Genomic DNA, 121,896 nt, shown 5'->3' with positions numbered 1-121,896 from the left:
CCTGAATAATTTCAACCACCTGGGGATCGTTAACGTGCACTGACATCGCACAGCACACGGGCGCCTTAGCGTGTTTCCTCCATAAAAACGCAGCCGCCGCGGTCGGGTTCGAACCCGGGAACTCCGGATCAGGTGTCGAGCGCCCTAACCACTGAGCCACCGCGGCGGGTACGTTCCGTTTGTTGCGCAATCCGGGTACCTTACGTCCTCTGAAACAAACTGCTTTCTTCGATCCCAGGTATCACCGTACCGAAGAGAGCTTAAAATTATTGATTTGCCACACGGGTATTTATTCATACATGTAGGGAAAAAAAAACTAGGAGGGAGCGTGACGTCACATGCTCAGGCTCCACAAGCCATCCAGATCCGTAAAAACCCGAATTTTGGCCACTTCATTTCGCCGTTTTTTGATACATGGACCCTGTGGGAAGTTTCGCAACTGGGAATATCAAAGAGCTCTGCAAGCAGTCCTCCTCTGACGCCGCTGCGCGGCCGCTGCCTTCTATTGCCGAGGGCCCTTTTGTGCAATGAATCTTGGGAATTTGGCCCTTCATAGTTCCCAGACTGAGAGCCATGGCTTGATCAGTGCTGTTTTTAAAGTGAACGTGTGTGCACGAGCGCAGCGCCTGTGCGGCGCCTCTAGCGGTATCCGCAACGAGGTTCCATAGGTTCCGTATAGTTGCGCCCGAGGCGCACCTCAGATTTCCGGCACTTGCGATACGCTGCGCAGCGAGCGAAAGCGAAACCTGGCTAGGGCCTCTTTTCCATGGTGTTTTCCATTATATTTTTATGACACAGACTTAGAAATGTACACTCACACATGAATGAAACTAAAACATAATCCTCCCATTTGGACACCTCCTGAACAGACTAAAATTAACCCTTTAATGCCGTCTCCCCATTCTACGCACAGAACCTAGAAATTTCTCTAGGCGCACTACTACTAATAATAATAATTGGTTTTTGTGGAAAGGAAATGGCGCAGCATCTGTCTCATATATCGTTGGACACTTGAACCGCGCCGTAAGGGAAGGGATAAAGGAAGGGAGTGAAAGAAGAAAGGAAGAGAGAGGCGCCGTAGTGGAGGGCTCCGGAATAATTTCGACCACCTGGGGATCTTTAACGCGCACTGACATCGCACAGCACACGGGCGCCTTAGCGTTTCGGCTCCATAAAAACGCAGTCGCCTCTATTCCAGTTTTTAAGCAGTGCCTTATCCAGCACGGAAATGCTGACGAGTGGGCATCGTACTTAGCTTGGATAGCGTTCATTCGCAAATAAGGATATAGCGTCCTATATAAAATCGTAACATGCTAAAATATACCAATTAAAGTAATAATAATAATAATAATTGGTTTTTGGGGAAAGGAAATGGCGCAGTATCTGTCTCACATATCGTTGGACACCTGAACCGCGCCGTAAGGGAAGGGATAAGGGAGGGAGTGAAAGAAGAAAGGAAGAAAGGGGTGCCGTAGTGGAGGGCTCCGGAATAATTTCGACCACCTGGGGATCTTTAACGTGCACTGACACCGTACAGCACACGGGCGCCTTAGCGTTTTTCCTCCATAAAAACGCAGCCGCCGCGGTCGGGTTACCAATTAAAGTAAAAAAAACTATTTTCGCGCAAGATATTTTGAAGCACAAATTGAAGCTTCCTCAGTGCGACAGAAATTCTGAGAAGTATTTCAGTCGTTGTTGTTGTTGTTGTTAGCCTATCAAAAGATGGCACATACCCACACTGGGGGATCGGCCAAGAATCGGGTGGCTCTCCCATCGAAGAGAAGGAGAAAGAAGAAAATAGCCACGCCATGGCTGCTTCGGCGCTTTTCAGACTCCAGCTGTTTCTCTCGTGCATTTTTTATACGTCTGTGTCCGAGCCCGTGAATTGCAACAGCCTTGAGTGGGCTCCTCCTCCTGGCTCTCAGACGTACACAGGGCCGGACAAAAGTGCCGAAGCTGACGTGACAGCAACTGCGACTGACCAGACCCTCACCTGTACCGTCAAAGTGAAAGGAAGCTTAATGATGGAGGAGCTTTATCTCGTGGTTGCAAAGTTCAAGGATGACACCAGAGTGCCGACGACCACCGTGACCGACCACCTGAAAGGTTCGTTTTCTGGTCTCAAAGACGATCTGCAGGAAGCTGGCTGCCCCGTTACAACTCCTCCCACAAAGTATCTAAGGAGCACCACGGACTTGAACAAAACTGACGTCACCGTGGAATGGAAGTCAGAGGAGGCCACCCCAGTCGATGCGCAAGTGTTTGTCGTGGCATGCGTCAAAGAAGCCGCCCAGAAAAAATGCTCGTCCATACAGAAGTCGGCCAAAGTAACTCTGAAAGCGGCCACCCCGCAATCATCCGAGCCCGTGCAGTGTAACAGCCTTGAGTGGCGTTCCAGTGCCGGGTACGTTCAGAACCAAAGCGTCTCCCCGACTGTCACGGTTACCTCTTCGGACAAGGTGCTTACATGTTCTGTCGTAGCTGTAGACCCCATAGTTATCGACGATATTTATGCCGTCGTTGGGAAACCCTTGCCTCGAAACAGTTCGCCGCCTATAGACATTGTGGCCGACGTCTTGAAAGGTTCGTTTTCGAACTTGGCTCCTAGAGAAGGCCTCCTCCAGGAGAGCTGTACTGGTACGCGATACCTCAAGAGTAATGCCGACCTGAACGCGACTGAAGTCGATTTCGGTTGGGAGATGCAGAGCCCGCTCGTAGCTGAGGGCCTGTTGGACGTACAAGTATTTGTTGTTGTGTGCTCTAGGGGGAATACGGGGGTGCGTATGTGCTCGCCCATCACGGCATCGACAGTAGTGACACTGATCAGTGACGGAAGAGGTGATCGCAGTTTCGACCCCCGTGAACGCCGGAGGAGGCGCCGTATGTCCGGAGGCCCACCATCAGTTGCCGTTAGCGTTTTCGTCGCAGTTTTGTCAATTATCTTCAGTTTGCTCTTTCTTGTACTGCACGCATGCCCTGTTATTTGAATCGCGGTCGGCACGACAATATAGAGTCGGCCTATATTCGATAAGTAGATATTTTGCGCTTTTTTTACGTGTGGGTTTGTGTGGTGGAGGATAGTAGCTGTAGATCTGTATTTGCGTAAATAAAACTGTTAGCAAATGTGTTTTGTGGTCGTGCTTTTGTATAGTATTTTGCTTTATGACATTACTGAGTTATGACACGGCCGCTTGATGCAAACCGGCCATGGCTATGACAACAAAGCGCCGTAACTGAAGACTGCTTCATTTCTCCCAATGGGCCTTGAAACTCCTGTGGATGTTCAGGATGTCTGCAGGACGTTCAGTGCCCATTGGGTCTGGTATCTTCTAATTTTTGCACACTTAAGCGGTATTCGCAAGGAAGAGCCTGGCCTGGAGAGACGCGGTGGGCATGTCTTGTCGTAACCGGCCAGCAGCGTCCCTTCGTATTCGCACTGGCGCCTATAGGAGCAGAGAGACGCATCGCTGCTAATGTACAACCTACAGGCTAAAACTCCGTCGATCCGATCGCCGAGAGTAAGCGTAAGCGTTAATGCATTGCTGGGAAGGCGCAGGTAGCCGCCCTCTGGTATCTGCCAAGTCTGCTGCGCTTCTTCGAGCTGGGCAGCATCTCCGTGACCACTTTCCCATGATAAGCCGCTTTTCTTCCAGTTAAGTGCCGCTGCTTTCTGTCGCTTCTGGAATTTATGCTCTCCGAGCAGAGCCTTCAGCGTCCCTCACTGCTACTGCTCTTTAATGAGTCGTAACGATTGCCCGCTCTTCATCGATTTGAGCATTGCGTGTGGCCTCTGCACGTTAAAGATCCCCAGGTGGTCGAAATTATTCCGGAGCCCTCCACTACGGTACCTCATTATTCCTTCCTTCTTTCACTCCCTCCTTTATCACTTCCCTTACGGCGCGGTTCAGGTGTCCAACGATATATGAGACAGATACTGCGTCATTTCCTTTCCCCCAAAACCAATTATTATTATTATTGGCCTCTTACCGCGTTCATGTTGGTGGTGAAAAACTTGTGATTGCATTTAGGTCGTCATCTCAGCAAAAAAAATGTTTTTTTTTTCTTTCACGAAATACGCTGATTGATCGAGTGAGGTCCCGGGACTTTGTGATGTCATCGAAACCTGCCCACCTGAGTGGGAGCAAACTGCCCATGCCGCATACCCAACAATTCTGGACAAAAGCATTTTTGAACGGGAAAGAGCGTATGAACGCACTTTTTTATACATAATAAGATTTCGCTATAACATTAAATATATCTGCAGATCTCTCGTCGGCAGGCTTGAGTATTTTTTGCTATTAATGCTTTTGCTACCTTCAATGGCAGTCTGAATTGCTCGATGCGAACGATGAAAAATTTTTTTTTTAAATTTAAAGATTTTTTTTTTTTTGGCGAGACATGATCTCACCAATGCTGTTCGCCGCCTGTTTACAGGAGGTGTTCCTAGGTCTGGAGTGGGACCAGTTGGGGATAATAGTTAATACGGAGAATACCTTAGTTATCTGCAATTCGCTGATGAGAACGCCTTGCTAACTTCACTCAGGAGATGAATTGCAAAGCACGACCAATGACTTAGACAGAGCAGAGCGGTGGGTCTAATAATTGATATGCAGAAAAGCAAAGTAATGTTCAACAGTCTCGTAAGGGAACAAACGCGGGTTAATGATATCCTATAGTCGGACACAACTTGCGAACGCAGCGGCTTTTCTTCGTCAAAGGACCGCTTTCCAGCCAATAGCGTCGGCCGATACTCATGACCCTGCTAGCGTGACAAAGCAGGGAGTGGTAGATGAAATGGGATAATCCCTTCCTTCTATGGTCGGGGATAGAGGGAGACCACTCTGTACATTGTGGCTCCTCTCCCTGCTTTTTCACGCTAACGGGGTCATAGAATCGGCCGACGCCTTTGGCTGGAAGGGGGTCCTTTGCCGGGGAAAAGCCGCGGCGTTCTTGATCTGTATCCGACTAAAGTCGAAATCGAGAGGGAGAAATTGGACTTGAGCAGGACATGTGCGAATAGCGATAGTCTTCAAAGGGTCCCTGAAAATGGTGTTCGAGGTTGTCTATAAAATGCTCGCATTATGTAGAGTACAGGCCAACGTGCTGCGTACGAGACCTCGAAAGCGAGCCGAAAATTCACAGTACAATTTTTAAAACTGCCCGTTTCCTAGCCTAACGGCGACGTGCGGTGCTACGCTTTCGCCCGAATCCGCGCTCGTTACGTCAGCATCCGCGCTCGTTACGTCATGTAGCGCTCGTTACGTCAGCAGCGGACTGCTAGCATTGGTTCGCGCGCGTCGGCAGCCGGCGGAGGGGGCGAGTGCGAAGGGCCGGAGGCGGAGCGCCGACATTTCAGCGCGTAAAAAGTGGCGAGAGGAGAGGGAAAGGCGGGAAGACGCGGAAATTCAAATTTTGACTACAGATAACTGTGCTTCTACCAAGCGCATCCAAAAAATTCTCGCTGGGGGATGTTTGTGAAGCGGCGTCCTTTAGCATCCTAAGTACATCGCATATTTGTTGAGACCCCCTTTCATGGCCCCTTTAACAGTAACGGAATGGCTTCCAAGAGAAGGCAAGCGTAGCAGGGGGCGGCCGAAAGTTAGGTGGGCGGATGAGATTAAGAAGTTGGTGGTGATAGAGTGGCCCCGCCTGGCAGAGGACAGGCTTAATTGGAGAGATATGGGTGAAGCCTTTGTCCTGCAGTGGGCGCAGTCAGGATGCTGATGATGATTACACATCGGAAGAACGGGCCATCACCTTCAATATTTCATTAACAGTACGTTACAGTCTTCCAATATTCGAATTTCTTTGTCCATGAATGTTGGACATGGGCATTACAGGATCTCGGGAAGAGCAACCTGTGTCTCACATGCCCCACCGGTGGCCGTTTTTGAAACATCCACCTGCAGGGCTGTCGGCGTCGCTTAGCCGCATTACCACTGCGCTATAGCTTGTATCTGCATAGCACCTGCACCATCTCTAGGGGTGCGTTTATTACTTGTCCTCGAAGAGACCAAGCCGCTCTATCGGATCTTGCAGCGTATTCAGGCGTAGCCAGCACCAATAGATCTGCGTGCCGGCGCATGCCGGTAGCAGAACCCGTGACACTGCAGTTACACTAAACTATGCACGTATGAAACAATAACATTGCCGTCAGTATATATTGGAAAAATGAGATAGGCACCGTGTCTGCAAAATCATTTAAAATATAAGTTAAACAAAGGACTCAAAATAGAACATTGCGGGACATTGGCTTCGATTATCGTGAAATCGCTATGTGACCTTGAAATTGATACATATTGACGCCTACCATGTAAAAATTTACTAAGCAATAACAAAAAGGAGCCGCGAAACTCCAGCTCTGAAAACTTACTGATCAGAAGAATGTGGCAAATGATATCAAAAGCCTTGCTAACGTCAAGAAAAAAGTGAGCAGACGACTTGGTTCTCATCAAACGCTGAAGTGAGCACGTCAGAATATTCTTCAAGAAGGACTGCTGTTTTTTTTCCTGACATGAAGCCACTCTGGCAAGGTGATAGTACGCTGTGAACATTAAAAAAATTGTCATACCAAGCAGTAAATCCTTTCTAAAATTTGGACAATGCATGGCAGGATTGAGATGGGTCTACAATTATTCTTAATGTTTCCGGACCGTTTCTTGCACGGAGGTATAACTTTAGCAGTTTTCATCAAAGTCACTGTTACATCCCTCGAGATCAAACTGTTCAGAGCAGCTAAGAGCATACCTTTAATACACCCAAAAGTTTCTTCACAAGTCTGAAAACATAATGCCGTCGTGACCTGCACATTTGCTTCGTTTAAGACTAAATAGAATGGACCTCGCATCCCTTTCTGTAACATCAGGAAGGAAGCCGATTCCATCACACTAGAAGGCATTGGACAGTCAGTAGGTGGAGTCCGAGTCTACCTAGGTCACGTGACCCAGGTGGCCCATCTGCCTCAGTCCTGTCTTTTGTGGCGTCAGTCCTGTCTTTTGTGTGCCTTCTGTGTCCCCGTTTCTTGCGCCATTACCAGTTTTTCTGCCTCCTAGGTTACTCGCTGGGGGCCACCTTCCAGAGCCATGCCCGTGATGTTTCGCTCGCAACGCCGACGCCTCTGCCCACGCGTCACACTTGCGAACCCCGTCTCGTCCAGGAAGCACCATCTATTGTATGTTTCGTATTGGACGAGGTCTCCTCCTTCCTCCTTGGCTTTTTTCGCCGGGCGAACCATGCCCCGCCAATACATTTTCTGCTCGTCCGAGTAAAACAAACAAACAAACAAAATCAGCCAACGATATCGTGCGTGCCCAAGATCAAAAACATACAAAAAATGAAGACACACCAGACAGAACAGTAACCTGCCCGCCCAAGACCAAATTACACAAGAAAGAGGGAGAGAAAAAGAAAATCTTAAATAAAGGCCTAGCACATGGTTCACGCTAACCCTACATGGGCCCAGCGCTAACCTTTCTCCTTCGCTAGCTTTAACGCACCAAAACGTACTTCCCTAATCTACTTCGCCAGTCCTACCGCCTGTTTAAATCTGCCGCCGCTCTCTAATCTATCAAGAAAACAAAAACAAAACAAAGCCTCCACTTAGCTACGAACGGACCGATGATGCCGCGCCCGCTCCGCCGCTTGGGAGACGATCATGGAGGAAAAAAAAAAGTTTTTTTTCCTCCATAGAGGCGATCATAACTTTGGTTTGGATTTTGGGACTTATCTCTTATCACTCGCCAATAAGTGATGACAATGACGAACGTCATCAGTTTCGGTTTTGATATTAAAAAAGACCCGCCGCGGTGGCTCAGTGGTTAGCGCGCTCGGCTACTGATCCGGAGCTCCCGGGTTCGAACCCGACCGCGGCGGCTGCGTTTTTATGGAGGCAAAACGCTAAGGCGCCCATGTGCTGTGCGATGTCAGTGTACGTTAAAGATCCCCAGGCGGTCGAAATTATTCCGGAGCCCCCCCCACTACGGCACCTCTTTCTCCCTTTCTTCTCTCAGTCCCTCCTTTATCCCTTCCCTTACGGCGCGGTTCAGGTGTCCAATGATATATGAGACAGATACTGCGCCATTTTCTTTCCTCCAAAACCAATTATTATTATTATTATTATATTAAAAAATAAAATGGAAATGACACTTGTGAAATGTAAAACTGCTACAATATGAATCTTCAGCCTCAAAAATAATAAATGTTTTAAGTAGCGTATAATCAAATACATTTATTCAAATGAAATAAAAATGAAGCCACTGGCATTTATTGCAAACTACGCGCGCGCCTCTCGGATCGAGCGAATGGGCGGCAGGGCGGCGGTAGTGTAGTGGCGGCGGGGCGTGCGCCGGGCTGGGCCAGCTGGGCTCAGTATTCTATATTCTATTGCACTAGAATATGCTGGGCGGTTGTGTGCCGCGTATGAGCAGCAGTGGGGCAGTGGCACGAAGGTATGACAGAAAATAGATGAGGAAAAGCGCGATATCAACGGTGCTTGAGATTCTGTGCCGCGTATGCGCAGTAGTGCGGCAGTGGCGCGAAAGTATCAGATAATAGATGAGGAAAAGCGTGCGCTGAAGAAAAAAGCGCGAAATCAACGGCGCTTGAGACTCTACCTTCGAAGGTGATCCTTGGCCTTATTTCTACCTGCCATGTCATGTTTTTCCCTCGTGTTTTTTTTGCTTCATGGTTTTCTCTTAATCACCGTTTTTTATCAGCTATAGCCTATGGCTAGCTGGCTGAGAGCGCTCTCTTTTTGCGCACCTCGAACAATTAAGACGTCGTCATTGCATCCCGTTTTCTTCATAAGGCCTTTGACGATGTTTTTTTTTTGACGTAGGTACCCAATGTGAACATGTCTTATCACAACATCATTCGATGCTTGAGATTGTAGCTTTGAAGGTGATCGTTGGTCTTATTTCTACCTGCCGTGCCATGCTTCAACGCATTTTTATTTACCTCGTGTGGTTTTTCTGCATGGTTTTCCCTCCCTCACTGTTTCTACCAGCTAGCTGGCTGAGAGCGCTGTCTTGGTTGCAAACCTCGAACAAGACGTCGTCATTGCATGCCATGCTCAATTAAGACGTAAAGCCCCAACTCGATGGACACATCCTATCTAGGCGTACGCTGGAGCCTGTCTGCGCATGCGCGAGGCGCGGCGCAGATATCCGCGCTTGCGCGGGCGGGGTCTGGTTTACAATAGGAGCACTGCGGGGCTGGCTCTCGGGGACTTGTTTTTTTTCATGGCTTAAGCTCTTGCAGGTTCCCTCCACTTTTGTTCGCGGTTTAAGTTTCCCTTTCAGCGCCCCCCAAACCCCTTTTCTTCACGCTTTGAAATTCTTTCAGTGAGCTTCAAAGGGGGAACAATACAGCACCGGGAGCATGCCCCTTTTCGATGCCCGTCCTCCTGCAGTAATGGCTCCTGATGGATGCTGCAGTGATGGCTCCTCTTGGCGCCGTTACTATCATCATGGCATCCATCCGAAATTTTCACGAGGAGAGGAAATATTTGACGAGCACTTCGTTTAGACCCTGACAACTAAACATTTTGACAGATTTGCCTGTCTGCTTGGGTTTGAAGACAATGAACTGCACATCTCCAACCAAAATTTTAACTTTAACCCAACGTTTCAAGCCGCCTTCATCAGGGGTGACTGATGGCAGTAGCTAGCGTCTTTTAAGTATGGAGGGGAGGGGGGAGTCAAAGGAACGACCGCTGTGACAGGAAAGGCGCGGGGGAGGGGGTTTAGGCTGTTAGTCACGCTGGCTGCACTGCATGGAAGACCCTGGGCATATACTGGGGGCAGGTTTGGGGTGGTTAGGATGTGCCAGGATTTCAGAAAGAGCCTTTTGTGGTAATTTGTTTCGGTTCCAAGGATGCTGGTTTCTTGGAAGTTGATTTCTTGGAAGTCCTGGGCTACTGGATTGCCCTCTGGGGAGCGGAACAGCCTAAACCCCTTCCCCAGCCCCTTTGGCATCACAGCTGGCATTCCTTTGACCCCCTCCCCCCCTCCATACTTAAAAGACACTAGCTACTGCTCTCAGTCACCCCTCAGTCAGTCACATGGAGGCAACTGCCTACCCAGCATTTTAACCCCATCACTTCTGGTTGTCTACCCCCAACAAAGCCCTGGTGCCATCCTTGAGACTCCATGACATTGGCAGTGCTCAGCTACATATATAGAGTAGTCCCTCTGCTATTTCATGCAGTTCACTAGCCCAATGCCTTCTCACCTTGTGTAGTCAGCTGTCCCCTAGTCTTCAGACCCCTCACAAAAGACAAGTTCCGCATCTCAATCCTGTTGGCCACATCAATCACGATATTAATTTGATTCTGACAGTATTATTTCCTCTCCCACTGAGATCTCAAAACGTTGGGTTAAAGTTAAAATTTTTGGTTGGAGATGTGCAGTTCATTATAAGACCCAGACAAGGAGTACATTTGATAGTGCAGCCCGTATTCGGCCCCATGCTGCACACCCACTGCATTTTGTTCATTTATTTATATGAAATCAATGCCACGGAGGCAACATGCATACCCAGCATTTTAACCCCACCACTTCTGGTTGTCTACCCCCAACGAACTACGAATGCCCTGGTGCCGTCCTTGATTTTCACCGCTGCCGGAAGAGGTGCCAGACTCCATGACATTGCCAGTGATCAGCTACAAATATAGAGTAGTGCCTCTGCTATTTCATGCAGTTCACTAGCCCAGTGCCTTCTCACCTTGTGTAGTCAGCTGTCCCTTAGTCTTCAGACCCCTTACAAAAGACAAGTTCCGCATCTCAATCCTGTTGGCCACATCAATCACGATATTAATTTGATTCTGACAGTGTTACTTCCTCTCCAACTGCGATCTCGCCGGGTATTAGAGCAATGGGGTGGTGTAGGTCTCGTGACAAACCTTGGGGGGTTGTCCGTTACGAGTGAGAACGTCAGCACATCGCGGGTCGTCCTCATGTAATTAATGGATTTCTCAGAAATGTTGTTAAGCCATATACAGAAATGGTTTACATTCAAAGCGTATCTTCAGGCTCACTTCAAACCTTGCTGGCTTAGCTTCAACACTCCTGCTACTTGGACAACTTCCAAGTAAAAAGTTAACCACTTTCCAAAACACATGACTGCCGACTACCGCTGAGCGTATATATGACCGATCATCTGCCTGGCCGGGGCAAATCAGTTCCCTGAGCTCTCTGTTGCATGCACTTATTCTGTCATCTTTGCTTCCTGTCTTTCCCTTAACTGACGCCCCTTCCAAGGCAAGAAAGCAATGAAAGAGATCCACAAGTGAGAACGGGGGAGCGAAGGATGGTGGCTCTTCCAGTGACAATGGCCGGGTCCATTAGTCAACCTCAAAGCGGGATTAGCCAGTACCTGCCGGGTTGTACATGGTGGCATCTCTATCACAGGGCCTGCTTTGGATTGCTGTGTACCTGGAAGTGTGCACCCAGATTTAATGTCCGAGCAGACCATCTGTATGCTCAGGGTCGTTTTTCGTCTCGGCAAGAGTGATTAGTCCACTCACTGTGCAGCAGTGTCTTCACGCTAGCATCCACTAGTGAGCACAATGGGATTCCTCATGTGCCAACCATAACATAGTGCAGTTTGTCTGGAGCCAGTAGCCTATTTTCCGTCCTTTTTTTTCTCAGTTGGAGGGTTACTCAAAAATATGAGAAAGAGAGAGAAAAAAAAAAAAGAAACATCCAATGTAAGCACCACTTTCACACGGTTGAGACAGTAGCCGAAAAAAAAAAACACGGCACCCCTTTCCAGCAACCCGCACACTCGTTTCTGTGCCTCCCCAGTGCTATCACCCTATCTTTGGAACAGCCAAGATATTCTACAAATTACCCCCAAAACACTAGATAAAGATTAGTCACAGTAGAAAGTGACTGGCTGAAAAGTTGTGAGCAAACGAGATGGATCAGTGAGGCAGCTTCACAATCTGCATTTTATGGTGTATTGTAACTGGTGAATCACAGCGTTGTCTTGAATATGTGAAGAAGCAGAATATCTGCCACAGTCCTATCATAACTCGCTATCTGAATGCAGATAAGTCATTGAAACATATGCTCTTCAGTTTTACGGAACAGGAAAACTTGTTCTAGATTGCTTATTGGAATACAACAATAGAGAAGTGATCTCGGCTACAAGTTCTGAAATCTACAAGCAACTAGACTGCTGTTGGTTGCTTGAAAGGGCATTAGCAATTTTGGTGAATCTTTACCAAAACAAATTTATTGCCTAATGTGAACAACATGCTCTGCACATTTGAAACTGGCACTGCCAAATATGGCTACTACACTTTGGTAAAAGCGAAATTGGTGTTCTTTGCATGTGGGTAGTCTTATTCAGTAAAAGAAATCTTTGCTGCCAGCTGCAACAACTTAAAATCGACATTTATTTCAGACAACTGATAAAATGGTCTAGGAAGTCATTTGCACTAAATGTTCATGCTACGATAACCACATCTGACCCTGTATTTCAAATCAGTTCATATTATTTTGGCATTGTCTATATTATAGGGAGCCTTGCTGGACTGTCTGCTGTTTTATGTTCTATAATTTTCATCAGTTATGTAAACCAAATCATTTTGTCCTATTTCTCAGTTCTTTTGCACTGTTTCTATTTAACCATGGGCACGTGATGGGTATTTCAGGGTGTAAATTATTTCTCCTAATGTCAATCACCTGCTCGATGAATATGAGCTGTATGACAGTCTGAAATCGCTAAATTGATACTTTATCAGTGGAGTTTGAACGCTGAACTTCAATGATTTTTTTACATTTTATCATCGTCAAGGATGGTGTACCCTGGTGTTTGCATTGTGCTCATTACATCTCAATGTGCCATGCAGAAGGCAGTGAGGAAGGAATGGATGATGGGAAACTTCGCCTTTGCATTCAAGTGAGGACTCCCATTTGCCATCACTTGCTGTGTGGATGAATGATGTACACTGTATCTTTGTGTGCAATAAATCATTTGCCTTGGAACATGGCTACATTAACAGATTGCTTCTGTGAAAAACCTGAAACAACATATATAGAGTAAACAGATGGCGTGCCTGTATGACATCTTTGGGATGTCCTATAACAATTCAGTGACATTCTGTTGACATCCCCGAAAAGTAGAGCTGAACTCTTCACAGGAAGGATTTATACGCTTCAGCAGTTTTCGTGGCAACTTTTCTATATCATTTCAGCACATCTTTAGTGTTGCCTCAGTGTTCTAACAGGGACATCTATGTAACATGCTGTAATGTTGAATCTTGTGAGGGTAAGATTAGTGTATTAAAATGGAAGCTGCCAGTGGTTGCAGACTGATTTTGGGAAAGAGTACTGATCACAAAATGTGCCATTAAATTAAAGAACAAAAGGCTGTGCCTGAACAGTGGAACACATTTTTCTTTTCAGTATTTGCAGGCGGTAGGTGTTCCAATCTTTCGAAGATATGAAAGGTGGAAGCAGCTGTCTTAGCATATGCAGTGTTTAATTAAGGGACATGGTTTAAGAACCTTTTATTTTTGAAAGATGATCAGGTGTTCGAGCTTTGCGTTCTTGCATTAGCAGAGCAGCGATTTTTAACATACCTAATGCTAAACACTTTGTTAAGCTCATGTTCAAGAACAAAGTCGGGAAACCCATAGGTGTAAAATGTTTCCTGTGGGTATGATACAACTACTCATCGGTCAGAAGTTGGCAAATGGAGACAGCTGGACTTTGAAGCAGTGTTTTACTAGGTGTTAAAATTGGTAGCATTTGCATCTAACCTGTGTTCTGTTCCAATACTGCTGGTTTATCACACAATGCATTTCTTTGGCGACCTTGAGAAAGTTGTCGTTCTACTTTCTCTATGAAGAATAATTAGTGTGGGCTCCAAAGTGAAGTTTTCCTTTCAATACACACGTGATTTGATTCTGCAGGTTTAATTGACGCTAAGGAGGCGGCGAACTTCTGTTTTCCTGAAAAACTGAATAGCACAGCCCAGCGCTCTAGCAGACGCCAAAGGATGTTCCAGCTGCAGCTGGCAGCATGCGTCATTAGTGCGTCACAACTTGTGGATGATGATGGTGGTGAGGAGCAATTCTTAGCGCCCTCATGCGAAGGCGACGCCAAGCCAAGCTCTCTTCGCGGCTCGGCTTGGCTCGACTATTCCACTCTCGCAACACTTTCTCTTTCTTTTTTGCCTTCTTCCTCGACGCGAGTTTCCGTGCCGGCCGCCGCCGCCGCTCCCGCAGCAAAGACGCCCGGTCAGCAGCGAGCGGTGGACGAAACGGACGAAAGCTCGCCATGCAAGGTGGTAGGATCCGCCGGCCAACGGGGCAGGCCTCGGGTGGGCTAGGGCGGCGCTAAGCCCGCGCGCGGCCCCTCCGCGCCACACCGGAGACGCATCGCTCCCCTTTGTGTGCGTCTCTCGCTTTGTGGAAGCCGCCGCCGCGGAGAAGCAGCAGGCAAGCCAAGCGACCACCACTGCCGCCCGCAGCGCCACCGACCGACGGAGAGGGGCAACCAACGCCACTGTCTTCTTTTTTTTTTTCCCCTTGCGCTCATAGGGGGGGTCCCAAACAAACATGGTGGACGTTTGGGATGTCCGTACTCAACTCCTTAATTATTTTCACTCGCATCCCGGCGAAAATGTGCGCACAGTGGACCTTTGTCGCGTGATCAAGCAACCCAAGAAGACAATCAACAGTGTGCTCTACCGGCTGCAAAGGGACGGCGTGCTGCAGAAAGTGGTCGAAAGTCCGCCGACATGGAGGGAAGCTGGATCCGCTGGTAGTCGCATTGAACAGCAATACTCGATCGGCTATCCGAACGACGGAGCCGCGGTGAGTATGCCGGCCGAGTTTTCGCTCGGCCCGTTTTCGCTTGTTCCGCTTTTTTCCCAGCCGGCCGAGCGCGCCGCGCCGGCGGAAGAAAGGAGAAAAAATGTTCCGGCGGGCACGGGAACGTGAACGGCGCAAGCGGCCGCTCTCTCGCGCGGTGTCACCGAGCGCTTTTGTCTGCCAGAGGAAAGCGGCGCATCTCGGCACGGAGAGCCGGTGGTTCGCGTCGCGGTGGGAAGGAACCAGAGTCCCTCGTGCCAGCTCTCCGATCCGCGACAAAAATCACTCCAGATTTTTTTTTTTCACCTCCCCCCTTCCCGTCGTGTCTGACTGTTCATCTGGGCGAGGGGCCGGTCGGCTGCAGCCGTTGCCGAGCGGCGCAGGCGGCGCGGGCAGGCCCTGCGCTAGCCTGCTCCGCTCTCCTGGCTCCGAAAATCGATGAATGGATACCCCCCTTCTCCTGTGCCGTGCCTTAATGTTTTGGATGGAGTTTTCTCGTCGGCTCTCTCGCTCGCTCGCGTCCGGGACCAAACGGACCGACGACCACAGTGCCCGAATTCGAGGGACCACACTCTCCTGCTCCGAAATGCAACGTCTTGTTTGGCAGGGCGGTACATCTTTCCCAGCGACATTATGACGGGCGTGTTGTACCGCGCCTTTCTTTATTTGTTCACCTCTCTAGCCCTCCCGTCTTCTCCTCCGAGTGCTCTGGTTTTTCTTTATTTTTTTTTTGTTTCCGTCGAAGAAAGAACACTGCCCCTCGAAGCTGCTCCTAGTCGATTCCCGTCCTTTGTGGTCGCCCGTGGGGGTGAACGAAGATAAACAAAGAACAAAAATATAATGCCTAGCGATAGGAAAACTCGCATCGCCAACGTCCGTGTCGCGCACCCAGCAGTCGGGCAAGCAAGCACAGCAGTGCATTTCGAGCCAGTCGATAGCGGGGGAGACTCGCGCCTGAGCCCTGCGCTTCTGACGGCTGCTGCGCTGTCTCGCGCATACAGCCCCGCGACGCGCTCTTGCCGCTCCGTTCCGTCGGGTGTCAAGTAGCGTCTGTGCGGCAGCATCCTGCGCTCCTTGTAGCCGCCACACTCGCCATCGATGCTCCATCGGCGAGAGCACATCGAACTCGGGCCGCCTCTGGCTGTTGTTTATTCCCTTTTCGTCTGCTCCAGACGGTCGCGACGGGGGGGAGCACTGTCCCGCACTAGGCCTATCGGACGTGTTTGCTTTCGCCACCAGCCGCTGTCACCGCGTATACCGCATTCGACTCGTGTGCCAAGTTTCGCTTTATTAATAATAAAGCACACGGTCGCCCGTTATTCGGTTTAGGCGAAAGCCGAATAACTGCGACACGGCTAGAAACGAAAACGTCTGCTGCTTATGTCGGAATCGGGAGCTGACAAAGCCGCACGGCTTCGTCTGCTTTTACTTTTATTTTCTTCATCTCCCTGTTGTCGAGTTCGTGATCAGGTAGGCGAAAAACAGCCGACCTCGTCGGGGAGCAATACTTAGGTATTAATTGCTCGCCGGATATAAACGGCACGGAAAGCGAAGTAACATAAAGAACGGTGCGCTTCTTTGTGCAGACGAGTTTTTTTTCTCACTGCAGTTCGTCGGCAGTGCTTGTGTTCTGTCGTAGTCGCGCGGTTTGCACACGCTAGGTAGGTAGTGCGGGTAGGCCAGGCGGATGAGTTGTTTTTTTGCCGCGCCAGCACTAAGTGGTACGGTGTGCACGTAGTACTGCTACATCTGTCATGGAAGCATCTGACAAAGAAAGAACAAAAAATAAAAGCGAAGTACGAAAATAACGACGAAACGAAAGAATCGCGTGAAGTCACGGCGTCGGGAGGTCCTTATCATCGCGAGACGGCAACAACGCGTGCTTCACGATTCGGTGGTGGGCAACGTCGTTTGGCATATGCGATGCTGGAGGGTGGGGGGGGGGGGGGGATGGAAATAAGGAAATAAGCAAAACTATAGCGCCAGCGTGTAGTCTGCTACGTAGCACACCGCAACCGATCGTGCTTCGTGGACTTCGATGAAAGCCTACGCCCGGTGTTGCGCCGTGCTACTTGGTCGATCGTAGCTCGCCTGCATCGCTGCTTTTTTTTTTTTTTGCCTTCGCGTTCCCGCATTTATTTCGGTTGCACTTTTTTTTTGTTCTTAGTCATGACGCGGGAACGGGGTGCCCGAAGAACGAACCCGCTTTATCGGAGGTTGCGCGCAGCGGCCTGTCGCTTTGTTTCTATTCTGTCTTTCGCGCGCAGCACGCGTTGTCTTATCGTACTGTGTACGTCGCGATTAAGGGCTTTGGTGCCAAGCATAAACGTGATAGCGGCTGACCCGCTTTCTGGGCTGATATATTTTTCTTGCATCGCGGGGCCCACGTAAAGGAACAGTAGTAAAGACGGACTGTGCAATTTTGTGTAGTTCGGTACAGCGCAAGTTGTACGGGTACGAATTCGTCTTAACGGAGGGGGCTGGTGGATGATAATCAAATGACTAAGCTTTTTTTTTTCTCGCCGTGTTGTCTTCTGTTTTGGCCAGTTCTTTAGATGAGTTTCTAAGTGCCGTGCACTTCTCCATGCACACTGACAGTCTTTTGCCTTTTCTTTGTTTTGTGTCAAATCTTGAGGCTGCGTTTGCTTAGAAGCACTAAATTTAGTGCTTCCAAGTCTCAAGCTACAAACAACGAGAATGGTGCAGTGACTGACTACTCTGCCTTTGTGCGGACTGGTCCTGTCTATCCTTTCCTATCAGTTCGATTGTTGTCTTGGTTCTTGTGCTGCTTATCTCAGCAGCAGCCCACAGCTGTACTGCTAGCTGTGTCAGTGTTGTGGGTAACTTCACTCCACAGCAAAATTAAATTCTTACATTTAGGACCTCGCATCCATAGTGCCTTCCTATGGTGCAAAAAGTATTAGCTCATGTAACAGTGTGTAACGGCTGCTGTTTGCATTTCTTGTGCTCTGAAAGTGGAGTGAGTTAATAGGGGGGGTATGTGTTGGTATGCATGGCTAAATACTGCTGGACAAGTTGTTTGAATCCCAGAACATAGTTAACAACATCAGTACGTTGCTTATGACTGAGTGTAAGTAAGTGAGTGATTATTTATTTAAAAATAACAAAAGGAAGGTAAGAGATGTTTGCTCACCCTGGCATCTGCCATCACTAATCGGTGGCACCTGAGCTGGGGTAGCGGAAATAAAGGATAGCTGGTAGTTTGAAGATGACTGAGGGTTGGCATTTTTGGTTTCAACCCAATAAAAAAAAGCGATAAACATATGTTAAATGAATTTTCTGAAATTTGGTTTTGACTGGAAAAGGTCACTAACCTTCAGTTCCTTGGTGGCTATCAAGTACGAATCAGTTACAAGAAAGAATTGGCGAGGGAAGCTTGGCCAAAGAGAGCCAAGGCACAAATTTTTTTTTGTGTGCACTGAGTTGGGTTGAAGGCCCATTTACCAAGTATTTCACCCCAAGGGAACCGAGCGCTAGACCACGGGAAAGAAACCAGTGGATGCCTGTCTAAACTGGGTATTGAACCCTGCGCCTTCTGTACATGAGGCAGATTACCACTAGATAAGGCTGCTCCGACGAAGGCGAGTAACATAGAAAGGCTCCAGTGAGCCAAGTGTATATGTTTTACTGCCCATTTGCTTTTGCTGATTTATTTGGGCTTTTGCATAACCCTGGACTCTTTAGTAATCAGTTTTTATTCACATTTTTGTTTACAGCTGGTCACTTCACTTTCACACTGCTTATTTCAACGACAACCAAGACGTATACTGCTAGCTGTGTTAGTGTTGCGGGTAACTTCACTCTACAGCAAAGTTAAATTCTAACATTTTACATTTATCTTGCCTGGCAGTAGTATTAAATATTGCAACTATTTTCTCAAAACGCGACAATTTGTCTGCTAATTATTTTGCATAAAGTACTTTTGCTGATAAACAAGATAACATAAAGCATACGTGGCTTTTGAACATATAAGGGAGATATTTGTTTCACACACACAAAAAACAAACTCCAATGCTTTCATTGATAATAATGTTTACCGAGGAAAGAAACAAAAGGCACATTCTCAGTAAACACTTTAAAAAAAGTCCACTGAATTTTTAGACTATGAAAACCACAAAGTTCAACCCCTGCTTATGACCTGAAGTATAGCAGAGGCATGTAAGGAAGCTAATGCACTTCTAATTCATCTGAAGGCCACTGTCAAAGACATGAAAAATTGTGAACGGACGAGCCTACAGTCTGTTGCCCACAACACAGTTACTAGGATAAATGTTAATAAAATTGAGCCTACGTTGCTCTTTTGTCAACCTAAGGAGCAGCCTGGTTTTCAGAAAGGGTACGTGACAGTAGACCATGCTTGTGCCAGTAGTCAGTTTATAGAGAAACGTACAGAACCTAAGTTTATAGATTACAAAAAGTATTTCATTCACTTGAAATACAAGGGGTCATTCAGTCATCTGGCAACCAGGGTACAGAGGAAGCGCATGTAAATAAACTTGCTCTGTATCTACAAGATCTGCACAGTCGCCGTAGTTCTGGATCAAGATCAGGAAAAACGATGTGTAAAAGCTATTTGAGAATGCCTCAGTAACCGAGTTGCTGATGGTGTCCTGGTAATGAATTTAGAGTGGTTGAATTGCAGTGCACATCTGTTGGGGCCTAAACAAAGTGGAATGGTACGCCAAAATATTGCTCTGTAGAAAACAGCTGCTTTATACCTGTGAAGAACGAGATGCCTATATGCAGTCATTGTAAAGCTGTAGGTTCTGCAATCCATAACACCATCTCGTGCTCATAGAGCTTAGGAAAAGTACTTCTCACTTTTTTTTATGAAGAACATATTTGCCTCCCCCTTCTTGCTCTTCGGTGAATAGGCACTATGATGTCCTTCGTGTGTTTAACTTATTCACTGCATCGTAGGTCACTCGCACGTCACATCATTTTTGCTGTGCGGCCTCGAACAGTGGGTCACATAATGAAGCCATGGGTCAGATTTTAATGTGAGGTCAGTGAGGAGGACTTCACGATAAAATCTGTCCCATGGCTTCATCATGGAACCCAGTATTCATGGCCGCACAGAATTAAAGAGTGACAGGTTATTCGAGCGTAGTAAACATTCTTTATCATTTTTTGTTCCCTGCAGAATTATTGTAATAATAAAGCAGCTTGCAGGGACATTTGTGGTCAGGGAAAGATGTTTATGAGGTGATCAGTGAAATCAGGTAAAACGGGTTAGTTGGTAAATTCGACCCTGGAGCACCAAAATAACGCCTTTAATCAAAAATGAGTTTGTGGCACGATTTATTGATAGTAAACTGGTAAATGCAAACATTTTAAATCATTTATAACATTCTAAAACATTGGCTGTTAAAGTGAAAAGAAATTTGATCTAACCTTATGTTTGGTGCGTGATACCCTTATACCCCTGCCAGACGCTTGAGTTAGCTTGTTTAAGGGGAGCGTCACTCGCAGAAGAGTGCACTGTAGTTGGAATGTGTTCACCAAACAGATTTTACCGGCCAACTGTGAGGCCTTGCCAGCAGTGATTTCAAAGGCACGAAGAGTAATGTGTAAAAAAAAAGTACGCACGATTTTATTTTACTTATTGTAACACTGTTTCATTTTGAAATTCTGTTGTTATAGTAGCAAATGAAACAACACAACAAAGAAAGGAGCTCAAATGCAGCTTCTCTGTGTGTACCTCCATGTTATTTGTTGTGAGGATTCTGGATAGGCTAGAAAGTCATCTTGGCCAGTCTTAATACCTTAAATTATATAAACTTTTATTTCGTTTGGCAAAATTTTTCTTTTGCTTTTTTTATTGGTTTTGCTTCCTTATCTAGGTTTTGAAAAATTCCTCTCCTTTTCTGTTGCCATTTTTGTGACACCCTGCATCCCTGTTGAGTACCGTGTAGCCTAAAATGCCGCTGAACGTGCCAGAGCACCACACCAGAGTGATGTGGGCTTAACTTGTGTGCTTGACTGGGGTATTAGTAGCTTATGTGCCAGTATTACCAATATAACTGTTACAGTAATGTTCAACAGACCTGCTAATGAAAATGCAGTTAATGGTAGTTAGTAAGTTGCTAAAAGTTGCGAGGGAGTAACATCATGTTTCTAACATCACGTGCAACGCTGTCAAAGCTAGCACTCTTGTTTGCGCTGCCTGCATCCACGACCAAAAAGTAGTGCGTTATTTCTGGTGAGCGAAACATACTAAATGCTTTGCCTGTAGGCTTACCACATGACACATTTGTCACGATCTTGATTAAATGCACTATTATTGTTTACAACACGCTGTCGCTTCCTCGTGCCATAGACTACTCTGGCACAGAACAAGCGGGGAGTAACGTGCCTCCCTTTATTTTCCCGTCCGGACTACTTCCGTACCTTTCACAGCGTTGCACCTGATGTATGAAACGGAGTATAGTGTGATGACCCCCATAATGCGCAGGTCCACACGGGACGGAGAGGCAAGGAGACACCGTATGGCTCAGTTTAAACAAACAGATATATTCAATAGTTATACATGATTAAGATTCAGAGGCTGGGGCGTCCGAGCTTACGTGCCGACGACTTCATGGGGGCGATGGAGTGGCTCCGGAGTTGGGCTCGAGCGGTTGCTGGCAGAAGCTGCACGCCGACGGGCTTCGGCGCTGAAGGCCCTCTTGGCGAACGATGTCGTCCTGAGCGTGCTTCTTCCGTACTGCTTCTCGATTTTTATATCCTCTTCTCCACACTCCCTAGGGTGAGGACGCCCACGCCGGAGGGGAAGGAGGGGGGGGCTAGGGCTTTCACTTGGGCGCACAAACATACCACCGCACTTATTGTCTCGCCCCCCCTCATGTGTTGAGTCCAAGGGAAAGAATGTTGTCTTCGCGGTAGCGCATAGCGTCGGCTGTGGTGCTGACAGTTCCCTTGTCCTGGAATGTGCCCGGGAGGGCCGCCCCTGAAACCGCCACGCCAATTGGGGAGGATAAAGCCTGTTTCCCCGCGGCGGCGGCGGGTCCGGTTGGGTCCGGTTGGGCTTAAACCCCTTCGTTCTGGTTGTCACTCTCAACGAGCATGGCTCGGTAATTGATGACGCCTGTCATCTGGGTCTCCGTCTACGCCGCGCCGTCGAACGTAGAACCTCGTAGCACACACAAGGAATGTACCTCGTAGCACACACAAGAAATGTACCTCGTAGCACACAAGGAATGTCACACTCGCTCACCCTCCAGAAGAATGTTCTCCGAACATTTGAGTCCCTGCAGCTCCCCTTGTCTTTCTGAATCGCCTCGCACAGTGCGTCCGACAAAACACTTTTCGCTGCACTCAACACCACTGCACAACACCATATGCCTCCGCTGTCATAACTGGCGTCTCCAGGGGCAGCACTGATCTTCTTTTACAGATAAACATGAAACTCAGCACCCAAGCCTCTCCTTTCTAGTCCAAACTGGACGAAATAAATTTACCACAGTTACAAAGGAGCTCCCACTTCTAGCACGATCACAGCACAGACAAAAATATAGATAACGAAAGGAAGTAGGGCAGGTTCTGCATGCGCTCCGCATGCTCTCCTGTGAAGGTGTTACTTAATGACAGAAAGGTTTAACTACCAACTCCGATAACTTAACACATAAGCACATAGCAATGTTATGAGCTGTGGCATTACACAATTCTAACCAGTTCAAAACTCCGCTCTGTTTACACCATTAGTCCGACTTAGCTTTCCGATTTCGCAGCGGATATCGGCCTTCATGAGTCATACTAAGTAAGTCTGTGACCCTTTGTCTGCTTTGGGACTCGCGAGGGCTCGTGGCAGGAGCCTCTCCTGGCGTTATCTGCGCGGCAACCTCGCGCGCTTCTTCTTCTAGCAATGCATGAAGTAAATCCGGTGGCATTCTGGCCGTCACCTCTGGCGCCTGCCGAACAAATGCAGGAGAGGGCGTTTCTTGCGAACTATCTGCGCGCTCCGCTTCACTTCTGTCCCCATCAAAATCCGCGCTTTCCCTTTCCTCATTTCGTGAATACTGAACCGGTGCCGACTTGAGGCGATTTGCGTGTATCCTTATCAAGCGCCGGTTCACGTCTCGGACTCTGAAGTTTACCGGAGAAAGCTTCTCGACAACCTCGCACGGTCCTCTCCACTTCGTCTGGAACTTACGAGCTAGCCCAATCTGCCTTTGGCAGTTTTCAATGTACACACTGTCCCCCACATTAAACGGCGCGTCTCTAGCACTGCGATCGTGCACCTCCTTCCTGCGCTTCGCCGCTTTCTTTAAGGCCTCCTTTGCGATGTCCCTCGCCACTTGCAAGCGCGATTCTAGCTCCACCTTATAGTCGTCCAGTGAAGCGTATGGGACACGACGGGGGCCCTCTGGCACTTCACTAGGCTGGTCCGGGTCTCGGCCGTAGAGAAGAAAGAATGGCGATTCGCCCGTGCTCTCGTGTGCTGCGGAATTGTAGGCAAACATTGCATACGGGAGCCACAAGTCCCAGTCCCGCTGGTCGCGCGAAACAAAATGCGACAGGAACCCGTCCACGGTTTGGTTCAGTCGCTCCACCGCGCCGTTGCAAGCCGGATGGTACGGTGTTGTCTGCTTCTTAGCGATCTTAAGCAGCTCGCAAACTCTCCTCATTAGCTGCGACACGAAGCTCGTTCCCCGATCTGTCAAGAGTTGCCTCGGGGGTCCATGTCGGAGCACGATCTGTTCGACAAATGCTCTTGCAACCGTGTCTGCCTTCTGATCGGGGAGTGCTACCCCTTCCGCGTATTTTGAAAGGTGGTCGACAAATACTAAAATGTACTTGTTTCCGGAAGTGGTCGTGGGCAATGGGCCCATTATGTCCATACCTGTCCGCTCGAAGGGAGCCGAAACCTCAGGGAACGGCTGAATTGGAGCTGGTCTTCGTCCCTTGGGTGTTTTTCTTTCGAGACAGGAATGACACTTCGCACAGTAGTCTCTAACATCCTGTCGCATGCCACTCCAAAAGTACAAACGCTCCACACGCCTGCGTGTCTTCGCTACGCCAAAATGACCGGCGCATGGCGCATCGTGAAACGCGCGAAGAACCCTTTCTGTCCACGACCGAGGTATGACGACTCTCTCCCAAGCGGTTTTCTCTGGTCTCCCTTTCCTGGTTGGCCTCGTGCGCCGACACAGGGTGCCGTCTTTGCCAATGAAATAACCTAGCTGTTCGGGGTGAGACGGTGCGCCCTCTAAGCTTTCGATTATTCGCTTCAGGTCAGGATCTTTGCACTGCTCTGTGCGTAATTCGGCGGGGTCGACTACGGGGACAAACTCATCTATAGCTGCCACGGCAGCTGTGCGGCTGAGTGCATCAGCATTCAGATGTGTCTTTCCTGACTTGTGCTCAACTTCAAAGCAGTATTCCTGCAGGTGTAGATTCCATCTAGCGAGTCGCGAGCTAGGGTCCCTGACACTCATCACCCATTTCAGAGGATGGCAGTCTGTGACTAGCTTGAATTTGCGGCCGTAAAGGTAGCATCTGAAGTGCTTTACTGCCCAGACAACGGCGAGGCACTCCCTTTCCGTAGCTCCGTACTTTTGCTCTGTGGGGCTGAGCTGTCGGCTAGCAAAAGCAAGGGGATGTTCTTTGCCCTCGATAACCTGAGATAGCACGGCACCAACTGCGAACTTTGACGCATCTGTGGCCATAACGAAGGGCAAATTAAAATCCGGGTGGCGCAACAGCGGTGCACTCATTAGCTTCCTTTTCAGGGCCCCAAAAGCATCCTCCGCGTTTTCGTCCCAGCGAAAGGCGACATTTTTGGCTGTTAAGGCGGTGAGCGGCTTAGCGAGCTTGGCGAACTCCTCTATGTGCCTTCGGTAGTAACCGATCAGGCCGAGAAACTGCCGGACCTGGCGGACGCTAGTCGGGGATGGAAAATCCGAAACACACCTTAGTTTCTCAGGGTCCGGTCGCACGCCGTCAGCTGAAACAACGTGCCCGAGGTATTTCACCTCGTTTTTGAGGAATTGGCACTTAGAGGGCTTCAGCTTGAGACCCGCTCCTCTTAGTCGCACCAAAACCTGCTCAATATCGCGCAAATGGTTCTCAAAACTGTCACTGTATATGATAATGTCATCCATATACACGAAGCACAGCCTCCCCAGAAGACCTGCCAGGATAACATCAGCGGTTCTCTGCCAGACAGCAGGGCTGTTGGCCAGACCCATCGGCATTCTTTTCCATTCATAGTGCCCTGAGGGCGTGTTGAATGCCGTTTTCTCGGCATCTGCCGGATCCATTGCTATCTGCCAGAATCCCGCCGCCATGTCCACTACCGTGAAGTACCTGGCAGAGCCCAGCTGAGAAAGCGTCTCCTGTATATTGGGGATGGGGTATGGATCGATGCGAGTTACGGCATTTAGTTTGCGGTAGTCCACTACCAATCGATATGAGCCATCTGGCTTTTCCACCAATAGTGCTGGTGCTCCCCAGGGTGACTTTGAGTGTTCGACAATGCCGCGATCAATCAGGTCCTGCACCTGCCGCTCCATCTTCTCACGTTGGGAGTAAGGAATCCTGTATGCACGCTGGTAAACGGGCGATGAAGTGCCGGTTTCTATCCTGTGCTTTATAACGCCACAGCAGCCCAAATCCAGGTTGGACGCGGCGAATACCTCCGAGTAGTCGTTCAGCAAACCAGCCAGAGCCTCCCTCTCCCTGGATTTTACGTGAGAAAGATCGAACGACACCTTTGGAGCAGCCGAAGGACTAGCATGCTCTACAGTTGCGAGTACCGTATCGGTGGGCTCACGTTGCTCTATCGCAGAGGTGAAGAAAGCCAATGTTTTGTTCTTGGGAAGGCTCAGTGGCTGCTGGCTACAGTTAACCACCCGTAGGGGCACTCTGTTATGCCCCCGTTATGCCTACAAATTTGGTTGCCATACCGCCAGACGCTTCCAACACCTCGCGGTCCCCCTTCCTTCGAAGCGTGTTAAAACTGCTCTCCTTAAGCAATGTCACCTTTGACCCCGTATCTATCAACAATTCCATGCAACAACCATTTAACTTGCAACGCACAACAGGGCATGCCTCGTCGGCCACACAAACTACCACCACCTCATCATCCACTGCTCCCTCCCCACGCTCCTCAGGCTGGGGAGGACTAACTAGTTTTTTGACTCGGTATCTGGAGCCCCGCTGTCGGCTTGCTTAGGGCGTGTCTCGCCTGCTTCTCTTTGTGGCTCCCCACGGCGCACGTTTTGGCAGAACCTGGCGATGTGTCCGCGACCCTGGCAAGCGAAGCATACGATTTCTTCAAAATCTCGCATACCGCGCCTGTAGCTTTGTGGCGGTCTCCGGTTTCCAGCGAATGGGCGCTGTTGAGCGCGCGCTTCAACCTGGCATTCTACCTGCTGAGATAGCAGCTGTTCTAAGCGATCTAACCGCTCTGTCAAGAGAGCAACCTCAGGGTTGAGCACCGCTCTCTCTATGACGCGTACTCTCGCTGCGGCTGTCGTTAACGCATCATTTTGTTCCTCATCCAATGCGGCCTCCACGGCTTGGTCGAAATTGCTCGGCTTGCGCGAGCACGAACCGGCGCACGGGGTCTTGCAGACCAGCCACGAACAAAGCGGTCATTTCCTCTTTAAGTATATCCTCCGCGTATTTCTTCTTAAGCTGGTCTCCTTCCTCCTCCCTGCTTAACGTATCGCGCGCTAAGCGCTGAAGCCGCGACGCAAACGTTCGCACGTCCTCCCCTACCATCTGTCCGGCGTCACGGAACCTCTGTACTCGCACGTGACGTGGTTCAGTGTCAAAATGCTCAAACGCGAGCTTCTTAAATTCCGCAAATGATTTTGTGGATTTTACTTTTTCGTCTCGCCATGCAAAATCATGAGCAGCTCCTGCCATCTTACACCTCGCCATTCCCAGCATTTGAGCATCGGACCATCCCCCCATTTTCCCAATCTCTTCTAGCATGGAAAAGAAATGGAACCCCTGTCTTATCTCCCGTAAACGTCGGAATGACGCTTCCTAATGCCAGCATGCTTGCTCCGAGCGACGGCTGTGGAGTGGGAGCTCCCTCAGATAGACATTTTTTTTTTTTTTTCAAGCCCTCCGGTGCCTCAAGCCTCTCAAATGGGGGTAAAAGTCCCACAATCAGTCCCGTGATTCCCTTTTGATTACAATTTTGAAGTCATGAATGTCGCAGCATTCAGAGGACATTTGCTTTTGAGACCCCACTTCTGACACCAGTGTGATGACCCCCATAATGCGCAGGTCCACACGGGACGGAGAGGCAAGGAGACACCGTATGGCTCAGTTTAAACAAACAGATATATTCAATAGTTATACATGATTAAGATTCAGAGGCTGGGGCGTCCGAGCTTACGTGCCGACGACTTCATGGGGGCGATGGAGTGGCTCCGGAGTTGGGCTCGAGCGGTTGCTGGCAGAAGCTGCACGCCGACGGGCTTCGGCGCTGAAGGCCCTCTTGGCGAACGATGTCGTCCTGAGCGTGCTTCTTCCGTACTGCTTCTCGATTTTTATATCCTCTTCTCCACACTCCCTAGGGTGAGGACGCCCACGCCGGAGGGGAAGGAGGGGGGGGCTAGGGCTTTCACTTGGGTGCACAAACATACCACCGCACTTATTGTCTCGCCCCCCCCTCACGTGTTGAGTCCGAGGGAAAGAATGTTGTCTTCGCGGTAGCGCATAGCGTCGGCTGTGGTATGGCGCGCTCTGGCCCGCTGACAGTTCCCTTGTCCTGGAATGTGCCCGGGAGGGCCGCCCCTGAAACCGCCACGCCAATTGGGGAGGATAAAGCCTGTTTCCCCGCGGCGGCGGCGGGTCCGGTTGGGTCCGGTTGGGCTTAAACCCCTTCGTTCTGGTTGTCACTCTCAACGAGCATGGCTGGGTAATTGATGATGCCTGTCATCTGGGTCTCCGTCTACGCCGCGCCGTGGAACGTGGAACCTCGTAGCACACACAAGGAATGTACCTCGTAGCACACACAAGGAATGTACCTCGTAGCACACAAGGAATGTCACAATAGTGACAGTAAATTTAGATTATGGGAAGGTATTGCCAGGGTAAAAATTGTGTGGATTGTACTTGGCAGGTACTCTCGGGTCATGAGCAGCTCCTTACTGATATACTGAGGCTGAGAAATGGATAATTCATGTATTTCATAAATGCTTACCTGTGCAGGGTAGAATGGCTTTGAAAAGGTGCTTGAAATTGAGTTAAGGACAATGTGGCAAGCTACCGAAAATAATGGGGGTATCATAGAGACAGAAAAGTAGCAGCATGGATTAGGTAACAGATGCAAATGAGTGCTATCATAATGTCATGGGGAGGCAATGGACTTGGACATAGCAGGTAATGCAGGAAACTTAAAACTGGTTGTCAGTTAAATCTAGTTGTCAGGACTGATATCTAAGGAAATTGAATGTGGTTAGTAGCAGCAGAGGATCTGGCGGCAGGTATCGTGTCTTCCAGTAAGTTTTCTCCATGATTTCCATCCGCTTTCCATATGGTTTCCGTGTGATGCACATGGCATCATGGCACCCATATATATTTGAACCTCTTATGTGTGCTCTGCCAGTGTTGTCTATATAGGTTCTATATCTATTTCAGCCATGCAAAAACAAAAGAAAAAACTTGGAAAAAGGGAGCCTTCTTACCACCCTCTTTTTAGGGGGGTGGGGGGGGGGGGGGGGGTTCTGAGGTGAAACTCAATTTGTTTCATGCAGAGGAATGAAATTTTTCATGCTTGTTGGAAAGTCCACTGATTTTTTAAATACGAAATTGTGCTGAAATATCCTCGGTATATTTGACATTATAAATTTATATATGCTTCATTGCTACACCAAACTTGCAGAAAGCCTGGTGTGACAATAAAACATGGTAGGAGCCTATGGGCACTCTTAAATTCTATCTTAAGAAATGGTTGATGCAGTGACATTCTCCAAATCTTTTTAGCAGCTACATTTTTTTCTACACAAAATGTTATGTCCACGCTTGCATAATGCACTCATTGTCATGTTAAATTAATGACAGATGAAAAGATATGAAAAGGTAATTTAGAAATATGGGAACGTCACTGCATAAAATATTTATGAAGGAACACAGTGCAACAAATCGCACGAAAATCTGTGAAGCCATTATTGTGCTAAGCTTCCTGCGAGCAGGGCAGTCAGGTCGAAAAACGCTTTTGAGAGAACTGGCATTTTCACGGAGATATCAGCCAATTTTTTTAAACCTTCGGTCGCAAACACCTTTTTAAAGTCACCTCTGGGCTGTTTTCAGGGAAAGTTTTTCGGGCTATAAGTAGAGAGACATTATAAATACGAAATCTGGTGCTTCCTAAATTTGATTCTTTTGTCAAGATTTTTGTGGTTTGAAAGCTGTGTCCCCCTTAAAGAAGAAAATCCGATAGTATTTGAAAGTTGCCCTGTCCCCAAAAATTCCAAAGAACCTCCAAAATTTTGGAAGTAAGCTCACTACAGAAAATGGATTACAAAGCTGCCACGGTGGCTCAGTGGTTTTGACTCTCAGCTGCTGACCCGAAAGGCGCGGGTTTGATCCCTACCGCGGTGGTTGCATTTTGATGGAGGAGAAATGCTAGAGGCCAGTGTAGTGTGCGTTATCAGTGCATATTAAAGAACTCCAGGTGGTCGAAATTTCCGGAGCCCTTCACTGTACAGTGTCCCTCATAGCCTGAGTCACATTAGGACTTAAACTCTCAAGACAAAAGTTATCCCTCAAGAGAAAATTATGCAGCAGCTGTATCTTTCTGGTACTCACTTATGGGGCAGAAACGTGAAGGCTAACAAAAAGGGTCCAGCTTAAGTTAAGGACGACGCAGTGAGTTATGGAAAGAAAAATGATAGGTGTAACGTTAAGAGACGGGAAGCATGCAGAGCGGGTGAGGGAACAAGCGCGTGTTAATGACATCTTAGTTGAAATCAAGAGAAAGGTATGGGCTTGGGCAGGGCATATAATGTGAAGGAAAGATAACTGTCGGTCCTTAAGGGTAACAGAGTGGATTCCAAGAGAAGGCAAGTGTAGCAGGGGGCGGCACAAAGTTAGGTGGTAGGATGAGATTAAGAAGCTTGCGGGCATGCAGTGGCTGCAGCTAGCAAAGGACAGGGTTAATTGAAGGGACATGGGAGAGGCCTTTGTCCTGCAGTGGGCGTAGGCAGGCTGATGATGAAACCAAACGAAATGGATTACGTTGAATTAATGGAGACTTGAGGGTGGATTTGTTGTGGATTAGTGGATCAGATTAGTGTAATCCCACATGATAATACAGTGAAAGGTACTTGAACATTCTAGTCCTCAGATTTTCAAATTTGGCAATGCTGGTGATGTCACAGCCCTCTTGACCAATTGGGGAATTTTGTTATAGAGAAGCTGGTAATTTTTCGGATGACGACAACTGAAATGCTATTGCATTAAAAAATAGACTCAATGTTAATTTCCAGTGAGCTATACAGAAAACCCAGAATTATTGGAATCACCATGCATGATGTTTCACAGGTTGGGAGGCAACTCTGCTGCCATGTGCTGACTGTGGCTGGCAAGGGACATGACTAGCTGTAATTTTTTGGGAGGGGCCTTTCTCTTATGGTGGATTTGGCCTGGGTGATGGTAGTGGTGACGTGGTTGAATTTAAGTTGAGTTTGGAAATTTAGTGAGGTTAGAAAAAGTTGTATATTGCTGACTCATATTAATTGAAAATTACATACCTAATGCTTCCAGTTCATTGCAGCAAATTTTAAAATTTCACCGTGCCTGCTATGTTTTCAACCCATCTCAGAAATGCATGGTTACCGCAGTATATTTAGTTAACCCAAAAAAAAGCACTAATCCAGAGGTTCAGAGCCTAGCAAAATCGTCTCTTGCCGATTGTTTGTCCGAGAAGCGCAAGCGCTCCGTCCCGCGGCACTGCCTGCTCATCGTCATCTTCTGCGTGGCACAAATCCATGCTTTCGTGCTGATTCGAGTGTAGTAAACATTATTTGTTCCCTGCAGAATTATTATAATAATAAAGCAGCTTGCAGGGACATTTGTGGTCAGGGAAAGATGTTTATGAGGTGATCAGTGAAATCAGGTAAAATGGGTTAGTTGGTAAATTCGACCCTGGAGCACACAATTAACGCCTTTAATCAAAAATGAGTTTGTGGCACGATTTATTGATAGTAAACTGGCTTCTAGTGACTGTCTGCTGTTAAGTCCCATGTGATACTGTTGAATGCAATGCCCTCGCCTTTTGTGGCCTCCTTGCATGCAGCTTTTTTTGGGAGGATTAAAACTTTTTTTTCGTAAGCTCTTCACTTTAAACATAAAGAAGTAAAAAATCTGGAAGAAGTTAGGAGCAAGGTAAAGCAATGAGCATGCATATATGTAATGGGCTTTCTACTAGTGTTACTTGTTACCTAATAACATCGCATGGACCAAAAAGTTTTTAAAAATCACTTCATGCATATGGGATTATGTTTCAATGCGTGGTGTTCACTTCACTTGTAATTGTACATATTTTATGATAGTGCACACAAACATCTTCATATATTTCGCTGTTCATGGAGGGTGCGTAGGAAGTGCAGTGCACCCCAGGCATTCTCCTCCTCCTCCTCCCAGACATTGAAGTGAACGCACTAGGGAACGTCTTTCTGCCAAAATTTAGTCATGGCTATTTTGAAAAGAGCATTTTTCGCCCCGTCAAGTGACCAGTCCAGCTGCACTGAAAAATTATGTAGATGAGGTGTGTCGTATGTGGCAGACCTTTCTTTGCTTGTAGTTAGGGTTTGGCCATGAAGAGATGAAAGGTTTGGCCTGTGCTTTCATGATTTTTCAAAACCTCTGACCAATTTCAAAGGTGCTGATCATAATGAAGCTAAGTTTTAAATGCTGTATAAATAATGCTCTGCATGCATGCTTCATTAGCTCCAACTTTTTTGTTTTTTATTGTCCACTTCTTGTATGAATGTATCAAAGGAATTTATAAAGGCAGATTTACGTTCCTTATCGTTGCATTTTCAAAGTTATTCATTTCTATTAAAGAGACTTTTTCGACCATATTTTATTTTTAGCACTTGAAAGCTCCTTGCCCAAATAGATGCATACCTGGCTGTGGGGCTGAGATGCACAGCAGAATAGTTTAAAATGTAATTTTTCTGTACGGGGATGTTGCTTTTCCTTGGTGGTCAATTCCAGCAAAACCTGATGATAAAGTCCTGCCTGTTGCCTAGGCAACGGGCACTGGCAGCAACAAGCAGGACATTAACGAGATGCATAGGCATTATCAAAACTACAGTTCAGAGCACCAAGGCATTTTTTAAAAATGACTAAAATAATATGCGAGCATAGTGCCACTTTGGTGTGGCTAGTGCTTATGATGAAAACCAACATGCTTTGTGGCACATGCACCATTGCGAACAGCACGCTCATGGTTCTTGTCTCGATTTAACATATTTCTTAAAAGAACTGTTGAGCATCAATATTTTGTGTCAGAGTGACTGCACATTTAGCTCACATTTGACATTATGCTAGAACTTGACAAGAAAAAGTTCGGCTTGTCAGCATTAATTTAAATACATATCTCAAGTCTTGGTGGTCACGTAAATGTACACACAAAACCTGGCTGCCATAGGTCCATTTTCAGTTTTCTCCATGCTCTCTGCTATGGGTCTCCAGGCCTACATAAACATGCAACAGTGTTTTATGGCATATATTTAGTGAACTGCATGCACAACAGAGTGCATATTTAAATCAAAATTACTAGAAATATTATGGAAAAGCACGAAAGACTTGGGGGCTGTTTGACTGCTGGTAGCAGAAATCTGGTTTAGACAAATCAGCCAAGTTGGGAGGTTGCTCAGAGCACCCCTTTTGAAAAGCTGACTGTGTGGGAGCACAGTGAGTACTGTCTTGACTTGCACTAGCTCTTAGGCAGTGGGAGTGATGCAGTTTCTAAGAATTTCGTATGAGAGAAATGTGCATTATAACTTACGGAGGGTCTGATGGGGATGTAAGGGAGTTTTAGGATTTTCTAAGGAAGCAGCAGAAATGAAACAAATGTTTGGCTTGTGTGATGCATAATTTAAGCCAAAAACTGCAATTTTAAAGAATAGCACTTTGTTGTGCAGCTCATGCTGTGGATTTAATAATGCAGGCAAAGTTTTTTCCCATATTAAACTGGCAGCCTTATTTAGGTGCTGTATCACACAGCACAGGGTTGTGATGTGGGTTGTTCTTTTTTTTTCTTGTACCTTGTTAGGTGGCAGTTGTTGGCTGTTTTGATTATTGTAATCTTGAGATAGGAGTAGCCAGAAGTGTCATATTTCTTAATGTACGTGTGATACCTTGCATCAGGAATGTTCTTTGGTGGTCATTTTTGCACAGAGGTGGCGCTACTACTCATGGCTATGTTGAACTGTGCAATCCACTCCTATATGAAGGGGAACAGTTGATGATGCCCGTACCAAACTGTAGCTTTACTTCTTTGTTGAACCTGAGAAAAAGTCCGCGAGGCTTAATCGTCCATGTGGAAACTACCTGGAAAGTATGAAAAAGTCTGTACTCCACTTGTACATGGGGAGGAATGGTTGGTTGCTTTCCAATGAAATGTTCCCTTCCAAATTTGTTCAAGCTATTTGGTCAAATCATCCCAGGTGAAGTGACATTACAATTTTCTTTTGTTGACAAAGCAAGGAAGGTCACAGAACTTTGCAGTGTACAGCACTGTTGCCACTTGCCACTTCTCTGTGAGATTGGAGCACGTGGAAGTGAGCTCGTAAGGCTGCAAGGCCATTATTATCTGTCTTGATTAGTGATGTACTCTCAATATCTCACGGTGAATAAAAGACAGTGGTTTGTTACTGTAGCATGTTAGCTGGACTGAAAAGTAACAGCATTCGCATTGTGTGCAGCCAGTCTTGCGTATAGCAGACATCAGCGCATGTTCAGTCCTGACGTATTGCGGTCCCCTGTTGGTGCAGGCCGATGGTTGGCATAAGTTGAGAGGGCATCCCGACGAGAACTCGACTGGCAAGCCTCTGGCCATCGCAGACGGCCGTTCGCCGCCCCCACCTTTCCCCACGGGAGCGACAGATGCGTCTGGTAAGCCAGGATTCCCGTTTATGCACCGGTTGTGCGTGCGCGTGTGCGTGTGCGTGCGTGTGTGTGTGTATGAGAGAGAGAGAGAGAACAGTGCAACCTTATTTCACAGTGCACATTTAGCAAGCGTGTTGTGGCAGGGAGAAATGAAAATTTGCTTGCACCTTTTTGGAATGCGTTTGTTGCATTCGTAGCGGCTCAGTGAAAGCATAGGTAAAGTATTTACTAGAAACCTCGAGGCTACTGACAGTGTTTAATGCGAAAGCATTATATGGCTTATTGGCCATGAAACCCGGCGTCGGCGTTGGCCAGCAACAGTGGTTCCAAAAATCTGAGCCTGTCTGGGCCTGCCTGCCTTTGTTTTCACGCTGCGGAGGCATTACTTCAACATCACAATGACTATTTCAAATGTACAAGAGCCTCAGAGCAGGATGTTGTTAGCATGCGTGGCATAGATACAAAGATACCAATAAGACATTTGGTCAGTATTGTTGTTTTTCCCTCCTGCTTTGGGAACATATTTTTTGAAGTTATCCTTAAATATAAGCCATGTAATAAGTAGCAAGTTAAAAAAAAATGGTTATCATCGGTGAACTGGAAGCAATGCTCTTGAATAAGCGCAAGGTAAGATATCCGCTAGTTTGTGTGTGTTCAAAAGCATTGCGCACTGCATAAGTATATTCTCTATAAAGTTCATTTTCAGGTCAAAATTGGGTTTAACACGATTGTTAAAAAGGTTTTTTTTTTTTTTTGAGTGCAAGAAATGTGTAAATCTGGGTTTTAACCAAAAACGAATTGCCCTGTGTATATGTTTATCATCTTTATACTGCACTAACTGCCAGGCAGTTTTATGTAATCAGTTGCTATTTGAACTGCTGCACATTCAAAATTGGCTGCCTTTATTAGGCAGGTGCACATAAATGTTCAAGTCACACCTGTTCTGTGTTGACAGAAGAGCTGCACTGCAACTGCCACATGGCAGTGGCATCCATAATGCTGAGAGCAAATGAAATAATAAGCACATGTTGCATGAATGTCTGATGTTACCCCTGCAGGCAGACAGTTTACCCTCCCCTGCTGATAGAAGCAGGTGCAGCTTTAATATTAGCATTTATATAATTACAGGACACTGAGAGGTAAACAAGTAAGTACTCTGTCGTACATCAGCCAGATGGCTTCGATTCTTCTACAAGCATAGGTCATAGCTGGGTTGCAATTCTACAGCGTTATCACTTGTCAGCTCATTGATAGGACAGGGGGTCATATTTCATCCACTGTTTCAGCACTGAGGGAACTGCAGTAGTGGTGATCGCTCAGCACACAGTCATTGTGGCCTCAGTTATTTGAACTTTATTATACTCCCTCAGTAACTGTCAAGAGGAAAGCACATAGCAGTTGTATCTTGCCAGTTTTTTTTTTATGGGCTGGAAACTACGAGGCTAACGAAAAGGCTTGGATCTAAATTGAAGACCATGCAGCAAGCTGAGGCAAAGAAAATGGTAGGTGTAACGTTAAGAGACGGGAAGAGAGCAGAGTGAGTCTGGGAACAAATGCCAGTTAATGACATCCTAGTCGGAAATCAAGATGAAATGGGCGTGGGTGGGGCAAGTAATGCAGAGAACACGTGACTGGTTGTCCTTTAGGATAGCGCAGTGAATTCCAAGAGAAGGCAAGTGTAGCAGGAGCTGGCAGAGCGTCAGGTGCACGGATGAGATAGGTAAGTTCGTGGGGATAAGGTGGTTGCAGCTGGCACGGGACGGTTAATTTGGATGTATGGGAGATGCCTTTGTCCAGCAGTGGACGTAGTTGGGCTGATGATGATGATATATAGTCAAGAATATAGTCAAAGATCCTCTGTAGTTAGGATTTTAGGCTAAATGTGCGGTATTTCGTTCATTGCCGGGGTCATTGTGCGTACTAAAGGAGAGAAACTCTTTATTGAATAGCAGAGATTTTAGCTGTCGTGCTACTCTGCGTGGGGAAGGGAATTGGTGATAGAAAGGTGGAGAAAAAAAAACTAAAAATGCAAAGAATAATAAATAAATGGGCATTCAGTTTGGGTTGAGATGCATCAGTGAGTAACGCTTCGAGATATTAAGTCATGAATTGCAGTATCCATCCTACAAAGGGTTCACTACATGAAGAGTACATAATGGTGAGATTTAGAGGGTATTAGACTTTTTCGAGTAGACCAATGTGATTTAGATAGGCAAATAAAAAGTTGATTGCATGCCCCTACTGCGTAAAGGAGGCTAAGGGACCTAACACACAGCCTACTGTTAGAGGCACTTTGGTGAGTGGCCCCATACAATGTTTGTCGCTCGTTGGCATACGCCGGGCATTCAAATAGAATGTGTTGTACGGATTCTATTGTGCCACAGTTATTGTATTGTGAGTGCCTAGACAATATGGATGTCAGAGCATTGGACACCTTGCACACAAACACTAAAACCTGGCCATTGCCGTCCCTTTTCTTGCACCTACTTATATAGATGCGCTGGCCAACGAGGAAGAGCAGCAGGGGCCGGTGCGGCTGCCCGAGAGCTCGCCTCCTCCCAACCTACCTCCCAACCTGGTGGTCACCCGTGGAGGTGGCAGGTTCGCGGCGCCGTCCCTGGCCCCTCCGCCGCAGCTGGGCGGCGGCCCTCTTCCACCGCAGCAGCAGTCGCCGCAGCAGCCCCAGCCGCCCCTGGGCTCCGCCCTGGTTGCGCCCGTGCCCAACAACTCGCTCGTCCCGGTCGCCAACTCCCTGTTGCCGGTGGCCCCCAACAGCGTTGCCGCCACAACGGCGGCCAACGCGGCCGCCCTGGCGGTGCCGCAGCCCGCGGCCCCGCCTGCGGCGGCGGCCTCCAACAACATCTTGCAGACGGACCTGACGGCGCTGGTCATTTCGCACCTGCGCACCATTGGAACGCCCGTGTACACCAAGGACATGGTCAAGGCCCTGGGACTAAAGCACAAGCGTGAGGTGAACCCCATCCTCTACCGGCTCCAGGACCGGGGCGTCCTCACCAAGGTGTGGGACACGCCGCCCGCCTGGACCCTTGTGCCGGGCAGCTATGGCGACCTGGAGCGAAATAACCTCTTTGCCGCTGCTGCGGCAGCGGCGGCCGCTAGCAAGCAGGCACCGCCCCGCGACGCGGCCGCTCCGCCGGACTTTGGCGGCGCTGACGATGAGAACGCCGCTGGGCCCAACGGGGTGGGACCGCGGGGCGGGCCCAAGGGACCCCCCAAGCCGGCGAGGCAACCTCTTCCCCCGCACGAGCTGCTGCGGCTGAGCAACACCTTTGCCCAGATGATGATGCAGCAGCAAGCCGCAGCGGCGGCTGCAGGCATGGCAGCCGCGGCCAACGGGGGCGTGGTTCCACAGGCCCCGCCCTCCTCTGTCGCGGCTGCAGCGGCCAACCTCAAGATCACCCAGTCGGTGGTGTCGCAGTCGCTAGAGGTTAGCTATGCCCAGCAGCAGCAGCAACAGCAGCAGACCAATAACGGTGGGGACGTCAGCGGTGGCGCCAGCAATGGCACTGTGCGGGAAGAGGCATCTGCCCCGGCCCCAGCGCCACCCTCCAACCCGCCGGGACCGCAAAGCATCTCCAAGTTCCCAAGCTACGCGTCCCTGACAAAGAACCCTGTCAGCGCTTTCCATGAATTTGGCCAGATGCAGCACGTCGAGGCCAAAATTGACATCGTGGCTACGGATGGCCCACCCCACAACCCAAGGTGTGACATATTTATTGCTGTGCAAGTTGCTAGACCCTCTTCTTTCATTTTTTCATCGTTGTTGATTGGAAGCTTTTGCCCTGGTGCCCTGCAAACTATCAGGCAGAAATAAGAGCACTTGCTGCAGCGAACATTGTCACCGTACTTGGAAAATTCCATATGAAAAGTTTGGATGCAGTTCTGTGCAGAGAAAACTATGTATAAAATGTCATGTGCACTGTGCACGAAATGTGGGCACGAACCATAGTGCAACACAAGTGTGATGTGCACACTGATGGTAGGAGTTAAGCTGGGAACGTCTTGGGTGGTAGCCGGGTATCCAGATTACTAGACGAAGCCAGGGAAGAGGGGTATGGACAACTCCTCATGCTGTCACAGTGGCTTTCCATTGTATTAGTTCAGCTTCGTGATTAACAATCAAGGGCTAGTACGTAAGGGACCTCATTTGCCAGATTTGTGTGTGAAAAAACAAGAAGGCATTACTGAAAGTATTGCTGGTAGCAGTGCTTCCCATATACATGACCGCTTATTTTGCCAGCCCGCCTGGTTTGTAAACACATGGACCAACAGCACCAATATAGTATAATTCTTGGAGAGCCCTTGTGCTAATGTCTGCATATTCTGCCAGATCTTGCTATAACTGCTCTTGATGTGTTGGGAGTTTTAGGGATACCGTAAGCAGGTAAACAATAGTGTAGGTGTTCTTGTGTACAGACCTTCTGTATGGAAGATATGGACGTGAAATAAATGTTAATTACAATACTACAGCCATTAATGATCATTTGATTGGCTGTCACGCCAAGCGTTCGAGCCATAGAGCTGCTGGGTACCCACCAATGATGCAATGGGTACAAGCTTTCCCCCTCGCCTGGTGCTCAGCTTCTCTTGGATGAAAATCTTGGAAAATCTGTCTAGGATTTCACCTTTTGTAGACGAATCACAGCGCTGGCCTTGTGGTAGAGCATCCGCCTCGCATTCGGGACGTACTGGGTTTGATCCCAGTGCCGTTGGGTACCCAATGATTTTCTTAGTACAAGATTTTCCCCGGCCTGGTGCTCGGCTTTTCTGAAGTGAAATGGCTGGAAAGGGTTCTTTGGCCAGCCTTACCCATCCCTCAGGGGAAAATCTATCCACGAGGGACTGAAATCCTCGTTGTGTGGTAAAGCTTGTTGTGGCTTTTTTTTTCTTTATGCAAGATGAGATCAGAGACCCAATTCCCAATCATTTTGCTGCCAGAATGCTGAGCACCGGGCAAGGGGGAAAGCGTGTACCTGTTGTATCACAGATAGGTATCCGGTGGCACCGAGGATTAAATTCTGCACCCCTCGCATGCAAGGGGGATGCTCTAGCCGCTAGACACAGCAGGATTTTTAAAGCACCTTCCGGAACTGGAAGCTTGCCTCACACCCTTCTTTCTGAGGTCTTCAGCAAATTCCTGAAATAACTGCTGTTTTCAATCTACTCTCAACTTTTGCCTCCCACATTGAAGCTTGCTTCTTCTGGCTACCAGTGCTGTGCTAGTAAATTGTTTGATGGAGCGGTGTGTTGCTTGTGTGAGTGCAGACTAGTCTTGCTTACCATGTCTTAACTGAGAGGTACCGCCGTCATTTTTTCTCTGCATTAGATATGGGGCAGCTTTTCACCTCTGTCGTGTGAATAACAAGCAGCCTTTCTGCTTATCTTGCCAGGCTGTTTAATTAGGTTGAGCCCAAGTCTGCCTTGTGCCGCACACAGTGGTCAGTGCTGCACATCTCGGCAAAAAAAAACAAAAAAAAAAACGAAAGGGATGACACACTGCACTGTCACGCACATCCTTCAGTCCACGTGAGCTCCTCGCGTGACTTTTGGCAGGTTCAAAGCAGTTGCATTTCTGGACAAGAAACCTGTGGCCGAAGCCTGGGACAAGACCAAGAAGGAAGCCAAGCACCAGGCCGCCGAACTCGCCTTCCGCAAGCTGGTGGCGAGCGGCGCCCTCGCTTCCGACGTCCCCTCCCCAGAGGTGATCCCTGATCTCTTTGTTCCCCTGCACGTCCGTCCCTATCCTCTGTGCACCTTGCACGGCACGGCTCTGGGTTCCAAGAGTGGCTGTTTGCCATTTTGTCTCGTCAATTCACCCCGTTTCCTTACATGCATTTTTGCTGGCTTTCACTGGTTCGAATTCTGCTCTGCGATTTGCTGGCTCTCTCGAAAACAGTCCTATTCCATAGCAGTAATTGTTCTGTTCATTCGTTTCCCCTTCTGCCCCTGGCTTCCTGTGGTGTGTGCTATGTTTTTAGGAAACGAAGCCCTGCAATGTAAAAAAAAAAAAAACTTTATAAAGCAGAGTGTAATGGACTGTATCATTCGCCATTGTGTTAAAATGTTGAAAGGGTGGGCTGGGAAACAGAAAAAGTGACCAGCACTAAAATGTTTGCTGCACGTGGCATCCTCACATTTTGCGCTTTCAAATTGAACATTGTGCGTTTATTAACTAATGAGGCCTGTCCAAATAAAAATGGAATTGTCTGGCGTCTGTCCAGCATCTCTTTTGACGTCATAAACAAGGATGGCATGCTGAGTGAACATTTTATCGTTCTTCTTCCTGTTTCCTTGCCCTGAACGCCATCCTGAATTTAGAGCATTCAAAATTTCGCACACACAGAATAAATCTGTTTTTAGTTGTGCTCTGCCCTTTGTTACGGTGCTAACTTCTGGTCTTTAGTCTTTTAAAAATATGGCACATGCCTGGGAGTATATATCAACTGGCCCAATTTGTTAGGTGAAGAATAGCATGGCGGAAAAAGACAAGGACAAGAGGGGAACACAAAAGCAAGGCGCTTGTGTGTGTGTTTGCCTCTCGTCCTTCGGCCGAGCCATTCTTCACTTTTCGTGTCACCAACTCGCCTAATCCTTCAGGCTTCCTATTTGTTGCGTTATTCAATCTTGCTTTTGAGTTTGTTAGGGTAAGCCTTAGCGGTTAACCTCTTCCTCACATGTGATTTGGTCCCTGCCATTGGCCAAGTTAACTTGTTTGTTGTTTCCTTTTTCATAAACTTGCTCAGTGCTCTGTGGTCTTATTCCCATTCCCTTGTCTCTTGGTCGCTCTAAAGGAATGCCCCACGTTTACGTGTATTTCTTCTCGATGCATTTTTCGTTGTTGACTATCTGTGGTGTTCTTTCGGCCTGGATGATAGGGCCAACAGTTTCGTTTTCACTTTTAACTTGCTTTGGTTTGTCTATCACGTTGCATCTTTTGGAAAGGTTGTTGCCTTCCCCCAAAAGAGCTTGGGCTGGTTGCTTCCTTCTGCCTGCCTTTTCACGCCTGCACCCTCTTGCATCTTATTAGTGTAGTCTCATTTGGAAATTTCACTTTTGGTTGTAAATGAATACCACTGTAATTCCTCTACCTCTTATTGATTCAGGAACAGAGGATCTTGGTGATAGAACCGGGACTAATACAAATTTCCCTGATACGACCGTAATTTTTCCTGAGTGAATTGCTTATGTACAGTTTCCAGAGTTCCAGATGTTCTGAAAGCTCTTCCGTCTCACTGCCAAGTTTATGAACGCAGGAGCCGGAACCCCTGTGATAATGTGGCAAATAAGTCACAATAAGTTTGGGATTTTGGCAACAGTGTGGCAGCTGCAACATAGCGGCGTAGCCGGAAAGCGGGTCCAGTAGAGTAGGATTCAGTAGGATGTGTGCTCCAGCCGCGACCGTGCGGCCTGCACATTGCCAGCCTCACCGTTTGCACCCACGAAACACTGCCTGCAAATTGCCAGGAGAGCCATAGCCAGCTATGCTGTATGCATCCACGAACGTTGAGCGTTTCCTGCACATTGCCAGGGCTGCCATTGCCAGCCCCCGCAGTACGAACCCGCGAACACTGAGGGCTGCCCACACATTGCCAGGGCCACCATTGCCGGGTGCTCATACGCACATGCGAACAGTATTGTCGTAACCCACATGTCATCATTGCCCATACGTTGCCAGGGCTGCCATTGCCAGCCCCCGCAGTACGAACCCGCGAACACTGAGGGCTGCCCACACATTGCCAGGGCCACCATTGCCGGGTGCTCATACGCACATGCGAACAGTATTGTCGTAACCCACATGTCATCATTGCCCATACGTTGCCAGGGCTGCCATTGCCAGCCCCCGCAGTACGAACCCGCGAACACTGAGGGCTGCCCACACATTGCCAGGGCCACCATTGCCGGGTGCTCATACGCACATGCGAACAGTATTGTCGTAACCCACATGTCATCATTGCCCATACGTTGCCAGGGCTGCCATCGGCAGCCGCGTCTACACACCCGCAAACACTAACGCGGCCCATATGTCGTCAGTGCCTGTATGTTGCAAAGGCTGCCATCGCCAGTGCCCGTAAGTTGCCAGGGCCTCCATTGCCAACTGGACATACGCACCCGCGAGCACTAATGGTACCAAAATATCACCATTGCCAGGACTGCCGTCGCCAGTTGCACACACGAACCAGTGAACACTATTGCTGCTCGCGTATCGCAAGTGCCCACACATTGCCAGGGCCTTCATTTTCTGCTGCACATGTGCACTCGTGAATAATATTCTGCACGTCACCAGTGCCCGCGCATCGCTGTGACTGCCATCGCCAGCCGCACATATGCACCTGTAAACATTGAGCACTGCTGACATATCGCCAGTGCCCGTACGTTGCCAGGCCTCCATCGCCAGCTGCACATATGCACCCGCGAACAGCATCGCTGAATACATATCATTTCCCGTACGTTGCCATGGCTGCCATTGCCAGCTGCACATAGCACCTACGAACACTGTTGCCACACGCATCGCCAGTGCCCGCACATTGCCTGGGCTGCCATCACAAGCCACGCAGTACGCACCTGCGAACCTTGAGTGCTGCCCGCGCATCGCTGGGGCTGGCACCGCCAGCTGCGCAGTACTCATCCGTGAACTCAAGAGTTTCGCTTTATGTACCTGCAAACACTGAGCTCTGATCACAAACACCCAACCGCGCCTTGTGCACCCACGTATACTGAGCCTTAGCTGCTCATTGCCAGCCCTGCGGCATGCACGTCCAAATACTGAGTGCTGATGGCACATGACCAGCCGCACTGTCCGCACTCACGAACACTGGGTGCTGACCACTCTCGTGAACACTGAACGCCAACTGCACATCACTATCCACACATGTGCACCCGTAAACGCCAGCACAGCGAACTCCAGTCGCCTAGTGCAGTGTTTGGCGAGGATGGACACCATTCTTTTATGTTGTCTTTTTTGGCATGCATCACCAATAGGCATAGCAGCTGATATGTGAGACAACCTTGATGCTAGAGTGAATAAATACCTCTGTTAATTGGCGCAAACAGTGATGTCAAATTATTTGTGTTTTATTTTCATTCTACCTAATTGAAAATACACCAATAGCAGCACACAAGGCTTAGTGACCATTTGAAACCCAGAACTATGCATGGATTGGTGTTCCACATTATTAATTGTCTACATTGAAGTTAGGTTGTTAAATGCACATTCAAACTCTCAGGTTGTGAATAACATGCAACTGGCTGCGACATTCACCAAATGAGTGTTGACAGTGCAGACTTTGGACTAGCAGCTGTGACTTGAAGGCAGCTTTCTCGAACTTTGCCATTTGGAAGGAGGGTTGTTAGCGTGCGCTGTTGCTGAGAGTGAGAAGCTGGATATAGAACAAGCCTCCATTCCTCTTCGAGGTACTGTTGGTTGGCTTAGTGGTTTTTGAAAAAGTCAGAAAATGGAGCAGTATGCAACGTGCTGCAACCGTTGCTTTCTGACCAAAATGGTCGCACAGTCTTCACAATTCACAAGTGAGAATACACCTTTAATGAGACTCGATCGGGATGCAGTCATTGAACAGGGAATACTGAAGGAGTTCAGAATACAGTGCATGAGGCAGCATCGGCAGATGTTTGCAAATGACAAGTGGCAATTACGTACAAATGACAAGTGGCGAGTGTTTTACTGCACGTACGACGTCTACAAAAAAACTGGAGTGACAGAAGAATGAGGGCGTTGTGTCTAATGGAAGGACTATGTGGTATTAGGAATTCGTGATGAACTTCTTTAAGAAAAGTGAAAGATCCTTAGAGCTACACATTGAAGCCCTTGCTCACTTAAAAAATAGGACTAAGAAACAGTCTCCGAAACATTGAGAGCAGCTGTACGCCTGGAATGTGAGAGTGATTAAAGAATTAAGGTCACAGGTGAAGGCTACAGCTCAACTGCCCAGCTGTTAAATGCTGCATATGTCGTGTCATGCACTTGCAGTGTCAAATACCAGGACAGCTGCATTCGCGCAAACCTGGTGGAATGTGGAAAGGCGGAGTGTTGTCAGGTCTTTGCTTCTAAAGGACACCTCGTCACTAGAAATTTTATTTTCAGCATGTTTGGGTTAAGTTCCTAATGTCACATCAGGGAAATATTTGTGTTTGTCAATGTGAACTGCATACTAAATGCCAGGGGTCTAATGGAAGATAAGGGACTTGGCATACATTTCTTATGCAGGCATCAATACCTATGCAGGGTTCTGAAGTAAATGTTCAGACTTGCATGGCGGCTGTGTTAAAAAGAATTTTATCTGTATGAACTTGTTACTTTACTTTGTGACTCACCCTCACAGTATATAGTTGGCAGAATGACATTGTTTTGTGCTGCTAAGGCTCTCTATATTTCACGTTCTCACCTGTTGCCAGACTTGACTGCTTTTTTAGTGTACTAGTAATTTTTATTGAATGACACTGGCACAGTGCAGAAAAGTTGGGAAATTTAATAGTACTTCACTAAACTCTTTGGATTGAAACCTCTGGTCCAAGGTTTGGAAGTTTCAGCCAAGGTTTCTTCGAGATGCTGTCTGCTCATTCTCAGTCACCTTTTCAGCTGTGGCTGCTCTGAGAACAGTCACAACATTCCTTTTTCTTTTTTTCATGCACCAGAGAACTTCCAACTTGTCAGTTTATGCGAGCTTTCTAAGGGTATGCGACACTTGTATTCCTTTCCATCCTTCACCAGTCACTGTGGACCTGTGTCACTTAGGCAAGAGAAATTCAGGGCAGGTAATGTTTTTCACGTAGCACTAAGTGTAGCGTGAAGAGCCCAGGATAGGTTAGATGCGCTTAATCAGAGCTTCCTGGTATGTGTAGATGAGCACGGTTGGAAGTTGGACGAGTTGGAAGTGATGCTAGATTGACTGGCGCCACTGTCTGTGTTGGGGTTTGTGGTGATACACGCTGTCCCGGTCTGACCGTTGTGTTCCCCCCCTCTCTTTTTCCCCATCCTTTGTGCAGACGGACATCCTGAGCAGTCAGGATGAAAGCATTCCCATGTTTGATATTATTGCTGCCCTGAGCCACCGCGAGTTCAGCCAGAAGGTGCTGGAGGTGCCCGAGTACGTGGGCGGTCGCAAGGTGCTCGCCGCCCTCGTCATGAAGACCGGACCAACCGACAGAGGCACCGTGGTCTGCTTTGGCACCGGTGCGTCTTGTTGCTCTTCTATCTTTTGACCAACGACCAGCCTCTCATCACTGCGCAGGCACATCTTTTCTGTCTTTGGAAAAGGGCACCAGCAGGGCTGAAAGCAAGAGCGAAAGTATCAGTTGGCATTGTCGTCTTGCTGGTGCTGTTTTCGAAGTACTGTGAACCTACACCAATACGCCCAACTTACAGTTCTTCTTTGAGCATCATGTTGGAGACCACTGCTGGTTTTGTTTGGGGTGATAGTAGCACATTTCTGAGAAGTGACTGGGGCTCTAACCTTGTTTGGTGATGAGAAACGGAAAGATGCGGCAAATTGAAGGTCGAGCTGGTCGAACATACATGAGCCATGAATGTAATGCAAAAGATGGCACAGAAGGAAGAGACAAGGGCAGGATAGTTGCTACATTTAACAGTGCTTGCAGACATATGAGCAGCATCTGTTTCTTGGTCGTGGATGCGACATTTTCTGATTTAATTCAGTTAGTAGATGATGCTGGTCATCTGCTTTCTTCAGTGTCATCTTTTGCGTCATTTTTTGCATTCAAGTATGATCGGAAAGATGCTTCGTAAAAAGGGTAAAGAATATAAAGGCACTGAAGAAAAATGATTGGTGTATGCAGGAATGGATAAAATATGAGTCTTAATGAATTGTGAGAATTTGAAGAACACAAGAACATCCATACAAGGTTGCCAAGTTAAGCTTGTGCAATGGGCTGTAAAAAGTCGGCTTCATTTAAAGCACCAATAGCAGAGTGCATGAGACTGTTGGCGCTCTTGCTGTCTGCCCCACCATAGCATTGCTCGTTTTGTCCTGCCAGATGTGCAACAAGCAGGGCACCATTTATTTTCCTTTATTTTTCTTGCCCTTCTCATCGATGTCGTTTTGCCGGAGCCCGTTAGGCTCAGTGGCATGGGTAGGGATATATTGTTTTCAATTATATTTGGTCATTCAGGACGCCAAACTGAACCAGACAACAATATGATGAGGCAAACATTTTACAAGCACATAGTTAGTCAGTCACCGAAAATTCCATGCTGGTATGTTAGCAGGGAATTCGCCCTGCCGGTAAACAGGACAGCACATGTTGACGAACAGTGTTTGTAGATTGTTCTTGTTGGGGAAGGCTGTCACACACACTGAGGCAACATTGCAGCAACCTGTCTTGTTTCCCAGCTGTTCATGCGGTGTGACAGCTGTTGGGGAACAAGTTGATTTGACTACTTGGTGACTTGTTGGCAAACGTGTTTTGTGGATGTTGCTGTTGTGTTTTTGCCGTGTGACATGGCCTTTGTGGATCATGTTATTACGTTTTTTCATTCTCTGAAGCTGAAGATGGCATGAATTCTGATAGATGAGGTATGCTTTATACATGGCAACTCTTTCGGAAGTTTTTTGTCAATTAAAGTTACGTTTTTGACTAATGTTTTGTTCAATTTCCTGGCTTAGCTCAGTACGCTTATGATTTGTAGGCTCGACATGCTTATTTGTTGCATATTTTTTGGCGCCTGCTGATACTTGACAAAACTAAGTTTTGTGGGTTGTAAGTAGATGTTGATGTTTCCTCCGTGTTATCACATGGCAGTTTTTTTTTTTTCATTCTTTTTACTTTCAAGTTTTCCAGCTACCAGGCCTGTAGTGCATAGCTTAATGATACGATTGGCTCTGTAGAACCGGGAGAAAGAGCGGCAGCATGTGCATGCAAGCTTTTCCTGTTTTAGCCCCGATTCCTGGTATGCGGTGAATATAATTCTTGCCACAATTATGGGCCTTGTTTTCCTTATCGAAATGCTCGTCCTTGTGGGGAGTGAATTAATGAACCATCTTCCTCTTGAACAACAAGTGCTGGTATGAAAGGCTGCAACTCGGCGTTTCAAAATTGTTCAAAGTGAAAAAGTTTGTTAAAGGGGATGGTGTCTGCTTGGTTGAATATGTGGCTGCTTAGGGGAACTACTAACCATGGTCGCGTGTGTTGTGATCGTTGTGTCCTGTAGACTGCATTGCTATATAACGGGCGGCACCTGCAAGCATGTAATAATGGCTCTGATAGGTGCCGCCATCCTTGTGCTTGCTTAGGTTGTCTGTGCTGTTGTGATGGCCTCCTGACCGGTTTATTTTCTGCTGATGCATGGCGATGCAGGAAGTCGATGCATCACTGGCGAACAGCTGAGCCAGGACGGAACCGTGGTCAACGATTCCCATGCAGAAGTAATAACAAGGAGGAGCTTCCTCAGGTAAGTCAGCTGGACTGTGTGCTTTCACTGTCTTGTCTTTCATCCTCGCAGCTGCAGTAGAATCTCGGCGACACAAACCCGGTTGATACAAATTTCGCGATGATACGAATTCGCGAAATTCCCCGACGATGTGTAGAATTTCGGATGTTCCGAACTCTCTCCCTCGCCTCTACGGATGATACGAACGTGCGAGCCGTGACCACACCCTCGAGCACTAAGTGCTGCCCGCACATCGCCGACGTTGCGATCGCTAATCGCGTGGTACGCACCGCGCACACTGAGCGGCTGTGCGTGGCCCGCACATCGCCAAAGTCGCGAGTCGCGATCGCTAATCATGCAGTACACAGTGAGCTGTGCCCGCACAGCAACGAATAAATCTCGTCAGCCGTAAACAGATCTGCATGAATGCATTTTCCATGCTTCTGCATACGAATTTTGTTTGCTTGGATGATACAAAATTTCGGATGATATGAATTTTTTCGCGACCCCATGAGATTCGTATCACTGAGATCCTACTGTATATTGTTTTAGTAGCTGTGAATTTTTAGGAGCATTTCCTGGCTACCGTGACTTGGTGTGATTATGTACAGTCGCGGACAGAATAATATGGACCATGCTTCCGCTTTCAAACTCTTCTGTCGCATTGCATAACGTAAATAGGAATGCTTGCTGCCTTGATGTGCAAGGGCAAAAGTAAATACTATGAGCAGATGCTTTCCGCTAGTTAACGAGTCAGAAGGCTTTGATCAACGAAGCGTTGTCCATTTACTTCTGACCGCGACTGTACATTGCAGTCAGCTGTCCTTTGCTCACTTAGAAGTTTTTTTCACGCGCCAAAGATGTGATTGCTTTTGTAAAAGGTTGTTTTCTGTTGTTATGCTACATTTCCTTTCACTGATTATTGTAAACGTCATACATGAGCAATTCTTGCCTTTAACATCCACAATAGATACGGAACCTGAGCTTGGATAATTGCCACATTTCTGCTCAAGTGCATCTCATTTCGGCGCATCTTTATTAGGCAGCAAAATCGCCTTCTTGCTAGCCCGCAATGAATTCTGCCAGCGTTAGTGATTAAGGGGCAACTGTTTCTTTTGCGCATATTCACTGTCAAATAGTGAAGCACCAAAGGATCACTAAGTACAATGGACATGAAGTGGACGTGAAAGGACGCATGTTGTACCAGGGAGCTGAGGCAGATGGCACCACTGAAGGAGTGCACATACTAGTAACCAGGTGCAGCTACCACTAGAGCTCTCACCACAGGGTGCTGCAATGGTCTGCAGCTTTGTTGGCGCTGTCATGGGTCCCAACGATGGCTGTCGTTTTGTGCAGGTTTCTATACCAGCAGCTGAAGAGCTACGGGCCGGGGAAGGAGCATCCCATCCTAGAGCCCACGGAAGACGGTCAGCGCATCCGGATCAAGCCGGACGTCACTTTCCACCTGTACATTTCCACTGCGCCCTGCGGCGACGGGGCCCTTTTTGCCCAGTGCGTGCACTCTCATTTCCTCTCTTGGCGTCTCCGTCCGGAGCGGAGCTGTCAGTGTTTTTTTGTGCCAGACTCAAGCCCTGTGCCTCGTCTAACCAGTCTTCCTTCAGACTGGTTAGCTGTGCCTATAGCGGCAGTGTGCATTCATCAATGCATAGAATAAGGGTCTATTGAGGAGGCGCCCTCTATTGCCTCCATTCTTTTTTCATCCCCTCTTCCCTTTCTCATCAATGGCTTCTCCTGGTTAACCTCCTCACATTTCCTTCTTTCTCCCGTCTCTTTTTGAAAAGAAACTTGTTAAACTGTTCAGTTTTAGCGGTTCTCGGGGTAGAAGTTTTGTCTTTGCCTGGCCCAGTGCCCAGTGCATGGTGTTACATTCACTGTGACAGCGGCAAGAATGGAGAAACAGATGAAACAGATGAAATTTGTACACCCGCCACGGTGGCTCAGTGGTTAGGGCGCTCGACTACTGATCCGGAGTACCCGGGTTCGAACCCGACCGCGGCGGCTGCGTTTTTATGGAGGCCGAAACCCTAAGGCGCCCGTGTGCTGTGCGATGTCAGGGGCACGTTAGAGATCCCCAGGTGGTCGAAATTATTCCGGAGCCCTCCACTACAGCACCTCTTTCTTCCTTCCATCTCCCACTCCCTCCCTTATCCCTTCCCTTACAGCGCGGTCCAGGTGTCCAAGGATATACGAGACAGATACTGCCCCATTTCCTTTCCCTACAAACCAGTTATTATTATGAAATTTGTACATTAACTGCTTGACGTGCTCAGCACCGCCATACTCGCTCAGTGGAACGTCAGTGTTGCTAGTTCGTGCCATCGTGAGACAAGAAGGCGGCAGTTGCTCAGCCCTGTTTCTTAACCCGGCCACTTGTTGTGGTGCAGCACGACGAAGCCAGATGACAAGAACAAGACACAGGATCAGAACAGCGAACAGCATCACCCACTCTTCACCAAGAGCTGCCAGGGGCTCCTGCGAACTAAGCTGGAAGCAGGTGAGGCTCTGATCAATTGATCAGCGATCAATTCCTACCACCACGTTAAACCTTTTCAGGCACCATTTTTGGTTTTCATCGAGAAATTTTTTTCGCGTGTATAGCATATTCAGGCCTCAAGAAAGGTATAATTTGTTTTCCGGGGCATAGTAATAACAGTGGTTAACTGTTACGGGATGCGCAAAATTTTGTAAGAAGTGTCATAAATGATGCAAATAGTAACACTGGAATGCCACGACTTGTCAGGTAAACGGCCTGAATGATCATGGAATAAATTTCTGTTTCGAGGACACACATTACCTTTGAAATTGCGGAGGAAAAAAAAATTCGTTATTACTGGTTGCAAAATCTCTCTCTCTAAAAATGGCGGATGGCATGCTGTCTCGCTCACTGTTTCGCAATATATTTTTTATTGCATTCGCTATATTGCAAAAAAAAATCTGACTGCAGCATAAACTGTACAAGAGCCTCACATTTTTTCAATTCGGAAGTGAATTTTGATGGAGTGCCTCATATATGATATATAACATGATAAAACATATATAACATGATAACATACATGATAAAAAATTATAACCATTTTATTTTTCAATTATCTAGTCCAAAAAGGGGGTGCAGCCCTTATACGGGATTATACGGTACTATTTGTGACGTGAGAATGCTAAATTCACCTGAAACAAAGAAATGACTCCTAGGTTCGGCATCCTCTCAGAAAAAGCTGCGAGTTAGCTTGTACACAATTTTGTACTAAGTGCCTTAATCTTTCATGCCGTATGTTGCAATTTGAACACTGGTTTAAATACTGCAAAGTTAACACGCACTACTGCAAAATTAAATGCAGACTGCCTGCATGGTGTGTTTCTGCATGCTGATCATGTGTCGGAATTGTCACAGCAAATTTGTTGTCCACACCACAGCATTGTCGTAGTGTTGGGTGCATATCTGATGGGTGGGAAAGGGTTACGAAAGCAAGTGTGCCCTGAGTATGTGTTAGGATTTGAGCGATTGATAAACAGACAGTCACATCAACATGTGGAGGCTTACCGCGCAAAATGTGTCGTTTTAGTGCTGCCATTGATAAACAGACAGTGACATGAACACGTGGAGGCTTACCACGGGAAATGTGCCATTGTAGTGCTGATGGTGCTTTGCTTTCCTTGGCGCACTTTCTCCGTGTTGACTGAAGGTACTAATTGCAGAAGTAACCGCATTTCAAAGTGCACCGACCACGATACCAGCACGCATAGTGTGCGATGAGTTAGAGGCGACCATGCTTGTCGTGCTTGTGAGGCAAATGCCACGCTACTGGTAGTGCAATGGCACAAGGTTTTGCTGTGAAAAAGTCAATAGTCGAAAAAGTGTTGCTCAGTGCTGGTTGGGCACCAGCGTAGGATCACTGCCTCCCAAGATTTGAAACTTTGTGAATGCTGGTCTCAAAGGCCATGAATGCGTGACAGGCCAGTTTGAAGTTCGCTTCATTCATGAATTAGAGTGGCACTAGCTATTAAGTAGTCGATTAGAATGGTTTATCTGATTCTGGTTCAATTTGAAATTTGTTTGTTTGTGCACTTCCATTTCATTTTTTTTTTTTCAAGTACAGTCGACGACCGATTTTTCGGACCCTCTAGGGACCGCAAAAACGACCGAAAAATCGGGCAGTCCGGAAAATCAAATTTCGCAGTCAGTTGCGGTGCGTCCGAAATTTCAGGCGCTCTTATACACTGGCTCTATGGGCCATGTTGCGGTGCCGCGAAAAAGTCCGAATAATCGAGCATGTTTGAAAAATCAGCCGTCCGAATTTTCGGTCGTCGACTGTACTTTTTCTATCACATTAACTATCAGAGGCATGCTTTTTGTGCCCTTTGATGAGACAGTTCGTCGGCGATAACATTGTGATGCCCTTGGGAGGAAGTCTCAATCTGCTTGTTCTAATAGTATGGGGACATCATCTTGTCATTGAGACTTGTGGAAAACAGTTGCAGTTGCGGGGTAGTTGGAGAATGTAATGACCGTGAATGATGGCATGCCCAGGCGAAGGCACGGTCCCCGTGGACCTGACTACAGACTACCAGACCTGGGATGCCATCCTGCAAGGTGAACGACTGCGCACCATGTCCTGCAGCGATAAGATTGCTCGCTGGAACGTTCTCGGTCTGCAAGGGGCTCTGCTCAGCCACTTTCTGCAGCCTGTCTATCTGAGCTCCATCACCCTGGGTACGTGCCCCCCTGCCTTGCTCTAACTAAGCTTGCAGGCACTTGAAAACCAAAAGGTAAGGAGTTCTCCTTCAGTGCTTGAGTAGATGAAGCGCACAAAAACACAGCACACAGAAAAAGAAAGACACAAGACAGGCGCTTCATCTACTCAAGCTATGAACCAACGCCTATGGCTTCGTTCATTCATGCTGTGCAACATATGTAACCCGCAATGTAAGACCTGCACTCCGCTTGGTAAGTTCTCTGCATAGCCACGCACTTTTGCATAGCCACACACTGAACCTGGCTCGTCAGTGGCTGCGGTACACCAGAGGGCATGCACTTGCCAAGGTGCTAAGACCGCGGTATGTTTCTGTGCATTTGGGGCAAATTCTCGCTGGTGGACATCGTTGCATGTCATGATATCAGTGGGCATTTCTTGTTTAAAGCAGGCCTGCCTGTAGTGATCCAATAATCACAAATATTGTGGCAGAGAAAACATGAAATAGAAGTACTGCAGGGGGAATGTTGTGGCATGAGGTGTGCAAGTCTACCTGTTTGTTCAAATTGGTCGCAGTGCAGTCTACTTTTGATACCTCGCAAGGAGCTGAAGGCACCCTTCAGCCACTCTTTGCGTTGCTGTTGAGACAAAACAGTGTTTTCACAGTGCTGATGGGATTCACCATACAGAGCAGTGTTAAATTTGAACAGCTTGGCACCTTGCTCGTAGAATGGGAGTGATCGAGCCGAGTGGTCTAGAAATGGTGTCTGTATAATGGGGTGCAGGTAATCTGTATCACCACGGGCACCTGTCTCGGGCGGTGTGCTGCCGGCTGGAGGGAGAGCCCGGGCTGGACACCCTGCTGCCCACACGATACGCCCTGCACCACCCAACCCTGGGCTGTGTGAGCGGCCACAACCCGCCCCGTGACACGGAGAAGACCAAGCCCTACTCCATCAACTGGTGCGTGGGCGACGAGCGCCCCGAAGTCACCAACAGCGGCACCGGCATGCGCCAAGACAGGTGGGTGATGCACCGATGCTTCCTAGACAAACTAGCTTGCCGAAATGCCTTACAGCAGGGATCTTGGGAGACGGTGGGGGTATTTGAGGGCCTGCGGTGTTCAGTTCTTGGAAATGCTGGGCATATGCAGTAGCTGACCGATTTTTTCGGGCTCCAATAGTTCAAATTTTGTTAGGAACCTCTTCGGAAGGTGTACATATTCGCTACCGATATTTCGGACTCTGTGGAGTCCAAAAGTTCGATTTTTCCGACTAAAATAGATACCAGCAATAGTGTACTGACCGTTTTCGACCAAAAGTTTCTGATAAATGTAGACATGAGCAGGCATCTTTGTCGCAACCAACCAGCTCGTCGCCGCCTCAAAGGCGCCACCTTGGATTTAAATGGAGTCAAACTGGCATACTGGCTTGGATAGGCTTGGCTATTTGTTACTTGTTTTTAATTCTTGCCACTTGAGATAATGGCACAGTCTTCACGGCCATCAAGGCGGCCTACAAAGAAGAGCGCGTTGAAAACAACTGCAGCATGCCCACAGTGCCAGACAGGCAGATGGCAGGAGCGGGAGGAGGTTAAAATTGGGGGTCCTCACTTCTTCTTGTGGGTTCCCTCTCTGTCTTCGGGAGCATCGTTGCCTGTTGAAACAGACTGCTGTTCATGCTTCACGCTAGCATGCATTCATTTGCTATGTGAGCTGCAGCTGCGTCTCAGTGTCTGGTATTGCGATGTGAGGTGGTGCGGACTGCAGCATGATTCTAGCTCAGTTACAGTCTAGTATATTCGCTTGCAAGTGGAACGGAGGAAAAGGTGAAGTTCAGGATTCTTAAAGCCGGTTTTTTGCAGAAAAAATATCATATTTTTTTGTTATGTTTGTTTATTTTTTGAACTGTTCGATTACTGTATATGTATATACTCGCATAATGGACCCACTCCCATAATGAACTTTTGTCCGCCAAAATTTACTTTTTTTTTTTCAGCCTGTAGCTTCTTGTAGCGGGTTCCTCAGTTTTTTTCGCCCTGTCCCCAGCCCAGACCTTGGCAGCGCACCAAGATGCCCGATAACATCATCACTTTTGAAGAGCCCCTGCCAGAGAAGTGGGGGGGGGGGGCAGCAGCACAGACCTTGGCAGCAAGATGCTGCCTGTCAGGGATAACATCACCACTTGTTTATCTTTTGAGGAGAGCTCCTGCCACATGGGTGTAAGGGGGGTGGGGGGGGGGGCACGCTCCGCGAACCTGTGTGCTGTAAGCTATAGGGCTTAAACATTGCACACATTGTTCACCGTCCTGTGTGTTTTTTGAACTTCGCGTAAAAAACGCGTGCCTGACCTTCACCTGACATTCAGGCCTGGTGTTCAGCATGTCTGCATTATCTCGCCCAGATTGGCCAGCGCCGTGGGCTACCACAAAATTGTGGGATCGCGTCAAAGTCAAAGTGAACGATGCTAAACACCAGTGGCACGAATGCGTCTGACGCCTTGCGTTTGTTGACGACGGATGGACGGAGTTATATGAAATTGTGACCCTTCCGAAAAAAATCTCTTGAAACTTTTTTTTCCCGCATAATGAACCCTCCCCTCAAACTGATGTCAACATTTCTGGAAAAAAAGTGGGTTCATTATGCGAGTATATACGATATTAGGACCATTTTCCAGGTCCCTCCAAGTCCGAAATATTGGTCAGTGACTCTAGAATGACTTTGGAGTTTGGCGAAGAAGCAAATTAAAAAAAAAATTCTTTCCTCCACCACTCTCTTTTCCTGTGCAGGAGCGGCACTAACCTGGAGTCGCGCGTCTCCAAGGCGTCCCTCTTCGCCCTCTTCAAGGATGCCTGCGAGCTGCTGGGTCGTGAAGACCTGCTGCTCAAGACGTACGGCGAGACCAAGGAGTCGGCCCTCAGCTACCAGGGCGCCAAGAAAGTGCTCTTTGAGCGCTTCCTCAAGCTCGACCGTGGTCGCTGGGTGCGCAAGCCGCCCGAGGAGGAGATGTTCCACTAGGACCAGCGTCGACGACGACGACACACACGTTCCTTGCTTTGTTGTTGTCGATCAGCGTTAAGTTCATCTTTTTTTTTTTTCTTTTCTCCACGCGATGCATTCTTCAGCCTCCCATTCTGTTGGAGGAACCATGCCATCATCTCGTTGCCATTCATCCCCCCCCCCCCCCCAATTGCGTTTCCCAGATTCGCTGTGGTGGCTCTCTTACTGCCGCAGCAGAGGCAGGGGCTGTTCGTCTCGCCGTGGCTGCACGGTCTTCTCTCGTTCACACTGTCCGTTGCGGCCGTTGCCACTTGGCTGCTGGTTGACACGCTCACTTGATTTGCCGGCACCACTTCCCTCCTCCTCTTTCCGTTGCACTCTGCCCATCTTTGCCCGCTTCTTTGTTGCCGTGATGGCTGCTCACCATGTTGTATGCGGCCAATGCAGCTGTGTCACATATGCACAGGTGCTCCTTGCAGCTAATGCCGCTCTTTTTTTTTTCCCCCGTTAAAAGCACCTGCTCTCCCTGAGCAGCAGCAACATCATGTAAGAGGTTGAAAATTGTTAGCTTTTTTTCTTTTCTATCTTTAACACTCTTTCAGAATGACACTTGTTCTTGGTTTGAAACTGAACAGTTCTCTTCTTTTTATGAGGGTGTTTATCTTGCATCCGACACTGAAAAGGTTTTCTTCTCTCACATTACCTTCAGAATCATTGGGGATTGCTTGGCAGTCGGTTTCCACAATACTGAGATGGCAGGGGGGTAAGGCTTTGTCTCGCATGAACCTCATGACAGCTGATGATGATGAGTTGTCGAAATTCATCTGGATGGCTTTGTCTCGCAATGAACTTCATGACAGCTGATGATGATGAGTTGTCGAAATTCATCTGGATGGCTTTGTCTCGCAATGAACTTCATGACTGCTGATGATGAGTTGTCGAAATTCATCTGGATGGCTTTGTCTCGCAATGAACTTCATGACTGCTGATGATGATGAGTTGTCGAAATTCATCTGGATGGCTTTGTCTCGCAATGAACTTCATGACTGCTGATGATGATGAGTTGTCGAAATTCATCTGGATCCACAGCATCGCCGCTCTGTGGGGGAACCGTGGTGAGACAGTTGGCAGGCAACGGCCTGTGCACACTGCGTTTTATTTCCAACTTAATGACATCTCAGTGGAAATTCATTCCCACTGGTTGTACCAAACCAATGTGGTTCGCAGTTTCGGTAGTCAGCTGAACAGAAAGCGTGAAGCTAGCCAGCTGTTCTTGGCTATGCTCGACTAAGTCTTCCCTGGATCTCTCGCGCATTCTGTCTCGTTCTTCTCTAATTTGAGTTAAAAGAAGCAAAATCGCCTCCATGCCTGAGCATGTTTCCCAGGAGCTCTCAGCTGCATGAACGAGACAGAAGAAGCTAGTGGCAACTGCAAGGAAAATTTTTGCGCACAACAGACGGGACTTGGGCAAGTTCGCGCTTGTCTGTGCGTTTCTTTCCCAAGTCCCGTCTGTTTTGCGCAAAACTTATCCTTGCAGTGAACATTTACCAACTGGCCCAACAGTCTGTGCAACTTATGTTGATGGTCTTCGGTGTCATTCCCATGGTAGCCTCAGCTGGGGTAGCAAGCAACAGGAATGTCCATTTGCATGGAATCCAGTGTTTTTCCTTGGTTTAGGCTTGTGCATTCTTGGAAAAAAAAAATGCATCGTATTCCTACCCACCTTTGCACTGACAACTGGCAGAAAGTTTTAGCGTTTATGACCTCTCTCTCTCTCTGTCAGTAGTTGCAGTTTACAGTACAGTGACTGCTTCCATCTTGACCTGCTGTACTGCGGACTCCCCAAACCCTATAGCCTTGTCAAGGCCATGGAGGCAAGTACAGCTGGGCTCGAGTGGCACAGACTGATGTGAGTCAAGAGTCCAGCAGTCGCCTGAGTTGCTGCAACGCATTTTTCACATTGCACGGAGCAGTGAAGCCAACTTTGCCTGGCCTGTTGCCAGCTGCTGCTGGTTGCGCTGTCCGCACTCCTTGGTACAAAGGTTACCTGCAGGCGACTAGGCAAAAAGGATGTTTCCGCATAATGGAAAGTCGCGAGTACAAAAGTGTAAGCGGGCTCTCTCGAGCACAGTGCGCTCGGGACGAGCAGCAGCGGCCGGTCTTTGAGGTGTGTGGAGAGCCCCCTTGGCCGGACATTTCTTGGCCGTTGTTGGAACTGACACGTTGCCACCGGAATAGTTGTAGCTTTGTTCCCCACTGGGCTACTCTGTAGTGTGCTGTAGTGTTGGCAGAGCATGAAGCTTGACCCGAGAAGCGAGTTTAGAGCATTTTCTCCCATCGCAGGTCAAACTTGTGAAGGGCGGCTCTGACCCCTTGCGGCGAAGGGTGCCTGCGATCCCTAGCACTGCCGGGTTTGAGCCACTGTAGTGGAAGTGCCGGCTTCGGAAACGTTCTTACTTGTGGGCACGCTTATGTAGAACCTCTTTGGCTTTTTTCACCTTGCGAGCTTCCTTCCGACGAAGCCTGGCACAATTCTCCTCCGACATTATTACAGGAGCGGAGAAGCGTCTCGGAAAGGATGGCCGTGTGTCTCCGCAAGTGACCAGCTCTGTTTTTAGGCTGCAGGGAGTGTGCTGTGAGTTAAGGTTTTGCCTTCTCCTCCCCACTTCCTGTTGTCTCGCTTTCACACCCTTTACAATGTAAGGCCGGCAACTGAGCTGTCATCCTCTCACTTTGCGGCGCAGTGGTGCACTACTGTGCGGTGCCCTCCTTTACAGGCACCTGTCGCTGCTGGAGGCACTAGCGAATTTCGCCACCTGTTTACATTTACATTCTTTCTGAGCACCATCCACCCCACACCATCCCAGTCACCGTTTGTGTTTCTCCCGCAGCCTGCGAAATGGAATTTTCTTCACTTGATCTTCTCTCTCTCTTAACTGTCTGAGAGGGAGGCCTTTTGTAGATACGCTTTTTCTTTCTTGTCATCACAGCGCAGCTATCTCATCTACTGTATCATCATCTTGGGTGACCCTTCAGTGATTACTGTGGCTGGCATGTTTTCTTTTTACTCTTGTGGTCGTCACTATTGTGCATCCTGGTTAAGTTGCGAGTTATGTAGCGTGAGTTCTGTGACTGAGCGTCTGCTTGCCTGTTTTATGTTCATGAAGGCGTCATGCCCTCGCATTGTGTCTTCTTTTTTTTTTTTCCCTCTTATGTTCACTGCGATCCTGTCACTGATGCCATTTTAGTTCCACCCAGGGCTGGGCTCTCGTCCCATCTTCTTATTGTGCGGTATCACTTTGGGAGCGAGGCATCGAGCCATGCGTTTTAATGATTGGTGGGTGCAGGCCCCACGAGTATTGCCATGCAGTTGTACATAACTTGGTGCCGCCGAACACCGGATCCTGTTTTTAGCCGAGACATCTCGCCGTGTTGGAATGGACGTCGACCCTTGGCACTCTGTGTTTACCTTGTTCTTTTTATTTTATTTTATTTTTTGTGAAGTGCACAGGGGCACTGCCCACACTCAGCAAAGGGCTCCAATGTGCCTCTGTGTGCGGTCGTTGTTGCGCCGTTTACTTTTTTGACGTCTGTCCTGCGTTGTGTATATGGTTATGTAGCATCGCCATGGTTATGTAGCATCGCAGCTTTTGATTTTTGCTTCGAGCTGACACCTTGAGTAGGTGCGCTGGCGAAAATTTTTGCAGTGTTGCTGCTTTTATTTTGTACTTTATTTTGTGTGTGTTCAATACTGTGTGTGTCGCGCTGGGTGTGACAGTGTGCATCTGCTTGTGACAGAGTGCAGCACTTTTATGCAGCAGAAAAGTCTCGTTTTTAATCTAACCTTGCGCAGCTGAGGGTGTTGCTGAGTTCAACGTCCTGCTTTGCTGTTTTGGAGGGTCGCGAAGGCAGTAAAGGCCATCCTTATTGGTCTGTTCATTTCCTTGCTTTTATGGGCTTGTGGGTGGTTTTTTTTAATGCCCTGCATCTCAGGTTTCCTTCACAGGCTGCCCCCCCTCCCCTTTTAGTTCTGTCCTGCCGAGGGTTTTGTAGAACTTTAGGAAAGAGTTGAAAACTCCAAAACAGGACGTGCCAAACAAAAATGCACCGAAGAGGCGATGAAGCTGACGTTTCTCGAGGGAGAAGCACTTTTGTTGTGCCATCCTTTGTGTACTGACGGGCAAGGCAGGAAAAAAGAAAAAAAAAACGATGAAGGGGAGGAGAAGCGAGGAACGAAGGAGGTGACCTGCAGGGTCACGGACTCTCCTTCATTCGAGGTTTCAGTCGTGTGCACCACCGGAGCGGACGAGGGAGAGGGAGGTGTGTGTCTGTGTGGATTAGTGGGCGAAGCAGCGTTGCTCTGTCGAGTCACGGGTGTCTTTGATGGTGGCCAACTGTGTTCCTTCATACTCACCCACGCGGAAGAACGGCGCACCGCCGTGGCAGCGTTGCATGTGCCAGCGGGGAATGTCACATGGCGTGCGGTCGTGTGCGCCGCTTGTCTCAGACAGTTGCTGGCAGCCCCTCCCCGCATCCTTTCCTCCTCCGCAGCCGCGTCCGGTGGGTTGCAAAGGTAGAGAACCGAGGCCGCCGGACCACTAGTGCCGCGGGCCACTTGCGCGGCATGGTCGTCCGGCAGGGCGCATAAGCCGAAGGTACGAGCGATCGTACGAGCATAGCACGCACGTTGGGGCGTCTGCTCCACTGCACACGCGCCTTTCTTTTTCCGTCGCATGCACCCCGTGCACATGAAAACGGTCGGACAGCAGCGGATTGGCTGTGACTGAGTCGTCGGTGCGGAACGCAGGCGGGTCTGGAGCGGACATATTTAAACAGCGTAGCGCAGCCCCTTCTCCGAGGCAGCAGCCATCTCTGCTGGAAGGCTCGAGCATCTCTTTCTCTCTCTCTCTCTGTTCCCCGTCTCTTCTGTGTCATGTGCACGTGATGTTTGTGAACGCCGCTCTCGTGTTGCTGGTACGTGTGCGCTTAGGCAGGCACACATGCATGCTTTGGCTCTATTTAACCTGCTCGTTAGTTGCATGTGTAGTGTGCGGCCCCCCCCCTTCTACTGGGGCCCACTTTGTAGGCATAATAACGCACCAACGTAAGCTTGTAATGCCCCTCACTGTATTCTACTTCCGATATCTTTCTACCAGTTTTTTTCATTCGTATTATTTTTTGTGAGCAAGCAGCTGTTGGTTTGTTAGCCCTGCCCAGGCACTCTGCCATTGCTGTTCTACAGTGGTGAGCATTGCCCATTTCGATTTCTCTGGTTGCAGTCTCTGTGCTTTGTCACACACGAAGGGGGTGCCATTTCCCTTCTGTGAGGGCTGTCGGTGTTTTGCGCCACACTGTCTGCTTGCGGGGTGCCAGGCTCTTAGCGCAAACAGCGGAGCTGCTGCCCTTGGTTTGGCTCAGACCAGGGCAGTGCGTCGCTTTGCTGTTTCTGGGGTCTGGCAGGGGTTTCCCTCGTGCGAAGCCCTGTAGTGGCCTGCTGCTGGTTTGGGGACTCTTTATTCTTACCCCCTCCTAACTTAACTTGTTCTCACTCTATCTATCTTTCTTGGTAGTTCTGTCATTTTTCATTGTAGCTCGTGAAGTAACCCAATCTCGTGAGTGTTAGTGCTCGAACCTAAGCCGACCTAGGGCCGAGGTCCGCGACCCCCGTGTAGTTGCGGACACCGGTGGTAGATCGTCGCGTCGTTGTAACCTAGCGAAAGCGCGATTTAGGAAACAAGGTTCACTGTCTTCTCGTCTTGTCTGTGCTTTTGTGCGTCTTACTGCGCGTGTACACTCTTGCTCGGAAGAGAAAGAAAAAATTACGAAAAAGGGAGACAAAACCACTGAAAGCGTAAAACGAAGAACTTGGTTTCGGCATCGTCGTCTAAACGTTTGGTTGGTATTGTTTTTCATTGGTTTCCTTCCGGCGTCTGCATTTTCCACCGCTGGCTTTCGTTTCATTGTGCTGCCTTCTGCGGCATTCGTTTCCTTCGCCCATTTTGCAGTCTTTCTACAGCTGTCTCTGCTTCTTCTTGGTTTGAGCAGCGGAAGGTTGGGAGACGGGTCCGCACGCAGGGGCAGTCGGGCACCCTTGGCAGTCTCCGGCATGCATTTTTTTTTCTTGTTATCCGCAGTCGACCTGGCGAATCAAGAACACGAAGAGGCGTGAAGTAGCGCACGCACGCACACTTGCTGCACATGCACACTGCACGGCTGTCATTGTGTTGTGCAGTGGCGACATGTGCGCCAAGAGTGAGTGAAGGAACGGAGTCACACCTTCCCGACTTCGAGAAGCCATCGGCAGCCACAGCAAGCCGCGCCGGGATGTCGTGTTTCAATTCTTTTTTGAGTGAAAGGCAGCCTTCTGTTATTAATAAGTTGTAGACTGCATTCAACAACATTCTCGTTTGGAACATTGTCCAAGCAGAGTTGAGGTTGTGCTGCATATAGGTCAAGAAAGTTAAGTGGAAATTGGAAGTTCGAGCGTGCTGAAAATTTTGGTTGTTTATAATTGAAATCACTGTCTTCAGTATTGGCACTTCTTGTTGTATTGTTTTTTCTGCAGCCTGATCTGTCAAGATTACTAGTTGACAGTTGTAGTGCCGCCAGCTGCTCATGTGTAGAAATATATGTTCGTAATTTCATGCCAGCTAGTTTCGACAAAGCTCTCTGCCTTTCATTCGGAGCATTGGAACACGTCTAAAGATGACTGCCTACTGCCCGACTCGCGAGACACAGTGCCCGCGTCCGAACCGTGCTGCCGACCTCCCCGTTTACATCTTCCCAACAGGAGTCGTGTAGGCGTGGTCGGAACCAAACTCTTTGCTTTTTTTTCTCTCTCGCGAGACACTGGTATATGCAGTCCACATTCCGTGGCGGGCACACCACTGCACACGCTGTTGTCGGCACTTTGGGCCCCTCCGTATCCGTTATGGACGACTTCATTTCACATCTTGCATGCTTCTTTGGTGCAAAGCAGTGGAAGGATGTGCTTGGGCTTTGCAACTACTTCTCGATTTACTGCAGCACTTCAGAGGCATGTACGATTCCGGAGCTGGCCCGGGTGTGACTGACAACATGAAAAAGAAAAAAATGCAGACGATGTAAGATGCTGTGAAGTTTCCTTTCCCGTCGTCGTGTGTCCGCCTCTTTTTTTTTTTAATTCGGGTTGTCTCTCATTCCCTCCACTGCCCTCCCCAACTTTAACCTCCCCCCTCATATTGGTTCTTACTGACGGCACCTTCTTGGAGAGAAATTGTTCTCTCAGGGTGTGGTATGCACACAGAAAAGCGGTAGCCTCCTGCTGTCTCGTTCCACTCCCTTTCTGCTTTTGGTAAGGTGATTCATGACTCTTCATGAATTCTGCTCTCTTCGTGCAGCTAGTATTCAACCATGCCTTCGGCAGTCCGTTCTAGGGTCTGTTGGCAGTGCTACATACCTTTCCTTCACCACCGTCACGGCTTGACGGGGCAAGACAGTTGGGGAAAGCACATTCCATAACCAATTCATGCTTCTGGCACATGCTCGCCGGACGACGTCCCACTCTGTCTTGCCCGGTCCTGTGGGTGGGTGGTGGCAGAGCCTTTGCTTTTCATCTTTTGATCCGTCTTTGCTCTTTTTTTTCCGCTGACACGCTCTGTAGTTGCTTTGTTCTCGTTTTTTAGACAGCATTTTGTTTCAAAACGTCCGTCCCGGCAAGCTATCTGTGACCCCTCCCTTTTGCAGGGGGGTCATTCTCTGTATATATACATATATATATGTACATAGCCATATGTATATATATGTATATATGCGAGCAGATGGGAAAAAGGGGTGGAATTTTGTTCTCTCCCTTTGTTTCTTACGGTTATTATTATTATTATTTGTCAGTCCTGTTGTGCTTTTTGTGTCCACCGGGTTTTTCCGTTCTCGTGCGTTCACTCCTCGTGTTTTGAGTAAGATATTTCGTGAGCATCGTTGCCTGTTTTTGAGAGCAGAGACTCTGACAACCGTCCCAATGGCAGTACCCCCTTCCCATCCATTGGCTCACCCCTCGGTTTCCTTTTTGGTAGTTCTTTTTATCCGTCATCGTGACCAGCTCTCGACATGGTGTTGTCACGTGGGGGCTAACATTGTGGGTGAGGTCTCTGCCACAGTCGCATCAGCGCGGATGTGTGCGGAGGACTTGTTTCATAGATGAGGCATGTGACCAGCAAGAGTGTGTGCTGTTTTTCATATTGAAATGAGTCGTGATCAATCACATGGGTGGTGCAGGCCAAGAGCACCCGCTTACTGTTCATAAAATCTGAAAGCAGATTGTCAAGGGTTGTCTTGCTAGGAGGTTGCATGATTCTTAATAGGCTATACATTTGTGTTGATGTCGAGGAAATGTTCGAGATTTTAGGCAACTAGGAGATTTTTTTAGCTTTGAATTCAGGTGTGAAGTTGAGCTTGCGAGCAAAAGCGGCGACTGAGCTAGGATGCTCAAAAATGTGTGGGCACACAGCTGTCCATATAAAGCAACTGTGGAAGGTGTATTAACTACACTAACAAACGTGCTAACGCCCACGTTGGTCTCATGCCTTGGCTGTGTCTATCACTCTGTCCCATCACGGTTGGTTGCGTTCCAGTATGTCCGATAATGGGGTCCTCCTGCGGGATATTGTTTCTCAGAGTGCAGGCATTGTGACTACAGCAAATGCCTAATGAGGGGCAGCACATTGTAGCACCGGGAATCATGTTTCCCCCTGAAGCATTCTGGGGGCACTATGTGGGTTGTCACTGGGGTCTGCTTGGAAACACTGGCTCCATCTTTGTCATGATGTGCTGTCGGTAAAGCTTTGCGAAAGCCTGTTTTCTTGGTTGCGTGAAGCACGGGAAAACACTCCTGGGCCATTGAGTGTCACTGGCCAAGCCAGTAGCCATCCCCAGTTGCCAGCTCATGCAAAGGCATTTGGTGCCATTGTTTCTATCAAATCTCAGTGGTGCAGCTAGTTTTCGTTTTTAACCTGAGCAAGTGAGCAGCTGTGTATAACGAGGCATTTGTTGTTGAGATTGAAATGTTGCTGCAAACAGTTAAGAAAGCTGGTACCCTGTTACCAATACCTCATTTTTTTTTATCACACGTGCTCCTCCTTGGACAACAAAACTGCGTCTTGTCGAACATAAATCAAGCAAAAGAGGGGAAAAAACAAAACTGAACAGTCATCTCTGAGTCTTGTGCGTTATTGTCCTCCGAAACCTTCACAGCATTTTTCATGACCTGCACATTTTCCAACTGTGATCTTGTTTTTTTTTCTCACTTTTAACAGTGTCTCCATGTTTTGTATGCGTGTGTGTTGCTAGGTTCTTCTATTTTTTTTCCTGAAAACAAGTAAGAAAGAAAACAGGCATGAAAAGGTTTTTTCTTGTATCAAGTTGGGCTTGTCTCTGCAAACCCATTGCAATGCTAGTCATCCAAAAACAGGACTTGGCTGGGACTTGGAAAACTGGTGCGCAAGGTGTGTCATCTTCGTTTGACGAACGATGATAGTGTTAGTAAACAAAAACTGCCTCTGATTTATGTGCTTTATTTCTTGTGTAAACCATCTTTGTTTTACTTTTGTACTTCGTGTTTTTTTTTTTACCAGAAGAGAAATCTCTCGCCACACGTTTCTTTGTTGCAATCAGGTTTTTCAAACCTGCAGGTAAAAAAAAAGAGCAAAAAGGAAAACGTGAAAAATGGAACAATTGAAAGTGACACGTCTGAGAACGGTGTACTAGACTTAAGCAAAAAAAAAAAATCCATAGTGTTGTGATATGTAAACTGAATATCCGAATAAAGGTCACAAATGCAGTCCACAGCTTCTACTGGTTCTTTCTTTTGTCACAAGCCTTCCCATCCATGCTTAACCAATCACAGTGAGCAGAGTAATGCATCAAAACTATGAATAACCCTGTTGTTACTGGTGGCCAAGCTTTTACTGGGCAGCTGTCGCACCTTATTGAGTGGAGTCTTTTGTGCCGAAACAGCCATAGGATACACCCTGAACACTAATACGCCTACATGGGAGTAAGCTGTCTTCTAGCACCCTCTGCTAGAGGTTAGCTTACTCTTTTTACTCCTTTCTGTTTAAGAGTAGGCTTTATAGAGAGCTTCGGAGTAATTTTGATGGCCTGGGATTTCTTTATGTACACAAAAATATCAGAACACTGGTGTTTTTGCATTTCACTTCCATCGAAGTGCTGCTGCCTGATTGAGGTTGAACCTGCAACCTTGAGCTCGAAAGCTATGGCAGTTTTTGTTTGCACATTGGCATCATGCAGAATTAAAAGAAAAAAGTACAGATGCATTGGAATATGCAAGTTCTGGTACTCTTTGCTTCCCAGGTAGTGCCAAAGCATTGTCACCGTTTTGTTTGGGTCATATTTAGTACAACATTCTTAATGCCATTTTTGAATATTTTTGAAAGGTTGCTAATGTTTATGCAAAGTTTTGCTAACATTTACGGAACACCTAAGAAACAATTGAACTATCTTAATGTCATTTTTTAATATTTCTGATTGGTGTGTGATCAGTGATGATGAACTACTGAAATAATTATAACTTTATAATTCATTAATTAAAGAAATGAAAAAAATTAAAAACTAGAAAAAGCGGGCTGAAGGTGTCAAAATGCTCAGAATGAAAACCCAATGCTTAATTGAGGATGCTAATAAAGAAAATTTAGTGTGTGTGATTGTCAATCAAAAAAAAGAAAAATGCATGGTGTCAAGCTGCTCAGAATGAAAAGCCAGTGTTTGCTGATGCTAAGTATCGGTGTATATCGTCGTCCTAAGAAAAAAAACTTGTAAAAAAAAATTCTGAAGAGTCGCATCAGTACATTGTAGCACCAGCATCAGATGACTCACCAAACAGCGCACGCTATCCAGTCAACTCATAAGCGCAGCATAGGAGTCCTCCAACGTTTGTTTTTATGGTGCTTGCTTGCGAAAGCAATCGTAGCTGTTGTGGGGAATACGTACGCTCTACCTAATTGTACAAAACAAGTTCCTGCGAATCTAACGGTGTGGTGGTTAACGCCACAACCGAAAGAAAAGTAAGCGGTATCGACATCAGTAGAATGGACGAAGTCGCCGGTGGCCAATCCGATAGCCAAATCCGATAGAAGCGCGTGTTGTTGACATAGGTCGAGTCTCGTTTATCGCGTTGACGCGCTTTTCCTTATCTTAAAGGAAGGCACCGGTGAAGGGAACTCTTGTGCACGAGGTCCTGACGGTCCTGACGCTGTCAGCAACTGGTAAGAGTTTAGTGCCTTTTACCGGAGTTATATTAGATGCTCCGCTATCTTTCGAAAGCGTTCGTCCCCGGCAACTCGCACTAAGAACACGGAAAACTACCTTCCATAATGGCGCTCCAAAATACCCGTGGGCGCTAGGTTTGTTGTTGTAAAAGGCATAAACAGCGGATTTCAGCCGAAGCTTTCCTTTACAAACGATATACAGCGCTAAACAAAAACGGAAACGCGAGAGTGCAGACGAACGGAACGCCGCGGGCATTTCGTTTGTCTACTAACTTCCTTGTATTTTTGCCGTGTTCTGTTGTTTGGATTGTTTAGAAATAGAAATGGATTATCAAATAGTTCAAGACTTCTTTATCCTTCTTGTATTTTGTTCGCCGTTGTATTGCGTAGCGAGCTTTCACGCAGGCTTGTTTAGCGTGTGCTAACTTGCAAGTTAACAGTTGCATTTATGCAAAGGCTTTCTTCATGGCACGCTTTCAACTAGAGTTGTCGCCGCGGCTGGAGGGTTTTCTTGCCAGAAACCAACAAGGATATTCTGAAGTTAGTTGACCGCAAAGAATGCTGTTTCCCTAAGCAAACCAACTCGCTCAAAAGCTGGCCCCAAAATGTGGCAACAAACTTAGGAAGCCTAGAAAGCCCCCCCCCCCCCCCCCCCCCTAAAAAAAGAGAACGTGCTTTTTTGTTTTTGTTTATATATATATACACACACTTTCAGGAATCAAGCCATAAACGAAATTTTCACGTCTTATTGCAAATGCAGGCATTGGAATGCTTTATAGTAAGATGGTTTTATGTATTTTTATGTATAGACGCTTTACAGCGCCGTATCATGGGGGCTGCCATCTTTGGTCACGTGAGCACGCCGCCATTGCACGCCTCCTGACTGCTCCGAGCGCGCCTCGTCGCGACGGCTGCCGCGTCTGATGGTTCGGTTCCAACAGGCTGTGTTTCGGCTGATACGGTTGTAAAATAGTGGGAAGGAGACAGTATGGTTTGGCCAAAGATTCGAAGGACACGTGAGAACTCTAATTTGATCTCTTGTGGCCTTGAAAACGGTGTCCGGTTTCATAGCCAGCCAATGGATGGATTTCCTGATACTTGTCTTTGCGTCCGCAGAAGGCTTTGCTGAATGTTTTTTTTTATTGTTATTATCTTAAACGGCAAGGTTTAATGCTTCTGCGGCAGCGCAGGTCGTTGTAGTATTCTGTGCATGCACGCAGACACCGCTCTAAAACGCTCGCATGCACATCGTACGCATTTGTTTACAACCTGTTAACGGTGCTTAGGAAACCGAAAATATTTTCTATTGGTTTGTTAAGCACACAAAGGTGACAAAAATAAATAGACACACAAATGTTAACTACCATGTATAGCAGTGCCATTCATCAAGCAGCCTTCACAATCTGGCGCGCAATCGTTTCGAAGGATTATGCGATATAATTGTTATAACGCGCACAGCAACGCATTCACACTACACGAAGTTCATAATTATGTCAGTCTCACATATGAAATTGCGGTACGCTCCACTCTCGATATGCGGACATGAAAATGCTCGAGGTCTCGTTGGTGGTAAGTAATCAGCTTCTCTCTGAGCGCTGGCCTGCGGGGTAACATTTAGTGGCTGTCTCGCATGGACCGCGAGGAAGTGGCAATCATCCAGCCCAGCAGCCGTAACGCAAATGCTGTATTCCGAATCTGGTCCACGAAAAGCGCTCTACTTGGAGCGAAGTTCAAGAGTAGCACCAAGACGGCATACAATACACGGACGGTAAGCGTTGTCCGTTCGTACGGCTGTGCAGCGCACGATCTACAGTAGCGGCATGTAGGAGCATAAGTCGTCCTTCTTTTCCGTACCTGATCTGGCCTCCGGCGCTGCTGTTACTACAATTGCCGAACACCTTAACTTACGAGCAATGGGGCCTCACTACACACGTAGGCGCAACTGCACAGCAACTGAAAGCACGAAGTGACGGTTTCGGTGGCGGAACACTTTGATCATGAAGCAATGTTGCGCACTTACCCTCGCAGATTTTCCAAGATCGTAACCTTTCTTTCTATATTGGCCATCTAGCACTGGCGGACGTGTTTGTCGCGTTCGCCCGTTCAGAAATGATGCATGGCAAACGGGCGCGAACAGGGGCAGTACTTCCTTGTGCAGTTCGGTTCCGTGAGGCTCGCAAACGATCGCATCCTGCACCTTTAACTCTCTGTCGCAATTCTTGCAATCCACAATAAAGCACGTATTTCCTCTGCCTTTCCCCATCTTCGCAGAAAGAACACTTCGGCAGCCACCCGCGATATTTCCATTACTGCATTGAGGCGTACACTCCGGCGACTTACGAGGTGCGTAATGGCGCCGTGTTCCGAGCGCGTCTGTGGCGCCATCTGGTCTCAAACGGAAGAACTGCGCGCTGTAAACGGTCTATAGACGGAAAGTGAAATCCACTGCAGTGCTTGCAGGATGCAGAACGCCAAATACAGACGTATACATGCAATGTAGAAACCATTAGAAACCTCCATAGCATTGTGTACAAAGAATCACAAAAGTGATTAGCGGCTCCGTAAAACATTGACACATGCAGTGTTTGTCAAAAATACACAGCCCACCGGGCTTGCTTCGGAGCTTTGTTGTGTTACCCGTTTTGCATTGTCAGAGGAACTCATCCTCACTCCTCCAAAGCTGAGGATGTCAAATGTGTGAAGGAGGCCCACTACTCTGCTCAGAAGCAAATCCTGTGGGCTGTATATTTTTGACAAAAGGCTTCGTATCTTTTGCACATTTTTCAAGATTATTTACGGTGGACTACTGAGAGAGGGGTCCACAGGTCCCATAAGCAACATCTGTAAATGTGGTCAAGGCACGTGAAGTGTTTGCAGCCTGTCAGCACATAAATTGAGAGTGTCAGCTTGATGTACACATTTGTGGACACAGTGCTTGATGAGCATAGCAATTTAAAATCCTAATGCGTTATTTTATTTTGAGGTGGAAATTGGCAAGATTTTCATGCTGGGCAGCATTGCTTGACAGGCTTTGGTGACGAGTTCATTGGGACATACAATGCGACTTTTTAAAATCTTTGCACCTTGGATGCATGTGGATGTAGCTGCCTTCACTGTGTATGTTTTGGGCTCGGCGGACCCACGATAACGAGATAATGGTTATCGTTATGTGACTAATTACCCAAATTTGTTAATTATTCACTTTATGCTGCATGTTGCAGTTGCAATTTTGAAGACTTGTAATGATTCAGGAGTAATGCAATTAGAAGGCTCGCTGAAGTGCCATAGGCCTTGAGATATTCCACGATATTATGAAGTTTCTCAGTTCCCAATGCTGCCCCCATTGAAGTGTGTATATTTGTGAACTCCATGTAACGTAGGTGTAGCGGCGGTTCATCTTAATAAATGAAATCGCTAGGCTCTCTATTTATTAGCAGTAGTGGGATACAGCTCAAGGTTGAAGTAGCAAACCACTTCAAGGGAGGCCTGGTGTCAACCGTTTGTCAGGATGGCGCAGTTAATCTGTAAGTACAACATCGTGGTGAATGGCAGGAGACTGTGAAATAGGATTAACTGCTATGTCATGACAATCAGTTGACACCATTGGCTGGAGGGCCTCCTTTGAGGGGTGTTTGCTGCTTTGTTCGTGAGTTTTATCTGGCAATAGTGCTGTGTTCCTTGAAATCTGGCTGAACCACACTAAAGTTTCATGACGATAAAACGCTAGCCGGCATGAGAGGAGCGTCTACGATCACGAGTGAATGCAGTTGATGCATTGCACTGTACTTTGGCGCCTTTCCGTGGCAAACACAGTAGTTGTCGCAGCTTTTGATTTTGCAGTGTTGCACCAAGTGGCACTACAATTCATTTTCAAATAAATGCCCTTACGTTCAAAGGCACTGACAAACAACAGGACAGGACTTAGTAATAGAAATGACAACAGGCTTCCATTTCACTTTATTATGCTGACTGGACTCTACTTTTTATGGTGGCTCCGCACGGCCAGTTTCCGCATTGATTCGGATGCAAGATCTGTGTGGCTTTATTTTGAAGAGAGTATCTCCCGGTTTGTTGAAGAACAGAAAACACTAATGTATGTGCTGCAGTGGCTGTCTGGAGTAGATGTAGCATTACAAACAAAGCTGATGAGCTTTGAACACTAATTGTTATGGCTAAGCCGTCAGTTATTCTCGGTGCCTTATCTGTTTACGGTTTATGGGGGTTTATCGTCTCAAAGCCACTCAGGCTATGAGTGACGCCGTAGTGAAGGGCTCCGGAAATTTCGTCCACGTGGGGTTCTTTAGCGTGCACTGACATCGCACAGCACACGGGCCTCTAGAATTTCGCCTCCATCGAAATTCGTCTGCCGCTCCATCTAAATTCGTCCGCCGCTGCCGGGATTGAACCCGCATCTTTCGGGTCAGCAGACGAGCGCCATAACCATTGAGCCACTGCAGAGGCACTATCGGTACCTTATCATGGTTAGCTAATGAATGAAGTCGCCAATGGCGAGGTATTCTCAGCCCACCTTAAATGTTAAAGGACAGAAACTTGCTTGGAGGTGTATTCACTCCTGGGGATACTAGGATTTCTTCTTAACAGATAAATGCTGATGCCAGCCAGTGTGAAGCTGTATGATGTAGACTGATGCTTAACAACAAAATTTTAACTCTGTGTTCTTTCTACCACCCACCTGATTCATCCGTCGATGTGCTGACACAGCTGACAGTGACAGTTGATGCAATGCAAAACGGACTTCATTGTGATTGGAAGGGATTTCAATCTGTTTGGTATCGATTGGAGTTATCAACCGCATTTTCTTTCTACTACGGGCCGTTCCAGCCGAAAATTGGTCAACTTGGTTGAGTTTTTTGCGTTGTGTCAAACTTTTTTGGAGCCGACACGTGGAAGTCATATTTTAGATTTGTTTTTCACTCATCAACCTGAATTCGTCCGCTCCACTCATGTGCTACCTAGAAGTGATCACAATGCAGTGCTTTGTGAAATGAAAGTTGAACTTTTGACAAGCGTCAGAACTGTAAGCAGACAAGTATACAACTACAAGAAAGCACTTGTGAGTTAGATAAATGAGGAGGTGAGCGAGTGAAAACCTAGTGGTTTTTGAAACGTGTGCCGAGAGCACTGGAGAAATTGAACTTTAGTCTTTATTTAAGGAAAAGACGTGTGAACAGCGAGAACACTTTGTTCCATCATGGATATTAATGAAAAGGAGAAGTAAATGTAAGCCTTAGTTTACTTGGGAACTCATAGTCTTGTGTACAAAAGGCAACGAGTATATGGCACATCTAACCGAAAACAGATGACAGAAAAATTAGCTGAAGCGGTATAGAAATCACAGGCAAAATGAAAGTGCCTTTGGTAGTAGCGAAACATTCATTCAGCATTTCAGTGGAGTCGAGGTTAAAAGGTGATCCAAAGGAATTCTGGAAGCATGTAGATAGAGCGAAATGGAAAAGACAGTAGCTACACCACGTTTTGTGTCTGGCATTAGTTTTGTTGATAACGTTGCCGAAAAAGCTCTACTCTTTAATGATTGTAAGTCCTGTTTTTAACTGTGGAATGCTACAGGATGTATGAATAGCTTGGACTTCCAGACAGAGGTCAGTGCTATGGAAGACGTCATCTGCACCAATAGTATACATTGTCTTTGTTGCAGAATCTGAATGTTGCCAAGGCTTGGTGTACTGATGACTTGCCAAACAATTTGTTTAGGCTGTAGGATTGTGATACGCGATAAATGCCTTTTCCCTGCTTATTGGCAGCTGACCATTCAAACTGCGGACACCACCCATGATTGCGTGCACTATGGAGCGAACGCCGATCACGGCGGGCGGTACTCTGTGGGAACAAAGCAACGACACTGGCTGACACCAAAAGGCATTTATTGCCACTAGTACTGCTGGTGAATCGTAACCCGATTCACCAGCAGGGTTATGAGAGAAAGTTCACCTAGTCTAGGGCAGGGGAGGAACTCCGAAGCCGGACGGGACGGGCTTGCGGGAAGCGTTCCCGCAAGGCCTTGTTTCGTTGGCAGAGAGCGCAGCGCTGTACCGAAACGTCCGCCTGCGACGAGATTCTGTGGCCCAAGAGGATCAACCTGTTTAGTACTTTTCCCTGCACCCGCAACAGTTAGGCCATCTGTTGGTGTTAGTGTTCAAGTATGCACCAGCTAGCCCAAAAAGAGGTGTTTATGAAGTGTTAGCGTTGCTGTGAAGCAGGCGCCCTCCCTCGATAGGATAATTAGGGAGAAAGGGACACTGTGGAGAAATAAACCTCAGGGGTGGAGCAGGGGCGAGTCCGACCCACGCAAGTGACCCACTGAGACTCGTCTGCACGTCCTCATGCGCTTGAGGCAGGTCCTGCAGTGGAGACCGCGCCGATGGCGTCCCCGCAGGCTTCCACGGTGTTCTGTAGGGCAGCGTAAAGGTTTCCGTGGGGTAGACGTGTGTGGCCCTCATACTTCGCGTCTGCAGGCCATGCGAAGCGAGGTCCGGTTGTGAACTGCGCCGGCACTCCATAGAGGCAGTGGCGCTCGGTGTAGCAGGTAAGCTGAGCCGCATGCTGCACCCGTAATCTTTGGTCCATGGGAGTGGACCACATGTCCGCTGGGTTCGTGTTGAGAAGGGTGGCTGAGAACTGCATGCCAGGTTTCTGCAATAGTCGCGCGCAAGTTGGCATGCTTGCGCCTTCTCGCGAATGTGACAGCAGCCAGAGGTGACTGCTGACTGGCCTCACCACGGCTTCCTCGGATGGATGCACCGAACAGGATACAGGCAGTTTAATTGCAGCAGGGCACAGCGAGACTACGGTGCGCAGGACAGTAAGCCTGGATGGCTACCCTGCATCTGCGATTGCCAAAATTCTCTCGAAAGGCAATGGCATCTGCATGCACAGGCTTCGTGACACTATGCTGAACTTGCTAGTGAAACATGTCACGCGGCTGCACAAATGCATAGTTCGAATGAAGCCCTTTCTTGAGTTGAACGAGTCTGCTCAGTTCATGTGAGGCTACAAAAACGATTCGGCAGCAATGTGCCCCCCCCCCCCCCCCCCCCCTGAACAACTCGGTCCGGCTGGTTGTCTCATCTGATGTGGTGCAGGCAGCTCCGAAAAGCCTTAGGCCTGACTGCCGCTCTCAGAATGACCGCCATCGAAAACAAAGACACGAAAAGGGTTGCATGCAGCCTCAAGGAGACATCAGCTCAGTGGGATAGTCCTATCTTGCTCACTGCCTGAAGCAGCTTCAGAGCAGTTGGCACCCACCATATCGTGTAGTGTCAGATTACCCGTGGTGCCGAGCTGCAATACCAGCAAGCTTGTTGTGGCAGCCATGGTCCCAGGCCACCCGACCCTTGGAGCCACGACCCCCGGAGTTGAAACGGACAGCAGAGAAAGTACTTGCAGGAAAGCTCCATTGGGCCACTGACGCAGCTTCCGTACTCACTCGCTTCGGGCTGGCAACTCCGCGGGCGTTAAGCCTCGCTGTCCATCGATGCGGACCACATGGTTCGTGCTTCACAGAAAAACAAAGTGTGGTAGCCAGGCATGTTGCAACGTTCAAACATGCAGCAGTATTATCAGTTTCGCACTGATAAAGAATGCCGCGCAGGTCCTAGCGAATAGAATTCACGCTAGGCCTAGCACTCGTCAAGTACGGATAAAGTGTTTGTTGAACCGAACAGACAATCATCCAATGCTCCATGAGCAGGCCGCAAGTTGGGCACTAGATGTGGGGTTGAAATAGGAGGGTAAATGCGTTTTCCCCGCATATTCGCATCACCGATCCCATCCTTGCGCACGCTGGCGAGCGCACACCAACAACGGCGAGACATGTTTTGTGGGCACCGAAGAATGACCCTGGCTGACACCAAAAATCATTTACTTAACAAAGTTGCATCATTTGCGACTTGCGGCTGCCTTTGCATATGCCTTATTTTTTGATCGCTTTCGTTTCACAGTTCCACAGCTGACGTCACGTTTCGCGTGACGTAACGTGCGACATGATGGCATGAGTTTCGCTGCACAGCGCCGCCGACGGGACGACACAGCCTTTTTGCTGAACGGGGCCTTAACGCGGTCGCGTTAAAAGGCATTATTGCTGCTACGACGGAAACCATTCGAGATCCCTCCTGGGTTCACTTCGCCTAGGTTCTGCCAGAGTCCTGTCGTAACCGAGCGCGGAGTGCAGCGAAGGGCAAAAGACGGCGACAGCGAAGAGAGCACGAGGAGGAAAGCTGAGGAGGAAGGTATGGGAGCAGTGTGAAAGCAGGTTGTGCGGCGGCGACCTGCAGCACCAAACAGCGTGCGATGTAGTCTGCTCGCCGATGACATCATCGGTAAGGTAATGCATCTTTCGCCAGAGATGGCGCCAGAGTAGCGTGTGCTGTAAGCGTGCTGGTCGTTCGCCCTAGGCGAGGCTCACTGGCAGCAGAACACTATGCGCGCTGACGAAGTTGAAACCCAGAGCCGCCTCCGTTTGGCACTGCGTGTTTTGTATGTGGTTGCCTATGGTTCGAGTACCTCAGCAGCTGCGCTCAAAAATTGCATTACCTAGAAGCATAATTGTCTGCTAATTTTTTCTTGTGTTGAAGCCATGTATACAGCTTACTTCGCTTGAGAGTCGCAGCAGAGTCGCTGCACAAGCAGGGCTAGATCTAGATGCAACTGTGCCTTGGAAAGACGCATTTAAACACGAAAGTGCATCACACCGAAGCGGGTGGGGTGTTGGGAGCCCCGAGGAAGCTGTAAAATATAGCATTTTTGGCAAATCAGGCAAATCAGCCTGGAAGTTTTCTAAAGCGTGAGCTGGCGAAGCTGTTGGGATACCAGGCATGTTGCAACGTTCAAACATGCAGCAGTATTATCAGTTTCGCACTGATAAAGAATGCTGCGCAGGTCCTAGCGAATAGAATTCACACTAGGCCTAGCACTCGTCAAGTACGGATAAAGAGTGTTTGTTGAACCGAACAGACAATCATCCAATGCTCCATGAGCAGGCCACAAGTTGGGCACTAGATGTGGGGTTGAAATAGGAGGGTAAATGTGTTTTCCCCGCATATTCGCATCACCGATCCCATCCTTGCGCACGCTGGCGAGCGCACACCAACAACGGCGAGACATGTTTTGTGGGCACCAAAGAATGACCCTGGCTGACACCAAAAATCATTTACTTAACAAAGTTGCATCATTTGCGACTTGCGGCTGCCTTTGCATATGCCTTATTTTTTGATCGCTTTCGTTTCACAGTTCCACAGCTGACGTCACGTTTCACGTGACGTAACGTGCGACATGATGGCATGAGTTTCGCTGCACAGCGCCGCCGACGGGACGACACAGCCTTTTTGCTGAACGGGGCCTTAACGCGGTCGCGTTAAAAGGCATTATTGCTGCTACGACGGAAACCATTCGAGATCCCTCCTGGGTTCACTTCGCCTAGGTTCTGCCAGAGTCCTGTTGTAACCGAGCGCGGAGTGCAGCGAAGGGCAAAAGACGGCGACAGCGAAGAGAGCACGAGGAGGAAAGCTGAGGAGGAAGGTACGGGAGCAGTGTGAAAGCAGGTTGTGCGGCTGCGACCTGCAGCACCAAACAGCGTGCGATGTAGTCTGCTCGCCGATGACATCATCGGTAAGGTAATGCATCTTTCGCCAGAGATGGCGCCAGAGTAGCGTGTGCTGTAAGCGTGCTGGTCGTTCGCCCTAGGCGAGGCTCACTGGCAGCAGAACACTATGCGCGCTGACGAAGTTGAAACCCAGAGCCGCCTCCGTTTGGCACTGCGTGTTTTGTATGTGGTTGCCTATGGTTCGAGTACCTCAGCAGCTGCGCTCAAAAATTGCATTACCTAGAAGCATAATTGTCTGCTAATTTTTTCTTGTGTTGAAGCCATGTATACAGCTTACTTCGCTTGAGAGTCGCAGCAGAGTCGCTGCACAAGCAGGGCTAGATCTAGATGCAACTGTGCCTTGGAAAGACGCATTTAAACACAAAAGTGCGTCACACCGAAGCGGGTGGGGTGTTGGGAGCCCCGAGGAAGCTGTAAAATATAGCATTTTTGGCAAATCAGGCAAATCAGCCTGGAAGTTTTCTAAAGCGTGAGCTGGCGAAGCTGTTGGGATACCAGAAATTGCTGTGGCCGGAAGGGGAAGGAGTCAAGCCGCATGTCAGATTGTAGCAGGTGAGATGATGCAATTTAATATTTTGCGTTCACACCTTATGTGCAGGGCAATCAAAGTCGGCAGCCAAGTACTGGTGCAAGAGTTGAATGCCTCAGGAACGCTTACTCCTTCATTTGCGGCGTCTTTCTTCTGAGATGCCACCTACTGAGGACAGTGGCCGTTCTGTCGTGCCCGCATATGTACCTCCGAGCTTTCGATTTGTGCCCTCAGGTAAGACGAACCAGGCTTGGAACGGGGGCTCGTTTTTTTCCAGGCTGTCACAACAGGTATCTTTTGGCCAGGTGCCATCTCTTCCTGAAGCAGCCTGTTCTCCTGCTTTCAGGTTTCAAATGATAAATTTCTCTGCAAGAGGAAAACAAAAAGTGTATGATAAACTAATGAAGCTAGAGGCATTAAAGACAAGTTGTCACAGGGACCTGCCATGAGGTCGATTCATGCAGTAGATGAAATCATGAGTATAGCTGAACCTTCATGTGGGCATGATGGCTCACGCTGATGAAATTTTTTTGGTTGCTTACATTATGTCCTGTGCATCATGTGGCTTGATGTTACCAGTTTGGGGCTTTTGAAGTGGGACAGGGCATACAGAACAAGGCTGGTGGCTTTTAAATGACCCTTGAAACACCTGCTCCTAGGAGCAAGAAAAGCGAAAGACTGATAAATATTTAATCACCCGTCATCCTTCTGCAAAATTTTTAGACCTAGCTTATCTACCTCCGGCGATATCGGCAGTTAAGGACGATAGTGATTAACAACGACCCTGCTCCTAAACCCTTTGAACTCGGACACCGAACAAGCCAGAAAAAAAAAAAAATCTAGCTTAGAGGGCGGGACCCACGCTCTATGTGCAAGAGCGTTGCCTGGCTCGGTTTACTTTTTTTCTGGCCACTCGCTCCCCTGTCATGGCACGAGCCTGGAAGGGAGTGACACGCTGCCGTCTCAAGCAGGTTGTGCCCACCTCTCCTGTGCCTGCTTTGTCTACGGACTTGAACGTCTTGCTGGGCAAGTTGGTAACTGTACATCTTTTTGGTTACGTCCAGTCTTTCTATCTTGTGTTGTGTCTGTTTTCGCGCCTGTAACCAAAAAGTTGTCTACGGACGTTGTTGCGGTTTTTGGCAAGCCAGTGAACTGCCCCTCACGATGCCACATGGTAGGGTTTGCACGAAGGATCGTCACTAGACGTCGGCGCCAGGCACGGGGATTAGAACTTGCAGAATTTATTTGTAAATTTTTGGTGTGCTTTTGAGGACTTTTATATGAGCGCTTAGTGGCCTTTACTCTACATAGTACAAACTACTACTACTACTACTTTAATCTACTTGCAAACTGTTTCATGGGCCCTTTAAGGAAACTGCACTGGTAGGCTAGCAGTAGGCTAGCAGGTTTTTCAGCTTGTGCCCAGTGCAGGCATGATGGAAGAGTGAAAGAAGGCAACTGCTTTCTTCTTAAATGTTTGTTAACCATGCTCCTGCCTGGGCGAAGCGGTGGAGCACCCTTGCTTCCACTGCTGCTGTATGACCCGTCGGGCATTTCACAACCTGCAGTGTCAGTGGTTGTGTGCGGCAGCATTTATTGTCGTACACAAAATGCATTGAGCTAATCTAATCGGAGCCACACAGAGTGGTATCATGTGCAGTTGCTCATACTCTTAAGCGGCTATGTCATGAGTGTAATCTGAGCTGTGCATGCTTTCTGCATTCACAAAGTGAATGGCTCTTTTATTAGGTCAACAGCCTTAACTTTTGATGCAGAACTTTATATTTCTGAATGCTGTATTACTTAGCATGTCACTACCACTTCACTGAGATGGCTTGCGTGATGCGTGCATTTGTACTTCTTTATACCGATTGGCTGGGCTTCACTGAAACCTCTATTTGTGGCTTTGCACTTGTGGTGTCCTTGTCTTTCATCCACATCGATTGTGCATTTGTCGTTGTTATGTCAGTTTGCCCAATTTACTGCTTTTCTTATTGGACAATATTCTTGCTCAGAGTGACTTAATTCCAAGGACTCCCCTCCTTCTTTTTTGTCATGTTAAGTGGGGTAGGAACAGTTTGTGTTTAGATGAATGGAGTGCACACTGATTACTCAGATGCTCATTGGTCTAGGAATAGCACGCAGCCTATTTGTGGAGCTATGCTAGAATTCCAAGTTTTTCAATCTTCTTCCTCTCTCATTTTTTAACCCAGCGTCTGGTGATCACAAAGTGCCTTTCAGATTTAGTGCGCCACCTGCCGAGAGCGCCACTCCACCAAAGCCACCTGCTATGCCACAGCTGGTAAGCAAATGCACTCTAAAGTCTTCGTGTACCGTGTGTTACTTCAGGAGATTACCGTAGACATTGTGTTTGGTGCAGTCACCTGCAGGGTTGGAGAGTTGTGTCCTGAAGCGGGAGAAGTCTTCATGAGGACTAGAGCGTAATTGGATTATACAATGGTTGTCATTGCAGCGGGAATAGAATAGAGGTAGAATTGAGCGTATTTTACTTGCGGATGAAAACATTGGTCTACTTTTCTATATTGGTCTTTCAGTGGTTTGTTTTTATGGTCAGTCAGAAGTTTTAACTCCTGTCACACGAACCATGCATGCACGGGTATAAAATGCATTTCTTTGCTGAGGAGACCTCAGTATGCGGTCTCTGTGGAAATTTTTACAGTGAAGAAACGGGTAGCAGAGAAAGAATCGTCAAAGTTCGTCAAAATAAATACTTGAGTCCACAAAATGAATAGCTGCCTTGTCAAAGATTGTACTCTTGTTGCTTACAAAAAGGCATGTGGTGTCTTTTTTTTTTCATAGGTGTACCCTCGGGGCTTGCGTGTTGTAGTTCACATTGATGAAAGTCTTATTTGTGTTTTGTGTTGAAACTCAAAAGAAAAGTTCCATGAACATTGACACACATTCTTCTGTTTCCTGCATGTAACACATGTTGAGAGACTTACACCCCAGAATTATCTAGGAAAGCTGGTATGAAGCAGTATAAGGAGATGCGTCAATGTTGGCTGGGATTTTGGCATCAGGATGGCAACTTTCCCATGTATACCGTTTGAAGTTGCCAAGATTTTTAGTCAGTCATGTGGACTAATTACTTGAATAATAAATAAAAATGCTGTCATATCTGTGAGCGAAATGCCAGTGACACTTCAGTCATTATTCTCGCATTTTTCTTTGGACTTTAGTTTTTTTTGTGCAAGAATGCTTGTATGAGCTAGTTAGCACACTCTGTATATGACACTGCTTTACCTGCCATGCTTGAATATGTACTTTTATATTGGGGTATGCATTGTGTAGTCACTCCTTTTCATTTAGTTGACAGGGTAAGCTCAAGGGTAGCAAAATAGGAGCTGACTCTTGTGTTTTAGTGACGGAATTAATGCATCAGGTGGGAGGTGGATTGCTTTACCCTCATCTATCACAGCCCTGTCAGTTGCTGCAGCCTCACTTATCCTGTTTCTCTCCTCTGTTGTAAAGGTTGCTAACAACGAAAATGCACTTTTTCATTCCACGCAACTGAAACTGCAGATCAACCTGGAGAAGTACCTGGATAGTACCGTCTTTTCGGATGTGGAATTTGTGGTTCAGTCCGAGAAGTATTCGGTGTCGAGGAGCATCAGAGCTCACAAGCAGTTTCTGGCCATGAGGAACGAAGTTTTTGGCACAATGTTCTTCGGCAGCCTGCCTGAAAAGGACAAGGTTCACATCACAGACCTGCATCCGAGGGGCTTTTATGGATTACTCAAGTGAGTATCTGTGTTTACAAATCAGTGCAATAATTTCTTTGGATGTAAATAGGATGTGGGCTGAAGTAAGGTTTCTCGATGCCAGTATTGCCATCCAGGGGGCTTATGGTGTTCAGTTTTCTATCATGAGTCATAATTTTAGGTCAAGGTCGCAATGATTGCATGAGCTTTGGCTGTGGTCATAATAATAAATTCTAAATTCCTACCTGGAATACAACTTCGAATGTGTGGCAGCAGTAGTGGATTGTCTCTTGTCCCAAGGAGCTGAAAATCCTGCTTTCCAGAGCGATATTGCAATGGAATAATATTTAGTCTCTGCCCCAAAATGGCATAAGTGTCTTAAAGGGAAGCTGAAACGGTTTTCAAATTGCATGAAACGCTGTGGTTGGGAAGAAGGGGCTTTGAAAATCGTGTGTAAATTTTTTCTCGATTCTGTTCGCAAAATGAGCCGCAATCCCTTGTTAAAAACCCGCCGCCGACACCCCCTCTTTGCTTCCGGAAGCACCGAATGGGGGGACGGAACTGGCGGAAGTGATGCCATTCACGGGTAGTCTGCCGGACGTCCTGCTTTGCTTGCTACTTTTCGGCCTGCGCTTTGGTGAACGACGGATCCATAATTTGCAAAACGCAGTTCTCAAGCCAGCTGAAGCAACGCGCTACGCAGCAAGACAGTCGGTGCTGGCCGGAGATCCCCGTAGATGACGTCACGACGATCCCGGCCGTTCGTGGCGTTAGCTCGGCGCCCCGAGACGCTGGTGCCCGTTTTCTTCCAAAAAACAGCTTTTTGCTTTCATTTCCGCCCTTTTCGAATGCGATATTCTTTTTCAGCGGACTAAAAACTATAAAATGCCGCATGGAACTCAATTTTCTCGGAAAAGTGCTTCAGCTTCCCTTTAATGTTGGATGGTGATAGTGGATATTAAGACAGTCCAATTTGAAGTGCCTAGCAGCCACAGCTTAAAACTAACAGCATGCCTGCTCTCTACAATGACCTGATTGTTTTTCCCAGCCTGACATATTGAACTTGAGGTCTGAGCAGCGTTTGTGCTAAGCCGCATTGAGCTGGTGCTGGCATCATTGATATAAGGAATACCAGAGGATAGTCTGGTATGGATAAAAGGGGCAGTACATACACAGGTGTCACGAGGATTGGCTTTGAATGCTTTTGTGGCTTTCTTGAAGCAAGAAATTTTTAAGGGGTGGAGGTAACATTATTTACTAATGCATAAATTAAAGCTTGTGGCTGTGATATTTGGCTGAGCCATTTTGATTTCAGTGCCTGCCATGCAGATTCAGTAAAATTATCACTGACGTTTTGTATTCATGTAACCTTATGATCATTGAAAATTGTTAATCAAATTGTGTTTCATGTTTGAGTAGGTATGGAATTACAATTTCCAGAAACAGCCGCTTAGTCTGTAAAGCTAAGGGCTGTCGTAGCATGTACTTTGTTTTCACTAAAGGCACTTGAGGTTTGTGCAGCTGCTGATGCAAATTACGATATGTTGCTGATATGTTGACGCCCTATGGTCGAAAAGAAGTTTGGCTCTGAATATAGGTAGACACACCCTCACTCTGCGGCCCTAGCTTGCCAGTAAAGTTTTCAGAAGACCGAGTCGGCCACGAGGCATCTGTTACGACTTGTCATTGCTTGTGAGAAGGATGCAGTCGCTGTCATCGGCATCTTGACATCTTGTGGGCCGCTGCTGCTGCTTGTCGTCAGAAGCGGTGCCGAGATACCGCTCATGGAAAACGTCGCACAGATCATGTCGGTTGGCAGCCGGTGCTCCTGTCATAGGCACACAGCGTATTGGCGCACTGCAAGTTCGCCGAGCACGCCATCCCCGCAGGAGCTCTTGGCTCATTGCCAAGGTCAGCGCTGCGAACCGCGCGAAACTGGGGAACAAGCTAAGCAAAGTGAATGCTTAAAAAGAATTCTCAATGACAAAAGTGGGGGGATGGGTTCATTACTCAAGTAAATATGAACTCTTGACCCACGTTATAGGTCATAAGTTGACCCCCCAATTTTAGAAGGTCATTTTTCGAAAAATAAAGTCGACTTATAATCGGCAACATACAGTAGTCTGATCAGCTACGGTAAAATGACAGAAAATGCTGTTGTTATGGTAGTTTTATGGCCCATATTTTAGCTCATGGTGTTGACAGCATCGGACAATGACAGGTTGTCTCATCAAATACTAGCTTTGTTACCAGCATTAGTACAATGCTCAACCTGCCAGTGCACAGAGAAAACAGCCAGGGAAAGGAGCTTCGGTTCTACAGCCCGTGCTGAGTACAAGCGGGTGAACAAAGACTTTCAGTCGTTTAGGACATTCTGCATATAGTAAATCATCCAGTGGAACAGCTCCATGCTTTCAAGAGTGGGATGTGAAAAGTAGCAGCGGCTCCCATGGCCTCTTATGACGTTTGTGTGCTGATGGAATCAAAAGCTGGCTGCCATTTGGGATGTGGACTGTTGGCCTTGTTGGTTGGACATATTGAACAAGTTCTAGTGGACCAAGAAGATAAGGGATGCTGCTAAAGAGGACAGGTCAAGTCTTCTTTTGCTGTGTTGCTTATGTTGGGCTGCAGCTTGTTCAGAATGGCTATTAGTGGCTGTTCAGCGCATGTGCGTCATGTTAAAGAAAGACGGGGGAGCATGCCATGGCATGGCAGTGAATGTTGGCCACTGTCCTAGCACTTCGTTTGTGGGATAAAGTGTGTTGATTGTAAAGAAAATGGGAGCAACCTCAAACAAACTGGGGTTTGTCGTTTTCGAATGCATTACTTCTAAGTATCTTTCCAAGCCACAAAACAGTTGAATATATTCTGCTCTTTGTTGTTTCTTACAAAAATTACATAACATGCAAGCAGTTAAGAGGGCTTACCAGCTGCAAGGCAACTCAGATTTGAACTTTTTCTGTCGATAGATGGCAGCACTTAAGTACCACAAAAAGGAGGGAACTTCTATTACCCCTCCAGGTGTGTAAATTCTACCGCGGCATCTCCTCGACCGCGGCACGAAAGTATTAGTTCTTCCGCGAACAAAAAGTAGGGTTGAGAACTTTCTGTGTATATCCTGCCAAAGCAGGGAGACTGAAGCACAAAAGAATAACCCATCTCAAGGGTTGGTGGTCACAGAATGGACCTTTTTCCAGTAACCCACCACTCAGCTGCCACAAGGAAAAGTGCGTTTTCCGGTTTGGGTCCCCCTAAGCTCCCTCGCATCTTTTCTGCGAACATACATTTACAATGATAGGGTGGGGTATGCAGCCTGTAGTTAGAAGCAATGTTGGTTTAGCCTAGCCAGAACAGATGAGTGTGAGTCATCTTTTGACACACCTTGGGAACACCTCCCCTTCCGCACTTTGGCCAGCTATTTCGTATTCCGCGTATTCCTCCGTCGCCACACGCAGTACAAGCCTGGCAACCGTGTACGAGTGTGGGCGCCGATTCGACGACGCGGCCTCTGTGAAAAGCTTTTTGCGCTCTCATTGTTTGCGCTGCCAGTGTTTATTTTGCATTGTCTTTGCTGCTGTTGACCTTACTTTTTGTTTAAGCAACCGGCCGATGCTCCTTTGACAAAAGAAATGCCGCAAAACTGTTGTACTACTTGTTTGTTCGAGTTCAAAACCATTGGCGCACGGGAAAATCACTTTGTTATGCGAGATGCGATCAGTGTTATCTAGAAGGAATGCACCCAAGCGCAACTATTTCGACATTATTCTGGGTTGTTGTTGTCTTTAGCGCCTTATCTTGAAGGTTCCTTTTCAATGACCACCGAGCACGTTTGTTGCTATCGGCGTCGCTGAATTCTTCAATTTATTTATGGGCGATAGTCACTTCAGTAACTAGATTACTGCTGAAATACTTCGTTTCATGTCTCCTTCACTGCTTATAATTTCGCCACAGAACAAATCAGACTTGGATAAAAGGGTGAGATGTGTGGTTTGCAAAAGCACTGAGATCGTCCTGTTGCTATTCGTGGTGACTTTGAACACGAATTTCGTCATTGTAAAAGCGGCTGCCAACTGTTCTGGACAAAGTTGCTAGTAGTGGTTTATTGTTAAAAATAATAAAAATTGCAATTTAATAGGAGATGCCCACTGTAGCCACGCCAACTGTGCGTGCTCTTTCTGAACACAAAATTGGCAGCGCACCTGAATTGTCATTACGTCAGGCGTTTGAAAGCGAAAATTCCACACCTACTATGGTTTCCAAAAGAGTCTCATTATGAGCTCTGCTTTTTTATGTTCTTTTATATATTTTATATATTACATACTTTTATGTATTATATATGTATTTATATAGCGCCCCATCCGAGCGTTTTTATGATTGAAATGTGCGACTTTTGGAAGCATAGTGCAGGAGGTGCGACTAGGTGTGGCGCATACCAAGGCGTATCTAATTGGAAGAATAAAGACGGTTGGGGAACGCTTGACACATGCGAAACCGTTTCAGAAGCAGAGCTGGATGATTTTGCCAGCCAGGCCATGAACGTTTGACATCACGTTATTTACACCACAGAGATGTCTATTCTGGAGTAGAAGGCTCGGAAAGCCGCGAGCTTTTTTCTGCAGATAAGGTGCAACCATGCTTACCCGTGTACAGTGGACAGTACCTGCACTGATAACACGAACATTGGCAGAGATATGCCTGATCGCGAGGAGAATTGGGGGAAAAGAGCGACGCTCAGCCAAAGATTCGTTAGAGAACCGATGTTTCGATGCCAATCCGACACATTCTGGTTTCACTAGCTTGGAGCTAAAGCTGAACGTTGGCTTCGACCGGTTCTCATGACGTCGCAGTTGCAGTGCAGCATGGGGCTGAGCAGGAAAAGGAAGGAGACGGTCCTTTCTTCCCTTGATGTGGGCTGTTGCACTGGCATACATAGTTGTCTGCGAGTATAGCGTGAAACCGCAGGTGATTGGCAAGTGCATCAGTGAAAGAAGGTTGAAAGCTACGTCATGACAATCAGTCTACGCCATTAGCCCTGTTTACATGAACCCGATAGTGTCCGGTCGATTCGGGGTCGGGTTGAGCATGGTCAATCGAACTCAACCACTGCGTGTTTACATGAACTCGATTTTAGCGATTTGAGACCGGTTTAGCTGTAGCGACACCAAGCATCGAGCAAGCAGTAGCAGCCTCTAAGATTGAGTCACGGCATCGCTGTATCGGGGGTGCGACGGCACACGTGGAAAGCAAGTTCGCGTTTATCCCCTTCCATCTCAATAACCCTACTTTTTGACCCAACAGCGTTTACAAGCACATCGGTTCAGGGTCCAGTTGAGTCACCTATCCCTTGCGGCGGAATTGACTGGACCCGACCTGTCGACTCCCAGCTCGGTGTACGCACCAGTACCGGTTTTCAAACAACCAGGCGTGTGGGTTCATGTAAGCGCCAGCCGCTATCGGCTTGAGGCCCTCCTATGAGGAATATTTGCAGCTTCATTCTTGACTTGGGATCATGCGCACTTGTGCTGGCTGGGCAAGGAACAATGCTGTTCTCCCACACTGTCCTGAATAGGGAGCCCCCATCCTGTGTTTTGGCACTAACAATGCCTTACTGTGTGGCTGCCGGGAAGGGAAAGAGGGGGGGGGGAGACTTTTGGGTGTGGCCTTGCATTCCACTTCCTTTTGGCACCAAGAGCTGGAGCAAAAGAAGAAACACAGAAATCCTTTCCGAATACAGCCCAAGTAAGAAAAAAAGAAAGAGCTAAGGTCTGTCCAAGTTCTGCGTAAAAACCTGCGTGCACGAACACAGACAGCCAAGAGGCTGGCGGTAGAGTGTAGTAGCGACAAAATATTCTGATGCCAGATGGAGCCACATCGCGCTAGTTAAATTTGGCGCGAATTTCAAATCCCTGCGGAAAAAACATACACAACTTTCAGAGCCTGTAAAACGCAAATACTACGCTCGATATGAATGAAAATTGCGGCTTGACAATCAAGAAAGAAAAAGGAAGGAAATGTTGTGGATGAAATTCTGATATTTGGCTTAGTTTTTTCACGAGATGACATGAAAGACCGACATATCTAAAAGTGCAATTTTTCTGGATATTTACCTCTGATTTGTAAAAAAATGAAACTTAAAAAATAATATCTGTCTGCAACATTTCCTCCATTCATTAAAGAAAACGCTGCCACAGACCTCATGAAAATCGAGCCATTTTTAGGCACGCTACAGCTTCTGAAAGTTCCTATGTATTTCCTATGGGCACTGTCACTGGTGAAACCTCTTAAGTCACAGATTTCAAAATAGGGACCACTTTTGGCATGGGAAGGCATATGATTTCCTGTTTTAGCAGTGCTCTGCTTTTGGTAAAATATGAAATGAAATCTAACGTCTGACGAAATCTTGTCTGGTCGGGTAGTAAGTAATTTATTTCAACAGAAAAAAGGAGTCCCCGACCAAAGATTTGTGTCAAAACAAGATGATAGTGGACTTTACCCGTTCCCCCTTGTGCCAGCTTTTGGGCTACCTTCACGACGTCTTCGCGCCGCTAGTTAGGAAAGGGTCCACGTTTATATGAAACTCGCACTAGTTCATCGACAACGTGCATGACGTCTCCCTGGACGACGATGACTTAATGGTGTCCTTCGACGTCAAGTCTCTGTTCACCAGAGTCCCTGTGGATCTCGCGGTGGATGTACGTGGTGCTGCCTTTCAGTAAGACGAGGAGCTCGGCAAAAGAGCACCTTTCGAGGCACTGGATTTGTTGAGACTGTGGAAATTTTGCCTACAAAACACGTATTTCATCTTTCGAGGCACCTTCTACAAACAGGTGCATGGTGCAGCAGTGGGCATGGCCATTTCTGCCACGGCTGCCAACGTGACCTTCGAAGCTATAGAAAACCAAGCTCTGCAGTCTTTCCAACCTTGGCCTAAGGTCTTCCTGTGACATATTGATGATTGCTTTTGCATCATGAAAAAAGATACACTCGCCGCCTTCGCAGAGCACATCAGCAGCAACACAGAGGCCATTACGTTCACTGTCGAGGAGGAGGTTGCCAACCGCCTGCCTTTTTTGGACGTGTCAGTGGAAAGAGATGGCTGCTGCCTTTTGTTTCAAGTCTTCAGGAAGCCCACCCACACCTCAGTCAACTCGGCATGCCACAACGTGCAGTTGTGGCTTTGCTGATTCAATAATAATAATAATTGGTTTTTTGGGGAAAGAAATGGCGCAGTATCTGTCTCATATATCGTTGGACACCTGAACCGCACCATAAGGGAAGGGATAAAGGAGGGAGTGAAAGAAGAAAGGAAGAATAGGTGCCGTAGTGGATGGAGGGCTCCGGAATAATTTCGACCACCTGGGGATCTTTAAGTGCATCTCACAGCACACGGGCGCCTTAGCGTTTTTCCTCCATAAAAACGCAGCCGCCGCGGTCGGGTTCGAACCCGGGAACTCAACGATCGCAAAAAAATCTGCTCAAGACCTGAAGATAGTGCCTCGGACCCGATACAAGTGCACCATGACTTGATGAACTGTGGCTACACTAGGAATTGAACGTTGCTCGGTGCGGTCAGCGGAACAGGTCGGCAGCCAATGCCAAGCACGTGTCGCTATACCTTATGTACTGGGCATAAGCGAAGCACTGGGACGTGTCCTGTGCACGTACAACGTGCACGTTGCCCACGTTCCTGCCCACAAGTTACGGCATGTGCTCGTGAATGTCAGACAAACTGAAGAAAGAAAAATTTCCGATTGTTGTCTACTTAATTTCCTGTGCCAAGTGCGACTATGTTTACATCGCCGAGACCGGGAATTTCGAAAGACACTGAAAGAGCATATGTTGGACAGGAAGAACAAGAAAGTCACCTCAACGCACTTGCAGAGCACACTGTATCGGCAGGTCATGATCTATGCTGGGAAGGAGCTTCTATCATCACCAAAGAAAAGAACTGGTTTTCATGCCAGTATCTCCAGTCCTTGGTGATTCAAACTACCAAGAAAAGACTTAATCGTAACACTGGCAATCTCCCGCCAACCTACGCAAGATGCCTGGGACGATTATTGAAGCGTATTTAGGTGTTGCTCTTCTAGAATAAATTTCAGTGAACAAGGCTTCTGTATGGAAGCCGAAACGTCTTGTTTTGACACAAACATTTCGTCGGCGTCTTCTTTTTTCTGTTGAAATGAATTTGGTAAAATATGTGTATTTATCGTCCACTTCATGCTGTGTTCACTGCCTTTTTGAAGCATAGGCAGACGCATACGTGAAATCAGTCTTCAAGTCGTGTTTTTACGCAAAGACAAGACAGTGTTTTCTTTATTCCTCGCCTGTTCTTTCTTTCACAGATACATCTACTGCGGAGCCTGCCTGCCCGACTCTTTCGAAGAGGCCATTTATATCCGTGAAGCCGCCGACAAGTACCTCGTGCCAGAGCTAGTAACGGTGTGCTCCAAGTACATCGCGGAAAACTTGACTCCTGACCGGGTGTGCCCGCTCATCGACTGCCTGGCGACCACAGACACCGAGAGGATCGACGATGCTGCACTGCGCGTGCTCAGAAGCAATGCCGCCGCGGTGCTCAACTCGGAGTCGTTCGTCGACTCGCACGACACCACCGTGGAGGCTGTCCTGAGCGTTGTTTGCGGAGTGCCTGAGAGCTGCGTCTTCACGGCCATCCGGAGGTGGGCGGAGGAGAGGTGCCGCAGGTCTCTGTCCACCGGCGAAACGCCCGTGGATGTGGATGCCATTCTCCGGCCATTCTTGCCCAAGCTGCGGTTCCTCGCACTGACGCCGCAGGAATACGTCAAAGGACCTGGTTCCTGGAACCTGCTCAAGAGTAACGAAGACTACGCCATACTCAGGAACATCATTGTGCGCGGTTCGGTGCCCCTGCCGTCGTGGGTGTGCACTAATGACACTTCCCGCAGCCAGTTCCGAGAGCTTTTTGCGTCGAAGCCATTTCCAACGACAGGTTCACTGTCGAAGGAGACTGGAACAACAGGCCAGGCTTCAGAAGTGTTTGGGGACAAAAAGCAATGATTGCCCTGGTTTTTCCACACAGGATGAAAGCATTTTTGTGAAACAAGGCTCAATCCAGTGTGCATTAAATGTGTGGTAAAGTTTCCTAATGAATTATGGAGTTCAAACGATGGTTCAAGGTGTGCCTGATGGTCACATTGATGCTTACATCCAAGTTAGATTGGTGCTAGTTTATTTGCACAGGATAAGAGCAGCATTAAGGTAACAAAAGCACTCTTGTTTAGATAGTGTTCAATCCTGACTGATGTGAAGTCAGCATTAAGAATGCTGTCTTCACTGGAGTGTGTATTCCTTCACTGTGTTGTCTTCTGTGTAAAGGCAGTTCAACATTTGGAATTAGGAGTGAACGGATTTATGAGATGGTGTGATTTAAAGTGCGCATGCGCCAAACGCTATTTCATATCAAGCCTTAACAAGCTCTCACATTCTGTACGCTATTACCCGACTTTGGCATATGCGACTGTTGCGTGGCCCTAAGCATCTTTTCCAAAATGGCGGAGCCCTTAAAAGCAGGACCCTCACCTCGGACTGAAATCCTCGTTGTTACTGCCATTTTCAGAACGTTCACTGGGCTTAAATGGCGCACCAGGCTTTCACTTCATCTCATCTCGCCAATAAAAAAAAATGCATATGAGCATTAAATTTGCTTTTATTTTTATCTACTAGTGTGACGATTCTAGTCCTAAAGAGGAGCACACGTTTTTTCGTAAAAATGCTTCCTGTTTTTGTAACCAAATGACGCATCCATTCAGAGCTTATCGTTGTCTCCGTTTTCATGCGCTGAACTAAATGTGCGAATGCGACAAATGGTGTAACGTCCCACAAAATGCTTGCGTTTTAGCGTACGTAAGCGTGCATAGGCTTATGGTACGTAGACTGCGTTGAGCTAGAATCTTCTAGCCATATATGTGTGCGCCGCGAGCATATGGCATGTAGACGACTTCGCACGGAGGAGCACGTTTAACACGCGTTCTTCTGCTTAGAAATGCATCAGGTCCAAAGCTGTCGGAGCTAGCGCTCTTGTTAACGCTGCCTACATCCGCCATCGAAAAATAGTGTGTTCCTTGTGAGCGAAAATACTTTGCCTACAGCTAGCTTATTACATGATAATTTGTCTTCATCCTGATTAAATGTGCTCATTCTGCTGACGACGCGCTGTTTTCTTGTGCCCCGAACCAATCGACCGCAAAACAAGTGCGGATTAACACGTCTCTCTTTATTTTTTTATTTGGATAATTTCTGCACTTTTCACATTGTTGCACATAACAGACAGCTATAGCATAGCACGTTCAGCTACCGTTATCCGCTTCCGCGGGCACCACAGTGTACACTGATCGGTTCGACGCGCAGGCGCGCATGCTGCTGACGGGCATGTGGCGCCATCTGGCGCCCTCGCATTCTGCGCTCGCGCAGCGGCGCCTCGCAGCAGATCACGGTAGCGGACCACGGACCGCGCTATGCTATAACTCTCTAATCTATGAAAAAAATTAGGTGTGGTTTAAACTTTGGTTAACCCTGGTGAAAAGCGAAAGCTTCCTTTGTATGGCTACGTTCACAAACGCCACACACTGCCGAACGGATTGTTTGTAAAGTGTCGAAGTGCCCGATGCCCGATTGGGCAGTTGCCGCCTGCCACGGTAGGCAGATTGTGATGACGTCAGTAGGTCACATGACCTGCCACGTGACTGTCATGTGACTGCACTGACGTTGCCCTCTTGAAAACCTAGCGTCTTGAAGCTTTCGCTTCAAAAGTGCCATCCGACAACGCTTTGGTATAGCAAAGGAGTACCGTACCCTCCGACAGCGCAGCAACTAGCTGTTGCTGCTGTGCTATATAGCACTACCCCACGGTGCTCAGTTTACGCATTCTGATGCCACGGTGTCAAGAAGGGTCTGGTCCCTGCTGTATCGTGAACGCTTGCAGCGCCAGGTACAGCGTGCTTACCGCTATGGTGGTACCTGCGAGTGCTGCGGATGACAGCGCTCTGGCCACTTTGTGCTCTACTCCCCGGTCGTCGCTAGGCCTGGGTGGTTTCTCGTCGACGGTGTTGCGGACGGTGCTTCGGAATTGGACAGCGCCATAGAAAACGGCCTACTCATGGCACAGACTTATTGTTAACCCGATTGTCTCGCAGTAAAATGAACATATGGTTGATATGAGTGGCGCCTTGGTATTATGGTTGATATTAGCAGCGGAGCTAGGGTAGATGTTGGCCACGTGAGCTGCATGCGCCGCACCGGCGGCAGCTACTGTGCGGTTGTGAGCAGAAAGTTGCATGCACCGCAGTTAACACTCCAAACAGCAACTGGGTACGGGTCAGCGATCCTCAAGAAAAGTTCATTTTTGGCATTTCCTTTATCCCAACGTGAACAACAAAGTTTGGCACGCTTTTCTGAGGCTAGCGCTCGGGATCTGCCGCATTGGATTGGCGCGGACGGCGTGAGGGAGGTGTGGCGTGGAAGTGCTTCCACCGGACGGCGCTTGAGCATAGAGAAAGAATTGTAAAGAGCGCACACTCGGCGAAGGCTGGCTTCGGGAAATACGTCCCACGGCCTAGGGAGCTAGAGGTCCCTCCATTCAAGAGAACGCCACTCGCGGGCGACAGTCGGCACATTTGAGCGCTCGGCATCGTCCGTTTTATGCAACAGCGTAAGGACACGGTGTCGCAAAAAAGCCGGTAGTAGTGGAGAAAACATTTATTGGATATACAGGGGACAGGAGGTATGCTTGGACCAGCCCTTGAGGGACCGGTCCTTACAAGCGCTAGGTGGACGTCGTTAGTTTGGGGACCCCAGTGGCGGTGATTGGGGTTGGGTTGGCAATGGGGGGTATAGGCGGGTTACAGCCGGGTTAGATATAAAATACTATCAAGATAGTCATCGCCTTTACCTCCGCCCATGTAAAGACCTCAAGAAGGCGGATGAGCGGCTTTCTCCGCCTTCTCACTAAAACCGAAAAGCCGGTGCCGGCGTTGCCGTCGGCGTCGCGGAAAGAACTGGATTGGCCGAAAAGGTGGCTCTTACAATATGATCCCATAGATGGCGCTAGCCACACCAGCGGCGCATCGGATCCTCCGGGATCTGAGCAACCTCGAGCAGCGCGCCGGCCGCCGTCTCCCTCCTCACCGGCATGTCAACACGGAGCAGACGACGACTCATGTTTCGAGCGTCACCTGTCAAGCTGCTACGCAGCAGACCCATCACTGTATTCCTAGTAATAGCAGCCATGTAGCCTGTGTATATACACGAGAATCGAGCCCCTGACCCTCGGGTTGCGAGTCGCACACACTGCCGCTACTCCACGCAGGTACTACATTCCTACGGCTTGGTTGAAGCGGGTCTTTACAGGCATGTCGTGTGGTCTTTTGCATTGTGATTGTGAAGCCTAAAAACTTTTTCGCTTTTAGTTCGCACAAACTGCTGTTCGACGCTAAGTCCTGCGGTCTTTGACTATGGCAAAGTGAGAAAATGTTTTTTGTTGAACTATGCGGTGCACTGCAAGCAACTTGGGGCTGAACATGCCGTCCGAGCTGGCAGGTGGCGCGAACTGCGTAGTTAACGAGGGCGCGCTGGCTGTTGAGGCGTGGACAGCTTCGCACTGTAATACGGGGGCGTGACGTTAAGGTGAGAAAATGTTTCTCGTCACACTATACGCTTGCACTGTAGGCAATTGAGACAGCACGCCGACCGTCCCGGTAGGTGTCGTCTGCTATTACGACAGGGATAATTTCGCTTTCTCTTGCGAAAACGTGTTTTTTTAGCCCAATAATGCATAATTTCTTTTGTTGATGTGGAGCAAAATGTGGTCAACTTGAAAAACAGGCACACGTGTCGAAGCCAATAAGCGTTCTCGTAGTGACAGCACGGGAGCACGCTTTTCAAAACAGCCGGAAAAAAAGCTAATGCGTAGCACTAAAAGCTCAAAAGTCAGAAGCTTGGTGCTTGTGCGTCGAAAACTCCGCCCTCTGCACTACATAAGACAAACATTGCACCCTCGCAATTGTTCCCAGTTCGCCCAGGAGGCATTGCATGAACATTTGGCTGGGAGCCCGTGTTGTGACCACTGCTGTGCCTAATTTTTTGCCGAACAAAACGTGTAGCCGACTGTGAATTATGGCTTTTATGGAGCAGAGGATAACATCGGGGTATGGAAGGGTGCTTCAAAATGATTGGGAGATGTCTTCACCGTGTAGTGTGGTCATGCCTCCGCACCCTGAAAGATGGCTCAATCGCACTCGCATCCATTCGCACTCACATCCACTCACGCTGATGTCCACTCACACTCATGACCACTCACACTCATATCTGCACACACTCACAACCACTCACACTCATGCCCACTCACATTTACGACGACTCGTACTCACAACCACTCACTCACTCACTCACTCAAGCGGTGTTCCCGCCTGAGGTCGGTATGTGCGGAGGTGCGGTCGGCACGTGCTACGTGTCAACACTGCACCTAATAATTCTCCAGCAGTCCGCCGCGTCTATGGTCGATGAAACGTCGTTCGTGGAAGAATGCGTATGCAGCTAACTTTTCAGCCATTTTGCAGTGCATGCCCTACTGAAACGGTAGGACGTTACTGGAGAAAAGCCCGATCCAGATGTTCATGGACAAAATCGTAGTATATCCGGTTCAAAGGATTCCTCACGGTGTCCAGATATTAGTGCGGCTATTAGTGAAACTGGAGCGCGCAAACAGAAGTTATTCAACTTACAATATTGAAAAACAAAAACGAAATCGCATTTCATAAGCCCATTTCACTCGCCCTGTACCGAAGATTGGGCACCACAAACGAGAACCGCGCCTTGCACACATGTGCAGCGGAAGCTTGTATGCAGTTGTTGACTTGCCAGCGCAGCCGACAGCAGCCATATATAGTTGCCGGTGTCGTCGTTCCCTGTACATGTTGCTGACAGGAGCCTCTTCATGACCCTCAGAAAAACCGCCTTATTTTTGGATTCTGGGGAGAGCATGTGGAAGCCTAATCCTCAACTCTTACCCGTTCTACGAGCACAGTCCTATGTCCAAAATGCCGGCGCCGTTCAAACTGTTCAGAAAAAAGTTCTTAAGGGAAGCTTCCCTATGTCTTTCTCCCGCCTTCCGTCCCCACACTCAGTCTTCTGTTCTTTTTGGCTATGGTGAACAGGAACAAAAGGTTGCCGTTCCTGCGCAAGCGGAATCCTCTGCTTCAGTCGTCCAAATCAAGACAGCGGCCTGCTACCTTATGCTGCCTTGCCTTCGATCACCCTCGGCAGTGAATATTTGCTTCCCTCACCTGTCAACAACATGAAAATAGCTAAGCTGATGCCGTATTCGTTGCTGAACACACGCGGCTAACTACGCTGCCACGTCCACTCACGTCCGCTCACCGCTGCTGTCTACTCACATTCACTCAATCACCTACACTCCAACTCACATCCGCTCCCTAGTACTCACTCTCATGGCCATTCACATGTGCTCACTCACACTCACGATCTCTTGCATCCGCTCACGTCCACTCCCACTCACTACCATTCACCGATACACTCAAACGTGAGTGCGAGTAAGGTGACATGAATACACTAATGATAGTGTGTGCCGACCTATAAGTATGGTAGTGTATGTGGTGCCTCACTGTTCCGCATGCGAGGTTCGTAAAAGCATGTTCGTGCCCGTAATTTTGTCACTTTGCCGCTTACGCGCGCCTCTTCGCGCAGTTTTCGTGTGACGTTTATTAGAATGACACGTGCTCGTTATGTACACTTTTCAGCTGACGCTGCCAGGTGGGAGTAAGAACTGTAGAAGCGTAGCAGACTGGGCGAGTTGGTGTTCCATGGTAACAATACAATTTCAAACAGCGCTAGACAACAGGACCAGAAAGAGGAGGAGACAAACACGGCGCTGAACTTGCAACTGATTTATTTGAAGCAGGAGCCACAACGTCAGCACACTCCGATATACACCTTTGTCTGTCCTCAGGCTGAGCCTTAGATGACACATTATGGGCGAAGGCCAACTTTTCAACGGTTCTCAAAGCAGGGTCGAGGCTGAACTTAGGTCCAAGGCGCAAGGTCTTTTCGTGTTTAGAATCCAAAACGGCGTCCCCGAGGACCAACAGCTTTCCCTCTGCAGGCGTTCTTCTTGTGCCTCTCGCAAGGGTTGGTCGGATCGTGTTCCAAAGGAATTCCGTGAGATGATCAATGGTCACACACCACTCGCGGAACACACGCTGGCCTCGGCATCTGGTCCGAAGTAAGTCCTTGAACAGCCTCGCCTGGCGCCACCACTCACTGTTAAGAATTTTGCACATTCTTCTGTTGTGCCCTGTAGACGGACGTAGCCAGCCACAAAGCGCTTGTAAACCCGGAGGGCAGGTATCATAACGGCAATGCCACGACGCGGTGCGGGCTCGGCAGATACACACGGCGATGATGGGCGAGAGTGCAGCCGGACTTGACAGATCAATATTCTGACACATAAAAGAAGCCAATGTACAAGAAATTAACTGTAGAAGCGTAGCAGACTGGGCGAGTTGGTGTTCCATGGTAACAATACAATTTCAAACAGCGCTAGACAACAGGACCAGAAAGAGGAGGAGACAAACACGGCGCTGAACTTGCAACTGATTTATTTGAAGCAGGAAGTCAATTTATACATACAAGCACGGGCGCACACGCGCCAGGTCATACAGTGAAGATCAGATACACACTCACCAAAATGCCACCATACACACGCGATGTAACTGCCTTGCAATCTACCCTTTATGCAGCAATGACATTTCCTTCGCTGACAAGACTAAAGACGTTTTGCTAACGCAGCTATTAGATTTTCTGGTGATATGGAATGCTTCGGCGACTTCTCTGGTGGTCTTGTCACAATGAAAAAATATCAATTCTGTATCGTCAAAGAAAGGTACGCATTTACAAAAACTGCAATGCTTTGCCAGGTTAGTGTCTTTTTTCTCCAATGGATTGGCATGCTCCATCAGTTTAATGTTAATGCAACGGCCTGTCTGGCCTATGTAAGAGCTATGCGTCTTGCCACTCTAACCTTGTCAAACTCGGAATTGTGACGGGTAGTATTGGTATGGCTGTCGAAAAATCGTGTTTTCATCAAATGTCCAGTAGCCTGGCAGTCCAAGCCCAGAGATGCAGAGAGGCTGGTTTTCCAGATTCTATACTTGTGGCTGGTGCTAATAAGATTATTAAAGCGCTGAAATGTTCGGGACAACCCAAAGAAAATGTTGGCCGGAAAAAAGTTGTCATGCCATATGTGCACGCCTTGTCACATCGTTTTGAGAGGGTAGGGGCCAAGTATAGCGTGAGGGTCATTTTTTCTGCACCTAATAAGCTGGGTAAGATAGGGGCAGCAGTTCAGAGGAAGCAGGATGGCTTTAAACAAAGTACTGCCTGCAAGGTAAATCATAGCAATAAGTTCATCAGTTGCAAGAAGGGCGTGGTCTACCTAATTCCTTTATCTTGTGGTCTAACTTACATAGGCCAGACAGGCTGTTGCATTAACATTAGACTAATGGAGCATGCCAATTCATTGGAGAAAAAAGACACTAACCTGGCAAAGCATTGCAGTTTTTGTAAATGCGTACCTTTCTTTGACGATACAGAATTGATATTTTTTCATTGTGACAAGACCACCAGAGAAGTCGCCGAAGCATTCCATATCACCAGAAAATCTAATAGCTGCGTTAGCAAAACGTCTTTAGTCTTGTCAGCGAAGGAAATGTCATTGCTGCATAAAGGGTAGATTGCAAGGCAGTTACATCGCGTGTGTATGGTGGCATTTTGGTGAGTGTGTATCTGATCTTCACTGTATGACCTGGCGCGTGTGCGCCCGTGCTTGTATGTATAAATTGACTTCCTGCTTCAAATAAATCAGTTGCAAGTTCAGCGCCGTGTTTGTCTCCTCCTCTTTCTGGTCCTATTGTCTAGCGCTGTTTGAAATTGTATTGTTACCAGGGAGTGAGAACCACGGGTGTGTGCAGTTATGCCATAATAATGGACGCACAAGAAGAAATGGCGACGCCAACTGTATTGGTGTGTTCATCCCTCCTCCATGGGTTTGTTCTGGTGGTTACATGGAGCAAAATAAAAATTTATTTCATAAAGCGTCTGGCATCTCATTTCTGGAATGCCACTGTCGGACAAACGCTGTGGCACAGCTGTGATGGCTGGCCGAGGTGACTGCGCGTTAAAGATCCCCAGGTGGTGGAAATTATTCCGAAGCCCCCCACTACGGCAACTCCTCCTCTCTTATTTCACTCCCACCCTCCCGTTTTCCTTAGGGTTCCATCGGGAAGTGATCGGGGCAGCTTACTGCGCCTTTGATCTGCAGGACGCAGGGAGGGAGAGACAGCTGCACGCTGAACATAATTGGTTTTTGGGGAAAGGAAATGGCGCAGTATCTGCCTCATTTATCGTTGGACATCTGAACCGCACCGTAAGGGGAGGGGTAAAGGAGGGTGTGAAAGAATAAAGGAAGAAAGGTGCCGTAGTGGAGGGCTCCGGAATAATTTCGACCACCTGGGGATCTTTAACGTGCACTGACATCGCACAGCACACGGGCGCCTTAGCGTTTTGCCTCCATAAAGACGCAGCCGCCGTGGTCGGGTTCGAACCCGGCAACTCCGGATCAGTAGCCGAGCGCCCTAACCACTGAGCCACCGCGGCGGGTCAAGAACCATGATACCGGAAAGACGTTTCGGCACGGTCTCAAGATGCCTCATCTACAACGCATTGCCCAGCACACTGCTTAGTATATAGATACTCGCCCTTTACGCATGCTTAGCACATGCATGGATTTGCAGCTTGTAAAGTACCTTTTTAAATTTGCACTTGCTTAATCTTGCAGCAGCATCCACCTCTTTTAGCAGGGCTTAACTGTGCTGCCACTTGCTGAAATGAGTTCGTGAAAAGACGCCACCCGACCATTTCCGCTATTAGGATTTGTTGGCTTTATTGTGCGGGGAGGACGAGCACAATTAAGATATGTATTTTTCGCAGGTAAATAATGCGAGAAAAGGCACAATAGGCTTATGTCGATGCGGTATATCTTATGCGATCCAAACAAATCCGCTGAACTAACGAGAGCTCTGTTTATTTCATGACAGCGAGAGACCAAGCTGTGCACAAAGATGCCAATGTCCAGTAAAAATACGAAAGAAAACCTGTGATGACGAAATAGTTAATTCTAATATCCACCGGACGCGAACAGTCTCAGCCAGGGTCCTCAGTACTAAAGACATCGTGACACATCCGTGGCGATGACAACACTGCATGGTGCCCATCTAACTGTCCGCGGAAATCATTGCCGCTGCAGAAGCATTTGGTTTGCTTGGTCAGGCTACAAAGTACCGCAGCTAGGAAGTCTCATTCTGTCATACCTACGCGGCCACATGTCTGTTAGGAAGCGCTGCCCAATCGCATATATGTAGAAATATGGAAAAACTGTACATACACGAGGAAGCAGAAGAGTCAATGTATGCAGCATTCATTTGCTGCTCTGACAGCCAGCGAGGGCCAGTCAGCATAGGAAATATACATAGAAGAAATTCAATATAGTTGATCCCTTAGTAAAGGAGCAAGAACGTGTAAGCATAACTTTTTACGCGTTGTCGCTAGATATTCTCGCTACCGGCGATTCTCTCAAGAGTATAGATTTGGTACCCAACGCGACATTTCAGGCATATTTCTCAGCATATTGTTTAATGTTTGCGTAACACGCTTGCTTTCGTCTGGGCAGTGGACAAGACGCGTAATGGTATACAGAAAACAACCAAATAACCGCGCAACAAGCGTAAACTAAGAACTTGAAGTTTGTGGAATCATTGATATATAAGCTGCGCTGTGGGGCAAAAAAAAAAAAACTTAACCTTATCAATGTAGTGAAGAAAAGTTAAGTGCTTGCTCTCTTTTATGCCAACTGTAGTTTGCAAATAAAGAACGCGTTACGGGATTATGTGCTGCATAATATGCAAAAATTATGAACCCAAAGTAGGAAGTGTGGCCTTAAAGATTATCCTATCGCGGTCACTTTCTTTCAGGGCATACTTCATGCAAAATATGCCCTGATACGCATGAGTTCACGTCAAGATGCCACACTTGACCGAAGGGTTCATTGCGCTGCCGGGTGCGCAGCCGAATGCGTAGGAGAACCCCTCGACGTTTCGAAAAGTGTCGTCACACTCGTCGCCGACGGCCGAAGGTAATGTGTTCTCGCTGCCCAGGCAAGCTGAGTAGCACGCTGCGATGAAAAAGAGGGCGGCGCCGCCGTAGGCCTCGAACCCTTCCAGAAGTTCGTCGTAGCTCCCCAAGGCGGCGCTGCGGCGTAGGTACGCTTTCAGCGACACATCGAGGGCCAGAGCGCCTTCTATCTGCCGGAGCATGGCGTTGTCATCATCGCGTGCGCTGCTCCCGTTCGCGGCGCACTCCAGCGCCCTCTGGATGGAGGCCGCGGCTTCCGGCGAAGTGATGTAGCTGCGAAGAAATGATGCTTCGGGAATGCATGTAGGAAATAAACTGAGGGATAGCATTTCAGGCGTCGAACAGAGACATGCTGAGCTCTGTCGAAGGACCTTCTCGTAGAGTTTCTTTATACTGCGGTGACGTACAGCAACCCTAAGGCTAAGCCCCGTGCATAGGATTGCCTCCTTAAACACTACCAAATACAGGCTCTATAATACAACAGTGCCGATTCCAAAATACAACAGGAATTTTCGTCGCCCTCTCGTTGCAACATAATTTTCTGTAGTATTGCGTTGTCTGTTGTTACGACAGAACTGCCTCTGTCGTTTAGACAGGAGACTACTCAACACTACAGAAAAAATCCTGTTTTTACTACAAGAATTTGTTGTGATGTCCCCAAGTACAACAGGAAAATCTGTTGTGACAACAGAAAATTTTCTATTGTGGCTTTCGATAGGGAAGGACCACATTTTGGCCTCACAATGTGAAGATCGTAGTTGATATGTACGTGAAAGTTGCATGGTATGTTGTGGTACACAACAGCACATACTTGAATCACGTTGAGCGTACGTTTCTACAGATTTGCTTCAAACACTGATACCTGTCGGTGAACAGTCGGCTGAGCGCCGAGGCGGCACGGTAGCCCAGGCCTCCGTGATTCATGGCTGGCGTGGCGCTCTCGTCAACCCAAGGAAAAGAGAGTGCATATGGCAACAGCGCCATGTCACGGCCGGGGAGAAGTGTGAACCACTCGGCGAACTCTATTCGCGCCGATGCCGCGCGCTCGTTTGCGTCCACATGGTCCAGGTTGACCGCCTGCCAGTTGTCCACGAGCGAAGCGTTCATGTCGGGAAAGCTGCGCTCCGCTGGCTTCGGCTGGATGGCGAAAAAAGGAAAGGACGCCATGTTGGTATTAGTTGAATAATAGTACTTGGAGGCGAGAAAAATATTCTCGGCAGAGTTTCCTCGCGCTAGTTCACAGAGGAACATGACCGGGGATCGTCATCATTAGAGAATATATCCACTGCCGGCCAATTTAAACCAGAATATTAGTAATTTCATCCATCCACCCACCTGGCTCCTTGCCCCCCCCCCCCCCCCCCCCACGCTATAGTTGCCATGTCTACAATATACACTCCATTACCCTTTGCAACCGCTGTATCTTACCGGTGCTCACCTATGGGGCAGAAACGTGGAGGCTAACGAAAAGGGTTCAGCTTAGGTTAAGGACAACGCAGCGAGCTATGGAAAGAAAAATGATAGGAATAACTTAAAGAGACCGGGAGCGTGAAGTGTCGGTTGAGGGAACAAACGCGAGTTAATTACATCCTAGTCAAAATCAAAAGGAACAAATGGGCTTGAGCAGGGCATGTAATGCGAAGGCAGGATAACCGCTGGTCCTTAAGGGTAACGGAGTTGATTTCAAGAGAAGGCAAGCGTAGCAGGGTGCGGCAGAAGGTTAAGTGGGCGGATGAGATGAAGAAGATGGAGTTTGCGGGCATACTGTGGGCGCAGCTGGCAAAGGACAGGGTTAATTTGAGAGACAAGGGAGGGGCGTTTGCCCCGCAGTGGGCGTAGTCAGGATGATGATGAGTATTTGGAGGCGAGAAAGAAAATTTTCGGCATTGATTCCTCGCGCTAGTTCGCAGAGAAATATGAACAGAATCATCATCATTCGGCAATATATCCACTGCCGGCCAATTTATACCAAAATATTAGTAATCTCATCCGCCCACCTGACTCCTTGCCTCCCCGCGCTATAGTTGCCATGTCTACGATCTACACTCCATTGCCCTATGAGACCATCGGTTATCTTCCTTTTTCTTTACACGCACTCTGTTTCGTTCCTGACGTACAGAGTAACGTGGAATGGGACTTCATTAATGGGAAACATTGATAAAGTGAGACTTTTGGGCTAAAGAAGTTCGAGCGTGAGAAAGTAGAGAGGAAGGTTCGAAACCGCACAAGTACTCTAAACTAGGCGAGTTGGATGATTTGCATTTTTCGAGACGTAGCTCGAAAAAACGGGGACACAGAAGAGGCCAGAGATACGACATGAGAGCTCGTGTCGTGTCTCTGCCTTCTTCTGTGTCCTAATCATGACACTGATCACTGAAGCTGATCATGAGCCGTTACGAAAACAAGTTTGAAGATATCCCTTCCCTTACGGCGCGGTTCAGGTGTCCAAAGATATATGAGACAGATACTGCGCCATTTCCTTTCCCCAAAAAACCAATTATTATTATTATTATTATTATCCCGACCGCGGCGGCTGCGTTTTTATGGGGGAAAAACGCTAAGGCGCCAGTGTGCTGTGCGATGTCAGTGCACGTTAAAGATCCCCAAGTGGTCGAAATTATTCCGGAGCCCTCCACTACGGCACCTCTTTCTCCCTTTCTTCTTTCACTCCCTCCTTTATCCCTTCTCTTACGGCGCGGTTCAGGTGTCCAAAGATATGTGAGACAGATACTGCGCCATTTCCTTTCCCCCAAAACCAATTATTATTATTATTAAGTTTGAGGACGCTACGGAAAAAAAGGCTATTCTAATTATCGCTACTCTGCATAAGCATTCTCGGTCTCTTTTGGGTAGAATCCAACACCAATCTTTACAACGTGCTCACGAAGATTCACTAAGTCTATCCCCCTTGTTCTTCACTGGAAGGTGAGAAACGCCTTTGAACGCTTTCTACCGTCCAACCTTGAGCGATCGCTGGTCGGAGCGTGGGTCGAAGTACCCAAGGACGATGTCAGTGCTGTTCCAGGCCTTGACGACCGTGCGGCGGGCGTCCAAATATGGCCACTGCTCAAGACGGGCAGCAAAGGTGCCGCGGATGTCAGCGACCAGATGCTGCGCGCCGTGCATTGCCCGGCCGGATAAGACCTGGTCGTAGTATTCGCGGAAGACTTCGCTGCCGCTGAGCAGGTACACCTTGCTAAGGCACATGGCGCCGTGGTACAGTTCAGCTCTCAGTTCCCTGCGCAAAGATCACGCGCACGCCGAAATTTAGTGGTATAGTCTGCTAAGTTTAACAAATTATGAAAAAGAGGCGGGCGGAAAGCCTCAGCCCAGCAGGTTTCTGTTACACTGCTTGTTCGTTTCATGGCGTCAAGAATGTCCTCTCCTCTACCGAGTCGTTACTGTGCATCTTCGAAGTCAAGTCATTTTGTTCGAAGGCACCAATGTCGTGTCTGTCAGGAAGGTTCGCACAGACGCGCCAATGTCTGGGCTGACGCGTTCTGCACCAAGCAGATCAAGTGAGAAGTTTGAAGTTTTTGTGAAGGCACATCTAACTGCACAGAAGAGCAAAAAGAAAACATTTTGTAAACTTACATAGAAAATTTATTGGCGATTTAACCACGTTTGTAAATGCGTTGTCTGTGTAATAGCAATTTTCCGCCCCTGTGAAGTCCTCTCTGGCTTTGACTATGAAGAACTCTGCTCAGAAGTGCTGGTGAACGTGCTATACAGACATTACGTGGCTACTGTATCCGAAGACAACATATCTCCACAGTAATTTTTCATTTTCAACTGTGTTGACAATACTCACGTTTGAACAGTACAATTACTGTTTTGTAATCGTAAAGTAATTTGAAAAACAGGGAACGCCTTGAACTGCAGGCCTGCTCTAACAATGTTTGGCAGGGTGTTGAAAAGAAGCCACACCCTTTTTTAAACTTTTTTTAAGTGTTCTCTCCTAGAGAATAACAATAACACACTGCTCCTGTCTCCGCTTGCCGTCTCCGCAGAATTGTCGGATTAGATATCTGATTGTTCTTACTTATCGCTTCGTTTCCTCAACGCAATAAAAAAAGCTATACAACGACTCACAATGACACCTGAATCGTCCGACGTGCGCGCACTGATATTGGTACCTAAGTACTGTCTCTCACATTACCGTCGTTGTCAAGCTCATCACGTCATGATCATTAACTTTATTATTATGTTCGGTCAGTCATTTCTGACAAACTAAAATATTGTGTTCCTTCAGTGATTTGTTGAATAATCTGGATCTAAATTCAATTCCGATCGTTCTTAGATGGTACTTAGCCACTTTCGTTTGCTATTGCAAATAATTTGCTGGTCTGTGTACAGAAATCTCTAAAGGACTCGAAGCCCCGTCAAGCTGAACTGATTTCGACTTTTGATCACTAATGTCGGAATCATGTACGGATGTGCACAAACTTGATTTGATTGGAGAATTCACTGTCTCATTTTTTTTCAAGAAATCAATGATACCTCAGACTGCGAAAAACTTGCTTTTTTCGGAGTCTCGATTAAGTATCAGTATAGTGCGCAAAGTCATTTCAAATAGGTTCCCAGACAGCGCGACATACAGTCTGACGCGATTCGAAGGTGGTCACTCCAGGCTTAACCTATTTATTTATTTCATACTGCAGATCATTTTACAGATCCAAGCAGAATAGATACATATGTAGATATTACAGATACAAGGACAAGTAAAAAGAACAAAGAAAAAAGGCTTGCAGAATGACTATGCGCTGACATTCATCGTGTCGGTGAATTCCCCTCGCTGATGGTAAGCGGGAAAAAGGAAAATTTAAATTTGTCAGTTCTAGCAAAGTTCTAGCATTCTAGTTCTAGCATTCAGAATAAACTGCTTAAAAAGGTGTATCACACCTTCACCCATCATTGATGCCCTGAGGAAATAAATTTCGCTTTAAAAAAAAGTTTATTTTCGCAAAAAAGGCTGTGAAGATTATACCAGCTTTCCTAACTGAGCGTCACGTGTTAGGTTTAATAGGAACGAACATGGTAACCATCGAATCGCGCCTGACTACCCCGGGTCCCCTCACCGGGTGTAGAAGTTGAATAGCAGCTTCTGGTTAGCGAACAGCGCTGCCGTCTGCACGACGCACCAGGAGAAGAAGAGGTGCATCTGGTTCTCTCCGTTGCGACTCCACAGACCCAGGAACTCGCGCACAAAGCTCGGCTTCTTCGACACAAAAATGACGTCTCCCCCCGAGGTTCCCGCGTACGACCCGAGCTCCTGGAGCCAGCGTTGCCGGTTCAGCCCTGGCACCTTTCCAAACATGAAGGCTGTGTCGAGGCCGCTGGAAACATGCGCGTCCTCAAAGGCATGCCGCAGCGGAGCCAGGTGGCTTCTGGCGAGATCCTTCGTGATCGCGAAGCTCACGGTGGTGTCGTCCTCCTCCGCGTTGTCGTATTCACGGTTCCCTCCAAACTCCCGCCTGCGGTGAATTGGTAAATGGTTGCTGGGGAAGGGAAATGGCGCAGTATCTGTCTCACATCTCGGCTGAGGCTGACAAAACTTTATTGCGCATAAGCGTAGGGGATAAAGGCAAGTTAGCTAGCGTGCCGGAGGCCGTGGAGACCTTTGGCGACGCCGGCCAAAGGTCAAAATAATTTCGACCACTTGGGGATCTTTAATCTGCACTGACGCTTCATTTTAAAACGGCTTCTCGAGCCGATTGCTTACCTGAGCTCCTCAAAGTAGACCTTTGCTTCATGTTCACTGGCCTCCAGGCCCTTGTGCTTTCGGAGAATGCGCTCAAAATCGCTCAGGGGCTCCAGTACGACCGTGGTGAAGTTCGGGGCGCGTTGGACTACAACGTGGAGCAGGGGGCTCCACCGCAGCCTTATGGACGCGTGGAACCACGTACGAAGGAGGTCCACCCTGTTGGAGTCTTTGGGTAGGAGAGGCCACACGATGCCCGCGTCCAACAGCGCTCGCTTGACCTGGGATCACCATGAGGACGGGTTTAGGATCACCCTCAGGACAGTGTTTCGGAAAGCGCGAATGGTGCTTGTCTTGAGAGTAATCATCTTCGGATGTTAACGACGTTATGAAAGAGCGGTCAGGAGCCGCACATCCAACCTTCTGTGGCTGAAAAATGTTGACCGAAAAATTAAAATCCGTCGGAAAAAATGGCTGTGGTTAGCTCTGGTTAAACCTGGAGCGACGCGATAACAACAGCTGGCTGAGTGGAACTCGGCCAGTCGAATTGCAAAGTCAGTCTTTCGCCGCTGCGTTTCGCTGAGCATTCCTTCTTCATCTTCGTCCTTGGACGTGGATTCACTCTCCCCCTCTCCGCTCCTCCCCCACTCGGTTTCGCCGGCGCGCCGCGCCGCCACGGTGGCCACGGCGCCACCACGCTGAAGGCTCGAAATGCTAGCGTAATGTTGTAGCATGGCGCGCAAACCAGCTGCGTGCTGTGACGTCACTCCGCGCATGCGCACAACTGACGAGGCGGGCGGCGTCTGCTCTGCCGTCAGCGCAGCGGCGAGGCTATGACGTCACTTCGCGCATGCGCACAGCTGGCGGAGCGGTGGTGCCACGGCTCAGCGCGCAGCCACGCTGACCTCGCGAAGTGGCTGGCGTAGTGTAGCTGTCGCTACAAAAGGTTAAATATTTCCATGAGTAGACTCTCCCTAGCTATGAGCAGGTCCTAAAAGCACGGAAAGGATAAGATTAAGTACGGTCTTTGGGAGTGACACGGCAGCTTCAGTTTCGAGAAAAACAAACAAACTGATTGACAAATATATGAAGGAAAAAATAGGGTATCTTACTGTGCATAAAAGGGGAAAGGACTGCGCATCTGAATTCTTTAAAAGTGTCAGGGTACATTCAGATAGGATAGGATAGGAAAACATTGTCCAACAGAAAGCGGCTGCCCGCCCAGACGACGGCCGAAAGGTCTTGACTGTCGGCGACGGCTTCGGCCAGTCGGACGAGTTGTAGCTGAGTCGCTGGGCCGGAGCCCACTCGAAAAGAGCATCCAATGGCCGCACTACACCCAGTTTATTCGAAAATGCACAGCTACACAAGACCGGAGGGCGGCGCCCGCACAAAGCGCGGTCCACGCGTGCAGCTCACCTTTAGCAGCTGGTCGCTCCTGCCCTGAAGCACACCGTCGCAGCTGCGGTAGAAAGCGGCCGCCCTCTGCAGCGATGTCTGGCCCGTGGTGGGCACAGGCACCGAGCTCAGCAGGGAAGACATCTCGCGAAGCACCCCCAGGAAAGCCTCCTCGCGCACTGAAAGCTGACTGCGGCGCCACCAGCCGTCGCACACGAAACGGCTGAAGCCCTCGCACGGGTTGAGCGACGTGTTCAGCGTAGCGCGCAGGCGGCGTGCGTACTCCCGGCACGGCTCGGTGCGGCACACGCGAAGGGTGCCGTGCCGCGTACCAACCTCGGGCCGGAAGAACCCCAACAGGAAGAGGAACACGGCGAGCACAACTACCAGGAGCACCACGCACAAGATGCTGGCTGCCGGAGGTTGACTCTTGAAGAACGCCTGCGGTGACATCGTTGACGCTATGCGAGGGGCTTCCGGGACCGGACAAGGTGTAGACGCTCTTCCATACTCTTACTCGCCGATTTGGGAACACTTAGGAGAGGCTCCTGAGAAGAGCTTTTCTACGCCCTTAGCCTCCTGTAGCTGCCCTCATAGCTCTGCCATAACGCTCGTGGAACACGTGCGTTTCAAATTGTGCCGACCTTTATATGCGTGCCTTAGACTGCCCTATTTTACTATCAGTCAGGTGACGAACAAGACCCGAGAAGACACCGCTGGCGGTAGGTCGTCCGGCGACGGAAGCAACCAGGCCATCGGTGGAGAAGACAAGCCTCAGCGAACGAACAAGGTCCACTCCGCAGCCCCTTCGTTCATTCTGACGAAGACTCTGGCGCCAACGCAGCAGCATGTAAGCTTGGGCATGCCAGCATCTGCATCATGCACTCGTTAACATGCAATTCTTGAATATATGTTTTGTTCCGAGTCAAATGGTGTCTCTTTGCCTCTCCGTCCCGTGTGTACCCGCGAAGTGTGTGGGGTCGTCACAGTTTGCATGACCACTTGGAGAGCATTGAATTTGACATGGAATTTGATAAATAATTTCAAAATCTGGTACTTAATGTCATTTCCAAATTTTTATATATTTGACGAAACAAAGTACATTTCAATTTATTTGTATACGAAAGCATATTGTCTTTTATTCACATAAAAAAGTTCATAGTGAAGGGCAAAATACTTTATTTCAAAGAATTTACTAGCTCTTATCGCTTTCAAACTTAAGATGGCGGCCATAGCAGGAAAAAAGTTTTTCGCACAAACAAGCTGGGATAATGTTTGTCATAGTAACACAATAAACCATGATTTTTTTAAAAAGAAATCGGAATGGTCGAGCGCAAAGTGTTGGCCAGTTGGCGTGAAATGAAACACGATCGCCTAAGCGGGGATTACCTTGACGCCTTTGTTGGCAGAGAAGCCCTGCGTTGTGGTCGACACGAACTGCGGCGGGCTCATCACATTCCGCGATGCCTCGACGCACGCCGGGTGGACGCTCTGCCGATTCCCAGCCTGGTAGAACAACGAGTCTGGTCTGGTTGAGGACGCATGCGACGGCGCCGTGTGGCCGTCGCTGCTACCGGAGCGGGACGGCACGACCTTTCGCGGGTTACTCTTCCAAGCGGGCTCGAAACTGTACGGCTGCTGCTGGCGACGGCAATCTTTCCGCTCGGGTGAGTCGCCAGACAAGGGCGTTGACGGCTGACGAGGCGAGCGTCTCCCGTAACTGGGCTCGGGCACCCTGCTTGGTTCGAGGTTCTCGTGGGGCTTGAGTGAGGAGGTAGACAACGACCTCCCGGATAGGGATGTTTTCCCCTGGGCCTTGTCATCTTCGGAGACAGCGCGCTCGTCCCGAAGGTCCACTCGCACTGTTTGTGACGAATGCTGCGAACCAGACAGACTGCCGTAAGGCCGATCGATCCTCTTGTTCCCGTCGCGTTCGCGCGTAGTATCTTCATTGGAACAACGGCGAGACCTCGGTGTAGAGGATGAGGTCGGAGACGAGCGGAACAACTGCACGTCCGTACTGAGCGCGTCCCTTCCAGAGGTGGTGGCCAGACGTTCGGGAGGTTCGGGTGGCTGTTGTAGTTCTTGCAGTTGCTGGTCGCGCTCTGTCATAGGTAGCGTCCGATTTCCACCGGTCGCAATTGACGTTAAACTCGGAGACGCTGAGACCGACCGGGGTGAAGCTCGACTCTGAGGCGTAAGTCCACCTCCGGAGTACATTCGTCTTCTGGATGCAGCCGTATCCTCAGCAGCAGTCGTGTCTGGCGGCGCTCCCGAAGCAGGATGGCAGTGCTTTGACATCCGCGTTCCAGCGCCTGGCTCGAATTCCTTCCGTGCAAGATATCTACGATCTCCAGCAAACTGTGGCACTGTTATTCTGAAAACCTGCAGAAATATTAAAGCAAAAGAAAAATACTCTATGTAAGCGAGTCCTTGCAACTATACCTTTACCGCGTTCCAGCAAGGTAGGAATTAAAATTCTCAAAGCTTTATTTACATAAGATCAGGAAACGTTTCGCGCCGTTTCCTTAGTGCTAGACATAGCAGAGAGACAAGTGCTGCAATGACGAACAAAAAAAGAGACAAGCCCTAACCGTTAATCAGAGGAGCACTTGGAATACAAAGATAACGGCCCGCTTCTGAAGAAAGATGTGGCAACAGAAATTGCCTTCGGGAGTTTGTTCCTGACCCGCTGCGGTGGCTCAGTTGGTTAGGGTGCTTGGCTACTGATCCGGAGTTCCCGGGTTCGAACCCGACCGCGGCGGCTGCGTTTTTATGGAGGCAAAACGCTAAGGCGCCCGTGGGCTGTGCGATGTCAGTGCACGTTAAGGATCTCCAGGTGGTCGAAATTATTCCGGAGCCCTCCACTACGGCACCTCTTTCTTCCTTTCTTATTTCACTCCCTCCTGTATCCCTTCCCTTACGGCGCTGTTCAAGTGTCCAACGGTATACGAGACAGATACTGCGCCATTTCCTTTCCCCAAAAACCAATTATTATATATGAGACGGATACTGCGCCATTTCCTTCCCCAAAAGCCAATTATTATTATTATTATTATTATTATTATTATTATTAATATTATTATGATTATTATTATTATTATTATTATTATGTTCCTGATTTCTAAGCCGACATATCAGCTCTACTTGGACGAGGAGATAAAAACATGCAGGAGTCTGCGGTGCATTCAGCTCTATATTTTACACGGATGAACAAATTTTTCTGACAGTTAAGCACTTTTAACACATCCTTCTTTTGCTATGAGCACTGAACTTTGTGTTGCTGATGCCCCTCTACAAGGTAAAGCGTAAAGGTTCTCTGCGTCAAACTTCCTATCGTATGTAGCCCAGATTTGCAATCATGAACGTAGTACTCTGCCAAGAAGATGTGTTTAAACAAAAAACATCAACCTTCAGTTCAGGCGTGTGCTGCCCCGAGGGTGGCGTCTCGGTGTGGTATGGTTCGAGTCTCTTGGCGGCTTCTGATGACTGCATACCCCGGTCTTCCGTTTTCTTCACTGTGCATCCATCGGTTCCAGATGGCAATGGTGACTGCCTGGTGCGCAGAGTTCCTAGAACTGTCGGACGGGTACACTTATCAAGAATGCTGCCGATGCTTCCCTGGTCTTTTGCTTGTCGTCCTGGAACAGCGTGCTGAGGAGAGTCGGGTTGTAGTTCGGTCGTTGTCTTCGGGAGGTCGAGTTCGGTGTAGGGTTGAACTCGCTTCTGTTCAGCTCCTGGCGAACCTGCGTTTGCATAGAAACCACGCTACTTGAGGTCTGGTAGCTTGTTTTCGTGCTAGTTGGTTCACGAATGGCAGCATCTGCGGCCGCTGCAAGTTACAACAAACACGCGTTGAGAAGCAACAAAAAAGGAAGCACAACTCGGTCAAGCGCACATTACCCAGTGAAGGATTGTTCGTCAGTTGAAAGAAAAGAAGGTAGAAGATCACATACATAAACACTGGTAGATACTGAAGGTAAAAATTAGCGGAAGATTTAGCGTGGTTAGGTCAAAATTGAATTAGGTGCGCTAGCACATCGGTTTTCACTTTGGTTTTGGTTGGAGGCCCGTTTTCAAGGTAAGGTAGGCTTCAGACAAAGATGGCGAAATCGGCTTTGAGCTCTGACTTAATGATATGTAGCGATAGTGTTAATGGGCTAATGCCCACGTATGCGGAATTGGCCATTCTGTACATTCATAGATCCCTGGGACTCTTCCTACCCCTCCTGACGCAGTGGTGCAGTGGTTAGCGATACGCCACTGCCAGCTGCGATGGCAGGTGCTGGTACCGGTGGGGCCTGTGAGACCAGGGTTACTCTTCCAGAGGAACTTCAAGGTCACGGAGGGAGGATTCGAAGAGACAAACAATGACGAAATCTGAGATTGGGAGCATTAGTGCTAACGCACTAAAAGCGGATTTATCACAAAGTGATTACTTAATACATGACTGAATGATATTGAAATGTCTCGTGTCTATAGAGCAGCTGCCGCACACTGCACAATTCGTGCATAAAAAAGCGCTGAAAAACGCGAGTGCATATGACTGGTGAAAGCTTAAAGGGGCTGTGAAGGGGGCTCTAATAAAGTTGCGGAATGCCTGGGATATTGAATCACGCCGCTTCACGAATAGTGTCCAGTAAGGATTTTTTTAAATGAGCTTTGTAGAAGCTTAGTTATCTGTAGTTAAAATTTGAATTTCAGCGTCTTCGCGCCTTTTCCTCTCCTCTCGTCACTTTTTGCACGCTGAAAGGTAGGCGATCCTTCGCCGACCCCCCTCTGGGAGCGGAGCTTCCCGACCAGCCTGAGCTAAGCGGCTTATTGGCCACGGCCACCGTAGCTGCCTGACGTCTGAAAGAATCTAACCAATGGCCACCTCTCACCTTGTCTACGCAAATGCGGGGGACGGAGGAGGGTGCGAGCATGAAACGTCGCAGGGAAGGGCTCGCCAACTTTGACGCGTGATTGTGGGTCGTCTGCTGCATGTAGAAGGGAATAATAATGCTCTGGTTTTCATGGCAACACAGTGCAGTGATTAAGCGAGTTAATGTGCTCTCCTCGGAAGCCGTTTCGGAGCCCCTTTAATCATTCATATAGGAAGGCTTCGCATAAGTGAGTTCTTAAGGGCCACCACGTGTCTGCAGCCCAAAAAAGATGTGTCTGCGTCCTCAAAGCAGCGTGGGAACGACTAAGGGAGGAAAGAAACGGCAGTTCGATGTGTTGCCTTACATTCATGTGTTCTCAAATAATTTAGTAAAAAAAACGGCAACAGATTCAACGTGAATGTTGTGCTGTCATCCAGGGCGTATGCCGGTAGGTCAACGCAACAATCACGCCAAGAAGAGGGAGGGGGGGGGGGTGGTACGGCGTACGGCACGAGACAATATCCGTGGACTACTTGGTGGATGTGGTCAATAAGACTCCCGTATCAAGCGGGAGTTCGTACGTCGGGCAGTCAGAGCAGTGCCTGTACGACCGGCTAAGGGAGGACCAGGTGGCATGCGATGCATCGCAAGCACGTGACTACCTCGGAGCCTCACTGCTGACCGTGTGGCAAGAACAGATCCGAGACGGACCCTTGCTCAAAGCATTGTGAGGCCATATTCGATGAAGCCACCATCTTGTCCAAATCGCCGAACACACTAAAATTAGATGTTCTTGAAGCCTTCCTAATAAGGTCAGGTATATAGGTAGACTGCAGAGGTAGGAAACATTCTTCGATATACAATCGTTGAGCTAACCGAGAAGTCAGCGTCAATTTCTCCCATAGCGGCTGAACTGGTGGGTCATCCCAAGCGGGATTCCAACTCCCGCTGGTGAAAACTGCGCAGCTCGATTTCGAGGTGCGTCGCACAATTCGGTCATCGCTGCATTTTTTCTTGACATTTTTGAATGCGAAAGCGTTAAGGAGCTCGTGTCGCTGATCGTTTGCGAAAAATCCGCGAAAAATCACCAGTGAAGCCACCTAGTAGGCAGGCGGCCACCTAGGTCACGTGTCCTTGCGGTGTCATCAGAACCTGGACACCGAATTGCGAGCAAACTGCGCACCGTAGCAGGTGGCTGTCAAATTAATCAGATTGGTCGTGATAACTTGCTTGGGAAGACCAACCTGGGTCGCACAAAACCCATCGGTGGCATTACCTGCAATCGCATGCAGGGCACGTGCACGTCGCTTAACCGCTGCACCACTGCGCCAGAAGTGGTATACGGACTCCCGGAAATCTATGAATGTTAAGTAGGGAATGACGAACTGTGCATATATGTGCACTTACCCATAAAAGCTATCGTGTGATGCCCTTAAGGCAGAGATCAAGTGTCCCCTCCAGCTTCTTTTTATTTCAAGTAGAGAATTTCGTAGTGTGCGATTATCCGTGCTGCTACTGCGTTTTTTTTTGTAATTTCTCAACCGGTGTCTGTCTTAACTATGCAGCGTCCGCAAATGCTGCCATTGATCTATCGTAGAAGAAGCGTGACAACGCAACACAAGCTGAACAAAGTTTGAGGGGGAGCCTGAGTCTCCTGGCCACCGGGCTGAGGCTTACAAAGCATGAATTTTCCTGCATATATCAACTTGTGCACAGCTAACTCACGTGCATAAGTACACATCGCAGTGGTATCGTTGACTACAATTTGGAACCGAACCAATTTTAAAGGATCAAACCGTGTCCAAAATCGAAATACAAGGTCGTTTTTCTATTGTACCTTCAATGGAAGGAGCGTCTGAACTCTATACACTTACGGTGGGTGAGAACTTTACGATTCCAACCAACCACGAGAGATTCATGGCCACATATGCGTGCCTTGGACGATGTGTAGTGCTCAGTTGCAGCGGATTCAATTGCCGCACAACTTTTATTTATTTTCTCCTTTTTTTAGGGGACCTCGGCGGTGGCCGAGTGGTTGAGCATCCGCCTCGCATGTGGGAGGTACGGGGCTCGATCCCCAGTGCCGTCGGGTACCCACCGGTGACACAATGGGTGCAAACTTTCCCCTGGCCTGTTGCTCGGCTTATCAAGGGTGAAATGCTTGGGAAAGGGGTTTTTGGGGTCTTTGACTCCACCTTGAGTAATCGAAGATACCTTCTGTCATGGCGCTCTTTGGCTATAGATGCCCTTGCGCCATAAAAATTCACACTCATCATCATTTTTTTAGGGCCCACTGAAAGTTTCAACTCGAAAGGAGACATTTACTGTACCCACCCTTTCCTCAAGATTTCCTCCAATGGTTCCATCCACGGAAGTTCAATGTCCCGATAAACAGGTGAGAGACCACCATAGACGTTGAAGTGCGGTCATCGTGGGCAAGACCTTAAGAATACAGCAGCCACTGACGGTGCCCGATGTGGCAATTGATGCCATAAGCAATATCGAAGCTCGTGGAGTGTGCCTTGTAATAATGAATAGCATGATAAAATGATTACAATAGGTAGGAAAATATCATTGCAGCCAGGGTTCCTCTATATTTCGATGCGGCATTTAATCCTGATAAACGCAACATTTTAGGGCAAACTCAGTTTTCGCGGGTGGCATACTGTGTTTAAGGATGCATTTCAGGCTGTGTAGGCTACGGGAGCACCCATAGAAGGTATTGATAAACTAAACATTCGGAGGTTCGTAGGTTCTGAGGTTTACGTCTCCCTGGAGAGTAATGTTTCTCGTACCGTTTGAACACCTCTTCTTGCTAATCGTAGAGCCAATCTTGTAGGCACGAAGCCCGAACGAAGCTATACCGGAGTCGCAGATCGAACCGCACTTACCTTGACCGTCCGTTGGCGAATCCTGTTGAAGGCTCTCCTCGCTACTTTCCCCGTCCGAGGTTGTCTGCCCTTCGGTGTCTTCGACACTGAGGACAGGGTCTTTGGCAGCGGTGGATCCAGGATCTTCTCGCACGGTGGTGTTCACGGCCTTTTCGCGAAGATTCAAATCAGCCGCATCCACCGGTGCTTTGCTGGAGTCCTGATGGTCGTCGACCTCCCTGGCAGGAGACTCCGTCGCAGAAGGGCTGACCAAACGGTTCTCCGCGAGGGAGGCTTCGGAAGTGTCGCTGGGTGAGCCCCGTTCTTTCTTTGAGGCCATCGGACGTCCGGCACGTTCGATGTCTTTCTTCTTCTGAGCAAGCGTTAGGCTCGTGCGTATCGTTCGCAGAAGAACGCGCTTCGACGTGGGCTTCTTCTTCACTGCTTGAATTAGGGTTAGCCGCGTGCCTCAGCACGTCAAGGCCAAGGGCAACGTAAAGCTAACGCTGAAGGTTTCCATAACAGGCGCAAATTAAAAGCAGGACACGTACTACTGGGTCCATCCGTCTCCTTTGTATATGTTGTACTGAATTTGACAGATGTAGTTTTAAAAAGTGCTGACGGATGCCACTGGTGGCACTCTAGTCGCTGGAACCTTCACCATCTTCCTCAAATGGTTTCTAATAGGACTACCAACCGCGTGATTGGTGACCATTAGTGTACTGCGGTGGAAGCGCACTCACTGCACATGGGGCCGGGGACGCTACAGCTGTCAGTATCCCTTATTCGCGCTCTGGAGAGGGCAAAGAGTTTGGGAAGTTCTCATGGAATCTTCAATACACTTTTTTTCTTAAAAAAAGCTGCCCTGCTGCGGTGGTTAGCGCTCTAGGGTTCAGATCATAGGACACTGGTTCAATTCCGGCTGCAGCAGGAGCGTTTCTATGAAGCTGAAAGGCAAAATGCATTCAATTGCTGCGCGGCCTTAGCGCACGTAAAAGAACGCCAGACGCCCATTGCTAAGAAAACGGAAGACACCATCTGACTCCGCCAAATTCCTCACCTACTCTCTAGAGCTCAATAAACGTTTTCCTTCCTTCCTTCCTTCCTTCCTTCCTTCCTTCCTTCCTTCCTTCCTTCCTTCCTTCCTTCCTTCCTTCCTTCCTTCCTTCCTTCCTTCCTTCCTTCCTTCCTTCCTTCCTTCCTTCCTTCCTTCCTTCCTTCCTTCCTTCCTTCCTTCCTTCCTTCCTTCCTTCCTTCCTTCCTTCCTTCCTTCCTTCCTTCCAGATTGTGTGAACTCATCCGCAGCCATCCTCTGCGGCGTTTCTCAAAGTCCATGTTTCGCTTCAATACGTTAAACCGCACAACTTTTTTTAAATGCGAAAACATTAGGTGGCTCATCAACGTTAAAAATCGGCGTCGCCCACAAAGTGGCGACATTACAAAACTAGCGATTGGTAGAGTCGGTATGACGTCATCAAAGGCGGGAAAAGAAATGTTGACCAGTAATAGTCAGCACTAGTGATTACAGCAGCACCAACTACAAATTAATATAGAGTAATTAGAAAAGAATTGGAATAAATATAAATGCAATAGAATTTAAAAGGTATTGGAATATATATGTAAAGCTTTCGCGTTGCTCACACATAAGTTTTGTTGATAAGAGCTGCTCAGTTTTGGTCCGGTGATCTTATTCACGTACCGAAAGAGGAAAAGAATTCCGTTCCACAAATCACTCAGTAAGGCCGAGCAAATCATTTGGCGATGGATTCAGACAGACGCTTTCCCGAACACCTTCCTGGGCATGAACTCAGGGGACTATCGTCCGGCTTGCAAATTATGTCGACACTCTAAGTCATATAGATGTCCGTCACATACTTAGGGCTTGCCTTAATAGTCCAACTCCCCCTTTTCTGAAACTCGAGGACTAGGAAAGATTTGAGGCCGTGATGCCCAGCTCACAGCCGCAGGTCCAGCTCCGGATGGTGACCTGGGCCAGAGATGTCAGTAGGGCTCACGAGCTCCTGGCCACCTAGCGCGACCGCGAGGGCCCACCTGTATCCTGCAACCCCTCTTTGCTCTATCCCCACCCTCACCGGCTTCCTGCTAAGGGTTGCAAAATAAAAGTTTTTTCCACCACCACCACCGCGAGGAGTACGTGCGAAGCATCAGAAGTTATACCGTTCGTAGCCCCGACTACACAATCAGGAGATCGGTCTAGACTGCTTGATGGTTCACATGTTTTGTCTCATTGTTAACACGACAAATACGATGTGCGAACCAAGCTTCATTTTCATGTAATATGTTGGTGACGCCTGTGCGGACAACAGTTTTTCCACCCTCAGAGGAAGCTGAAGACCGGTCTGGTAGACCGCTAGACTGAAGGGCGTAGTTGTCGCTTACTCTGAAACATGCTTGATGATGGCTATAGTGAGTCCAGGCTATAGCTTGGAGTTGGAGAACTAAAAGTTGGCTGTGAAATCTCCTTCAGCAGACCCCAATCTTTTGCTTTTCCAGGCGTCCCTATCAACCAGATAGAGTTGAGGGTCCCGTTCAGTGGCAAACCCCGCGTCGTCGGCGGGTCAAGAAAAGTAGACGAGCCACCTGTCACCTAGCTCTCGTGACTTTGTGACGTCACCACATCCTGCCCAGCGTAGCAGGTGGCAGTCAGATTAGTGATCGGTCTCGAAAGGGTAATTGGGAAGAGCAACCTGGGATTCACGAGCGCCACCTGCCGGGGCAGTGGAGCTTCGCTTAACCGCCGTACAATTTCGCCAAGTGACAATTGGTATGAGGACCCCCCTCCCCCGCCCCATGATCTATGAATGTAAAGTAGACAATGGCCAATTACGCGTGTATGTACAGTATGCATAACCCTTGCGTAGAACGCTCGAGCAGCGTGCACCACGAAATATGAACTGAAATTAGAAAGCAGCCCATTGTGTCCGGACTAAGTGCTCACGCCCATCTTGCTTTCAGGTCTACGTGGCTCTGCTTCCGCACAACTGTAGGCTGTGAAAGCTAGGAATAAGGACGAGGTGTCCAGTTTTGTGCAGGGAAGTGCTCCGCTCCAGCGCTATACTTAATGGTGAGGTAGACCCTACACGTAGACTGAGCCTAAGCGAGAGAGAAAGAGTATTTTCATGGGAGGGAGCTCTAATGCTACCGCATTGTCTCTTCAAGGGCTGACTAAGCGTTATTTCGTGCGAAGTAATACGCAAAGAACAGCACAGGCCGCGGAAGAGACCCTTTAACGCTATCACGCTATCTTGCAGTACCTTTGAGATGGAGCTAAGGTGTGCCCTCAGGTTTTTTTTTTTTTCTGAACTTGCGAATGAGCGGACAGGACGACGGACTAGCGCTCTCCCTCGTACGGGGTCCACAACGACGCTGAGTTACCCCTTCAGTACGACCTGGCTTTGTGGTGAATTGGCGTACCGACGTCCTTTCTCTCTTCACTACTTCCCCACTCTTGCCCCTTCATGTGCTCGCGCCAACGCGAACTGGAGCGCAGCGCAGTCATCGTTGTGTAATGCGCGGACACCACCGACCGGTAGCCGGTGGAGCCTTTCCGAACATGGTTAGCGGACCTGGCCAGGCAGAAGTTCGCCGTTAGCTGGGCCACATACATTATGTACCAACACCGCATAAACATTTGAATCGTGAGTGGGGTCGTGCCGAGACTCGAGGGGGCCTGAGTGCCTTGAATTCTCTTGCAGAATAAAGTTTTTACCACCACCACCACCACCACCACCACCACAACCACCACCACCACCGGTGGCTAGTTATGCCTGCAAAAAAAGAAGACAGGCATCCTTCATGAAGGAAACAAGTACACCCCTGCATATTAACTGAAGTATGAGGATCACATATCCAACATTCTCGGACCAAAATTTTGAAAATTTTATAGAAATACTGTTATGAAAACACTGTTACGGAAATATTGAAGGTAATGCTCCATTCTTCTGATATGCAGCAAAACCTTTATTCTAAAGCGTTTCCATCGATAGCATCGAACCGTTGAAACTGCCTTAGAAAACCAATGGGGAACACTTTTGACGATAGCAAAAGCGTTAATAGAAAAAGAAACAAGACTGCGCGGGGTGATCTGCGGATTTATTGATTGCTATACTGAAATCTTGTATGAAAAAATTTCGTTCATAAACGGTTTCCCGCTCAAAAATGCTTTTGTTCAAAATTGCTGAGTATGCTACAAACAGCATGAACGTTATTATGCTATGGGAATTAAAAATAGTTGTTCCATTTCGATAAAGTCTTTTCATTAACGCGACGAAAAAGAAAAGGAAACCCGGCCCATGGGGACCGCGTGCGAAGCGTTAGAAGAAGAAGAAGAAGAAGAAGAACGGCAGCAGAGTCCACACGATCAGCAGATCCCGCCCAGGAAAACCTCGAGTTCCGCGGCTAACCATGTGGCCATCCGGTCGCCACCGGGACCACCCGGGCAGCCTGCAGCCCGGCCAGCAGCAGCGCATGCCCGGACCGGACCAGTCAACCTCGACGTTCACCGACGTCGCCCGGAGGCACCACCGGCCCTCGGGCGACCGCACCAGGCGACCATCGGACGAGGCGCGTCGAGAGATGCTGGAACACTTCCGCGAGCAGCTCCAAGTTGCCCTGGTGACCACTGCCTGCTTCGTGAGTGGCAATCGATGTTTATTTCCTGCTGCGATAGCTCCGTGACTTACTTCCTCCAGTACCAGTGGCGCCCTAAATATGGGAACCGAAAAGTGTGGCTTTTTCCTGTTTACCCCTTTACAGTTTGCAAGTGGGCTGGATTATAGCGGGCGTGCGCACATCTCCTGTAGCCCTGGCTGAACGGAGTAAAAAACTACGGGGACACTTTGTGGGCCTAAAGTGTGCGTGGCGAAAGCCTTCCCGATTACCTCGACTGCCTGTCACTGAGTTACTCTGCTACTTCGACTGTTACGGTTTCGGCTGCTTGTGCTGTGCTGTTGATATATGCGCATATGCGTATGCGCCGCCTGCTGCTGGGAGTGCGAGGAGGATGTGCATCGGTGAGGAGGAGGGTACCGGCTGGCACTGCGCCAAGATGAGCCGGACGGACACCGCGAGTATGAGCGCTTAAAGCCTTCCGCCTTATAGAGAGGTTTAGCATACCGGAGACGTACTAGCAGATATGTATACCGATAAGCAGCTGGAGAGGATCAGGTAACAGCAGATCTGTTGAAAGATGGAGGAGACATCGTGCTAGAAAAACTAGCCACCCTATATACGCAATGCCTTATGACCTCGACTGTACCAGAAGCTTGGAAGAATGCGAACATTATCTTAATTCATAACAAGGGAGACGCCAAGGACTTGAAGAATTACAGGCCAATCAGCTTACTATCCGTTGCATACAAAGTATTTACTAAGGAAATCGCTAATAGAGTCAGGGCAACCTTAGACTTTAATAAACCAAATGATCAGGCAGGCTTTCGTAAAGGATATTCAACAATAGATCATATTCACACTATCAATCAGGTGATAGAGAATGCGCAGAATATAACCAACCTCTATATATAGCTTTCATTGATTACGAGAAAGCATTCGACTCAGTGGAAACCACCTCAGTAGTCATACAGGCATTGTGTAATCAGGGGGCAGAAGAGCCTTATGTCAAAATACTGGAATATATATATATATATATATATATATATATATATATATATATATATATATATATATATATATATATATATATATATATATATATATATATATATATATATATATATATATATATATATATATTTATTTATGAAGGGAGCCAACAGTCACCGAAACCAAGGTGCATAGGGGAACGTTAATTTTTTCTTAATGTGTTATGCTTATCAGTGGGATAATAATACTTAGATTCATAAATCGCTTAAAGAAAATTACTTATAAAGCAGCAGAAAAAACAACCATGCCGCCGGTTGGATCCGAACCCACGACCTCCGAATATCGCGTCCGGTGCTCTTACCAACTGAGCTACGGCGACGGCTGTCCAATCTGCTGCTCTCGTGGGAATTTATGTTTACTGGGTGTAAGCGAGCCTTGAGAGTGTTCACCAGCGCCACCCTCGACCATAGCGGCGGACGTAGCACGTCCTGTAATACCGCGAGCGTGACGTAGAACGTCATCTAACGGCGAGGGCGGAAACTGTGCGAGAGCCCTCTTATGCTACCTATGACATCAAGACTGCCAGAACCGAGACCCTCGTTAAGCTATTCGCAGACAAGTTAAAGGAAATGAGGGGCCCGTTTGACAAATTTATCAAGGGAGCCAACAGTCACCGAAACCAAGGTGCATAGGGGAACGTTAATTTTTTTTAATGTGTTATGCTTATCAGTGGGATAATAATACTTAGATTAATAAATCGCTTAAAGAAAATTACTTATAAAGCAGCAGAAAAAACAACCATGCCGCCGGTGGGATCCGAACCCACGACCTCCGAATATCGCGTCCGGAGCTTTTACCAACTGAGCTACGGCGACGGCTGTCCAATCTGCTGCTCTCGTGGGAATTTATGTTTACTGGGTGTAAGCGAGCCTTGAGAGTGTTCACCAGCGCCACCCTCGACCATAGCGGCGGACGTAGCACGTCCTGTAATACCGCGAGCGTGACGTAGAACGTCATCTAACGGCGAGGGCGGAAACTGTGCGAGAGCCCTCTTATGCTACCTATGACATCAAGACTGCCAGAACCGAGACCCTCGTTAAGCTATTCGCAGAGAAGTTAAAGGAAATTAGGGGCGCTGGTGAACACTCTCAAGGCTCGCTTACACCCAGTAAACATAAATTCCCACGAGAGCAGCAGATTGGACAGCCGTCGCCGTAGCTCAGTTGGTAAGAGCACCGGACGCGATATTCGGAGGTCGTGGGCTCGGATCCCACCGGCGGCATGGTTGTTTTTTCTGCTGCTTTATAAGTAATTTTCTTTAAGCGATTTATTAATCTAAGTATTATTATCCCACTGATAAGCATAACACATTAAAAAAAATTAACGTTCCCCTATGCACCTTGGTTTCGGTGACTGTTGGCTCCCTTCATAAATTTGTCAAACGGGCCCCTCATTTCCCTTAACTTGTCTGCGAATAGCTTAACGAGGGTCTCGGTTCTGGTAGTCTTGATGTCATAGGTAGCATAAGAGGGCTCTCGCACAGTTTCCGCCCTCGCCGTTAGATGACGTTCTACGTTACGCTCGCGGTATTACAGGACGTGCTACGTCCGCCGCTATGGTCGAGGGTGGCGCTGGTGAACACTCTCAAGGCTCGCTTACACCCAGTAAACATAAATTCCCACGAGAGCAGCAGATTGGACAGCCGTCGCCGTAGCTCAGTTGGTAAGAGCACCGGACGCGATATTCGGAGGTCGTGGGTTCGGATCCCACCGGCGGCATGGTTGTTTTTTCTGCTGCTTTATAAGTAATTTTCTTTAAGCGATTTATTAATCTAAGTATTATTATCCCACTGATAAGCATAACACATTAAAAAAAAATTACCGTTCCCCTATGCACCTTGGTTTCGGTGACTGTTGGCTCCCTTCATAAATTTGTCAAACGGGCCCCTCATTTCCTTTAACTTGTCTGCGAATATATATATATATATA

General features: G+C 48.1%; 5 protein-coding genes across 9 annotated transcripts in view; 3 read left to right on the top strand and 2 right to left on the bottom strand.

Moving 5' to 3' along the window:
- The first annotated feature begins 14,195 nt into the window (after nt 1-14,195).
- LOC144110440 (uncharacterized) lies at nt 14,196-64,881 on the top strand. The gene is made up of 12 exons (XM_077643337.1): nt 14,196-14,827; nt 33,814-33,934; nt 36,424-37,651; nt 39,503-39,650; nt 44,951-45,137; nt 47,279-47,372; nt 48,708-48,863; nt 49,757-49,866; nt 51,898-52,080; nt 52,846-53,083; nt 54,848-55,934; nt 55,994-64,881. Exons 1-11 carry the CDS (start codon nt 14,570-14,572, stop codon nt 55,074-55,076), a joined length of 2,952 nt encoding a protein of 983 aa, XP_077499463.1. The 5' UTR covers nt 14,196-14,569; the 3' UTR covers nt 55,077-55,934; nt 55,994-64,881.
- A 1,278-nt stretch (nt 64,882-66,159) lies between these two features.
- LOC144111160 (BTB/POZ domain-containing protein 6-like) lies at nt 66,160-89,342 on the top strand. 5 transcript variants are annotated; one of them, XM_077644320.1, is made up of 5 exons: nt 66,160-66,316; nt 76,558-76,722; nt 78,702-78,790; nt 80,032-80,249; nt 88,556-89,342. In XM_077644320.1, the coding sequence occupies exons 2-5, from the start codon at nt 76,599-76,601 to the stop codon at nt 89,247-89,249; spliced, it is 1,125 nt and encodes a 374-aa protein (XP_077500446.1). In that variant the 5' UTR covers nt 66,160-66,316; nt 76,558-76,598; the 3' UTR covers nt 89,250-89,342. The 5 variants fall into 5 exon arrangements, with proteins under 5 accessions (XP_077500446.1, XP_077500448.1, XP_077500445.1 ...); XM_077644322.1 differs by having other exon boundaries at nt 66,161-66,316; nt 78,730-78,790; XM_077644319.1 differs by having other exon boundaries at nt 66,161-66,316; nt 78,720-78,790.
- Nucleotides 89,343-99,331: 9,989 nt separating this feature from the next.
- On the bottom strand, nt 99,332-107,004 carry LOC144109622 (uncharacterized). Its single transcript, XM_077642441.1, has 6 exons — nt 106,573-107,004; nt 105,175-105,434; nt 104,531-104,926; nt 102,414-102,690; nt 100,315-100,589; nt 99,332-99,725 (listed from the first exon to the last, which is right to left on the bottom strand). Exons 1-6 carry the CDS (start codon nt 107,002-107,004, stop codon nt 99,332-99,334), a joined length of 2,034 nt encoding a protein of 677 aa, XP_077498567.1.
- A 921-nt stretch (nt 107,005-107,925) lies between these two features.
- Nucleotides 107,926-114,645, bottom strand: LOC144109621 (uncharacterized). The gene is made up of 3 exons (XM_077642440.1): nt 114,308-114,645; nt 109,963-110,297; nt 107,926-108,936 (listed from the first exon to the last, which is right to left on the bottom strand). The coding sequence occupies exons 1-3, from the start codon at nt 114,624-114,626 to the stop codon at nt 107,926-107,928; spliced, it is 1,665 nt and encodes a 554-aa protein (XP_077498566.1). The 5' UTR covers nt 114,627-114,645.
- A 4,030-nt stretch (nt 114,646-118,675) lies between these two features.
- The window catches only part of LOC144110166 (uncharacterized), an 18,431-nt gene continuing 15,210 nt past the window's right edge, over nt 118,676-121,896 (top strand). Inside the window, exon 1 of the mRNA XM_077643003.1 lies at nt 118,676-118,939. Within this exon, the coding sequence (XP_077499129.1) occupies nt 118,712-118,939 (228 nt within the window). The 5' untranslated portion in view covers nt 118,676-118,711. The remainder of the gene's footprint in view (nt 118,940-121,896) is intronic.

The sequence above is a fragment of the Amblyomma americanum genome, chromosome 11, assembly GCF_052857255.1.
Source record: "Amblyomma americanum isolate KBUSLIRL-KWMA chromosome 11, ASM5285725v1, whole genome shotgun sequence".
In the NCBI taxonomy this organism is placed as follows: Eukaryota; Metazoa; Arthropoda; class Arachnida; order Ixodida; family Ixodidae; genus Amblyomma; species Amblyomma americanum.
The sequence above is the reverse complement of the archived record's forward strand: the minus strand, read 5'-3'. Positions and strand labels throughout refer to the sequence as shown.

Bases quoted from the DNA above. Each gene is read 5' to 3' on its own strand.
- LOC144111160 (XM_077644320.1), top strand. From the start codon at position 76,599: ATGCCTCAGGAACGCTTACTCCTTCATTTGCGGCGTCTTTCTTCTGAG. The intron at 78,791-80,031 runs GTAAGCAAATGC...CTGAAACTGCAG, and splicing joins CACCTGCTATGCCACAGCTG to ATCAACCTGGAGAAGTACCT. The intron at 80,250-88,555 runs GTGAGTATCTGT...TTTCTTTCACAG, and splicing joins GGCTTTTATGGATTACTCAA to ATACATCTACTGCGGAGCCT.
- LOC144109621 (XM_077642440.1), bottom strand. From the start codon at position 114,626: ATGGCCTCAAAGAAAGAACGGGGCTCACCCAGCGACACTTCCGAAGCC. The intron at 110,298-114,307 runs GTAAGTGCGGTT...ATGCAAACGCAG, and splicing joins TTCGCCAACGGACGGTCAAG to GTTCGCCAGGAGCTGAACAG. The intron at 108,937-109,962 runs GTTGATGTTTTT...ATATTTCTGCAG, and splicing joins AGCACACGCCTGAACTGAAG to GTTTTCAGAATAACAGTGCC.
- LOC144109622 (XM_077642441.1), bottom strand. From the start codon at position 107,004: ATGTCACCGCAGGCGTTCTTCAAGAGTCAACCTCCGGCAGCCAGCATC. The intron at 105,435-106,572 runs GTGAGCTGCACG...TGGTGATCCCAG, and splicing joins GGAGCGACCAGCTGCTAAAG to GTCAAGCGAGCGCTGTTGGA. The intron at 104,927-105,174 runs GTAAGCAATCGG...AATTCACCGCAG, and splicing joins GTCTACTTTGAGGAGCTCAG to GCGGGAGTTTGGAGGGAACC.
- LOC144110440 (XM_077643337.1), top strand. From the start codon at position 14,570: ATGGTGGACGTTTGGGATGTCCGTACTCAACTCCTTAATTATTTTCAC. The intron at 14,828-33,813 runs GTGAGTATGCCG...CTGTTGGTGCAG, and splicing joins ATCCGAACGACGGAGCCGCG to GCCGATGGTTGGCATAAGTT. The intron at 33,935-36,423 runs GTAAGCCAGGAT...CTACTTATATAG, and splicing joins GGGAGCGACAGATGCGTCTG to ATGCGCTGGCCAACGAGGAA.